This window comes from Equus caballus, chromosome 18 (genome assembly GCF_041296265.1).
Source record: "Equus caballus isolate H_3958 breed thoroughbred chromosome 18, TB-T2T, whole genome shotgun sequence".
Taxonomy (NCBI): domain Eukaryota; kingdom Metazoa; phylum Chordata; class Mammalia; order Perissodactyla; family Equidae; genus Equus; species Equus caballus.
Genome location: NC_091701.1, coordinates 55,118,831 through 55,255,000, shown reverse-complemented (window position 1 = coordinate 55,255,000; position 136,170 = coordinate 55,118,831). Strand labels below are relative to the sequence as shown.

General features: G+C 37.1%; 2 protein-coding genes and 1 long non-coding RNA gene across 8 annotated transcripts; 1 reads left to right on the top strand and 2 right to left on the bottom strand.

Moving 5' to 3' along the window:
* Positions 1-15,245: 15,245 nt before the first annotated feature.
* LOC138918670 (small ribosomal subunit protein eS4, X isoform-like) lies at positions 15,246-23,773 on the bottom strand. Its single transcript, XM_070241269.1, has 4 exons — positions 23,541-23,773; positions 21,489-21,721; positions 21,172-21,389; positions 15,246-17,551 (listed from the first exon to the last, which is right to left on the bottom strand). The coding sequence occupies exon 4, from the start codon at positions 16,115-16,117 to the stop codon at positions 15,452-15,454; it is 666 nt and encodes a 221-aa protein (XP_070097370.1). The 5' UTR covers positions 16,118-17,551; positions 21,172-21,389; positions 21,489-21,721; positions 23,541-23,773; the 3' UTR covers positions 15,246-15,451.
* A 12,974-nt stretch (positions 23,774-36,747) lies between these two features.
* Positions 36,748-58,116, bottom strand: LOC111768746 (uncharacterized). Its single transcript, XR_002801219.2, has 3 exons — positions 57,767-58,116; positions 39,869-40,074; positions 36,748-36,927 (listed from the first exon to the last, which is right to left on the bottom strand). It is a non-coding gene; the product is annotated as an uncharacterized lncRNA (long non-coding RNA).
* On the top strand, positions 58,066-124,882 carry LNPK (lunapark, ER junction formation factor). 6 transcript variants are annotated; one of them, XM_070242037.1, is made up of 14 exons: positions 58,092-58,370; positions 63,957-64,045; positions 65,579-65,620; positions 66,661-66,848; positions 79,731-79,789; positions 86,853-86,893; positions 92,454-92,537; positions 92,618-92,669; positions 105,721-105,933; positions 112,740-112,845; positions 114,094-114,164; positions 114,928-115,098; positions 116,642-116,724; positions 122,498-124,882. In XM_070242037.1, exons 2-14 carry the CDS (start codon positions 64,019-64,021, stop codon positions 122,504-122,506), a joined length of 1,146 nt encoding a protein of 381 aa, XP_070098138.1. In that variant the 5' UTR covers positions 58,092-58,370; positions 63,957-64,018; the 3' UTR covers positions 122,507-124,882. The 6 variants fall into 6 exon arrangements, with proteins under 6 accessions (XP_023477803.1, XP_001500067.1, XP_070098138.1 ...); XM_005601601.4 differs by having other exon boundaries at positions 58,093-58,707; XM_023622038.2 differs by lacking the exon at positions 122,498-124,882 and adding an exon at positions 119,405-119,540 and having other exon boundaries at positions 58,116-58,707.
* The last annotated feature ends 11,288 nt before the right edge of the window (positions 124,883-136,170 follow it).

Sequence of the window (136,170 nt, the reverse complement as noted above, 5' to 3'; positions counted from 1 at the left end):
TCTGCTTTCTCAGGTTCCGCCCTGGCTGCCCGCTCGCCCCGGGACTCCGCAGGCGAGAGACTCCCACCCCGAGACAGCCCCCTCCATTCCGCAGCCCGGGCAGGAGGATCAGGCGAAGGGGCATGTAAGGGCGGCCTGGAGCTGCTGCGAGGGCCGCGGGGGCGCGGCAAGACAGCTGGGGTGCACGCTCGGCAGGGGCGCGGGTCTCCAAGGCGGCTGCAGTGCGACGCCGGGCTGGGTCCCGGCTCCTCCCCGCCTTCCCCCCGCCCGGGCCCAGCCGCCGGAGGAGGAGCCAGTTGTTCGCCGCCGCCGGCGCGAACCTGGGGATGCGTGTTCCCTGCGGTTTCCAAAAGGGCTCGAAGAAGGAAAGAAGCCAGGAGAGAGGAATGAGGGGAAGGAGGGGAAAAACCTTAAAAGGTTGAAGTCTCCGCAGCGACTGTTTGCGCTTGGCCTTCGCCTGCGTGACCCTTCCCCCATCCTTCCAAGCTTCTCATCTCTGCTGACTGTCCAGGTCACCTGGGGGCGGGAGCGGTGCTTTGGAAGAGTTGATTACCCCCACTCAGGTGCATGGGCCAGGGAGTGGTGAGGGCCGGGCCACGTCTGAATGTGTAACGGAGAGAGATCTGCTGGCAGAACTGCAGGAGGCTCCAGGGGCCTGTGAAGTGACCAGCCAGGAAAGCGCTCAGTCGGGGGCCACTGCCTCTCTGACCAGCAGGCTGTCCTGAGAGAGACCACGTGAAAGTAAGATCCATTCAGGAACGCCCCTGTCAGCTTCTCCAGCCCCCCAACTCCTATTCACCCTCAGGGCCACCTCCTGGACAGCCTTCCTTGATTTCCTCCCTCTCCCGCTCAGAGACTCCCACATTCTCCTTGCATCTGATTGAATGTTGGTGGCCAGAGAGGGCAAGCTTAGGTTTCAGCTCTGGATCTCCAGAACCAGGTGCAGAATAGAGACTGAATAAATGCTTGTTGATTGAACAAAGGAATAAATGATGGGGACTGAGGAGAGGCCAAAGGTTCCTGAAGCGCCCAGGGCTGCTGATGGGGGAGCAAGCCAGGATGCTGCCAGCAAAGGTTTGATTCCAGGGGGAGAAAAGCCCGGCCAGGAAACACCTGCCTTAACTGCCACCCTTAGTCAGAAGGCGAGGGATGGAGGGGCTCCCCAGAGGCAGTGACTTGGCTCAGGGTCTGGTTGGGCATAGTTCCCAGCTGGGGTGCTGTGCAGGGAGGCAGGGATGTTGAAGGGACTGGGGCAGAGGGGCACTGAGTTCTCCCCTCGGCCACGTTGTCCCCACATCCATAGTCTGGAGCCCAGAACTCTCTGCAGACTCAGATTCACCAAGAAACTGCCCCCTTCCCCGCAGGTGAAAAGAAATAGCCCAGAGGCTGCCCCATGGGGTCTGTAGAGGAGAGAAAATGGGATGAGGGAGCAAAGGGCAGAGGTTTCCTAGGGATTTGACCAGATCTCCAAACAGAGAAACGAGCTCCAGGCAGTAGAGTTGAGGGACCCAGACCCAGAGAGGCCCCCAGGACGGTGACAGAATAGTGCCTGTGACAGACTGATGATGGAGGCAGCCTGGAGGTCGTCGGGGACAGCATCAGGCTCAGGGGTAGCAAGGCCCAAGGTAGGTCCCGGCCTGGGGATAAGGCCAGAGGAAGCTGAAGTCTGAAGATGCAGCCTCTTAGGCAGTGGGCTCCATGTCTTGTGGGGAGTAGCTCCAAGTACAAGGGGTGGGGGGGGAGAGGGTTGGGGTATGGGTCGGCGGGGGAGAGGCGGGCAGGGCCTAGTTAATCGCAAGCCTGGGCGCTGCAGGGAAATCTTGCAGATTCGGGTTCTAACTGGCCTCCTCTCCACAAAGGGCCCTCCTCCCCTCTCACTGCGGCCACAGCCCCAACGCGCGAGAGACTGCAGAGCCTTGTGGTTTGAATCCCCGCTCTGTTGCTCATCCGTGGTGTGACCACAAGCAAGTTACTGGTCCTTTTTGTTCCTCAATTTCCTCATCTGTGAAACAGGGATAGTCCTACTGTGATAGATTGTTGGGAAGATTGAGTTAATATGTGTACAGCTCACACTAGGCCCTGGCATAGGCTAAGTTCTGCGTGTTAATCCTTCTGGTCAGTAGGAAGGAGTGGGGAGTCTGGGGACCCGGCCTTCCTCACTACCTCTCTTGCCCCCCTCACCCTCTCTGGCCCACTGCTCTCTGAGCCTCCAAGGCCAAGACCAGGCCACCAAACACTCTGCCCCAGAGCCACGCTTGGTTGAGGCCTGGCATCAAGGGAGGAGGATCGCCTAGGGGCATGTCAGGCGGCAGGAAGGGCAGAGTGGGAGGTGCCAGGTGCAGCCTGCACTGCTTCCAAAAGAGCAAAAAAGAAGGAAACAACCTTATTTTGAGCACTTACTATATCCTAGGCACCGTGCTAGGCATGAGGAAACCAAAGGGAGAACAAGGGGAAAAAGTCTCTTCCTTCATTTAATCCTCACAAGGATCTTAAGAGTTGCCCACCTGAATTATGTATTATTATTCCTATTGTATAGCTGAGAAACCAGAAGCTGAGAGTGGCTAGGCAGCTTGCCCAGGGTTACACAACTAAGACATCCAGAGCCAAGATTAGAACTCAGATGAGGTGAATCGGTCCCTAGACTCAGGGTCCTCAGAGTCCTGCCTCCTCTTGCCCCACCCCACCTCCAGCAGGTCCCTGGAAATCCTCCTGACATTTTGTTGGTGGTGACCTGGAAGACCCAAAGGGTCAGGGAGCCCGATAGAGCTCAGCAGGCCACATCTATCTCCCTTACCAACACTCTCCACATCCCATCGTCTAAAACTAAAGCAGCGGTATGGGATGTCGTGCTCTTCCTGGTCGGAGCTCAGGTAATCTATTAACCGCTCTGCATCTCACTATTCTCATCTGTAAAATGGGTATAAGAGAACTTGTTCATTTGGGTTGTTGGGAGGCTCGCTGGAGAAAATACAGCCTTATTTTACAGTTTGCTTGGCACGCAGTCAGCGTTCAGTGAATGATAGCCGTTGCAGTTAAATTTTCTGTCATCCTTGGCTGGCTGTCAGGAGAAAGCTTGGGCTTAGCCAAATTCAAGTGTGTGAGCCCTTTACGTCTGCTTCCGGTCTGAGCCTCGGTTGCCGCTTTTGAAATTTGTGGGCAGGACTGGGGCTGCGCTGGGTGACTGCACAGGGCAGGTGGGTGCGCGGACCCAGCCAGCTACAGGGGCTTGCGCCTGCCGGAGCTGGCAACGACTGCTTGACGGGCGGTCGTCGCAGCAAACGGAGTGACTCCGGTCCGAGGGGGCGGCGGGCAGGCTGGGAATAGCGCTGTTCACCCAGTCCCGGAAACATCCTGGGAGACCCGCAGAAGCGGACCGTGACGGCCTGTCCTTGGGGACGCCCAACGCGAGCAATCCATGGGGACTGGTGGGAGGTGCGGAGGATTCCAGGTGAGGCAGAGCGGCTGACCCAGGGGACTGGGGCCGCCGGCTGCGCCAGGCAAGTGCTGGCTTAAGCTTCTGGAATCATCTGTTGAAACCTTAGTTTCCCAGCATGCAGAAGGGCCCTCTGTATCTGCCCTCCTTAGGAGACTCCGGAAGCCTGCAGTCATGCTTGCCCCTGGTTGGTCTTACCCAAGTCCTACCTCCAGGTGTCTTAGTAGATTGTTGGCGCTTATCATTTGAGATTGAACCCAGATGAAGCGTGCATTGGAAACTTTCACACTTTGAAAGCTGAAAAGTGGTGGACCTCACTTGTGGTCCTGGAGTCCCGGGTGGGTGACCAGCAGCAATCTTGACCTCTGTCTGCTCTCCACGTGCTACGCAAAACTGAGCTCTCCCCCGCGTGTGCGGTTTCTGGGGGCTTAGAGGACAGGGGCGGCTGAAGAGTGGGGAAAGGTTAGAGGCCCAGACCCTCAGGGACTCGGCCCTAAAAGAAGCTAGGTGTCCTGCCGAGAGTCCTCTATTCCCCAACTGGAACGCAAGGGTCAGGATGCGGGAGCCGGGTCCCGCTGCGGAGACTCACATTGTCACGGGGACGGCGGCCGCGCCCGGCGCGCCGCGCAGAGCCCTGGCTGGGTGCTTCTCGTCTCCCCAGGCCGGCCGAGCTGGGCCCGCCGCGGCCTCGCAGGCTGGGAAGGGGAACAAGACCGCGGGCCCCACCCTGGTGCTCCTGAGGCGAGGGAGGTCCGCCTCTGCTGGCTTCTACAAGTTTCCAGACTCGCGGCACCGAGGGCTTCCCTTCCTTCGCATAACTCTGTCCCTGGGCATTAGTGGCGTGTAGGGCCAAAGGATTATTTATTTTTTTTAAGAGAAAAAGGAAAAGAAACATTGGTTTTTGACCCGATAGTCACTCCTGGTCCTACGTCCATCTTTGGTTCCGCCTCCCTTTTTCTTTGAAGGAACAGAAGCCAAAGAAGGTCACAGACACGCTCCTATCCCGTGAACCAAAGGATGCCAAGGTTGGGTCGGCAGCCGCGTTGAGAGCGGTCCGGGACCCACAGACTTTGGACGTTGCGCCTTTAGCAACTGAGTCACTTGCGTAGCGAGGGTCGGGGAAGTCCGGTGATGGCCAGACGCGCAGAGCGGGGACACGGCGGCGGCAGCAGCCCCGGCACGGCCGGAAAGGAGCCCTGGGGCAGGGCGGGCCCCGCGGCAGCGCCCGCAACATTTTCCCAGCCCTAGACGTGCCAACCTTTGGACTCGCAGGCCTGCTATCCAGGAACTGCGATTGGCGGCTGGAAAAGCTTTCTCGTGGATGCCCGGAAACATCCGGAAATATCCTGAAAAGTGTCGGCTCCCGTGACACTGCTCTAGGGAGAGCGGGGCCTCACCTTTTCCAAGGGCCGGGACGCTGGAGGGGCTTTTCTACAACGTGCCCCCGGCGTTGATGGGGGCATGTTTCTTCTGGGCGGGTCTGGACTTCACACAGCCCAGAGGGCCCCGGTTGTTGCCGGCGAGCACATGCGCCCACGCGAGCCCCCCACGGCGAGGCAACCGGTCAGCGGAAGCTCGCGACACGCACCTTTTCCGTCTAGCTCCTTTTCTAAGTTCATCAGTAAACGAGGACTTAGACTATGGAAGCTCAAGTCCCTGTGAGAGCGCCTGTCCCTGGGGCGCGCAACACCACCCACTGCGTCCTCCTCCCTCAGCCTTCTGCCCCACCATTAGTGGCTGCGTTGAGGTCCTTGCACCCAGTCCAGGCAGGCACTAAGGAAAGCTCTAGTGAAACAGCGTGGGCCTGACAGTAGCCCCGGGGGACCCCTTAGCCAAGTCTGCAGCCCCCACCTCCACCTGCTTCATTTATTTGCTATGCGACCTTGGGCAAGTTACTTAACCTTTCTCAGCGTCCTTCTCTGTATAATGAGGTTAAATAATAGTGCTACCTCAAAGAGGAGTCTAAGGATTTTACGAGTTATTTCATGTCACACACAAGTTAAGGCAACATTGGCCACCTCCACCTTCCAGACACCCATTTCAAACGGCAAAGAAAAGCAATGAACAAATTTCTCTTTGCAAATTTCATTTTGCCCAGTGAAAATAATGCAGGCTTAGAAGTGAGCTGTCTTCTGGTCTCTGGCACTCTTTAAGGGCAAATCCACTAAACTCTCTGATTCTTAATTTCCTCATTGTAAGATGGGGATGACGCTAATAATGCCTTCTTTAAAGGATCTTTGTGAAAGTTAAAGGAAATAATATATGTGAAGCATTTTGCACTGGCAGCCCAGAAGGATAGATCCAATAATTCACTAAAAATAGCAATGACAATAACTCCCAAACAAAATCTAAGCAAAGCAAAAGGACAGACGTTTCCACTGCAGAATGACGAGGGTGCGTTCTCATTCCGGTTGCCAGGTCAACACAAGAGAAAGTTCAACCCAGACAGGCAGCTTAGCATGAGTTTCAGAGAGGGGATTTAGGACTCTCAGTTCTGAGAAGGGACAGCCGTGCCCAATTTGCTACTTTAAAACTCAAGACATGTCTCCATCAAGCCCAAGGATATTTTTCTGTAAACACATCTCAGTTTCTCCAGTATCAATGAGAGAAATTGTCATGCATTAGAGGAGGGCTGCAGATGAAACATAGTCAAAGCTTGATATAACTGCAGAGTTACTCCAAATATGCTGAAGTGTACTTTTAAAATAGGGAGAAAACTCAGGACCATTTTTTCTCATGCTATCATCTATAGAAGTGAATATTTGTATAGCTTCTCCTTTTAATATCTCTTTGCCTCTCATATATGTGTATCTATTTTACATATATATATGTGCAAATTTCCATTTTGTTTTCCATTTTGTGTGAGGGGGTTTTAACTTAACCAGATCATTGAACTTTTTTTATTCATAGTTTCCATTCAAAATTAGAGATAACAAAGGTTTTTCTTTCTCTATTCTTTGCATAAAACCCCCCAGTTTGTCCAAAAAATAGAATTTATCACCTCCAGTTAATTTTGTAAAATCTATTCGGTTATTGTTTGGATTGTGCTTTCCATCTTCTTAAAAATATGAACCAATCAATTATAGTAGCCATATGGCTTGATCATAACAGCTAATTTCCATTTCATAAAGTAATTGTTGTTGAAACACTGACAATTTATTAGTCAAGGTGTTTAAGAAAGTTCTATTTCTGTCTTCTTAAAATGGTGATTAAAATAACCATAAAAACTCAATTCATTAGACTATTAGCTTTTGTGGTTTTGGGTTCTGTGGCTCCTCAGCATTAAATATGTCCAAGGAGAATCTTCCGCTTGCTCTGCGGTCCTGGAACTCACACATGGACTATCCAGAGCAGCTTTGTTTTCTTTGCTGGACACAGGCTTTCAACAAGGAGAATTTGTAATGGGAGGGGCTCACAGGGTTACTCAGTTATGTTGGATCGGACATGAGTGCTGGCTGGAAAGGCTGGGCAGCCACACATCACTGCAAACAAACCTGTCATCCTTCAGTGATCTTAATGGTTTGTCCGGTAAATGTACTCCTTCATGGAAATGGCAGTATTTAACCAGTCAACAGATGTTCCCCACTCTCCTCAGAATGAGAAAGCTGTGGTTTATGGTTGGCTTTAAGCCCTGAGTTTCTTATTTCCCTAACTATTTTCCAGACTCACTCTGGGTTTTGCCCCCACCCATCTGAGTTTTGGTTCCACTGTGGCCTTACTCTTGGTTTAGGGAGAAAATGCTCCTGACACTGTAATACACTTCTTATGCGCCTCTACAAATATTCACATATAATACATTAAAACAACTGTGGAACATAACGCTAAACATGCTGTACTTAAGGTTATTTGGCCTTAATGCAGTCGGACTTTAATTGAGGGTATGGTTTCAGCGAACTGCTCTATATATCCCTTAGTTTAAAATACAAGAAACCCACCACGTCAGCCTATCTCCTAGAAGATGGATTTAAATGCCAGATGGATGGCTGGCCTATTAATAGGCAAAAAGTTTTGACTTTAAGTTGGTTTCAGAAATGTGAAATCTTTGCGTAAGCCAGCCCTCTCTCAATTAACTAGAATTTTAAAAAATTTACATTAAGGTCATACATTTCCTGAGAGTCATTTATCTACATTATTGATGATATTTTCTGATAAAGACGTTCCATTTAGGTATTCTACATTGAAAGTATTTGTTAGGAGTTTGAGTAGGATTTGCAGATCCTAGCACTTAAGGAGAGATATTTATCTTCAGGTCCTTCCATCATCATTGCTTGGTTATTGGACCACAGATGGGTGGATGGGCTTAGCATTAAGCCTCTGCTCTCAGAATGATGAACTTGCTGCCACTTTATCAAGAGAACCAAGACCCGTTTCCCAGAGGTCTGCCACATGTGGTACAATAACAATAAGTAATCCAACAACTAAGTTGAGAGTGGTTAACAGTGCCTTGTGATAAATAGTAGGCACTCAATAATGATTTGTAAATGGTTGGATATCTTAGCTCTTTCATTTTTCCATGTTATTATTTCTTTAATAAATGTCGTTGAAATATAACACCCACAAAGAAAATTTATTAATCTATTCTTCTATTGTTTGACATTTAGATGGTACCCAGTTTTTAGTTATTTTAAATAATGCTGCTATGAACATTCCTGTGTATGTTTTTTGGTGCACATATGTGTGCTTTTCTGGTGGATATAATATCTAGGATTGGAATTGCTGGGTTATCTTAGGGTTATCATGTATTAGTATCGATTTCACTTCCTGATAAGGATTATATAATAACCTTCCAATGGCATCCCATCTAACTCAGAATAAAAGTTAAACAGCCTTACAATTACTTACAAAGCCCTAAACAATTTGCTCCTCACTCTGCTCTCTTTCTCACTGCCTCCATTGCAGCTATAGTTACCTCCATGCTGTTCCTAGAACGTACGAGGCCTGCTCCCTCTTAGGGCCTTAGCTCTGCCTCTTCTCTCTGCCTGGCGGTTCTTCCACCAAATATTTGCAAGGTCCCTCTCTCACCTCCTTCACTTGACTCAGATGTCATCTTCTCTGTAAGGCCCTCTCTCACCAGTCAATTAAAGTTGTAACCCTTTCCTATTACTCTATTACTCTCCCTGCCACCCTTCTTTGCTCTATAGTTTTCCATAGCACTGATCAGTATCTGACATGCTACATGTTTCCATTTGTTTGTTTTTGGGCTCTTCCCACTGTAATATAAACTCTATGAAGCCAGGAATTTTTGTCTCTGTGGTTCCCCCTGCCCCCAACTGCTATATCAATAACTTGCTAGTCCTAGAACAGTGCTTGACAAATAAATAGATGCTCAATAAATAGTTGCTGGATGAATAAATCAATAGATGAGAAGAGGAGGCCATGATAGTGAAAGCAGAAAGGTGCTGCAAAAGAGTCAGAAGACCTGGCTCTTGGTTCCTGCTGTGGTTTCAATAGACTCTGTGACCTTGGGCAAGTCACTGCCAGCTCTCTTGTTTGTCAAATGGGGATAATCAACCCTGCCTCCATCTAGGACTATTAAGTGGATCAAGTGAGATAATATGGGTGAAAATGCTTTCTAAAGTTTAAAGTCTTTATCAAAATAGATATTCCCATATGGCATATAAGAGGCCCCCAGGAAAAATGAGTTAAAAATGATAAAACAAATAAGGAATGTACATGAAAGCCCAGCTTTCTTTTCCCTCTTGTGTCTTAGGAAGGTTGGTGCATGTCATGGTTCAACCGCCTCTTACTCATGCACCTAATTGATGTGTTTTTCTTCTCAGTAGAGACTGGAGCTTGAGGGCTCTTGCAGGCGTGTGAGGTCTCAAGTCTGCATTCCTAGGTAGGGCTGAGGGTTCTAAAGGAAGTCAGGGTTCAGCTTGAATGATGGGAGCAGTAATAAGTTTGTACATTTATTGAGTGCTCACCATATGCCAGGCAAATGGTGCTTTGCATCTATTAGCTCATTTATCATCATAACGTCCCTTTGAGGTACTGTTACTACTCTGTTTTACAGGTAGGGAAAATGAAGCAGAAAGAGGTTAAGTAACTTCACTAAGCTTGACAGGTAGGGCCAGGATTAGAATTCAAGCAGTCAGGTTCAGGGCTCTAGTAGATAACCACTCTGCTATGCTGCCTTCTGGGTGCTCCCGCTATATTGTAGAATAGCACAAGCCGAGTCCATTCCCGACACAAGCTTACACAAGAGGCCAGGCCTAAGTGGGTGCTCTCCGAGGCTGCTGGTGAGAGTGATGCTGTTGTAAAGATCTTGCCGCTTCTCAGTACTGCCTTATACTATGTAATTACTTGAATTGGAAAGACAGCCACATATGAAATTGAAAATAAAAACCATTCGAAGCACAGTAAATGCTTTTCAAAGCTATTTGTCAGTGGGCTAAGTACTTTTTGATTGGTAGGAAAAATCATCATCAAAAATGATAATAACTGCAATGGATTGAAACACACCAAATATGTTTAAACACGGGAGTTTATCTTAGTGATACCAAAAAGAGCCCCAAACCAATTGGTCATCATTGGAGAATGCTAGAGAACTCTTTGTTGAAAAAAATTGGTAAATAGGGGCTGGCCCTGTGGCTGAGTGGTTAAGTTCGCGTGCTCCGCTGCAGGCTGCCCAGTGTTTCGTTGGTTCGAATCCTGGGTGTGGACAGGGCACTGCTCATCAAACCACGCTCAGGCAGCATCCCACATGCCACAACTAGAAGGACCCACAACGAAGAATATACAACTATGTACTGGGGGGCTTTGGAGAGAAAAAGGAAAAAATAAAATCTTTAAAAAAAATTGGTAAATAAAGAGAAAGAATTAAGAGCTGATTCTTTCTTATATGAATTGTACTGTGGGGTAACCAATTAGTAAATGAAGAAAGTTTCTTTTTATAGAAATATTTCAACACATAAATGAAGACGGAATAGAACTGGAATATCCCCATTTTGGAGCCCAATATGAATTAACGATCTAGGCATTGATCATCACAGTGCTGACACAAAAAGGAGAGAGAAGGAACACCACGGACCTCCTGGTGGAGGAACACGGTACCAGGGGTCAGGTAGTTTTGCTAAAATATTTGAACCTGAATATGAGTGATTATGAGTTGATAATCACTGAAGCTGGGTGGTGGGTACATTTAATGCTTTAGTAAATGTATGAGATTCTCCATAATAATAGAGTGTTCCAAAGTGTTAGCAGATACCAACAAAGGCATTGTGTTTGCTTTACTTCTCATATGGCTAAAATGAAAAGACTAGACAACATCTACATGGGTGAGGGTATGAAGCAATTGGAAATGAAATCTTACACATTGCTGGTGGGAGTGTGAAATCATATAACCACTTTGGAAAATGGCTTTGCAGTTCTTTGTAAGGCCACCTACCCTGTGACCCAGCAATCTCACTTCCAGATATTTACCCAAGAGAAGTGAAACATATGTCCATAAACAGATGTAAACAAGAATGCCTATAGCAGCTTTATTCACGATAGTCAGAAATGAGAAATAACCCACATACCCATCGATAGGAGAATGGATAAACAAATTGAGGTATGTTCATAAAATGGAATACTACTCAGCGATACAGAGGAAAAGACCGCTGATAAAGCAGCAGCATGGTTGGATCCCACAGATGTGGTGCTAAGAGACATCATGGAGTCAGACACAGAAGAGTCTACACGGCAGTTTTTGTTTTATATGAAGTGCTTAAACTAGTAAAACTAATCAGTGGTGATAGAAATCAGAACAGCAGTTGCCTCTGGCAGGGGGCTTTGACTGAGAAGGGCAACAGAGATCTTTACTGGTGTGGTGGTTACATGGGTGTATATGTTTGTCAAAATTCATGGATCAGTGCACTGAATATCTGTACATTTCACTGTATTATTATTATACCTCCATTAAAAAATATCAGATAAAAATGAAATCACCTCTTGCCTGGTGGGAGGCAGAGAGGCAGAGCTATCTATTGTTCTAGCACAGCTGGTAAGGCAGCCTCGGCCTGGTAAGATCTCAGGGGAGAAGAGTCCTCCATGACTAGATCTCAGTCTCAAAAGTTTTCTTTCCCAGGGACTAGCCCAGTGGTGTAGTGGTTAACATTGCACACTCTGCTTCGGTGGCCCAGGGGTTTGAGGGTTCAGATCCCAGGTGTGGACCTACACACCACTCATCAGCCATGCTGTGGTGGTGACCCACTTACAAAATAGAGGAAGATTGGCACAGATGTTAGCTCAGGGTCAATCTTCCTCACGAAAAATAAAACCTTTCCTGGACTAATTGGTTAAGTAGGCCCCAAAGAAACAGTCATTTAACAGTTTAGTTAAGTTCTAGCTGAAGGTCAAAGGGGCAAGTGATTTTTTAGCCATCTCTCAGATCAGCAGAAACCAGACAACATGAAACATAAACACTAAAGGCATGGGGCTGAGAACCGGAGGCCTGGGCATTCAGCTCAGCTGGGCTGGTATCTAGCTAGTGTTTGTCTCACCGTGGGCAGAGCACTTCACTTTTCGAGACTTCAGTTTCTTCTCCAAATGAAGGACCTGTACAGAACAGTCTCTGGGGCATCTGTCAGATGTAAGATTCTGAGACTCTACATAGCTTCATCTCTTCTACAGAGCCTTCTGTGGAGTGGTCCAGAAATTCCCAAGCTGATCTCAATATCTTTTTCTCCAGGTCTGTTTCTCTTCCTACGTGTTTGCTCAGTTTCTCAGCACCACCATCACGCATTCATTCATTCAGCAGATACTTATTGAGCATATTGTAGGTTCCAGTGACTGCTCCAGGTAGTGCTGATGCAGCAGTGAACCAAAGAGACGAAATCTCTGCCCTGAAGAACCTCATCCATTCTAGTGGGGGAGACAGATGGTAACAGAATTATGTCCTACATGATAAGAGCTACAGAGAAAGACGTTGCAGGGAAGGGGGCTAGGGAATGCCGGTAAGGATGATGTTGTTGTTTTATTAGGGTGGCCAGGAAAGGCCTCACCGCAGAAGTGACACTAGGTGAATACCTGGAAGTTGTCCCTAATCCAGCCCTATTTGACAACTCCCACACTCAACCATCTGGTGAACCCTCCAATTTCACTATATGTGAAGTATTTCTCAACTTTATTTCTTCCCCTGACTACCAACACCCGGGTTCAGGCCCCTAGTGTTTCCTCTCTGGATTACTACAACAGTCTCTTCACTACTCCCTGCCTCCTGACTTGTCTCCCTAAATCAGTTTTCTACAAAGCCATGCCAGAGAGAATTATCTGAAAGGTATATCTGACCCTGTCACTCTCCAGCTTAAGACCCAACAATGGCTCACTCCTGCCAACAAAGTAAAGCCCAGATGTCCTAACGAGGCACTTAAGCCTTTTGTGATCTGGCCTCTGGTGACTTCTCCAGCCCCATCTCTCACCTATGCCAGCCTCGACATCTTTGTCCCAGACTAGAATTTTCCCTCCATACACAACACAACACCAGAATGCTGATATCTCCTTTTACATGCTGGTGTAAGTCCTACTTTTATTTTAAGATCCATTTTAGTAATCACTTCCTCCAGATGATTTCCAAATTCTTCACCTTACTCCAGATAGGCTGGGTGCCTCTCTTCAGTGGTCCTACGACACCTTGTACACATCTTTTTTATCACTTTATTTGCCACTGTTTTTGGAAATGATCTAAAATGGATCTGTTTCCCCCACTAGACTATAAAGTTTCTGAGCATAGGACCATGTCTTCTTCATTTTTGTAATCTCGGCTGCAACCCAACAGTCAATCAATGACTTAATTTGTGTTGTGATCCTCCCCCTTGCTGATCTTGGTAAGCCAACCGTGATGATTTATAACTTGTGACTGAAAGACAGATATGGGAAATAGTCCCATTTCAAGGCTGATTTCAACTCAAGTCAATTATCAGAGAGCCACAGATTCTCAAACTTGGGAGAAAAATTCCAGGTAATCTAATTCAACTACCCATCCAACACTTGGAGACCCTCCTTCAACATTTCTACCAGTTGTAGGGCGTGGGGTCCTTCAAGTACGGTGGAACGGTGATAGTAGTGTGGGGCATCCTTGGCTCACTGGAGGCCTCCTCTTTTCTCTCCTCCTCTGGTTCAGGATGTTATGTGTGAAAATAATGAAGCAGGAAGTTATGTGTATCAGACATATATGTATTTATATACACATGCACACACACACACAGCATACGTTTAAATCTGTAAATTGCTTAAGATGATGAACGGCAGGCTATTACCTAAAATGTTAAACATAAGTTAGGGACTGAGATAGTACCCAGAGAGAAAATTATTTGTGATTTGAAGTTCAAACCATCTGTCAAAGCAAGGGACTTAGAGTAAGAAGCAACTGAGTAGGTAGACTCCCTAGATGGACGGCGGGGGACAAGGACTCAGCTGCAACTGGCAGTCTGGGCACCAGTCCAGCTCTACAACCAGAAGAGCAGACTAGAAGCCTTGAGTGAGCCATGCCCCACCGCTGAAGCCTTGAGCGCCACTGTCGTCTCAGAGTTTTGTGAGGAACACCTGACTTACTTGTCAGGCTGATCCCAGTTGAACTCAGTGCACTCGAGTTGCTTAAGCTTGCATTGTACCTGAGTCAAGAACTCCTCTCCCTATCTTCTTTTTTGCTTGCTGGTCTTGTAGGAAATAGTGGTGTATCTGTGGGTGAGAGGAATAACAAACTCTTAAAGAATCAGAATTCTTTAAATTCTGCCTTTTCCTCTTGTTTTCAGTCTCTAAGTAGTTGGGGGTAAAAATTATCTATTACAAGGGTAAGTATTAAAGTGTTAAGAAGTGGAAAACTGGGGCTGGCTTGGTGGTGTAGTGGTTAAGTTTGCCTACTCCACTTTGGTGGCCTGGGGTTTGCAGGTTCAGATCCTGGGTGTGGATCCACACACTGCTCATCAAGCCATGCTGTGGCAGCACCCCACATACAAAATAGAGAAAGATTGGCACAGATATGAGTGTAGCAACAATCTTCCTCAAGCAAAAAAGGAGGAAGACTGACAACAGATGTTAGCTCAGGGCCAATCTTCCTCACCAAAAAAAAAATTGCAAAAAAGAAGTGGAAAACTTACTTTGTTCAGAGGTCATTCGGTCCATCTTAGTATAACCTATTTGGTAGCTGTTCCCTTAGGTGAGTTAAAGTCTGTCTTTCTATGGCTTCCAGCCATTGATCCTAGTTCTAGCCCAGGACCACACAGAGGAAATCCACATAATAGTCCTTGAGTATTCTGAGGCAGCTTGCTTGTGTAACCAGCAGTCACAAAACTCATGAATATCATGTGCTTAGCAGAGTGCTGGCCCGTGGTTGCACCTCATAAATGTTGGCTATCATTATTAGTTGTATTATCATACTGCCTTTGAGCCATTTCTTTCTTCATAAGCCAAGCCCTTTTAGGAAAGTGTTTTACTGGTATCATAGAATTAACAAAAACAGAGTTTCCCACTTAATTATGCCAACAACTTTATGTGTAAATTGGACACTAGGATGCTAGGCAAATGGAGATGCCCTTCCTTCACCCTCCACCATCTGCTCCTAACATCTATTTAGAGCCAAATCAGTGTTGAAGACTTGGTTCAAGCTGTTTCCTCTTTGAATCTCTTTCCCCTACTCCAAAGAGAACTGACTGCTCCACGTCTTCCCTTGAGCTGAGACCGAATACTGTCTGTATTTTTGATCTCTCCCCACCGCTCCCTCTATGTATAATACTGAACCCCTCTTGGTATCTCTAGGGTCAAGCAGAATGGCTGGAACCTAAGCACATGATAAATATTTATTGAATGAATAACATTTTTGAGTATCAGATTATACCATATTTGTTTATTTACGTCATATTATCTTTAATTAAACACAAAGACTCTTCCAATCATGTCACCTAGAGACCGTTCCACCCACTGCTCTGTTTGGCCGCCAGTCTCCTGTCTCTCTTCAGCAATGATGAGGTGGATATCTTTTCTTTGCGGAAGAGAAATCCGTGTTTTGTTGCATTTGCAAATAACAAAAATGTTGCAGAATCAGGTGGGAAAGCTGTTGCCACTGGAATCTTGCACGTGAACCACATCAAAAGAACCAGGTTGTCTGTCTCTGTTGGTGACCACACTCGTTCCTCCCAGGTTAGCACCTCTGGTCACCATACACAGGTTAGCACTGTCGGACTTTGTGAAGCTGGTGATCTTTCCAGTCTCCAAATCAGTCTGGATGGTGGTGTTCACGTCGATGAGGCAATCAGGGTAGTGGATGGTGTGAGCATCATGGGTCACCAGATGAAGAATTCCTTTCACGCCTACAAAGATCTTTCTCACTTTGTGCAACTTGTACAATACCTTGGCCTCCTTGGGTGTGATACTATGAACAGCAAGGCCACCCTCACTGTCATAGACCACCTGGAAGTTCTCTACAGGCTTGTCAATGCTGACGACATCCATGAAACCAGCAGGGTAGGTTATATCAGTTGGGACCTTGCCAATCTTAATGAACCACTGCATGCAGATATTTTTTACTTCATCTCCTGTTAGGGCATGCTTAAGTCTGTTCCTTAGGAAAATGATGAGGAAGAGACATTCTCTCAGCTTGTGGGCACCGGTAGATGGACAAGGAGCAAACACGCTGGGCTGTTTATCCAGAATCCAATGCTTTGGAGCTGCTACATACTTCAGATGCTTCTTGGGACCAAGAGCCATGGCTGCCACTAGGCATGAAAAGAGGACCACTTCTTCCGGTGCACTGATAAAATAGCGGGGTTATACAATTTTTAGAGCTGGATGGAAACTTTAAAGATTCCTCCATGCCTCAGTCCTCCATTTCAATGGTTCTCAACCTTGATTTTTTTTTTTGAGATTTTATTTTTCCTTTTTCTTTCCAAAGCCCCCTGGCACATAGTTGTATCTTTCAGCTGTGGGTCCTTCCAGTTGTGGCATGTGGGATGCCACCTCAGCATGGCCTGATGAACGACGCCATGTCCGTGCCCAGGATCCGAACCCGCCAAACCCGGGGCCACGGAAGTGGAGCGCACGAACTCAACCATTCGGCCACGGGGCCAGTCCCACAACCTTGATTTTATATTGGAAAATATTAGGGAGTTTAAAAAAAATCCTGAGATCTTTATCCACAAAGATTCTCATGTAATTGGCCTGGGGTGCAGCCTGGGCATCAAGATTTTAGAATCATATCTTAGTTTGCTGGTTCCAGTGTGCAGCTGAAGTATTTCCCTTCTGTGAATGAGGAAACTGACTTCCAGAGAAGTCACGTGTCTTGCCCAGGTTACGTGTTGGGTGGAAATGAACAAAAGACTCAGGTCTCCTGACGTCTAACACACTGTTCATAGTATATGACTCATACTGTGCATTTTTGCCTCAGACAGAGACATTCCTCTCCGCTGGGGCACTGAGGAGCAGCCCGCAGTTCACAGGCACAGCGAAGCCTGCTTGCTTTCCAATTTTAGGACAAAAGACTAGAAAGCAGCTTTCATAATTCTGCTTCTCAAATATCACCAAATAGTAATATTTTTGTGTGGAAAAACATATCACTTTCCTCACTGTCATTTTAGTAAAGGGAATGATCTTACTTTTTATGACTTTCCACTCCCCCATGGGACTTAATAAAAATAACTTCATTTTGAAAGAAAATAAAATGCAGTCTGTAAACTTTTTAATTTATGACTGAATTGGCCTTTGTCTGGAGAGGATGTTTACCAGTAACCTAGGATGTAATGTTTAAGGCAGATTGCTGTTGCCTCTGCCCAAGGCGAAGGGAACCGGTGTCGTACACCATCCAAACACTTCTTCAAACCTCCTAAAACTTGACGGAGTGGTATTTTGACCGAAACCACTCTGCCAGTTCTGCCTTAGGAACCATCGGATCAGCCCACTTACGAAAGGAGGGGGAGTAGGCTCTGGTTATCTATGGCTGTGTGGCAAATTATCTTGAAACCTGGCAGCTTAAAACAGCAACTATTTTATCATGTCTGTGATTTTGAGGAGCAGGACAGGGCTCAGATGGGTAATTCCTCAGTTCCAGTGTCTTCCTCAGACATTGCTTGAGGTCACTCAGAGGTAAGCAGCTGGAGGTGAGGCTGTTCTGGAGGCCCTAAGACAGCTTCGCTTATGTGTCCGCTCCTGCAGGGGTGGGTGGAAAGTCAGGATTAGCTGAGTCTGTCAACCTCCGTGTGGCCTCTCCAGTGATGGTCTCGAGGTATTAGGACTCGGACTCCTTCCCCTCCTCTTTCTTTCCCCTTCATTTCCCCTCTCCATCTTCCTCCTCCTCCTCCTTCTTCTCCTTGTTAGTATATGACAGAGTTTGCAAATTTTTTCTTGTGGTAAAATATACATAACATAAAATTTACCATTTTCAAGTTTCAGTTCAGTAGCAGTAAGTACGTTCACAATGTAGTACAATCATCTGTCTATTTGCAAAATTTTTTCATTGCCTCAAACAGAAACCCTGTACCCTTTAAGCAGTACCTCCCCGTTATCCCTTGCCCCCAGCTCCCGATAACCTTAAATCTACTTTCTGCCTCTATGAATTTGTCTATTCTAGATACATCCTATAAGTCGAATGCTACAATATTCTTCCTTTTGTGTCTGGCTCGGTTCACTTAGCATGATGTCTTCAAGGTTCCTCCATGTTGTAGCAAGTGTCAGAACCTCATTCCTTTTTATGGCTGAATGATATTCCATTGTATGCACACCACATTTTGTTTATGTGTTCATCTGTTGATGGACACTTGTGTTGTTTCCATCTTTTGGTTATTGTGAATAATGCTGCCACAAACATGAATATACAAATATCTGTTCAAGTCCCTGCTTTCAATTCCTTTGGATGTATACCTGGAAGTGGAATTGCTGGATCCTATGATAATTCTATGTTTAACTTTTTGAGGAACCACCAAATGGTTTTCCATAGTGGCTGCACCAATTTTACATTCCTACCAGCAACGCGTGGGCATTCCAATTTCTACACATTTCACCAACATATTTTATTTTGTTTTCTTGATAATAATTATTCTAGTGGGTGTGAAGTGGAGACTCATTGTGGTTTTGATAGGCATTTTCCTAATGACTAGTGATACTGAGTATTTTTGATGTGCTTATTGGCCATTTGCATATCTTCTTTGGAGAAATGTTTATTCAAGTCCATTGCCCATTTCTAAATTGGATTATTTTGTTGTTGTTAAGTTGTATATTTGGACTTCTTACAAGACAGCTCACGGTGTTCAGATAGAAGATTCCAAGAGACCCAGGTGGAAGTTGCAAGACTTCTTATGACTTGGCTTCAGAAGTCCCAGGACCTCAATCTGCTGTATTTTACAGGTCATGCAAGTTACTGAGGTCAGCCCATATTCTATGGGAGGGGTAGCAAAAAATTCGTGGCCATCTTTACTCTACCAGAGTATGGTATTAAAATTAACTAAAGCAATTCAATTGTTTGAATAACAGTAATAATAATGAAGAATGGGGCTACAACTTTGGATTAATACAGTTTCTTTTCTCCTGAGGTCTTGAAGTGCTTTCAGCCATCAAAACCCTCCCCATGGCATTTTTAAACATTTTAGAGATTTTTAATTATGATATAGAGATGAGCACAGTTACTTGAGTTTTAAAATCACTTAGCTGATCTGCTTTATAATGACAGAGTGAGGCAGGAGGCCTGGGTTTCAATCTGGACTCTGCCATTAGCTGGCTGACTGGCCTCTCTTGGGGGATGAGCTGGATGGCCTCTAACTTCTCCTCCTGCTTGGACACAGTATTGTTTTAAGAAGGAAGATGAATTGATCAAGAATTAGGATGTAGAAAATGTCTAAGCACAGGACAATTTGCTGCCTAGAAATATTCCCATGTGTCATTTATTTACTGGGACAGAGAAATAACTTCAGCTTAAAGGCAATTATTATAATAGGATTAAAAAATAGCATCAGTAAACACATACACACAGTTATGATGAGAGCTGAAGAAATGTCTTGGAGCATTGAGGCAGAAGGGCAAGAAGATAAGAAACAGAGCAGTTCACAGGTCAGCCAGGTGCAAGGGAATGAGGAATATGGTTTTCTGGGTCAAAGTCATAATCTAAGAGTGGTGCATAGCAACAAGATTTGCAAACTGGTGGCTAAATCCATGAAACAAAATATGCAGAAATAGGGTAGTGGGGGGGAGGTGGTAAGAAGTGAGGGCACCAAACAATTGCAGTGCGTGTCTTTCACGTGTGCCGAGCACAGGGCCGGTTGTTTGCATATTGAGCCGAGTTGATTTTCATAGGCAACCAGAAGAGGAAGCATTACTTGCCCCTCCCTCCTGTTTTACAAATGAGGGAAATGGTGCTCAGCATTGTGTGTGTGATCCCACAGCTCAAGGCCTGAGAGAGACAAAAGCTTATGTTTTTCCTACATCAAGCTGCCTTCAACAAGCCAGGACGCCATATTTACAGGAGAACAGTGTTTGGAAAGGATTCTTATCAGACATTAGTCCTCTCAACCCTAGAACATAATCATCGTCAGTTTTTTGGTCCTCTTTGAAAATGAAGAGAATATATCCTCTCAAGCTTGGTTTGGAGGATCACTCACTAGCTGTTTCTGACTACCTGTGAAATTCTCCACTACTATCTGACTTCTTCATATAGAGAAAAGTGACCCTTAATAGAAGAGATAACTTTAGTAATTTAACTAAGTTTGTTCTTTAAAAAGTATGCAAGTTATGGGTGGATCTCAAGGACACCTGTACTGAGTCTTGAGCAGATGAGAATTTCCTTTTCCTCCCCGACCCAGAGAGGACCCCTGTCTTGCATCATTGCAAGATCCCAGGCCCAACAGGTTTTCATAGCTCTCTTCCAGGGTGAGGGGCTTTCATTTCTACCCTTTCTCCAGGAGCAGTGGCTCTTTGCCTGGATCCCTGCAGGAGAGGCTTTGCCACCCTCCTCCTGCCCCTTAGCTGCTCAGAGCTTTTGCTTTGTAGGAGAGAAGGTTTGGGGAAGTGGGTTATGTTTCCTAACTCTCCCCCAATGGGAGTGGATCACCACCTGCATGGCTGAGCTCCCAATGGGGACTCTCTTCTGTCTCCTGGTCTTCCTCCAATCTTGCCTATGATCACCTGGTGGATAAGAGCTTAGGAACAAGTCCATGTTCCTTGTAGAAGCCTAGGGTTCCCATTTATTCTAAACTGATACACTGGTCCACATTCAGCCTTTAAGTATTTGTTAAAAATTTAGCTGTTTTCCGTGAAATCAACAATACAAAGAGATTTTTGCACTCCTATGTTCATTGCAGCAGTATTCACAATAGCCAAGATGTGGAAGCAACCCAAGTGCCCATCAATTGATGAAGGTTAGAGAAGATGTGGTATATATATACGATGGAATACTACTCAGCCATTAAAAAAAGATAAAATTGTGCCATTTGCAACAACATGGATGGACCTTGAGGGTATTATGTCAAGTGAAATAAGCGAGACAGAGAAAGACAAACACTACACAATTTCACTCACATGTGGAAGATAAAGAAACACACGGATAAGGAGAACAGATTAGTGGTTACCAGAGGTGAGGGGGATGGGAGGGAGGGCAAAAGAGGTAAAGGGGCGCATATGTGTGGTGACGGATAAAAACTAGACTACTGGGGATGAGCAAGATGCATTTTAAATAGAAACTGATATATAATAATGTACGCTTGAAAGCACACAGTGTTATAACCAATATGACTTCAATAAGATAACTGAAAAAGAAGGTCAGCTGTTTTCTTCTTACCTACCTTAATGGTGGCCATTCCTTCCTTCCATGCCATTCCAAAGGCAATTCATGTGTTCACTTTTTCCCTCGGAGGGGTTTGCCACTCTTTGGAATTTAGTTCATTTAGTGCCTTGTGTACTCAACTCTCTAATGGATTTAAGAAAAACTATGACTTTATAGATTATCAGGCTTTTTCTTATTCTTGGGATGGGAGCAATGTTCTCTTGAAGCTTTCTATATCTTAAACAGAAGTGGAAGTCCAGATGATATTTAAAAAACTCTTTGTATCATGGAAATTTTCAAATATTCAAACACATTGAGAAAAGAGTAAGTACTCACCATCCAGCGTCTGCAGTAATTTATCACTGACATTCTTCCATATTAACACGTACAGATCCACTCATTCTTGTTAGCAGCAGTAGAGTATTATATAGCATAAAAATACTTCCGTTTATATAATCATTCCCATACTGATGGCTAGTTAAGTCATCTCCAACCAATAATAATATTGCATCAAACATTTTTTGTACATATTTCTTTGTGTTCTGTGAGTTTTTATTTGGGATGGGTTCCTAAAAGTGAATTCAATGGGTCAAAGCTTATGCGCGTGTTACATTTTGATAGATAATGTCAAATTGTCACTCAAAAAATCTGTACCAATTATATTCCCAGCAAACATTGTATGTGTGGCACCAAAAATCTTAACCTGGGGCTGCCCCCATGGCCGAGTGGTTAAGTTTGTGCACTCCACTTCGGTGACCCAGGGTTTTGCCACTTCAGATCCTGGGTACGTACATGGCACCGCTCATCAGGCCATGCTGAGGCGGTGTCCCATATTGCACAACCAGAAGGACCTACGACTAGAATATACAACTATGCACTGGGGGGCTTTGGGGAGAAGAAGAAGAAGGAGAAAATAAGTAAAAAGATTGGCAACAGATGTTAGCTCAGGTGCCAATCTAAAACTAAAAATTTTTAACATAACTTAAAAATCTGAGGCTACTTATTGTAAGGAAAATGATAAAGCAAATAAGTTTCCAGTTTGGTCCATTGAAAGACATTCTCATTTTAAAAATGTATTTGCCATTTCAAAAAAGCAGTTCATGGAAGGAAGTAAACATTAGTCTTTAGTTCTTTCAGTCCAGTATTTACAGCTGAAGCTATTTGCCATTTAAATACAAGTCACTAAAATTTAGTGCTTAACCACATAAACAGCACTTCTGGTTTCTATTAGTTTCTTATCCTTGTACATCAGTGACTTTAGTAATGGCTCTGATGATTTATGTTATAAGCAAAGAATGTGCTTAACTTTGGCATTAAATGAAAAGTGGCTAAATGACATTCTATAGCTTCCAGTTTTTTTTAAAAAAGAAAACTTCAAACACAAATTTGCTTAAATTCTCACACTTCTGATTATTTTAAATTCTAGCATCTCATGTGTAAGTTTTTTTCATTTGATAAATATTCATATTTAGTTCCTACAATATGTGTGTGTATACTGCTATGTACTGAGAGGATTAAAAAAATTAGAAATGATTCCTTTTTCTAAGAACTTCCATACATATAAATATATATATGTATTTACAGGAATCTGTCCACCTATTCATCCATCCATCCATTCATCCACTTATTCATTCAATAAGCATTTGTCTCTAGTGTCTAGTCTGTTATAGTAATGTACTGGGAACTCAGAGTTAAATAAAAGATGGTCCCTGTCTTCAAGACAAAACAGTCTAGTAGGAGAGAGACACATGTTCATGTCCTACTGGTGATTAGAGAAGGCTTTCCAAGAGAGGTGGCATGATAGATATTTGAAGAGGATGTAAGATTTTAATAGATGGTGTAAGAGGAAGTTCTTTCCAGGTTGAGGAAATGTGAAGAATGCTGGGCGAAAGCATGCAGGTGCAAAAGTGCAGGTGCAAACGAGAACTGATTGGAGGGGGAGGTTGAGTGACACAGTAGATGCTGATGTTGAAATTGGAAAAAAGTTGGCTAGGATCAGGAGGGAGAAGGGCTACCATTATGGGTAGGAATGGTTAGAGAAGACTTTGTGGGGAAAGAGGAAGTACTTAAACAGGACTTTGAAGGATGGGTAGGATTTGATAGGTAGATTGCAGGTGGAAAAAATACCAGAGGCAGAGAGAACAGTATGAGCACAGCTTTGGAGTTGACCAGGAGCTTAGTGTCCTTAGGGCACAAAGGAACGGAACTATGTTGAAAACAAGAAGTATCTAACATTGTATCACATTCTTTCCTTCTTTAGGGTTTTCACATAGGCTATATCCTCTTCCAAGAATCCTCTTTGCCTGTAACAGAATGCTTTTGGTAGTCATGAGCAAAAAAGCCAAGTTGGATGGACTAGGGGTTGATTTAACTTTCAATTCATAATACCGTCAGGGTTCTGTTTCCCTGTGATCAACCAGTTATCTTGGTTCTTCCTTCTCCTGTATGTTGGCTTTATTTCAAGCTGGCTTTTCTCTTGGTAGACAGTTGACTGTCGTTAGCTCCCAGGATACATGTCCTTGTTCACAACAAGGACGAGAAAGCAGCTGTTTCCCTTCCACCTTCAAACAAATGCCTGACTTTCTTTCCGATTAATCCAGCTTGGGTCACATGCCCCCTGTGAACCAAATACGTAGACTTGAAGTCTGTCGTGTATCGATTGTCTTACGTCAGACCATCTCTGAACCAACCACTGTGACAAAGAGATTTGACTGGACCAATCAGGGGCCCAATCCTTGGGATGAAGGCGGGCTCTATAATAGCCTAAACCTGTGGCTATGTACTGTGTGCGTAAGGGATGTTGTGGGGTGGGGGTGAGGGGTCTGGAGGGCAGCGATCATAAGATCTACCCTATTGCTCCACAGATTGCTTAGACAACTCGTGGTCTTTCTTTAATTTTCACCTTAAATGTCAGGTTTGCAAAGAGGCTTTCCCTCTTCTCTCAAACTGGAGTCTTCCTGTTTTAGCTCATGGTATCCCATAGTTTTTCTTCATAACGCTTATCACCTTTAAATTACACACTTATTTGTGTGATTATTTGTAAAAAATCTGGTTCCTCACTAGACTCTAAGCTATATGAGAGCAGGGACCATGAATTTTTCTCAGCACAGATCCCTAGCTAGCACGTAATAGGCACTCTATAAAAATGTGTGAAATGAACGCCTGGATTAATCTCAGCTCGTATTCAGTAAGGAGAAATCTTACTTTGATCAGCTTCAAAACTGCTATTGTACCAGGGGAGGGGTAACATAAAAGTGAGTATTAAGCTCAGAGCTATGTTACAATGTGACCCAAAACTGATAAGTACCATGTAAAACAGATAAGGTATTCCAGGAATTACATGGATTAAAAGATGCACTGTTATTGTAAATGACACTGTCAAATGCCAGTTTTGTGTAAAAAGTCTTGTCATTTGTAATAATATTCATTCCCACTTTCTTTTACTATCAAGGTTGTATCTCACAGCAGAGCATATTTTGAATGCACTTACACAGACCAGGACTATCTTGCTTTTCTTGTAATAAATTATCTGCATCAGAAATGCACAATATGGAACTGAGACTATAAAGAGGTTTTTTATAGGGGCTAAAGAAATGATTATAAGTCAGTAGAACTGCTATCATTCAAAACGTGCATTTTGACTCCTGGCTGTTTCAAAATTTATTTTCATATATAATTTCGGTACAGTTTTCAATTAGAGGGATTTAGGAAAAATCAACTATCAACACTTGGAAATATTCATGTCGTAAAATGTGAGTCTTCTCTATCCCATCAAACCTCAGCATTCTGGTTAAGGATGTTTGGAAGATCCACTCATAGAACATTAATTTAATTTGGTAAAATTATTCAGTTGACCTTAACATAATTGTTTTCTATGCTTTCAGTGGGAAAAAGTCTCATTGTTAGTTTGGTCCTGAGTAAACACTGAAGTGTTTTAGTGACCACACGAACTAGTTATGGATGTTATCACTTTTTATCATAAACTTATTTTGCATTGTTGTGCAGAAACAACCAAAGTATCATGTGTTCAGATGCCTGTTAGAATATGTGAATAAATTTATATTTAATTTGTCTTTACAGTCTTTTATCCATTCTTTAGTTATTCTGGGTTTACAGAGCCTGAAATTTTCAATTCAGTAGTAGTAATGTGGAAATGAAAGATTTAGGTAATATGGGTTCCATAGGGCATCCAACATCATCAACATTTGGTAGGGTGGATATGGGCTACTCCATTTAGTATAATAGCCCCACATTGTCAGGCGATCTCAGAGCAAGCACTCATTTGAGAAAATAAATCATCCATCCATCTTTTCTCTTCCTGTCCCTCACCCGTTGTTTGTGCTTACTGATTATTTCCTATATTATATATAGTATGAATAAAATTTGTCTTATTATATGAAGAAATAAAGACAATATGTACAATTAAAGAAATAAAAATCCCAGGCCTTGACATCAAGGCATATTTTTTTTTATTGAGTTAACGATAGGTTACAATCTTGTGAAATTTCAGTTGTACATTACTGTTTGTCATTCGTGTTGCAGGTGCACCACTTCACCCTTTGTGCCCACCCCCCACCCCACCTTTCCCCTGGTATCCACTAAACTGTTCTTAGTCCACATTTTTCAATTCCTCATATGAGTGGAGTCATACACAGATTATCCTTCTCCACCTGGCTTATTTCACTTAACATAATTCCCTCAAGATCCATCCATGTTATTGCAAATGGAATGATTTTGTTCTGTTTTGCAGCTGAGTAGTATTCCATTGTATATATGTACCACATCTTCTTTATCCATTCGTCTGTTGATGGGCACTTAGGTTGCTTCCCTGTCTTGGCTATTGTAAATAATGCTGCAGTGAACATTGGGGTACATAGGACTTTTGGGATTGCTGACTTCAAGCTCTTTGGATAAATACCCAGTAGTGGGATGGCTGGATCGTATGGTAATTCTATTTTTAATTTTTTGAGGAATCTCCATACTGTTTTCAATAGTGGCTGCACCAGTTTGCATTCCCACGAGCAGTGTATGAGGGTTCCTTTTTCTCCACAACCTCTCCAACATTTGTTACTATTAGTTTTAGATATTTTTGTCATTCTAATGGGTGTAAGGTGATATCTTAGTGTAGTTTTGATTTGTATTTTCAAGGCATATTTTTTAGATTGCACAAGACATGGCTAAAGTAGCGAAATGAGTTTTTGTGTGCCTTAAGGATCTGTTGGCATTTTTTTTCGTGGGTCGTATTTACATCTCAGTGTCGTTTTGTTCTGCTCATGAAAACATTTTAGACGTGTTTGAAATCATTACACCCTTCACAAAACCAAAACAAGAAATTGGCTTTTCTTAAAATGTTTCATTTTTTGACAAGCTCCTGGCTGTTTCCCAAATCTCAGTTAGGTTTTTAATATCCCATTTAAGAAAATGAGTTTGGCCTGGTGAGATAAAAATTGACATTAGGACATCTGTGTCCCAGTCCTATTTCAACAGTAATTTTGGATAACTGTGCCTCAGATTGTCCATCCATGAAATGCTTTGCAGTCGGTGCTCAGTTTTTGTTGAATGAGTGAACGAAATAGTAACCAACACTTAACTGAGTGCTTACCATGTGCTCGGCACTCTATGTATTATCACACTGATGCCCTATGGAGTAGATACTATTATTTACTCTATTTTATAGAGGAGAAAGTTAAGCTTAATTGACTTGCCCAAAGACATACAGCTAGAAATGAGTGAAGTTTGAACCCAGGTCGTCTAAATCCAGTGCCTGTGTTTTTAAACATACAATGTCTGAGTCTTTCCCCTGGCTCCAGGAGGACAAAATCAGCTATGGGCAGCTAACAACACTCCAGCTATCCTCTGCCTGGTGAGCTCGTGTCTGTGCTTTGTCGTGTTACACCATGTGAGGAAGGAATTCGGCAGGGCTGGAATCTCTCACTATGTGATGTCAGTAATTTTGGGTGCTGGAAAACTTTCCTTTTTGTGTCTTGAAGATTGCATAACCAAGGTCCTTCTAAACCAAAGGGACAGAGTAATTGACCTCAAAATATGTACTGTCCTTTGACTCCTTTGGGGTAAGTGAGGGGTACAGAACTAAGTATTACTGCCGTCTCTTTTAGGAATCTAAGTATAACACCTTCAAAAAGAAATCTGATGCTCGGGAGAACAAATGGCCAATGGATGTTTCAGACCCAGATGGCGGTGGTTAGAAGTTTGGAGGAGGAGGCCTCACTACAGTTTATCAAAGCCACAGAGTATCCTAATTAATATTTAGAAAGTGTATACATGGACGTTGAGGTTGAGTTTATATGACTCTGAAAACCTTCGTTTCATTTTGAAAACAGTCAGTGCCACATAGTGACCTGGCTATGTGGAGTTTGAGATGAGATTCTATGCTCTTCCTTATGGTTTAGAAATACATGCCATATTTTGGAATCATATTGAAATCTGATTTATATCATGAACACATTCTGGGGCATAAATGGAATATTTTATAAAGCTGAAGTTAAGTGAGAGTGACTCCCGTTACGTCGAGGTGTCAAGGGTGTGCTGAGGCGGAGCGAACTCTGCGCGTCTTGAACGAAATTGGAGACGCAGCTGCACATGTGAAAGGTCAAGGGGAACTTACAACCAATAGGTCAGGCCTGAGAAACAGACACCACAACTGAACCAGTTTATATCGTCCCTAGTCTATTTTTAAAATATCGTTAAGAAAATGCAGTTTGGCTGAGAGAAAGAGAACAGCGAAGCTACCCCCAAAGAACAAGGAGGGGAAGATAGGCAGAGCGGAGGGAAGAGGGTTTGCCTAACCAGAATCATGTATCTAAAAGAGATGAATGCTTCATAAACTCTCAAAAGTACTTATCAAAACACAGAAGATATTTTAAGTACCCCCCTCTGAAAAAAACCACAACAAACTATTAAGACTGTGATACAAGCCAGTAGGCAGCAAGATACTCTGTTAATTTTGGAAGCCTACCATATGTCACCATAACACAAAAGAATGCTATTTTAATGGCTCTCTTAACACACCCTGTGGTGTCTGAGTGTTGGATGACACAGTATCTTTCTGGTTTAATTGTGCATTTCCTTGCTGCCTTTGATTTCCCTCTGTCAAAACAGAAATATTCTAATGTTAACGTATATAAATATAAAAAAATTAATAGTTAATAATGAAACAATTTAGTATGCTCAAAATATTTTTAAAATTCAAAGCAAAGCATACACAAAATATTCTTAAAATTTTCAATAGGAACCTCTAAAAACAGTTTTCTGTGTTAATAATTTACCTTCCAATTTATATTCAGGGAGAGAGGTTTTAAGGTGGTTATTCTAACCACATACAATGCATAATTACTAAATAAATGTAAAAAATAGAGGTAATTTTCTGAAGAAATTAAATTATGTAAAAAAACAGCAAACAATATTAAATTAACTTACAGAACTGAGTACCATAAATGTTCAATGTACATCTATGATATCAACACAATTACTTGTATTTACTGAAAGTATTTTTCCTTCTATAAAATATTTAAATAGCTGCACTTCAACCATTTGAAATACATTTATATGCATTTAAGAGATTTTGCTTAAAGAATCAAAATCTATCAAGAAAACATCTGAATGTTTGATTTATATGTATTAAGGAAAACCAAAAAAATGATGAAATTGCTTAGTATCCTTTAAGGCAGTATTACTACCAATGCACTCAGGAATGAGGACAAACAGGTCTTACTCAATGCCATCTCGGCAAGGATTGTCCTTCCTTCTCTTCTCTCCATAGGTCCTCTTATTTCCAAGTTAAACTTAAAGGAAACTCGTCTCTTTAAAGAATTTAATGATAAAGAAATATTACATAGTTAAGGGGTAACAAAAAATTGCCAAACGTGAAACTTTTAGTTCTGGATCATACATTTGAGGGAAATAGAATATACTAAGATCACTTCAACATTAAGACTAAGTCAAACATAATCGTCCTGCTTTGTGCTTCAGAAGGCACCTGCATCTTGCAGAGTCACAGGCCTGTCTATAGGGAAATAAATTGTTGCTGTCTGTGACTGCAAAGAGTTCTGGTTTTTGGGTCCGACTAGATAGTAGCTTATGGTATTTGGTTTAATTCTCCTTTTGAGTTCATGTAAATGGTAACGTAAGTGAAATGGTTTTCAGACCTTTTCTTAAGGGTCTTTTTTATAATACAATAGTCTCTTCTGTGCTGGATATTTCCTTTAAACCTAAAAATCACAAGACTTGCAGTAATTTATGTCCTATTTGTTCATGTACTTCTGATTTAACATACTACATTATTAACAAATATTATAATATTAAATATAATATAAAAATACATACTACATATATTAAGTCAGAAGTAAAAGTTTATTTATCTATCTATCATCTATCTATTTGTCTTGGTATTGGGGAAATCAATGTAAAATTACATTTATAATGCCTGTGACTGAATAGTGCCCCCAATTTAAGAACCATGTTCAATTGGGAGATCAGTGAGGGGAGCATATCGTTTTGAACTTTTCAATTTTTGAAACTATGTACACGTATTATTGTTTCTCAAAAAATAAAAAGAAAAAATTGACATTTTATTGGGCTAGAATGGGGGCAAAAACATCCTGTTTTACCACAGGTAAAATGGCTTATTTTAAAAAGTATCTTGCAGAGTCAGAATTATAATTTAACTCAATTCTTTCTCATTGCTTTTTTCTGGTCATACTACTTGACTTTCAGCTACTATAGCATGACTTTGTCTAAAAAAAGACTAAAGTAATAAAAATCATCCATCTTACAAGAACATTATGACTAGGATTAGAGAATCCCGAAAACACCCTTCAATATTTTGGAAAAACATGATTATGTTAAAAAAAAAAAAAAAGGCACTGTTATGTTGAGTTTAGGGAAATGCAGTTAGAGGCGGTTTCAAGGTGGTTCTTTTGCGGGAGTTGACGTTTCCCATCTCGGAATACGGAGGAAACAGGTGCAGGGCTGCGGGGGAGTGTATTTTCCCAGCCGACCTAATAAAACCACACGTATCCACTTATGTTTTATTCATGGGATGACACAGGACATGTGTGTTCTCGTTGATTTTAACTTAAGATAGCTTAGGACAAAAGGCGGAACCCAATAATCTGGTGTTTCAGTGGAATTATGGAAGTAAAATAATATTAAATACTTGATTTTTGTGTCAGAAGTTGAAATTTGGAAACTGTTGACATCTCATCAATTTTTTGAACTGACCACCAAGCAACCTAAGTATTGGCAGTCACATAATTGTTCTTTGGTTATGCCTCCAAATTTACTAGTGGTTTTTAATAAAAATATTTTATTGACTCCACTAGTGAGAGGACTTTGTAAGATGACTTCCCTTATGCTCCTAGAGGGTCTTGCTTGCTTCCAAACATTTAGCTGAGTATACATCATAGCAATAGTTCAGTTTATTGAGTGCTTACCATGTGCAAAACATTTTACATGAGTTATCCCATTTAATCCTTACAAAAATCCTTATAGTGTTGGCATTTATTATTATTTGTACTTTACCGATAATGAAACTGAGATTCAGAGAAGTTAAGAAAGTTGTCAAAGATCTTGTTCAGAAGTGGGATTAATTCCAGTCTGTCGACGCTAAAACTTGAGCTCTTTCTACTTTGCCGTCATCAGATTCCAGACCTTAAGTGCATAACCAATTAGTTAGACAATATTTCATTTAAAACACATACATTTATTAAAGATTAAACATCTTTAACTGTTTTGACAAATTGTCGTTAATTCATTGTGTTAACTAATGGGCAACCTATTTTTCCTGAGGGTTAGTTTTGTTCCTGTACAATATTAATTCAGTACTATCATCTATAGTTCTTTTAATATTTTTACATATTGGATTCTCATCTGCACAGTGATGTTCCAGATCTTTAAAAGGGACTTACATAATAAAGTGTTTCACATTTCCAGTTTCTTGCTGATTTTTGTGAAAGTCATTATCTTTACATAATCACAGAAGATCCTCAATTTTATTCATAAACCTTTCTACAGAAAAGAACTGAATGCCAGGAAATGCTTCTGTCTATAAGATGCCACTCATTTAAAAAGAATTAAAATCTGAGTTTGTTGGCACAATAAAATGACCAGAAACACAGAGAAATTGCTTCTGGTGAAGGAAGTAAATAAAGACAATATAACACCAGCTAGGGTTTATGGCCATCATAATGGACTCTGTTTTACATGCCCTGGGCACTTCCCCTTATAATTTCTACTGCATTATTTTTTACTTATTCAGCTGTTGCTTTGTCACTGTTCTGCAGGTTCATGCATTCCCCTTTTGTCATCTCAACTTATAATTTCACCAGAACAAGACTCTGCCTTCTAGTTTTTTAAAAAAAATATGATCCTGAAGATCTCAGTATTATGATCCTGAAGAGATCAGTAAATCAGCACTCAGTAAATACCTACTGAAAAAATACTGAAATAATCATTTCTCTGTGAAGGGAAGAATTACCACCATTAACTAAGAAAAACACTTTATTTTCCAGTCAAAGTAACAAGATGGAATTAAATTCCTTTCTCTAATTCTAAAATCAATGTACTTTAAAATGTGTGCCTCCTCAAGAGCAAAGGCCAAAGGATTAAGCTATCAACAAACTCATTTTTTCATGGAAAAACATGAGGAAGAAAAATGTTTATTAAATTTTATAAAGGCGAAGTCTTAGGCTGTGAGTGATGCGTGTCTCACTGGTCTCAGTTGCAAGTTTTTAAAAATGGAAATGGGAAGAACATAGAAATCTTAGTCTTTTGGCACAAGAGCGTCACACTCTTCCTGAGAAGCTGCTGGAGTTTGGGTTTGTGGTCATGTTTCTCAGGCTACTAGTCCTTCACCAGCAACCCAAGAATATTGGTTTTATTATGTAGTTTGTATTTCTGTACTAGATTTGTGATTATTTGCCAACTAGTATAGACTCATATCGTTTGGATCTAGACAATCTGAACTAAATCCATTCATGAGAGGAAACTAAGGCATAGGAAGAATGAATGACTTGCTCAGAGCATTTTCTACTTAAATCTGATCTTTTCCCTTCTTGAGTCTGGTTGTGGGGTACATGATAAACACCAGATGCAGCTAGAAAGAAAACTTCCCTCTGAAGACCCCAGAAAAGATGCATGGGTTCCATTGGTACGTGTTTGATTTATAATTTAGACATTTTTCGGTTTGTTTTGGACAATGATTGAAGGAAGGTGTTCTGAAAAGGGCTTAGGATGTTCCTGACCCCAATATAGCTGCCCACCTCCCACCCCACCAAAGTACTTGCTGAATTTCCTGAAGCTGGGACAGCAATTAGACCCATAAAAATGAAGTTCATTAATGAAAACTAATTGAAAATTAATTCACCACGACTCCAGGGAAGAGCTTGCATTTAAAATGTTGTGTTGTTAGCGAGCAAGTCTCTAATCATCAGAGCATGGCAAAATACTTCAGAATGACACATAGGTTAATGAGGTGGTGAAGCATCAGAAGAACGAAGTCTTGTAGTATTAAAATAGCAGCCACACTTAAAACGGCTGGCTCGCCCCTCCCTTCTGACTCCCTTCCTGCCCCATTCCACCTTCTTGCTTCATTGTCACTAGACAGAGTGGACACGGCCGTGTTATCCCTTCCCCCAACAAATCTGTCCTAGAGAAGAAATTCCACAATAATCTCCAAGTTTTGATTACTAAACATAAGTTTTGCAAATGCCAATTTATCTATTCTCTAAACCTTAAGTAATCTACTTTTTCATTTTTTAAATGTGTTATGGAAATTTTCAAACATATACAAAAGAGAGAATGCTATCATAAAATCCCCCACCTGAGTTACACAGTTATCTACTGGGAACCTACTTTAAATCATATTTTAGTAAATTTGAAAGAGCAAATATTTAGACTTAGAGTGTTTTCTTTCTCACAAAATAGATATTACGTGATAGCAGGCTTGCTTTTCTTCTTTGTTTTCATTCATCTAAAAAATATTGATTAAAGGTATTGTACGTGCAAGATGGAACTAAGAGGGATGGGACATTTATTCTTTTAAAATTTCACCCACGTCTCTTCTGAGGGATCATCTAGGATCCCCTTGAAGCATCTTTACATGCAGACAGTTTCTAATTTTATGTTTATATTTATGGATTTTTCTTTTTCTCTGTTAGATCGCAGTTATCATGAACATTTGACTGCATCTTTTGGTGATTCCAAGAGGGATTGTTCTCCAAGAAAACATCCATTTTCATTTTGCTCTTCACACAATTCATAGCTGTGCTGGTATTGAAAACATTGGTAAACCGGTGTGTGAAGGAATCTGATGAATCACTGCCTTTCCTCTCTATCGTATTTTTTATTATTTTTGAAAATGAGAAATTAAGGGTGGGATTTTGAAGATAAATTCTTTTTCTCCATTTGGTTGTTACCAGAGTCAATTTGTGTTTCCTTTATTGTCAGTCCTTTTAGCAAATCTCATCTCTCAACTTGTCCAAAATCTATTATTCAAGTATTCTAGCTTCAATATCAACCCAAGGAAGAGAATAAATAGTCTCTTTGTTCAACCTTTTAGAAAGTTTTTAAGAAAGCTGCTCAAAACTACCGAAGTGTTCTGGACATCTTTAGCACAGTCTTTCACGGCACAGAGCTCAGACACGCCCCACAGGAGAGCACACCCTCCTCAAACGCCTCCCGTCTTCACGTCCCCCTGTGTGTGTGAGTCCAGTTCTCCACGTCCCACAACAAGTCATTTCAGAACAATTCTGCTTTGGTATCTTCTTTTTAAAATTTCTTTTTTTAAAAAAGATATTTCCTCCCATATCACATTATTCTGATTTTTTTCAACTAAATTGCTTAGACAAATATATGTTTATGGTATTGCTGTTCTGTTATAATGTTTTCAAGAAATTTTAAAACAGAAAACCTGATAGAGTAAAAAGTTAAACAGCCTATGAAAATGCCTCGCAGTGCCCCAGGTGGAGTAGGAGATTGATGTTGCGTTCTGACTGTGATTTTGTTTCTTATTTATTTAATTGCTAAGAAAAGTTCTATGTAATTCAATTTGTACAAACAGATTTGATGTAATACGAGCCACAACCTTATTAGTACTAGAGCCAGCTTCAAGCGGAAATGGAGACATAAAAAAACATGAAGTCTTTCAATTTTGAATATATCTATTAAATTTATCTGACATGCTTGGTCAGATATTTTCTCCCTGTGACTGAATTTCTTCTGCATTTCCAGTTATTGATTTGCATTTACAGCTATTGATTACGTAGTCTGTTTTGGGTTCCTTCCTTGCCCTGCTCTGGGATGCACAAGTATACTATGCTTAGTAAGAAACACGATGTGATGAGTTAACAGGGATGAGGGAACAAGAAAGAAAACAGACTGTTTAACTGAAGAGATCCATTACGAGAGAGGAGCCCAAGATTGGATGCAAGGAACAGCACGCAAAGTTGTCTTCCCCTTCACAGAAATGCAAACTTATATTCAGCACGTGTACCAAATAAAATACAGGTACACGACATTTCTTGAATTTCTGCACATCTCTTTATTTTCTGAAAGTCATACCCATTTTTTGTGTATCCAGTTCCTTGGTGATTGCCAGTGAGGGGCATTTTAGGACATGAGCAAAGTATTTGAATGACAGTATCAAAGAAAATGTGGCAGTTTTCTTTTATTATTAACAGCCAGTCAATTAAATATCTCTAAATTTCCTTAGATAACTTACAATGGAACTTATAGTTGAGACTTGATCTTGTAAAAATTTTTTTACTGTAAAAAAAAAAAAACAACAACGAGAAAAAGAATCCTTGGCTTAATTTGACTTTGAGCATTTCAAAGCTGGTATTTGCAAACTCAGAAAAAAGAGCTTTTCATTAATCCATAATTTTGGAAACAGTTACTCTAACCCACAACCGCATACAAATACAAAAATCCTAATGGGACTATTTTCTTACTAAGCCTGCAACAGTTTACATTCACCTAATGGCCTGGGGTTATGAGCAAACTACTCAATTAGAGAATTTAGGCTGGTTGCCCACATATTTTAGAGCAAATTATCCCTTCACAAATGCAGAACCCCCTATATAAAACGCCTAACCAGTATTTCCTGTAAAAAAATACTATTCCCTAAATTCCCACCTTGAACCTACTAAGAATTTCTCTTTTTGCTAGGGCAAAGATTTTATGGAAATATTTGTTTTTATATCACATACCTTACTGTTGGTCTTCCTGTGGGCTTGTGTTTTGACTTTAAAGCAGCTAAGAAATTATAATCAAAACACTTCTAAATAAGACATTTCTTTTGTAAGTACTTAAGGTAAGAACCTTAAGTTGGAAGGTGTAGAGTCCTGCCAATTCTTTGATAACGGATCTTCTGCTTGGGGGGTTAAATGAATTTCATGGTTATCCTTAACACTTACTATTTCTTCTTAGGCCTCTTTCATTTAAAAGGGGGTCGGTGCTTCCCATCTATAAACACCCATTAAAAGTTCTCCACCCTTTTATACTTGGCTGCTGCTCTTAATTGTCTGCAGATGGGTGGGTCACTGCATTTTTATTTCAAAGGTAGAGATTTGCAAAATGTAAACGAGCCTATTAAACGTTCTAAATCAAGACTCTCAACATCCATTAAAGGATCCATGTGTAAATGGAGATAGAATGCAATCTGAGAGTGTCTTTTTGTGACAAACATTTTCACCCACATTTAAGTAAAAGTGTGTCTCACCACCAATGCATGACATGTGTTCAACATAAACAGTGCATTGCTAGAGGGGTATTTAAAAATTTCACACAAAACTTGAAACTAAGGAAAATATACATTTGCAAAACATTATTTTTTCTTTTATAATAGTTGATAGATAAGAGATGCCATATAACCTGTCTATCCGACCTTATGAATTTTCACCAGGTTGAAAAGAAAAAAGCATTTTTTTATATTTGACACAACAAAATAAAAATTCAATACAATATAGACCTATAGTACTAACAAACATTTTATTGCATTTAATATAAAATCGTAAAATGTGATAATTTTCAGTTCACCTACTAAATTATCATTTTCTTTCCTGGTAAAATTGCTTTTTAAATAAATGAATGCCAGCACACAGACTTGCTGTGAGTGGGAACTGAAACCTGAGCTAGTTGGGCTCAGCACTGTGCTGCTCTGGCTTATCTTGCCTAAGGGACTGACAGTTTATTTCAGATTCTACAGTTTCTGCCATCCTTCCTTCACTAGCATTTCCCCTTAGTCTTGCTTTTCATTAGCCCACCCTGATGGCGGACCACTTTTCATAAATTAAACAGAAGGAAAAACAAAAGTGTGCTTCTTTTATCTCTGGAAACCAAACCCTTCACAAACTCAATGTAGTTTGATTTCTCTAGGTCTAACATAAAATATTCCAAGTAGCACAAAATATTGCTAGAATCCTTGCACTTAAAAACCAGCCTTAGACACTCACCTTGCAATGGCAGATGCAGTGGAATTGCTTTGGACTATTTCATTCACTTTAGCTTTGAGCCCCATAATCTGGACCCAGCAGTCAACTCAAGATTTGAACATCTGACAATCATATCTCCTTCACCCTTTCTTTAAACACAATGCACAATTTATTTAATTTCAGAGGAATGGTGTTTTCCCTGAACTCCATTTTTAATATACAGATTATAGTGAGAATATTTAAAAGATGGTCCCGTCTTTGAGGTTGCGTTTTCTTCTTTTACTTAATTTTTCTGTGTGACAAAATGGGAAGCAGAAGTTGGGTATCTAAATAGAAACAAAAAAACAATTTAAGTTCCTCTCCTTCAGCTTGCAAAAATACATTTATAAGCTCTCAACAGAATTTTACTTTTAAAAGCCGTTTTAATATTTGTTATCTTCTTCTGAGTAAAATAAGCTGATGCTTTTACATGTGGATCTTATTATGTGAAAAGCTGTCTAAGCCTGCTATTGAACATAATCATATGAATTACGAACTGTGACTTTATTTCTTTTATAATCTTTGTAGTTCTTGCCATTACTTTTACATGTCTATGTCTGGCATTATGTAGCTTTGAAACTATGCCAAAAATATTTATTGTCGTCTATCTGGCATTCTTATACTATGTAGCTGAGTTTGGTTTCCAAGCTGGGCAAAACTTATTAGCAGATACAGTTCTTGGCATTTGTTTGAAAAAAAAATCATATGTAATTTTAGTACCCCCCTGAAATACAACCTTTTGCTCTCTTTGAAACATGTATGAAGTTGAAATTCCAATGCTTCAGCTATCTCTTTTCCCAATTTTGAGTAATTCCTCAGTTATAGAATACATAAAATGGAACACAATAATAACAAAATAAAGCAGAAAATGAAAGAATAAATTTAACTACAAACCAGCACATTTTGAAATGTTTGTATAGAGGGTCTTTGTAAGATATTTCCCTAGTATGCAAATCCCCAGGAAGCTGGGACAGGGTCCCAATGGCACCGTGCAGTGCTAGTACTCTGTGGCTGCATGAACTAATAAGAATAACAAGCAAAATGTGTATGAATAATTCTTTTACTAATCTCTTTGCAGCTTGACTAACAAAATTCTTTAAACAAGTGTTAGGAAGATATTCAGTTCCTGCACTTGCTGTTTATTTTGCTCAGGCATGGCATAATTCTTTCCATGTAGTGCATTTTCAATAGATTTTTGTGTACACAGATAAACTGTTAGCATTATTTAAGATGTTTTTAAGGTATTATTAAGGTATTAAGGGATACTTTCTAAAAGAAGGTAAAATCATGACTCATACAAATATAAAACAAATACATATCAAATATTTTACTTAATGAATTAATTATTGAGAGAACCAGAAGAATGATATAAGCAATTCAAAGGAGAATTCAAAGAAGCAAATACGTGGGGGCAATGTGGAAAGCTAAAATACAATTACAAATAAATGCAAAACTGATCTACACATAGAGCAATAACCAACTGCATTCTACATTTAATTTATTTACATTTCTATGGACAAGAATCATTTGTATTATCCATTTTCTATAATTTACAGAGTAATACATAATAATACTTGCACCATGCACTTTAGATGGTAAAGATTCTATATTTGAAATTTAATATAAATTATTCTGTATTTATGCATTCATTAATTTTTTTCGGTCAACAAATTCTTTTGAATCCCTATTATGTGCCAGGCACTGTATTTGATGCTGGGTATATAATGGTGATCAAAAACAGCCCTCCTAGATCTATGGTTTAGTGTGGGAGAAAGACATTAATAAAATAATCAAATAAACGCAAAAATAAATGTACACTTGTAACTGATCAGAGCCACAAAGGTCTCTGAGAGAAGTCTGCAGGGCTCTGAGATGGTAAAATTAGTAGAATGATGATTTCAATGTAAGTTAATTTTACATGAAGTATCATCTATATTTCCTGATTTTTATATTTACCAAAGGTAATACTTTAAATTAGAAATTTATTTTTTAAAAGTTCTATCTTCCTGAGTCAATTACTCATACAAAACCTAGTAAGTCTGCAACACACAAACAATTCTAATATTTACATACTTCAATATTATGGTAAAAAATAGTGTAACATAAACTTGTGTTAATTTATTAATTAGATTATAGAAGAGGATCATAGATGGTTACAATTAGTAAAGTCAAAATTCAATCAATCAGCTGATCTTTTGCCAGTTGCTCCCTCTGGAGTCCTCCCTCCCACTCCCCACCACCACACTGTTTTCGTCATGGTTCAGCAGCCAGTACCCTCTTCAAAACAATTACATGTGATATATTTGGTCCACAGAAAGATGTCACTCTTCAGTGTTTTAGTTACTTTGGAATCCATGACACCCTGTATTCTGAAATGCTCTAAGCCCCTTTGGGTTACTCAGTGCTGAGCATCGCTGAGCACTTTTGTTGCCTATTCCCTCCATTCACTTAACTGTATTCCCTTTATCTCCAAAGATCCAATTAGAAGATACCTTTCATGAAGATTTGATAATATAGAATAAGATACAGATGCATTCACTTTTTGAACAGGTTGTAGACATCCACTCACATAAGCTACATTTATACAAACTATATGAATGTGACCCTGGCAAAACAACAAAAATACAGATTTTTGTTTGTTTTTTCCATAGTAGTCATGATAGCTGTGAGTGAAGTCATTCATACTTGTCCAAATATTGCTTTTGATCTTACGTGTGAGGCCACTAAAAATGATCCAGCACCTTTAACCCTTTACCTTGTGTCTTAGATAAGGTTTCCTAGAAGTGCACCATCAGATGAGGATTCCTGTGCAAGTGATTTATTAAGAAAGTGCTCCTGGGGGAAACCAGTAAGGGGATGTGGAAAGCAGGACAGGGAAGAGAAGACAGCCAAGCAAGGATGAATCTCAGGCCATCTCCCATAGAGGGCAGCTTCAGCCTGTGCCTGCATGGGAACTCTCGAGTGTAAGTTATGCCTCAGAATTGTCCTGACCAGAGGGTAAGGAAGCTGATCTTTCATACTCCTGCACCTATTGGCCCTCCCTGGCTGAGGTAGGGTAGGGGAGGTAAATTCCTAGGCACTTTCCAGTGTTGGCAAAGTGAGATCCAGTGTCCCCAGCACATCTTCTGAAAAACAGCCCAGTGTTTGATGTTGGAAGCAGAAACAAAGAGGTAAAAAGGGATGTGAAGATATTGAGGAGAAACAATGACAGTGTTTGCAATGTCCTACCTGGTCCCCCAAATCCATTCTCCTTTTCTTCTTGGGACATGTTCAGACTATGTCTCCCAGCCTCCTATGTTGAGTGTGATGGTAACCAGGTTCTCTTCAGCAGAATGGAGTGGAAGTGACGTGTGCCACTTCTGGGCCTGGGATAGCTTCATCCATGCTGTCTTTCTCCTCCCTGATGGCTGGAACTCAGGATGACCAAGCTTATACTATAAAGATAATGACAGTGACTTAAGGTATGTGATAATGCAACATGAAAGAAGGACTGGGGTCCCTGGGTGACTTCATGGAGCAGAACTTCTTCATGATCCAGAGTAGTCATGTTGGACTATTAGGTAAGAAACAAACTTTTTCCTCAAACCACTCAATTATTGTTGGGTCTCTATCTCAGCAGCCTAGGCTTTTCCTAATTAATACAAGATGCTTTATTCTTATCATGACATTATATTATATTACAGATCCATTTTTAATTGTTTATTCTTTGTTTCCTCTATTAGAATATATACTATATGAGAGCAGGAGATTTGTCTATCTTTTTCTTTCTGGCATAAAATACTCATTAAGTACATATTTAGTGAACAAATGAAAGTGTAGCTACCTTGCCCTACAATAATTAAAATGTTAAAAATCACATTACAATTAAAGAACTTACTATAATGCTAAGTTAGGAGTGGTATAGAACAAATGGAAAGAGTTTAATGAAAACTAATCCAAATGATTAATGAGATAAAATACTGATATATTAAAAATGGACAGAAGATAAATTATATAATCTTAAAAAAATAAGGCTGAAGGGCACCTTGGTAACTGTCTTTGCGTATTAGAAAGGCGATTATAAAGAGGTTGCTGACCAACTGTTTTCCACGGCTGCAGAGGAAAAACTAGCAGGAAAGAGCTTAAACTGACCTGACAGTAATAGTGATTAAACATTAGAAAAGGCTCCAGAGTGATATTGTAGAATCTCTGTCCCTGGTGAATTTTAAGGACAAACCATCCGTCTTAGACATTTCAGGCAGAGCCTTGCAGGAAGAGAGAGGTTTGGATTAAATGACTCCTTGAGCTGGCTCCCTTTCAATTCCAGGAGTCTGTGCCACTGCACAAGGTATCAGGGGATCTGGCAGTGACATCTTTCACTCCAGTGACCAGTCGGACTGATTAACTGGCATCTCTTATCTGTAACCTGAAAGAGTTATTTCTCTGTGTAAAGCTGATGGGGTGGGGTGGGAAGTAGGGAGCAAAAAGACTGATTTCCCAAACTAATGATATTAAAGAGTATACTTTGTACCTAGAACTCTAAGATACTAAGTAACTTCCATATGATCAATACAAACTAACTGGAAAAGTCCTAAGATTTTTGATACACTTCAAGTGCTAGGTTTTGTTTAGTAAGATTAACTTCTATAGCAATGATGGAAAGATAATGACAACGTCAGCAGTGAAATGACACAGAAGAGAGAGAAGAGTTACTGTTGATATTCATTTACAATATTTATTTACATTGGTGTTGTAGCAATAGCAATAATGTAAAAATGCCATTTATGGATACTGCATTAAAATTTATACTATATTTATATTACTCATCAATAGTCATGTTAGAAGGCCCCTAAAGACAAGCTTTCAATGGAAAAGAGATTTTGTAAGTCTTAGAAGTTTGCTTTTTCAATACTGAATAATATTGCAGCTATGATCTTGAAGGAAAATATTTTTGCTATTGGTATATATACGTTTTTTGCATTTTAGCACAGAATTGTGAAAAACAATTAAAATTGAGAATTTATATATTGTGGCGATTTCCAACTTTACTAATAAGTAATTTTAGTGAAACTTTACATGTTTGTTACGAGTCCAAAGATGAACTTTTGAATTCTTCCAGAAAGGTGGAAAAATCCTGCTTTTATATTCTGAGATGTTGTAGAGTTTTATTAATTTTTTTATTTTAATGGTAGGTGCTATATAGTTACAACCCTGTAGGAGGTTTTTTTTCATTGAGGGGAAAAAAATCTAGTCAAATTTAATGGAAATATCACTACTCTTTATGTGAGGAATCTTGAACGTAAATGTTGCTCTTAAACACATGAAGTGATACTCAACCTCTCTCACAATTAGAAAAATACAAACTAAAGTGAGACACCATTTTTTAAAACCCATCATATTGTCAAAAATTGAAAAATGTGGGGCTGGCCCCGTGGCCAAGTGGTTAAGTTTGCGTGCTCTGCTGCAGGCGGCCCAGTGTTTCGTTGGTTCGAATCCTGGGCAAGGACATGGCACTGCTCATCAAACCACGCTGAGACGGCGTCCCACATGCCACAACTAGAAGGACCCACAACGAAGAATATACAACTATGTACCGGGGGGCTTTGGGGAGAAAAAGGAAAAAAATAAAATCTTAAAAAAAATTTAAAAACGTGATCATACGCTGTGTGGTCCAGGCGAGGAGAGAGGCACCATCCTGGTGGGTGTGTAATCTAGTACAACTTCTGTGGAGGGGAATTTGGCTATATCTGTCGAAATTTTCGCTGCACACATCCTCTAACCCAGTAATTCCACTTCCAGAAATTCTTTCTTACAGATGTACATTGGCACACAGAGAAATGGCACATGCACAAGGTCCTAGACTGCTGCATTGTTTGTCATTGTAAAAGATCAGAAACAGCCTAAATGTCCATCAGGAGGAAATGAAGAATGCTTCATCCTTTCAATTGAATATAATGCAGCCACTACAAAGACTGAGAAATGATTCTTAAGATATATGCAGAACAGTGTATAGAATAAACTAGTCTTTGTGCAAAAAAAGAGAAAAAACAGAGAGAGAGAGAAAGAGAGAGAAATATATCCATATTCACAAAACATATCTGAAAAGCTACCCAAGAAGCAGCAACAGTGGTTGCTTCCAGGGAGGGAAACCATGAGTCCTCAGGACAGGGTGGGAGAGAGACTTAATTTTCACTATATGCCCTTTTGCAACTTTTGAATTGTGTATCATATGCATGTATTACCCATTCAAAAAATAAACAAAATAATTAAAATAGAGAAATATTGTGAATAGTGGAACAACATTTATTCTTAGCTTCAGGATTTATTTACATTAAATATGAAATTATCTTTAATTTCAAAGTGTACAATCAAAGAAATTCCAAAATTTTTTAGACTTTGCTCACACTTTCTGTGTGGGTTATAATTAATATTTAAAATATGAAAACACACCTCAAAACAATTTTTAAATATTGCCCTATGTAAAGATCACAAGTTATCATTCTTTTCTCCTTCACCTTTAAAGTACGAGGTCCTTGAAGCCAGAGACTCTGTACTCTTGCACTCAGAAGGATACAATGGGAAAAAAATACTGCTTAAAAAAATTATTTTAATTATAAAAGTAATCTGTGTCATGTATATTTCAAATTTGCCAGTTATTTTCAAATTGGCCTTAAGCTAGTACCAATTTATACTTCTACCAACAGCATATGGGAGTAACACTACAGAGCACACCTCAAGTAGGATATTTGAAATGTTTTGCTCCAACATCTCAGAGAAATAGTCGTAACTAAATTTGGCTAAATAATTTAGATGGAAAATAAGAACAACTTACTGATATTTAGGTAGAATTCCTAAAGGAAGCATAAAGTCTCTGAAGTACTCTGAAATGAACCATTTTGCAAAAAGTTGAGAGTGGAATTCAAATAACTTCAGAAAAGGAAAAAATGGAGTAGACCGTTCTAGAGTGAAGTTATCTCCGATAGAAATTATGGAAACGTTTTCGAAAAAGTAAGCCACTTTTCAAAGCACAAACAATATTTCTAAGATAAAACAAAGATAATTTGCTCACATCACCAGTTGTAGAGGGTCAAGCTTTAATGCTAAAAGAATTAATGTTGGAGGTGTTGAAAGATGGCATCTGGAAAAACCACTGAAAAGAAAGAGAATAATTCAAAGTTGTTATGAATAATTATAAAGAGACATAATATTCCAAATTCTTCCATTAAGTTTGGATCACCAACCAGTGTGAGGCATATTGGAGCCTAAGGCAAAAGGAGAAATCAGTATACTGATCCTGTCTTTATTTAAGATTTTGATGTTTTGTTCACCATAGATTTTTTGCATTGACTTTTAAAAATACTGAATTAAAATATTATTTATATTTGCTGAGTTTTTTGACACCCCTCTACATTTTGGACCTGAGGCAAATGCCTCAGTTGCTTCATCCTCGTGCCAGCCCTGTTGATCACCCAAATAACAAAATGATGTAGGGAAAAGAGAAATAAACAAGTTAAAGCCTCTCTTAAGCACCATTTTCTCAATGTTCCAAATATTCTATGGAGAGATGTTAAGATGAGAAAAAACAGAATTGATGAAATGCTAAATTTTAAAAAATTCTTACAAGGCAGCTAGGTATATATTCTTATCCATATTTTATAGATGAAGAAATTGAGACTCAAAGAAGTTAATAGTTTGCTTGTGACACACAAACAGCATGTGACTCAGCCAAGAGATTGAAACTTAGATGTCTTTTACCAAAGCCCAAATTCTTTCCAATACACTAGATTCTTTCTCAGGAAATTATTGACATTTGAATCAAGCCCTGAAAGAAGAGTAGGGATTTTCCAGGAGCAGAAGAAGGGACAAGACATTTCAGGCAGTGGGGGTAATTGTGGATAAAGCCTGGAAGTCATGCCCAGAGACAGATCTACCAGGAAGCTAAGGAAGTTGATGTCTCCTGATTCCTTGGAAGAAACTGTACTAAGCTTCTTGATAGGGACTCTAGCAATGTGTTCATAAGATCATACATTTTTGAAAAATTTGCCCAAGTAAGTTATTTTAACTCCAATCAGTGAAGATTGCTGTGTGTTTCCCTCCTGGGTTTCCCTCCATCACACTTCCCCTTGGGTTAGATGGCTTTGCAATTGCTCAGGCATTTTTGAGATCTAGCTTAGGGGTAGTTTATTTGGAGATAATGCTATTTTGGGTTTAGTGGGATTTATTTACACAGTTTACAGCCACTCCTGTGGTTATTGCTAGCCTTCTCAGGGTAAGAATATCTTCTAGGCTTACTCCAATTGCTCATTCTGTGGACTCAACTTGGCATGGTGGTATGAAAGTACAAGCTTAGAGGCTATCACAAAATGAGTGGTACCTGAGTATGGGAATAGGTTCTCAGGGGAGCAGAAACAAGGTCTGCAATGTATGGAGCCAGAAGCTAGGCTGTGGAAAATTCTTTCAATCAGATGAGTAAAATTATAAGTAGAGGAATGAGTTCTCATTAACATCTAGTGAAATTAAAAGTTCTTTCTTATCAGAAATGTACTTGAGGGGCTGACCCCGTGGCAGAGTGGTTAAGTTTACGCGCTCTGCTTCAGTGGCCCAGGGTTCCACCCGTTCAAATCCTGGGCATGGACATGGCACTGCTCATCAGGCCACGCTGTTACCAAATACTGCTCCATTATTGCAGATTCTATGCCAGATGTCTCTGACACTGATTAGTTGGCTATTATTGTGTTCTACTGCTGTGACTGAAAATTCTATGTACAGTTTTAAACTTTTTCACCAAGTGAAAACCAGCCTGTGGCTTTACTCAATGATGTGAAAGAAGTTTTGGACGTTGGAACCTGTGGTTGACAACATTCATGGAGTGTTGTCCAACAACGTGGCTGCTATGTGAGGAAAAGGGCTTCCAGCACTCTTTAAAGATATTAATCAATGTGCAGCATGTACACCATGTGCAGCTCATGCCTATCACCAGGTAAGAGAAAAAGCTGCATCCACCATTGTTAACCACGTTGGCATGTTATGACAGTTATTTTCCTTTCAGATTCCTCTCATAAATGGTGTATCTTACATATACATATCAACTCGGATTTTTTTTAAAAAGTCTAAGTGTAATGTAATGGGTTATCCATTATAAAGCTGTGCAAGCCTTGCAATATGAGTCAAGGACATTTTATGAATTCTAAAATACATATTTCAAAGATCTGGAAGAAAATCCCTAACACTCAAAAAAGCATTTAAAACCTTATTCAAAAAGTTGATAAAAATTAAATACAGCATTTTAACTGCAATTCAAAAAGACACTTTGAAACATTGCTTTAAGAAATTTAAGAAATTGCAATCACCTTATTTGAATTATATGAAGGGGATCATCTTTTGTCATCTCTAAATCTATTTAGAAAGAACTGACAAAACTTTCAGATGAAAAATTAATGGAATATAAAACAAAAGTGGAAGAAGGTAAGCAATTAAGTCAATAGAAATTATTCTGACACCAAGAATATTTGTAACAAAAAGATTTCAAATCATCATTAAAATCAGGAATTCACTAGTAGGAAGAGATATATTTCAAATAAAAGCAATGAATAAGCTCTTGGAATGTTTGATAATCCAGTTAGTGAGAGGAGAGAATCATATGAACACATTGGAAAAGGATTTAAAGTTCTTGTTGATTTGACATAAAATGGTTACTTTGAAAAAAGTAACATAAAACTCGTAATATGCTATTACAAGGACATCAGGGAAGGCTAGTAACTGTCATTGATTCAAAGAATATTTCAGATTAATTACTGCACAAGAAAATTTGAAAAGCTCTGACATCTTACAGTACATATATGAAAAAACTAACCACCTGATAGTACTTTTCCCACATTTGACAGCCAATCTAAAAATTTACATGATATTAACACAAGGCTGAAATATTTTCCTAAATTATCAAAAATGGAAAAAATTTTAAACCAACTAAAAGACTGAATTATAAAAATGCAAAAAATTTTAAACCAACTAAAAGACCGAATTATATTTCTACTCTTTATGAAGAGGCAATTAAAAAGTATGCAGATTGAACTTCTGATGTGGCCAAGATGGAGTAAGCCCACTACAGCCTATTTCTCTGATGATTACAACTAAAAACTTTAGACAAAATACAAAAAGCAACTATCTGAGGAATTTGAAAAGTAAAGCAGGCAGATTGGGGAAGGGAGTCAAAACCTGGAGAAACAAGCTTGTATGAGGATGAGTTTCCTATTTTTTTTCTCCTTTTGCTCATGGTCTTAAGCCAAGAGTGGGTTGCTGGCAGAACTGGGGCATCCAGACTGCAGACAGCTAAAACTCAGAGAAATTCTATCTTTCTGTCCAAAATACCAGGAAAGGGGATCCCTGTGGGCTAGGGAGTGTGGGGGTAATACTTTTTTCATTTACATCCCTTTTTGTTCCTTTGTGGCTTGCAGAGGGCTGGCCTATAACGGAGCTGAAGCAGCGAGTTTCCTGTCCAAAGGAGTGAAGAAAAGGGACCTGAAGGCCAGACAAAGTAGGAAGAATTACTGTTTTCTTCATCTTTTTTCCCCCTCTCTGCCTTGCCCCATGGGTGGCCCCAATTGTGGGAATTGTGTGGCAGCATGGGCATCCAGGAATCCAAGAGGAGTCCCATCTTTCTGGCCAGAAGATCAACACAAAGGACTCTTGCGGGCTGAGAGTGTGGGGGATATCCAGGAAGGGTGAGACTTGGAGAAGATAATCCCCAAATCCTATAACAAACCAACGTAATGCCAGCCTCACCACTGAGTTGCACATGTGTGGGTGAGCTGTTTTTACTTACAACACTTCTGACACCAAATGTGTGGGTTTTTTCCTCACACCAATCAATATTCCAACTCTCTGGACATCAACTGGGTGTCCTACAATTCAATCCAATTCTGACACTAACTACCTGGAGTTGGTGTCAGACTCCAGAGATTTAAGGGCTCAGGCCCACAAGACTGCCCACACTTCAGATGCCAGTCACAAGTATTAGGTGCCCAAGTTACTCACTGTTCTGTGTGACTTAGCTACAAATCAAGGGTTCCCGCAACCTCTTCCCCCCAAGGTTCAATGATTTGCTCAAACGGCTCACAGAACTAAGGAAAACAGTCACTTCCTATTACTAGTTTATTATAAAGGATACAACTCAGGAGCAGCCAAATGGGAGAGATACATAGGGCAAGGTATGAGGGAGAGGGGGTGGTCCAGAGCCTCCATGCTCTTTCCAGGCATACCACCCTGTCAGCACCTCAATATGTTCACCAATTTGGAAGCTCTCCGACTCCTGTAGTTTATGGTTTTTTTATGGAGGTTTCACTATGAAGGCACGATTGATCAAATCATTGGCCATTGGTGAGTAACTCAATCTCCAGCCCCTCCTCCCCACCCCTCGGAGGGTGGGGGAAGGGATTGAAAGTTCTAAGCTTATAATCAAGGTGTTTGTTCTTTCTGGCCACCAGCTCCCTTACCGTGAAACTATCTAGGAATCCCTCAGCCAACAGTCATCTCATTAGCATGCCAAAGGCACTCAACATATAGGAGATTCCAAGAGTTTTAGGAGTTCTGTGCCAGGAACAAAGGACAAAGACCAAATATATATTTTTTATTTTACTACAGTGGGACAGACCCAAAGTTACATAGCCAGGGCTTTGAGAATGGAACTACAAATCTCAAATCTCAGACTAACCTTTAAGTGATACTTGAGACAAATACAAAACAGCCTAGCAAAGAAATTTTTAAAAATCAACCAATCAATCAAAACAAAATGAAAAAACTCTGAACTAACATTGGAACCATCACCTACAGAGGGAGAGATGACACTTGTGCTCTGAACCTAAATAAATGGATTGCATTCTACCTAGGGTTAGCCAAACTGTGATGTTTGAGGATACAGTTCTCCAGACTGCCCAGTCCACCTAAGACTTCTGACACCAGCTGCGAGTTCAGGGGCGTTCTCAGGTTTGATAATTCATTAGGAGGACTCACAGAACTCACTGAGAGCTATTATACTCACGGCTACAGTTTATTACAGGATTTAAGATTTGAAAATCAGTATCATTCATCATATCAACTCACCAGAAAAGAAAAAACCATATGATCAGCTCAATTGATGCAGAAAAAGCATTTGACAAAATTCAACATCCATTCATGATACTTACTGCAAACTAAGAAGGGACTTCCTTAACCTGATAAAGAGATTTACAAAATACTTACACCTAATATTATACTAAAAGTGAAAGACTGAATGTTTTCTCCTAAGATTGGGAGCAAGGCAAGGATGTCTGCTTTCATTACTCCAGTACTATATCGTACTGCAGGTACTAGATAATGCAAGAAGGCAAGAGAAACAAACAAACAAACAAACAAAAAACCCATACAGACTGGAAAGGAAGAAATAAAACTCTCTCTGTTTAGACTATGTGATTTTCTACACAGAATATCCCAAGGAATTTATAAAAAGCTCCTAGCATGAATAAATCATTTTAGAAGTGTCACAGGATAAAAGGTCAAACTATAAAAATAAGTTTTACTTCTACATATTACCAACAAATATTTGGAAATCAAATTTTAAAACACAGTATCATTTGTAATAGTACCAAAAACATAAAATATTTAGATATAAATCTAACAAAAATATGCGGGATCTGTATGCTGAAAAATATAGAATAATGATGAAAGAAATCAAAGGTCTAATCAGATGGAGAGAAATACTGTGTCCATGGATTGGAAGACTCCATATTGTCAATATGGCAATTTTCCTCAAACTGATCTACATATTCAATGCAATCCCAATAAAAATCCCAGCAAGATTTTTTCTAGAAATTGATGTTTATTTAAAATTTCATATAGAATGAGGATAACAAAAACAATTTTTAAAAAGAACAAAGTTGGAGGACTCACACTACCTCATTTACTCACTTCAAAGGTATAGTAGTCAAGATGGTGTGGCAAATGGCAAAAATAGAGAATATGGATCAATGGAAAAGAATAGTGAGCTCAAAAATAGACCCACAAATATTTAGTGAATTGATTCTTGACAAAAGTGCAAAGGCAATTCAATGGAAAAAGGATGATCTTTTCAACAGTTGGTGCTGAGACAGTTTAACGCCTACATGCAAAGAAAATTACGAAAATGAACCTCAACTCATACCTCATACCTTATGCAAAATTAACTCACAATGGATCATAGACCTAAAAGCAAAACCTTAAAGCATAAAAGTTGTAAATGAAAATAACAGGAGAAAGTCTTTATGATCTTGGGTTAGAGCATACCAAAGGCACAACTCATAAAATAAAAAAAAAAGATAAATTCCCTTCATCAAAATTAAGAACTTTTGCTCTTTGAAAGACAAACAAGAGAATGCATAGAGAAGCCACAGACTGGGAGAAATATGGGAAAATGACATATCTGGGAAGGAACCAATAACAAGAATTTATAAAGAATGCTCAAAACTCATTACTAAAAAGATAAATAATGCCATTTTAAAAATGGGCAAACGTGTTGAACAGATAGCTCCCTGAGTATGGCCTATTTCGGGAATAAAGAGAAGTCTGTGCAGCTGCTACGTCCACAAAGCGGGGACCTGGAGATGGTTTGGGCCCTCAGTACACTGCACAGAAACTTGGTCTTTATCTTGTAGGGAAATACTGGGTCTGATTTCAGTATTGCTATAGCATTGGGACTTTTCTAGAATATACGTATATATGAAGAAAACTAGTGCTTTTCAATATATCTTCTAAAGTGAAGTTCCTTTTATACTTTAGCTCAAAAATACCCTTGAACTTTTTAAATCATTCACAATTCAACTGCATACAGAGCTGTATGGAGTTTTATTTATATATGCATATGTTACAGATGCAATAATATGGCTTGAATAAGAGGTTTGGTTTAGTTTCTGCTGTTTCGAAAAACTAGCTCTTATGTGTTATAAGTGAATTGTAGAGTTAGGATTTCCAATTGTCCAATATCCGAGGTTTGTCAAACAAATCAATCCTCCGTTCTTTCTCATGTATGGGTTCGTGTCTCACAGCAGCAAGTCTTTTCCTCTCTATCTTCCGTTTTCCCTCTTTCCTCATTTCTTAGAACTGTCTTTCATTTCTTTCATCTCTTTTTCATTCTTCCTTCAAGTTCTTGCAATCTCTTTTCTTTTTTCAAATCGTTCGCATTTTCCAATTCTTTCTTCTTATAAGACATCATTTTGATGCTGTTTTCCATTGGTGATCACTTTGTAAATCACCATTAGCTACCGCCTATACAGGTTTTACTAACCTCCTCAGGGCAGAAAATTTGTCTTCCATATTTTATGCTTTATAAAACACCATGTACTCTTATGACTCTTATTAACAATAAATCTCAGTATGAATTAGCTAAAGCTACATCTTCTTTGTTTTATGTATAAGCTTTACACATACACACACACACACAGGAGAGAAGCCTCAAGTTTCACCAGCTACCTGATTTGTAACGCCTATCATTATTTTTTAGGTAGCATTAGAATGCCACCTTTTGGAATTACTGGGCACAAGGCCAAGAATTTATATCAACCTGCTTAGTTTATATATATATTTAACAGAACAAGCAAAGCTTTTTTTTCTCATTGTAAGAAGGAAATGTTCTTCTCTTTTTCAATAACTAGATTGAGCTCACACGCCATTGTCTACATGCCAGGATATCTTATGTTCTAATTTTAAATTGTCTTTCATACACAAATCATCTCTGAAATTATGCATTATTTATGATAATAGGAATCTTTAATGTTAGCCTTGATAAATGTCAATATAAAAATACATTGATATTTTCAGAGTTATTTCACAGCAGTCTAGATTCTGTTTCCTCACTTTTTTATTGGAATGTGGAACCACACTTAGTGTGCATTTGCCCCAGGAGAGTGTGATGCGAGTCTAAACCTGAAGCGAGCAAACGGGTTGAGGAGCTGCACTGCTCCTTCTGCTGCACCCCAAGCTCTTGGTTTGGTGCTGTGCTTTCCCCAAAGTTGTCCCTTTCCTCTCAAGTACTGTCTATGTTGTCTGCCAAACGCACCTTCAGAAGGCAGATTCAAGCGCCACCTCCCTCATGTGCTAGATGTGCATTTTTAGTCTGGATTCTAAATGGTAAAACAAGCTCAGCCACAGGATTTGAAGGTGCGACCTGGTATAATCCTATTTAGAGTAAAGGCTTACTTGATGAGCCACCAAAAATATTTTTGCTTAATGAGAAAGGTATTAGTTTTCTTTTGCTGCCATGACACAATACCACAACTTTAGCCTCTTAAAACAGCACTCATTCATTACCTCACAGTTCTGTTGGTCACACATCCAGGTACGCTGTGGCTCAGCTGGCTCTCTGCTCCCATCTGACAAGGCTGAAATCAAGGTGTCAGCAGGCTGCATATCTTTCTGGGGACTCCAAGGGAGGACCTGTTTCTAGGTTCATTCAGTTGTTGACAGAACTCAGTTCCATGCAGTTGTGGGACTGAGCTCTCCATTTGCTATCTATCTGTCAGCCAGGAGGCATTCTCAGCTTCCAGAGCCTGCCTACATTTCTTGGCTCATGGCCTTTTTCCTCCATTTTTCAACATCAGCAACAATGGGTCAAGTCCTTACAATTTGAATCTCTCTGACCTCTTCTGCCTCACCTTTCCCAAACTTCCCTTTTCTGCCACATCTCTCTGACCGACTCCAGCTAGAGAAATTTCTCTTTGCAAGGACTCAAGTGGTTAGATTGGGGCCACGGAGATTATCCAGGATAATCCATAACTTTAATTACATCTGTCAATGTCCTTTACAGCAGTACCTAGATTAGTGGTTTACTGACTAACCAGGAGAGGGGAACCTTGGAGGGACATCGTTAGAATTCTGCCTATTATGAGAAATAAGACCTATATGATGAAAATAATAAAATTTTTGGAGAACATATGAAGACACTTGAACAAATGTAGAGTCATATCATATTCCAGAAAGGTAAAGCTCATGTGGAAGGATATTATTCTCCCTGAGATTAATATACACAATTAAAGAAAGTTTAATAAAAATCTAAATGGATTTTTGGGGGTTCTTGGAAATGTGATTCCAAAGACAAGAAGAATAAATGGATAAAAATAACGATATTAGAGTAGGAAAAGGAAAGTATATTCCCCAACTCATTTTATGAGGCTAGCTAGTACACCTTTGATGCTAAACCCAAAGAAGGACATTACCAGAAAGAAAAATTACTGGTTGATCTCATTCATGACAGCCCCCCAGATCCTAAATAAAATACTAGCATATTGAGTCCAGAAATATATAAAAAAGAAAACAGAACAATGGGATAGAATAGCAAGGTCAGAAACACATCCACATATATATGACTACTTGGTTTATCACCCAGACAGCCCTGCAAGGTAGGGTGGAGAGGACCACCTGTCAATAAATAGTGCTGATTTACTTTTCAACATTGTGGGAGGGAGGGATGTGAGGACTACAGATGTATCCCTTTCTTCATAAGTGAAAAAGTTAATTTCAGGTCTGCTTAGAACTAAATTTGAAAAGCAAAACAATAAAATTTCAGAAGACAATATAAGAGACTATCTTAATGACTTTAGGGTAGGAGAAGAGCTGTTAAACAGGATACAGATACCACTAGTCATAAAGGAAAAGAATGATAAATTTAACTCCATTAAGAATTTCTTTTCAGGGCTGGCCCCATGGCCTAGTGGTTAAGTTCAGTGTGCTTCACTTTGACAGCCTGGGTTTTGTTCCCTGGTGCAGACCTACACCACTCATTGGTTGCCATGCTGTGGTGGTGACCCATGTACAAAACAGAGGAAGACTGGCACAGCTATTGGCTAAGGATGAATCCTCCTCAAGCAAAAAAAGAGGAAGATTGGCAATAGCTGTGAGCTCAGGGCAAATCTTCGTCAGCCAACAACAAAAAAAGAATTCCTTTTCATCAAAAGACATTACTAAGAGAGTGAAAAGGCAAGCCACAGAGCGGAAAAAATATTTGTAGCACATATAATCAACCAAAGACTTGTTTCCACATTATATAATCAATTAATACAATCAATAAGAAAAAGCCAGACAACCCAATATAAAAATGGGAAAACACCTAAACAATGAGATAATGAAACATACGAAGAGATGCTATTCTTCATTAATAATCAGGGAAATGCAAAATAGTGCCACAATAAGTTGGCATTGCATATCCATTATATTGGCAAAAATTAAAATGTCAGACAGTTCAAGTGTTGGTGACGATGTGGAGTGACAGGAACTTTTACGTTATATAAATTGGTACAATCATTTTGAAAAATTTTGGCATGGTCTTGTAAAGCTGAAGATAAATATTCCCTATGAACCAGGAATTCCATACCAAGGTAAAGACGCTATCAAAATCCATGTTTATGTGCTCCAGGATACACACACACGTGCACACACGTGCAGACATTCACAACAGCATAGTCTATAATAGCCCAAACAAGATAGCCTATACGTCCACCAATAGTAGAATAGATAAACAAATCATGGTATACCCATGCAATATAGTAACCTACAAAATGAAAATGAGTAAACTACAGCCGCATCCACATAAGTGAATCTTACAGACATAACGTTCATCAAAAAATTTCAAGATGTGAAAGAACTTACTCTATGATTCCATTGACGCAGAGTTCAAAAACAGGCCTAAGCTATATTGCTTAAGAATGAGCAATTAGGCAGCAAAACTGTAAAGAAAAGCAAGAAAATGAATATGCTAATAATCATGATAGTGGTTATCTGTAGGCACTTGGGGATTATAAGGGGAGAGGCACAGTGGGGCCTTTTGGGGTGTTGGTAATGTTCTACTTTTTGGCCCAGTGGGGTTCCATGCGTGTTTGGTTTATGTCTTTAAGTAGTACCCTTCTGTTTTATGAACTTTTCTGTGTGTTTGTTATATTTCCTACCACAAAAAAATAATTCTAATCTTCTCTTTTTCCCTCATACTTCTTGATTCTTCCTCTAGTTAGAAGCATCTACAGTGCCTTAGACTCAGAGTTGTTACAAGACAACAAAAAGAATAAACAATTCAGTCTTTAAAAACAAAAACACTTCCAAAGTAGTTTTTGAGAATAAAAAAAGCTTTGATGACAGTGAAACATAGCATTTCATCTTATTTCCCGCCCAGTCCTGGCCAGATTAGCTAAAAACCCTTGAATTGGGAGGAATATATAGGGAGCATAACACTGAGGAAGATTAAGGGGCCAGGGAGGGAAGGATGAGGTTTGATGGGAGTGGTGGAAACAGAGAACATCAGAGTGGGCTGAGGGCCGTTTCAGTGGACAGGGCAGGAGGCCTGAGCTAGGAGTCAGGAAAGCTGTGATTACAGCAGCCTGTGCCTACAAAAGCATCATCCAGCAAAGGACACCAGCTTTCCTCTGAACTGCTTGGTGGAGAGCCTAGGACACCTCTGTCAAAGATGGCGGGTGAAGTCTTGGACCACCTGGTACTGTGCCATCTTCCTCTTTGCATTCCTCTCCTCCCTTTTTCCCCTAGAGACTTTAGTCTGCGGGGCCCAAGAGTCTATATTTTGATAAGTACCTTGGGTAACTCTCATGCAGGCGGCCTCTGGCACTGGAGTACCAATGTCCAGAGAAACTGCCTGATAGGAAGAATCGTCAGTGGCACTTGTTAGAAATTCAAATTTCTGGGCCCCATACCAGACATGTGGAATCAGAATCCCTAGGGAAGGGGCCTGAGAATTTGTTTTTTTAACAAAGGCCCCAAGTGACTCACAGGGAAGTCTGGGAAACTCCCGTAGAGACTCCCACTTGTTATTTTCTGGTTTTATGCAATGTATTTTAAAATAAAACATTTATTTATAATAAGTAAATATATTTGCATTTTGAAAATATATGTACCTTGTGGAAAAGGACAAATTACAAACTGTAAAATATTTTTTTTCTCCAGCCCAGACTTCTCCTCTGCAGATCCATAGATCTGCTTACTTGACATTTCTCCTTGAAGTCACAAAAACATCTTAAACTCAACATGTTCAAATGTTGAAACACCATCTTCCTCCAAAACCAACTCTCTTTCAGTGTCCCCCACATCCAGCGATAGCATTTACTACCCACGCACTGGGCCCGCCAGAAATCCCATCGTCTCTGACTCCTCCCTCTCGTCAGTCCCCATTCCACTCTACCATATCTAAATCCATCACCAAGATCTCCCATTTTACTTCCCAAATTGTTCCATTTCTCCCACTTGTCTCCACTTCCTTCTTCCCACTCAATTCACTTGAACCACTACCGACACTAACCACTACCCATAGGTCCTAATTGGTCTAATGCTGACCCTGTTCACGTTCCCACACTGCAGCTGGAATAATCTTTTTAAAACACAGATCTGACTATGTCAAATCCCCTCCACAAGAAAAAGATGCTCTCAAGAAAAAGATGAAGGTTCTCAGCATGGCCAGTGAGGTCCTGCTTAATCTGGTCTCCAGCTTCATACTGTAGCACTCCCTCCCAGCATTCTATGCTCTAGCCACAATGGCCTCCTTTCAGTCCCTCAGGCTTCCAAAGTTCCCTCCTGACAAAAGTTCCCTCTGTTTCTTTTTCTCCTCTCTTATCCTCAGATCTCCATTCCAGTGTGACTTCCTCAAGGAAGCCTTCCTAACATTTCTGGCCAGATCAGTGAATGACCCTACTGTAAGCTCTTATAGCAGCTATCTCTTGCAACGTTCATTTATTTCTCTAAATAAACGCGGCTCACAAATTTGAATTAGACCTTTTAGAATTCCTTTGACTGGTTTGTTTCTTTTCTCATCTTCTCTGATGTTCTTCCAATTTCACTTCCTTAGAATCTATCCCAGAACAATTTTAGAATCAGTAGCGAATAACTTTAACATTTGGACTTAGCTTAAGCATCACCTTCATTGGCTTTCCCACATTCCCTCTGGCTGCTCATCTTATCATTTTCCAATCTCTTGAACATTTGCCTCTATCACAGCAGTTATTCACCCTATATTATATTTTTTGTTTGTTTTCTTGAAGGTCTCTCTCGCTAGTGTCAGTTGCTTTAGGGCAGCTGTTTTATTTATCTCTGTATCTTCAGCACTTAACACAAGGTCTTGTCCTCAATAAATATTTGGAATGACCCCTGTGGCCTGTAATCCAGCCGTATAGTACATATGTTGATTTCTCTGCTTGTAATGTCTTCCCTCACTGTGCCTGACAAACTCTTCCCACTTCATGTAAAGGAGGCAGTGGTATAATGTTACCTTCTCCAATATAATCTTTCTACTTTCAGTCTCCTCTTTTGAAAAACGATACCTATCTTAAAAGGTTGTTGGGAGGATTAAAAGAGTTAATGATTCACCACTTCTATCCCTCCCCTTGCCAGGCCAGATCTCTCCTCTTCTAGAGAACTACCTAGGGAATTTTGTCTCATGATTAGGGTTTTGGAATCTCTGGCACTCAGCTAGCTCTTCTCTGTTTCCCCTCTCCTGTTTTTTCCCCCTTTACATTAGACTGACGGCTTAGTTAAAACTAGATAACAAGTCACTAGCAAGTGGAAAATGTTTCTACCCTGTTCTCTTAGGAAAAGGCATCTTCCTGAGGTGAGATTTATTTGCATAACTGCATAGGCCTTTTTTTTTTTTAATACTTTGAAATGGCAAAGGATGAAAAACAAAATGTTTAAATTTCCATGTCAAGATAGGCAGAATGTTTCTTTTCATTTTCTTCTAGATTTGTAAGGTGCCTGACCCAGAGTACACAAGAAAAAAACTTTGGTTCCCTCCTCTTCATCCTTTCAAGTTTACAAAGATGTAACTAAAGATTTTAGCAGTTAGGACAAGCATCTTCACCGTGAATTATCTGGTAGCTTCCAGTATAATAAATTATTCTTACCCACTAGATACTACTACACTCAGTTTCTTTTCTTACTTTACCTGTTTGCATTGTCAAAGTTGAAATGCAGCATATTAAAGTGATTATAGTCTTTAAAAATCATGGAAACTTTTTATTATTTTAAAATGTATATGTAAATAAATAAAACAGAAAAATCCCATAAAAAATGTTTGCACAGAGGGCTAAAACATGTCACAGGGGTAAAACCTGACAAAAGTTTTTGCTGAAGTTTCTTTACTTTTCTCCAAGTTACCTTGTGTGCTTCAAGTTTCATTTGTTATTTAGACTTGTCATTCCCAGTTGACTAGGAAATTTAACGCTGTTTAGCCAATGTTTCAAATCTGAGGCAAAGAGGTCTCGGTGGTTTATTGGTGGGCCCACGTATCAGGACCTGTGAAGGAGTTTTCTTGAGGTGAGAGTTTTAAGCGAAAACTCGGCTTCTGTTGTTAACCACAGGTTTGAAATCAACATCATTTGGCATCTGAAGTGTACCACACGCCGGTGAGGTAAGCATCCAGGCATCAAATGAACCTTTTTGACGTCACGAGTGATAAAAGCCTCAAGCACTCCTGGACTCTAGGCTGAATGTCACTGGCTTGTTTGGGAATTGGGTCTCTTCTAAGCTATGTAGCATTAACTTGCTCTGCTGCCGGCTGGATGACAGCTGATCGAGGACTCTTCAGGGCGGACTCCTTTCTAGATGCACCCGTCTCCACCCTCAACCCCACTCTTCTCTCTCGCGGTCGTCTAGGAGCACCAGGACCCATTTCGGGGTCTTCTGTCTCCAGCGAGACCTACCAGTGCAGGCTTTAAAAGACAAGAAGGAGGCAGAGGAACAGCAAGAAGTAACTGCACTGGTAAGAGTCATCATAAATGGCAGGACACCTCCAAGACGAGGCGACCAGCGCCGTATTTGGCCGCGGAGCCCACAGGCACAAGCATCCTCCGACCCACCGCCCGACTCCCCCGCCCCAACTGCCCGGCCGGGTCACAGTCACGTGACGGGGGAGCGGCGCGCGCCGGCGGCGGCGCGGATTGGCTGGCGGCGGGAGCGCGGGGTTTGATGGGAAGGAGTTGGCCGGGCCCAGAGCTCTGTCAGTGGCGGCTGCTGCCTGCTCCGGAGGCGTGCTGCGCGGCGGCGGCGCAAGCTGGCAGAGGTGGACGCCAGCGCCGGGCTTTGCCCGCTTCTCAAAGGTAGAGCGCTCCAAAGGAGGGCCGTTGGGAGGGCGCGGCGGAGGGGAGGCGCACTGAGCTTTTCCCTGGGAGATACGCGCCGGTTCCCCCGCTCGCCTCTCCCGGGCGCTCGGCCCCACGCCGAGTGGCCTAAGAGCTCCGGGGCGGCGGCTGGTCAAGCCCTGCCCGGCTGCGCTACCCAACTCTCGCCGCCTGGTCCCCTTGGTTACCCAGCACCGTGGCAGGGGTGGCTCTGCAGTGCTGGGGACTCCCTTCTGCCCCGAAGGGGAGGTTGTTCCCCAGCTCTGTTCTCGGAGATGCCGGGGGTGACTGGATTGATTTGAGCATCGGCTCTTTGGCCCGCCTATGTCTAGGCGAAGGGTCACAAGGTGCTCTGCTAAGCGATCGCTTTGAGTGTTCTACCCGTCTCTTCTTTGAGTTCGTGCGGAGGCGCCGTGAGTTGGAAAGATCTGGAGGGATCGAAAACTGTCAGTGTCATGCTGCTCCGCCCAGGCGTTTGGGCGTGGATTCTATGCTGCTTAGAGAAGCCTCTCGGCAACCCTCGTCCTTGTTTGGGGGACGGTGGGTGGTCTAAGGGGTGGAGGGAAGGGCGAGGTTGCGTAGGTGTCATAAGCATGGCAGAAGGAGAAGAGCAAATCTAAACTACATCAGGAGTTTCAATTCTTTAATATTGTGTATGGGGATAGAGAGAGAGTTGGGATTGGTGAACTCACTTTTGCTGATGGTGCCCTCACAGTGCTAAGTAAAACCCATGACTCACTGAGTTTTCCATGTTCCGCCTTTCCCAGTTGGCTTCTGCTCTGTGGTCCCTTAGTGTCGACTGTGTTTTGTCCTTTCTCTGTGGCTTGGATGACACCACTGACAAAATTGACCCTGTTCAATAGCGGTTTGTGTGGATGTGAGTAAACTTGGTGTGAGGCATATGTTCGAACTGGCAGGGAATGCCAATCTCTTGTCCTCACCAGCCCCCATGGTTCCATTTTAGGAGGACCAAGTTGATTTTGAACACATTTTTTTTTAAACAAAAGTGGTGCATTTAAAATTAGAATTTTAAGTTTCTCTGTTCTCTACTGAGGTCAGCCCAATGCTGTTAATAAACTTACGTAGTGTTTATATATTATTAACTTGAAAGAGAATATAAAGAAAGAAGTTATATGGCTATCAAACAGGTATGATTTCATATAGACATCTTTCTAATCAAATAGTCATTTTTTTGGTGGTATTTAGTTCAGAATGAACATCGACTTACCATGAAGACCTTAATCATGGAAACTTCATCATCATATAATTAATCATGAAGAACTTCATCATCATATAATAAAAGTGCTTTTAGAGGTGTACTTCTTTTCAATAATTTTATTTTTGAGCAATATGTGGTGGTTTGGGGTATTTCAGAATTGCCTTTTTCATTTAGGAAATTTGAAAGTTACAGTTCCAGAACAATCACTTTTAATCTTAAATTGAATAGTACAATATGTTATAGAAGTACTGTTGATGGTGATTGAATAGTTTCTACTTAAGTTTGGAACTTAATAAACATAAAACTAAACTTCTTTGCTGTTAAAGGCCTACAAGGTTATTTTAATGGAAGAATCTGCGAAGTATTTTGCTTTATTTTTTATACTAGGGAAAATGAGAGCAATACAATTTCAGTTAAAATACAAACTGTAATTTTATTTTCCAATTTTAAAATTATGAAACAGTTCTTTTCTTTATAAGAAATTAGAAATTTGTTCCATATGAGAACTATTGTCTGTACTGCATGTGTTTTCTGGTAATAGTAATAATAATGGCCACAATTTATTACGCACTTACTATTTGTTGGAAAATGTGCCAAGGGATATGTAATTCCGTTTAATTCATACAACAATTCTGTGAAGTGTAGATATTTTCACCACTTTACAAATGCGGAAACTGAGGCTTAGAGAGTCTCATTTACCCAAGATCATGTAGCTAGTATGTAGTTGAGCCACATTTTGAACCCAGACCTTTTTTACTCCATTATTTTAATCTGACGTGAAGTGAGTTGAAAATTTAAGAATAACGTGCCCCATGATTTTAAATTCTGACACCCAAACCTGACAGTGAATAGCAGTTAATAGAAAACAGTTAAATAGTATGGTGGGCGTTGTTATTGAAAAACACATTAGATGCACCCAGCTCTTAAGGTCATGTGAGCTCCCATTGTGATATCAGAGTAGAAAGAGACTCTCTGTACATGTTCATGGAAGAGTTCTTGGGGTCAGGCCACTTAAGATCGAGCCATCTGTCCACTCAAGGGCAAACAAATTGATTTATGCTTCAGAAAGAAATGCTGGTTATTTGGTTTCCATGTTTTTTCCGTGTGTTCAAAGGAAGCAGAGATGGACTAGAAAATGGCATCAACCACAGCAGTAAAAACAACAATTTGTATTGAGAAATTAGTATGTGAGAGGCACTGTTGTAAATACTTTAGAATGCATTATGTCACTTAAGCCTTTCAACATTTAAGAGATTCCGTAACTATCCCTCCTTTGCAGATGAAGATACTGAGTAATTGAGAGATTAAGTAATTTATTTGCCCAAGGTTTCATAGAAAGTAATGGGCCACGGGAATTGGAGTTAGGATGTTTGGGTGGCAAGGAGGGGAAAAATGTTTGAAAATGGAAGAGGTATGAAAATAAAGCTATAGACAAATAGTTGATTTATTTAATTTTGTTATGCTTTTATATCTGTTGGAAAGTTCTGCCATTACCTGTGTGTTATAGTAAACCAGGTTCTTTAACAAATACCAGAATTTGAAAGGAAAATTGCTGGAACAGTAAGCGTTTACTGGTTCTTTGATTGTGATCCTGAAAGCATGGATTTAATGACTATTACCCTAATGTTGTTTTTGAGGATAAATTTAAAAGCTCAATCCTCTGCTTCAGAGATCTTAAAGGCTAAGCTGTAGTTTGTTTCATTAACACCAAAACAATCCTCCAAGCAAATAATTGATGTCAAAGTTGGAATTAATTGCAGTATTATGCATATATTTCATATTGCGCTTATTTTAAAAGTGATACGCAGTAAGCAAGTAAAGGCAGTGCTTGCAGACTTTTAGTATCAGTTCTGCCCCTAGCTGGAGCTACATGATTTTGGTAAATCATTTAGCTTCTCTTCCAGGCGGATTTAAGCATTCATATTTAAGCAAATGAAGGAATTGGGCTACATGATACACTGTACTAACACTGTCTCTTGTGTTTATAACTCACTTTCCACTTCAGTAGCTCTGTTTACCAGCTATTTGAGAATGTCAGGGGTGCTTTCATATATTTTATGTATAAATATTCCAATCTGATCTATATAAAGCAGACTTTATTTCTGATCTCGTGTTATTGGAAATAACTGGTTGCTTTTTAAAAAATCAAAACGAAAATACTGTATCTGGCTCTGCTACTTAATATCTTTGAGACCTTAGCAAATTACTTCACTTCTCTCGCCTCAGTTTCCTCATTTGAAAATGGAGGGCCAGTAGTATCTGAATGATAAAATTCATGTAAAGCATTGGTTTTAGGGGCTACTAGAGATTAAGTGCTTAGCAAGTGTTTACCTGATATTGTTATTGTCATTACTTTCAAATATGAAAAATTCTAATTTGTGATGGCTACAAACTTAACTTGGAGGCATGTAACTGTTACAACGCAAAATGTGCAGGTCAATTGTGTACAAAACAATGTGCTAGACACCATTAGGTCCAAAATAGTGGGATGATATATACCTTGAAAATACCAGGTTAAGTGGTTCATCTGAATCTGCTTTCCCCAGTTACCTTTCTTGGTGATTATTTTTAGCTTCTTAAGAAGGTTTTAAGACTATTTAATGTCTTAATTCAGAAATTTGTGCTTTTATTCAGTAAGGTTCCTGGATTTCTTATAACCGAAGTTTAGAAATTTGAATACTGAGTTAATATTGAAGGATTAATATTTAGATTGCATTTTAAATGTGGCTTATAACATTCATTATATTTATAAACTTAAGAATTTTTCAAGATGTCCCTAAAAGTTACTTTGTAAGTGTAAGTATTTCATAATTAGGCTCTTTGTTACTTCTTTAACCAAGAAAGTCCGAGATAAGTATGCCTTATACTAATTCCAACCTATAAATAGAATTGCAGAGTGAATGTACTTACTTGGTACTGGCATTATTTTGTGATTACGTTCATGGTTTTAAAAATTCTAAGAATTATGGCCTAACTTTTTTGGGTGGAAATGAAGTAGTTTTAGACATTGGCAGTATATAACTATAACGTAAAAATATGTAAGTTTGAAAGTGTATTTTCACTATTTCAACTTAAAAGAATAAAAATTTTTATAATTATTGACTGGTAAATTGATTTAGAATATAATATTGCTGATACATTTTCAAACATATAGTAATATTATATTACATTTGAAAGTCATAGAAAAACAACTAAAAGAAGGATGTACAGCCAGCTGACATGAAGGTCAACTAACTTGAGGCCCTTAGACACAATTTCAGAGAGAAAAGTTTATTTGGGTGTTGAACAGTAGTGAGTAGACCAGAAGTCTGAATATAGAGTGGCTTTGGGCTGTCTCCTCTGAGCTAATGGGCAAATCACTAAACCTCTTTTCATTTAATTTTCTTATCTGCAAAATAGTAATAATGAAGGCTATGTTGTGAAAAGTGGTAGTATTATTAACTCTAATTACCGAAAAGAAAATTAAGACTCAGAAACATTAAATGATTTGCTCTAGGTCACAGGTAGCCTTGTAACCCTTATTTTTTTATTCAAAATCCAGTTGGCTGTCTATTATTGCTTTTAATGTGATGTTGTTCTAAACATTGTAAAACACTCCTCATTCCAAATAACTAGGTTAGTTGGGAGATAGCTGAATGATAGAAATGGTTGTATTTAAACGCGTGTAGAATGAAAGCAGTATAGTAAAACTTTGCTTACAAGAACAACACAGGGGATCTACTGAAAAGAAGAGAAATTGCAAAGTGGTATGAAATGCATTTCTAAATGCCTTACCATTTAAAAGCCTTTTCAGCCTTATTTTCACTTTTTAAATGTCCTGGCTTAGAAGAAAGAATTTTTTAAAAGGTGGACTCTATCCCAAGACTGTCTGAATTAAAATTCCACTTAAGTAGAGTCTAAAGAAATTAGTATTTTATGGTATTTTTAGGCAGTATTGCAACAGCTAAATTTTATAGTGAGTTTGCTGTGTGTTTAACTTAAAATTTTCGAATACTTGCTTTATTTCTAGTTGTGAATTCCTTTGGACAATTGATGTCATTTGTTATTGTGCCCAGTTTCTACAAATAAAAGATGGGTGGATTATTTTCTCGATGGAGGGTAAGTTACCTTTCTTTCTAGCCAGTAATTAGTCTAACATAAAATTGTCACAGAAAGCTATTTGTGAAAGTCTCCCTTGTGTAGACTTGAGTAGTAGTTTGATATTATCTCTAACTTTATTTGATTTTTTAAAATTTCTTCCTTATGAATTAGTTTTTTATTTGGACCTTAATAGCTCCACTTGCTATATAGGTGTCTAATGTCTCTGTTTAACAGAATTATTTCACTTTGACTTATGAATTATTTTTATTTCTGTATTTGTGCATTCCTGTACAAATGGTAATTTTTCTTGTTTTCTTCTCATACTGCTTAAATTTCAAACTTACTTGAAAGATAGTTGAAACTAAGTATTCTATACAATACTTACGTTTTTACAGGCTATATCTTTTTGCTTAAAGCTTGTCACAAATATTTACTGAAGTCACACTAAATATACTTTTAAGCATTGTAGGTTAAACAAAAGTAAAAATGCAGTTTGATTTTATTGGTTAAACCTTTAGAGGAAGTATCTCAAATTTAGAGCTAGAAAGTATAAAATATATTGATAAATGCTCTTCTCTAATATAAGAGATGATAATATAGTTTAGGACAAACTACTTTGCTTATTTGTTGATTTCTTCTTATTTTAATAATGGAGTCTAGCAATACTTGGTGCTCAATTTAGTTTTGGGACTATTGCTGGAACTGCTTCGTTTTGGATTGACATTATATTGATCCCTCCTCTACGTTTCTGCCTTTGGATCAGATTTATCTGTTCTTCCTTTGTCTTTAGTGTTAGGTTGAACCATATGAAGTTGCCAATATTCAATAGCTTTGACTTACATAAACAGCAATTTCGTATGGTTCAACCTTATGTTAACAACTCTTGTGGGAACTATAATGAATTGATATTCATTACCCTCTTAGATTATTGCATATATAATTGGTAAATATTTTCTCAAGTTTTGTATGAGCCATTTGGCTGGTTTTTATTCTAGGTGGTATAAAAAATATCTTTGACAAACAATAATGAAGTATTCTAAGATGCTCTTTTAAAATCTGATCTTCAGAAAAGTATTTTAGGAATTCAGAAAGGAGGTAGTCTATTGATTTTGACCTCGAGAGTCCTAAGTGAACTTTTAGTAATAGCAAATGACACCATCTTTGGTCTTGAATTTTTTAGTATGTGAATTCTTTTGAATAATCATATCTAAGAAAATTTTTCTTGAAGGAAAATTTATTTCTCCTTATAAAAGTATGTTCTATTGGGGTTGAGAATGGCAAAAATTGAGCTATCAGAGTTGAAAGTACTTCTAGGAATAAAAAGAAGTTAAGTGGGAAGGTGATTATTTCTTTAATCTTATGTAGTTCTGTTTATAATTTTTATTTAAATCAATCTCATTTATAAATAAAGAAGAATACATATTGCTTGATAACATTTGGAAAAACTTAATTTTGGATTCAAATGTTCTTTTATGATTATATAAATCAAAGTGTTTCTAAGTTTGCAGTAATGAGTTTTAATGTTCTCTCTTATTTCTCTTTCTATGTCAGACAAAACCTTCAACTGTAGAAGTTCTGGAAAATATAGATAAGGTAAGGTATATTCCTTGGCTTGGGGGTATTTTAATTTATTTTAGGTGTTATGTAAATATTATTTTAATATATATTATTTTGGAGACCATATCTGGTATGGGAATTTAGAGGTGATAGACAGTAAACCTGAGAACTTTGTTACATGATCTCGAGAAAATCCAAAGTCTATCAGTGACTTAAGAAGTCTGTGTTAAGTAATAGAGCCTGTTAGAATGAAATTAGATCTACAGCGTGGTGCAAATCAATGCTGCAGATAGGGTAAAGTAGATTATAAAATAATCTGCAACAATTTTAATCAGTCTGCAAACTTCACAGTTTTTTATACTTTCTATCATTATCAAAAATGGTTATTCCTTGGGAATATTAAGAGTGCTGAATAGATTGAAACAATCTAGTATGCGTCACTGTTTCAGTTTTTTGAATTCTTCTTACAGCCAGATTTTTTTTTTAGGCTTTATACGGGGAGAATTATTACTTATTTGATTTTAAAAAATACTGCTTATTGATGCCAGTTTCATCCCTCTGATCTTTGCTAATTTGACAGGTTAAAAATAGTATCTTAATTTTGTATTTAAAACAGTGATTTGTCAGAATAGGTGTTTTCATATATTTTTAACTTCATTTTTTGTTTTCTTTTTCATATTATGTTCTGTTTTTAAAATATTAAGGGGGCTGGCTTGGTGGTACAGCAGTTAAGTTCCGCACATTCTGCTTCCATGGTCCAGGATTTGCCAGTTCGATCCTGAGTGTGGACATGGCACCGCTTGTCAAGCCATGCTGTGGCAGGCATCCCACATATAAAGTAGAGGAAGATGGGCATGGATGTTAGCTCTGGGCCAGTCTTCCTCAGCAAAAAGAGGAGGATTGGTGGCAGATGTTAGTTCAGGGCTAATCTTCCTCAAAAAAAAAAAATTAAGATATTATATTTCGTTGAATTTTAAGAGTTCTTTCTATATAACCTCTCTATCATGTTAAAAATTTTTAACATTTTAATTTCCTTATGAAATTTGAGATAATATAGAATAATTTTCTCTTAACAGGAAATTCAAGCATTGGAAGAATTTAGGGAAAAAAATCAGAGATTACAAAAATTATGGGTTGGAAGATTAATTCTCTACTCCTCAATTCTCTATCTGTTTACATGTTTAATTGTATACTTGTGGTATCTTCCCGATGAATTGACAGCAAGACTTGCCATGACACTCCCATTTTTTGCTTTCCCGTTAATGTAAGTAAATTGTTGTTTTTGTTGACCTTTCCTCTTTCTGAACAGATAGTTTTAATATATTCAGTCTCTTTTTGTTGTGAAATAGTAATGTCTCAGATTGAATAAATTTTCATTCTTTTTGGCAGTTTGAAAAATATTTCTCTAAAAAAAGTAGGACAATTGTTTTAAGCCTTTATTTGCAGCCCAACATACCTGAGGAATATGGCCCAGTGACATTAGTAATAAAGGCTCTATATGGCAGTCTTTTGTGATTCTCTGGTAGATGATCATGCTCCGTTAGGGGTGTTGGGCATGGAGTGGGCATTTCAGATTGTGGATACTGGAAAGTGAGGGACGGTTTGTAAAACAAAGAGGACAACTGCCCCAGTGATTCTGAATACATTCCATTCATCCCACTTTTCTTTCCCTTTTTTTAGTCACTGCTATAAAGCAATTGACCCTTATTTTAGAAATATTTTATAATATAGCACTTTACAGAAAGTGCATTGTGATTGAGAATTTTGAGAGACAATTGAATAAAAAATTTGGTCATTCAATCAACAAACATTTATGGGTCTCAATTGTGTAGATGTTGGATTATAATGGTGTACGGTACACAAAAATACAAAAATCTCTGACTGTAGATCTTAGACTACATACTTAAATTAAGTAATAAGTATGATGAATGTTATGAAGGAGAAGTGCCAAATACCATGGGAGCATTTAACAGGGGCCCTGACGCAGTCAGGGGTGGAGGTGGGATCAGGGAACGGCCTTTGTATTCATTTTCTATTGCTGCCACAAATTTAGTGGCTTAAATCAACACCTCTTTATTATATTGCAACTGTGTAGGTCAGAAGTTCAAATGGCTTGATTGGGTTCTCTGTTTAGGGTCTTACAGGCTACAATCAAGGTTATCAGCTGGCCTGGGGTCTTATTTGGAGTCTTTGGGAGGGTGGTGATACTTACAGGCTAACTTAGGCTGAATCTCTCTGAGTTCCTTTTCTGCCCCCCACTGGGGAGAAAGCTCTGCTTTTAAGGGTTTAACTGATTATATTAGACCTGTCGAGATAATCCAGGATAAACTCTCTATCTTCAAATCGCCTCAGTAGTACTTAATTCTATCTGCCAAGTCCCTTCACAGCAGTACCTAACTTATTGTTTACCTGTATAACTGAAGGTTAGAGATCTGGAAAAAGCAGGGCTATCTTTATAATTCTGCCCATCATGGTCTCCTTGAGGAAGTGGTAGTTGAGTTGGAGACCCAAAGGATGAGTATGTGTATCGAGGGTGGTGTGACATGGTAGGTAGTGTGTTAGGCAGAAGGAACAGCATATTTGAAGGCCCTAATAGAGGATAGAGCATGGTAGGTGTAAAGAATTGAAAGAAGGCCAAAGATTGGATTATAGAGAAAAGTCTGGATATTTAGGTAAGGGATATTTCTTATAGGCCTTATTGTCCATGATAAGGATTTTAGGTTTTAATCTAAGAGTAGTGGGAAGCCATTGAAGATTTTTAAGAAGGAATATAACAAGATCATATTGTTATTTTGAAAATACCACTGAGGCTACAGCTTGGAAAATAAATTAGGAATAAGAATGGAATTAGGAATAAGAATGGATCTGGAGCCACAAGTGGGAAGGTTATGGTTGTCTAGGGGAGAAATGATTGATGGTGATTTGCACTTGAGTGGTGGTAGCAGGGTTGAAGAGAAGCAGGTGGACTGAATGAAATGGATGGATTGAAGAGATTTAGGAGGTAGAATTGAGGTAAAACGGGAAGACTCTTGGTGATTGGTTGGATGTGGGGTGAGGAGGAAGAATTGCATCAAGGATAAAATTCAACTTTAAGGCTTGATAAATTTGGTTGGTGGTAGTGTCAGTCATCTAAACAAGGAACAACATGAGGAGTTGCAGGTTTGGTGGCCCACTGAGCCTAAAATACCTATGTTTATCCAGATTGAGCTGCCCACTGGGATGGTTAAGTATGAGTAGGAAGCTCAGAGGACAAATTTGAATGGGGGATAGAAATTTAGGATTTGGCAGCCTATAAATTCTAATCAAAGCCATCCTCTGTTCATTCAATAAATAATGAGCACCTGCAAAGTTTTAGGTATTGGGCTAGACCCTAGTGATTGAGAAAGTTGTGACAAGATCTCTGCCCTCATGGAGCTTACATTCTATTGGGGTTGGAGATAAAAAGTGAGAGACAAATAAACATAGTTAATTTAGAGAGAGATAAGTGCTATGAAGAAAATAAACAGGGTGGTGAGAGGAATAGGCTACTTTTAGGATGGTCCTGGAAGGCCTCTTTTGAGGAGGTGGTACTGGAGTTGAGAACTAATGTATGAGGAAGAAGCAGCATGGAAAGAGTTTGGATTTCTGGACAGTTATTTATATATTCAGTATGTAGTAGCACATATATCCATAGATAGATGTAGAAAAGGATTATCATCAAAGTATTGATGGTAATTCTCTCTAGGTGGTGGAATTTTAAGTAGTTATTTCTTTCCATATGCTTTTTGGTATTTGAATTTTTTTACACCAATGTTTTCTTTAAATCCTAAAAACAAAAACAAAAGTCCAGGAGTTGAGAGAAGATCTTTCCAAAAAGAGAGAACAGAAAATGCAAAGGCTGCAAAGTAGGAGAGAGCTTGACTTGAGTGTCAGAAAGATAGGTATACCTGGAATGTGTGATGGAGAGGAAGAGTGATAGGAGGTGAGAATCACGCGGGATCCACATCATGGAGATTCAAAAGGAGTTTGAATCTCATTTTGGGTGAAATGGGAAGCTTGCAAAGGTTTTATGGAAGATAAAGATGAGATGGCATGATGAGATTTAAGTTAAGATAATCGTATGTGCTGCCTTGTGGAGGCTGAGTAAGAAGACAAGAGTAGAAACAGACAAATCAGCTAGGAGGCTGTTACAGAAGTTTAATCTAAAGATGAAGACGGATGGACTGCCCAGTGGCAGTGGAGATGAATAGGTGACTTGGAAATATATCGCGACAACTTGGTGGGAGGTCACGGAAAAGGAAGCATCAGGGTGATACTTAGGTTTTTGGTTTGACATTTCGGCGAGGGGCAGGGGAGAAAGATCTTTTTCTTCGGAACTGCTATAGTAAAGTCTTTTGTTTAGTCTTTAGGGCAGGGCATATTTTGAAATTGGAACTCCTGGAGCTTATAAAATTTTAACTTTGTATGTAGAAAAAAGAGCCAAAAATTGAATGCATGCATATTACAAAATAATTGGCTGTGCCGTTTTCTTTATTTTCCTTTTCTTTTGCAATCTTTTGGAATGCTTCTTATCCCAGGTGTAGCAGTGGATTTCATAATACGGAGCCTCCCTTCCCCTTATTTCCCTTCTATTTTTTCTAAGAAAGAGGGGAGAAAAGAAATTTAGAAAGGGAATCAGTGTGAGATGTTTAGTTGATTTAAACTTCTTTTAAAAACTTTTTAAAAACCCACTTGACATCCATTTCCGTATAAAAATTGATTTTCTGATTATAAAAGATTTGTATCTAGTTGCAAAAGAATGTCTCACAGCTCTACTGTGGTAATTCTAACGGCTATCCACAAATTGTGAACTATTAGATCTGCTATTATGCCTCAGAAGACTTTTTGGCAAATAAGTAATATATTAATTGTTTTGAAAAGTAGAAAAACTTCATTTAAGAAATATTTATTTCTTCAGTTTGATCTTTCTACTATTTTGAGTGTGAAGCGTTATTACTCTTACTGTGTCCTTCTGCCTCTTCTGCATCACCTGCATCTAGTATTTCTGGGCTTGTTAAGCTTCAGAGCCATTTCTCACTTTGTCTCATTCATGTGTGTGACCTGGGTCTCAACTGCTGCGGCTTCTGTTTCAGTGAGCTCTTCACTTTTGGAAGCATAGACCGGTTATCCAACAAAGAATAGAATTGTCCTTCTGATTGATGACAATCAAAAAAGCATGAAATGAAATACAACAATGGCACAGTGGATGTTGTGGTAAATAGAATGAAGGCTTACCACGGGACATTTTCTTTTGCGTGTAACATGAGCTATTGCCCAAGCTTATCTCTGGACTTCTTTCCTTTGGAAACAAAAGGTTTGAGGTCCAGACCAGGGTTTACTTAAAGAAATGGAGGCAGAAGGAGCAGTAAAATATATGGGTTTACTCATCACTGTCTATATTGATTTATAAAGCTTGGAAATCTACCTGATAGCTGCAAAAAATGACTGCTATCTCTGCATTCCAAGTTTCCCAAATGCTTTTACTGGACAGAGAAGTCATGCATTCAGGACTGAATGTATATTATGTAACCATAACTATTCCAAAGTTATGTTTTATGGTAGAAAATCAGTATTCTATTTAAGACGCTTTGAGATTTTATTATATCTTATTTTTAGGGTGTAATATGGAGTAACTTGGTGTGATGTCAGGGTATTGTTTTTCTGCCTTTCAGATTCAATAATATCTTTATATCTCTGATCTTTTCAGCTGTTACTGAAACTGAAATTTTAATCTAAATGCTGAGCTTATTTCATAGGACTCATTAAAGCTGTGCTGCATAGTAAGGGAAGGTTTGGGTTACAGTTAAAATCTTGTATTTCTACATTATTCTGGCAGACATGCATTGCCTTCAGAGTTGGTTCATTTTCTGAGTGAACAACCATTAAGTTTTGTCTCTACCCTTAACTAACTCTGCAAGCAATCTTACAGACTTTTACTCCTGGATCCCTTATTCTTACAGATTATAACTTTCTAGAAATTCCATTCTGTATACAGTCATTTCAGAGATCAACTCACGTAAAATGTTGACTTTCCCAGAGGATTTAGCCATATTTCCCCTCTGTGTTTTTTTGTTTGGGTTTTTTCTTGCCTCTTAAATGGGATTATGAGGGAAGAATTTTAAGCAAAGGAAATGAAGAAGGTGGTCCTGTCTCTGTTTCTTTTCTTATTTTTCTACTTAAATTGAAAGCCATTTGAGGAGAGAACTTTGATCTTAGACAGTTTTTATGCCTCCTTCCCAGTCCTGCTTCTTCCAACTAGTTGTAATAGATATTTCTTCAATCCAGCTGGAAGGTTGACGAACATAATTTGTAGCCTTTTGAGGAAAGTTAAACATTTGTTTCATGACACTCTAATAAAAATACAAAGTATCGCTCATCAACTATACTCGACTCTTAAAGGAGAAGATATCTGTGAACATCTCTTGATATTTACTTAAGGAGAATATTTACTCTTAGGTTTGGTAGGTAAGAAAATCATTCTGCAAGCATCCCTTTTGCAATATTGATAGTGATTTGAATATTGATAGTCACTTGATAGAATTTTGTACTTAAAGAATTGTGTATTGAGACATAATTAAGAGACAAATACTATTCTTGAATGGGAAGACTCTGTATTGTAATGAGATGAGTTCTCCCTAAATTAATCTAAAAATGTATGATCACAATAAAATACCAGTAATACTTAAAAAATCTTGGCATGCTTGTTCCGTAATTTTTAATGGAAAAATAAGCAAATAAGAATAGTCTTGAAAATTATAAAAAAGAAGAGGAATGAGAAGCAGAGGTTTACCAGGCGTCAAAAGACTTCATAATAATAATAAAAATTATTGTAAATAATGATGAAACAATAATAATAAGTTGCATTATAAAACTTCATTAATTAAAAGTTTGCTATGGTAAATAAGGAGAGCCACAGACCAAAGAAAGAGCCGTAAGAATCCAGAAATAAATCCCAAAAGGAATTTTTATGTATGGTTTTTATATATAATAAAGGTGACATTTCAAATTGTTGGGGGAAAATGGTGTTAAGTTATATCCAAAAAAGTAAAATAAAGCTTGATTCCTGCCTTACTCCTTATACCAAAATAAATAATTATTATTAGTTTGTCTGAATGTGAAGGTAATTCTTGCTAGAGCCTTTGATGGTTGAATAAACTGACAAAATAGTCAACATAGTTATAAATATTGAGACCTGTATATCTTTTCATTTTTAGCTTTATATATTGCTAAATCTCATCTAAAAAACATTGCAGTAAATTGAGTAGGACTTAAGTGGTTGTTGGAAAGAGAGCCCTTAAGTTTGGCAGAAAGGACCAAATAGGTGAAAAATGCTTCATATTATGAATGTTGGTGAAAAACTATCAGAGGTTTATGGAATGTTAATCCTTTAGTAAAAGTGAGAAAGGTTTGATTATATTGGTTGAGTTTTAGGTATTCTGCTATATTTTAACTTCTGGCATTTTTAATTTTAGTACAGTAAAACACTCAATATTAAGGACTTAAAATGTTTACCATATCTAAAGTGTGGTTCTGTTATATTGAGGGTCCAAGTATTTCTGTTAGAACACGTTTGTAATTTTATAGTGCAAGTCACTAGGTATTACTTAACAGAAATTCATGCTGTACTGATGTTTCAAATAGCATCAGTTTCATTCAGAAAAGAGAAACTGTAGTGATCTGATGAATGTGAATTAAGAAAGAGTTTTAAATATGTCTTGGAACTAATTGTATTTATGAGCTTACTGATTTTCTATACTAATTTTGTATTCAACTACAATAATTGTCTTGTTTTTAATAAGTTTTTCAGTTGATTCTTTGAGAGTTTCCAAGTATGCAATCATATCATTTGTAAATAGCAATAATTTTAACACCTCCTTTCAGATTTTTTGTCTGAGGTTTTCTTCTTGGCTAATTGTGTTGGCTAACACCTTCAGGACAATGTTAAGTTATAGAAAAAATAGTGGACATCCTTGAATTGTTCCTTGGGAATCCTTCTGATGTTTCCCCACTGGGCATTATTCTGACTTTGGGATTGAGACAGATATATTTTATCACATTAAGGAATTTTCTAGCCATTCATATTTTATTTAGTTTTCTTTTAGATCAAGAAAGATTGTTGAATTTTGTTAAATGCTGTTCTATCATCCATGGAAATAGCTGTATGATTTTTTTATCTTACGTCTCTTGATGTGATGAATTATATTAAATATTGAATTCAAATATTGAAATCTTGATTTCCAGGAAAATTTCTACTTTCATAGTTGTAATCAGTTTATAAAGACATCTGAAAGCTTTTCTGTATTTTTTAATGCTCTGGAACAGTTTAAATAGTACTGGCATTATCTGTCCTTTACAGGTTTGGTAGTATTCCTTTTGAAATCTTTTGGGCTTGGTGCTTTTCATAGAGGGTAGCTCTTAACTTTTAAAATTCAGTAGTAGTGGGGCCGGCTCCATGGCCGAGTGGTTAAGTTCGTGCGCTCCGCTGCGGTGGCCCAGGGTTCTGATCCTGGGCACGGACATGGCACTGCTCATCAGGCCACGTTGAGGCAGCGTCCCACATCCCACAACTAGAAGGACCTGCAACTAAGATATACAGCTATGTACCGGGGGGTTTGGGAAATAAAGCAGGAAAAAAAAAAAAGATTGGCAACAGTTGTTAGGCCAGGTGCCAATCCTTAAAAAAAAAAAAAATTTAATAGTGGTTAATCTTGTAAGTTTTCTGTCTCTTCCAAGGTGTTTTGTTAAAAATTATCTATATATATAAATTACCTTTTCTACAGTTTTAAAATGTATTTACATAGTGTTGTAATAGTAGTAGTCATCATTGCCTCTTACTGATTTTTAAAATTTTCTTTGTATCTATGACTGTTGCTTCCTTATTTTTATTTTCTATCTTTGTATTAGTTGTTTACATACCTTTTTTTCTCCCAAAGAACAGCTTTTAAAAAATTACTTATTTTTGTTAATTCTTTTTTTCTTTTCCTTAGCTTTATTTTATTCTTGTAACTTAAATTGAATGCTTAATACATTTATTTTCATCTTACTTATTAACACAAGACACTGTACACATATGTATTTGAGGCCGTGATATTTTCTGACCGCTGCTTTAATGTTATCCCACAGGTCCTGATATGTAGTAATTTACTTTGGTTTTTTCTAGATATCATAATTTTTTTCTTTTTCTTTTTCTTTTTTTTAGTTTTTGTAATCTAAGTGTTATTTCCAGGTGGCAAATGTGTGTTTATATGTTTGGTTTTTGGCTTAATTACTATTTGTAGTTTTATTGTATTGCTTTCAGAGAATACTGTTGAATCCTATTTCTACTTCTTTGAATTTGTTGAAACTTTATTTTGGTGGCATGCTATTTGGTCAGTTGTGTTTTATGAACACTTAAAGATGTGTTCTTTTTTTTTAAGTACACAGAGTTTAATATTCTCAATGAGAACTGTCTCATTCTGTATCCTAATAACAATATCTTTCTACTTCTCTCTGTATTTTCTTTAGTTTTGCTTTATGAATGTTGATGCTTTGCTGTTTGATGAATAGATATTCCTGTTATATCTCCATTGTAAACACATCCTTTAAAAAAAAACTTTTTTATTTTGAAATAATCATAGATTTACAGGAAGTTGCAAAAAAAAAAAAAAAAAAAGATGTATAAGCAGGTCCTGTACACACTTCACCCAGCCTTCCCCAATGGTAACATCTTGACTATAGTAAAATATCACAGCCAGGAAATTGACATTGGTTCAATTCACAGAGCCTATTCAGATTTTACCAGTTTTACATACCACTCATTTGTGTGTGTGTTTTATATTTCTGTGAAATTTTATCACACGTGTAGCTTCATGTAACTACCCCACAATTCAGATCTAGAACTGTTCCAAAACCACAAGGCTTCTTTTTGCCACCTCTTTGTAGTCATACCAACCCTCCTCCATTTCTCACTCCTGCCACCCACTAGTCTATTTTCCATCTCCATAATCTTGTCATTTCAAGAATGTTATAAAATGGGATCACATGGTATGTAACCTTTTGAAATTGGCTTTTTTCACTCAGCATATTCTTGAGATCCATCCAAGATGTTAAGTGTATCAGCAGTTCCTTTTTATTGCTGAGTAGTATTCCATGGTATTAATGTGCCACAGTTTGTTTAATCATACACCTGTTGAAGGACATTTGAATAGTTTCCAGTTTTTGGCTATTCCATATAAGGCTGTTAGGAACATTTGTGTACAGGTGTTGCTGAACGTAAGTTTTCATTTGTCTGGGGTATATGTCCAAAAGTGCAATTTCTGGGCATATGGTAAGTACATGTTTAGTTTTATAAGAAACTGCTGAACTTTTTTTCAGAGTAGATGTACTTTTTACATTTCTACTAGTTATGTGTGAGTGATCTAGTTTCTCTACATCCTTGCCAACGTTTAGTATTATCACTGTTTTCTATTCTGTTTTAATCATTCTGATGGGTATGTAGTGATATCTCATTGTGGTTTTTATTTACATTCCCTAATGGCTAATGATGTTGAACATCTTTTCGTGTGTTTATTTGCCATCTGTATCTCCTCTTCAGTGAAATGTCTGTTTGTATCTTTTAATTTTCTGATTGGATTATTAGTCTTTTTTCTGTTGGGTTTGAGAGTTCTTTATATATTGTAGATACAAGTTCTTTGCTCACTATATGATTTGCAAATATTTTTTCCCATTTTATAGTTTGTCTTTTCATCCTCTTAATAAGGTCTTTTGCAGAGAAAGTTTATTAATTTTTCCTTTTCTGGATTGCACTTTTGTTGTTAAGAACACTTCCCTAGCTGTAAGTCCTGAAGATTTTCTTCTTTGCTTTTTGTTTTAATGCTTTTTTCCTTATAACATTTTACATTTAAGTTCATAGTCCACTTTGAGTTAATCTTTATATAAGGGGTGAGGTTCGTGTTGAGATTCTGGGTTTTTTTTGCCCATGGATGCCTAATTGCTCCAGCACCATTCGTTGGAAAGGAACTGCGTCCTTCTTAACACTACACTATAACGTGACCTTTTTTTAGTTTAAAGTTTTTTTTTGAGGGATCTCAAGTTCAACCGTGTGGGGTATTAAGATCACAACCCTTGTTCTGTTTGTATTTGCCTAGTATACTTTTGCCCTTTGTTTTGTTTTCAACCTTCAAAACCGCTTAGATGTCAGTTTACATTGTAGGCTTGGATGTTGTTTTATGATCCAGTCTGAAAGTCTTTTTGTTTTCCTCTGGTGAATTTAGCTCACTTATGTTTATTGAAATGAAAGACGGTCTAAGTTTTGAAACATAATTTTCTGTTTTGCTTTTGGTTTTTATAACTGAAAAAATCTCTAACTATGTAGTATGTTTACTTTGGCCTAGTTATTTGTAGGAAGTGTGTGTGAGTATGGAGGTGTGTCTTCCTATGTTCCAGGCTGTCTAGAATTTTCCTTATGATCCAAGAATAAGTGTGTTAGTTTGTTCAGCTTTTTCTTTCCCCAGCCAATAGAGTTAGGTTACTGTATTTTTTTTGTAATAGAAAACCTCTTTTCTCTCCTGCTGCCATAGAAACAGAGTGTTCTTTGTAAATAGTGCATTCCTGAATGATTTCCTTTAAGCTCTGTCTTCTCTGTTTCATTGTGGGAACCAAACTGAGGAGTTTCTGCCTGTAGCATGTGTATCTCATTCTCATTGTTATAAACATGGATTTTAGGCTTTACACTTTGAGAAGTTTATCTTGCTACCTCTTTGTGAGAGAAGCAGTTTTCCTTCTCTTCTTCCACTGTTTTGAGCCCCTACATCATCTCCATTGCTTTTGTGAGCCCTTCCACATATTTTGAGGGCTGTGTTTTAGCTCTATCTTAATTTTATCAGAAAAGGAATTTATGTTTTTGTTTTTGTTCTCCTTGTTTGGATGATTTTTAAGAAGAGAAGGAGGAAATGGGGATTATGCCACTATTCTCAAAGTAGGTATCAGTAATAGTATTGTAACATCTTCACAAAACATGTTGCTGTATTTTTATAAGTTATATTTAATTATTGGGAGAGCAAAACCTTTATTGGGATAATTAGAATATAGATTTCTGAAATACTTTAATTCTTTTTCTAAATTTTAGTTTAAAAATACAAAAGAATTTAATTTAACTTTAAAAAATAACTAATTCTATGTGTTCTACCTTTTAAAGTCTTGAAGACTTGACGCATGGAAATATGTATTGTTTGTCAGCTCATTTCCTCCAGTAGTAGTTGTGATAAAAACGAACAGGAGAATTTATTGTTCACAAAGTGGGGCATTAGTGAGTTTTATTCTGAAGTAAGGGAATATATTTCAATTCTTGTAGTTTCTACCCTTTGAAAATTATATACACTTTTAAAAAAGTATCTACTCATTTAAGGAAATTTACTGATTTCTTACAGAATTATAGCTACCATCTCTGCAATTCCTTCTCTTGTGTCTCTATTTTCTTTCCCTGTACTTTTTTTCTAAGTCATCTCTCTCAGCTTGCCACTGTTTCAGTGGCTTTGCAGTGGAGAAATAGTATGGGACTTTTCTACTATCGTAGGATCCTTTGAGGGTTATGAGCAGTATGGTTAACCTCTTCTGTCATCGCCCTTCCCTTGATAAGGACAATGTTCAGTGTCTGTATTGCTTAAATAGTTGTCCAAGGACCATATAGCAATCTGGTACTGGTTGTTTGGTGTTTTCATATCCTAAAAATAAATCATCACAATATAAAAAGCATGTATTAGTTATCTATTGCTGTGTAACAAAATGCCCTAGAATTTAGTAGCTTAAAACAATAAATGTTTATCATCTCCACAGTTCCTGAGGGGCAGGAATGTGGGAGCAGCTTTGTTGGGTGGTTCTGGCTCAGGGTCTTTTATTTGTATGTAAATTACAGTTAAGCTGTTGGCTGAGGCTTCAGTCACCTCAAGGCTTAACTAAGGCTGGAGTCTAAGCTCACACACGCGGTTGTTGGCAGGCCTCGGCTCCTCACTGGCTGTTTGCCAGAGATCTTTGTTCCTCACCACGTGGGCCTTTCTATGGAATTCCCTGAATGTCCTCGTGTCATAGCAGTTGCCTTCTCTCAGGCCGAGTAATCCAAGAGAGAGAAAGATAGTGAGTGGAAGAGGAGTTCCAAGATGAAAGCTGCAGTCTTTTATAACCTAATGTTGAAGTGACATACGATCACTTCTGCCATATGCTGTTGGTCATACAGACCAACACTGGTGAGAGAGGACTACACCAAGGTGTGAATACCAGGAGATAGAGTTCACTGTTGCCTACCCTACAGGCTGACTCCCAAGAAGAGCAATGATATATTTCAATGGAGAACTAATTTTCATACTTATTATCTGAATTTATATTCAAATACAATGTATTTCTTTTATAACATGATGAATGTTTTTATACTTATTCTGCTGTGTTCTATGGACAAAGACATATTTGCTATATTTACGCTGAATTTAAGAGATGACTTTGACAAGCTGGTGATTAGGATCATTCTTTGATTTTCTTTTAATATAATTTGATGTCTTACTAATGCAAAGCCTAAAGACTTATCCTCATAAAATCTTAGGAAGGAAGTGTTTAGCTGAGTTTACTTTATCAGTATTTATTTGAAGGTAAGATTATTTTTCCCCTCCAGAAAGCTCCAGATCTCTCCAATGTTAAATAATAAGGAAGGAGCAGCAACTTATATTTGTATAATGCTCTGGATTTGTAAAACCTCCTTTTTACTTTAATGCATGGGATTAGACAAATTTTTGGAGTTGATATTTACTTAGAAGGCATTCTATAATTTGTTCTTAATTTTTGAGGGGTTCATAGACCCCTTTGAGAATGATGAAAGCAATGGTCTTTCCAAAGAAATGCAATTATACATACAAAGGCGATTTTGCGATTCAGAGGGACCCTCAGAAAGTCCATGGATTTTAGATTGAGATTTTGTCTCCTTTGAAAGCACCGGTAGACTTTCTGATGGTCTCTGAAAGGAGTACTTTTTGATTTTCAAAATATAAAGGGAAACAATGTACCTAACTCAAATTGGAAATGTGTGTTTGTTTTCATTTTATATGCCTTTTTATTCATTTATCCTAATGATCGTTTTTGTTTCTGAATTTTACTTCCTTTGTAGTATCTGGAGCATAAGAACAGTGCTTATTTTCTTCTTTTCCAAGAGAACAGAAAGAAATAGTAAGTTTAATTTCTTAGTTTTTATAAATACATTTAAAAAACCCATCTGATAGTGCATTGTTTGTAATTGAATGGCAGTTTGTGAAATGGTATGTTGAAATGACATGGTAAATATTCAAGAGTTGATTAAAGCATAAGAAAGGTTATGAGTGATCAGGATGGTTCTGTTTTTCATTCGTATTATTTCTGTCTTATTCATTTAGAATTTTTTTTACACAATTCATTTCTTTAAATCAAGAGAAATTATATTTGTTAAATTAATCTTTATAGAAAACTTATGTTACTATGGAATAAAGTATAATTACATATCTTTGATTTTTTCTATTAATTGCACCATTCTCTTTAACCTCACAGCCCCTAGGCTTTTGTTTTTGTTGAAATGTACAAGTTATGATAAAATCTCCTTCTGTATTTGTTGTGTGTATGTACAGATTTTAAAGATTTTCAGGTCTTAAAACTATGAGTTGTAATTAATCAAAGATGCAGATTTCATTTAAAATGAACTTGATGTGTGACTTTTTTCTTATTTTAACTTTTCATTATGGAAGATTTCAAAGGTATACAAAAGTAGACTGAATAGTATAATGAACCCTCATATACCTATCATACAACCTAAATAATCATCAACCCATGGTCAATCTTGTTTCATTTTTACCCTCATCCACTTCTTCACTTCCTGTATTATTTTGAAGTATACCCCAGATATATCTATTCATAACAGACTTAAAAAAAAAAGCACAATATATTATCATACCTAAAAAAGAATTTTAGTGTCAAAATATTTAATATAAAAATATTAAATTTCCAATTATCTCATGTCCTTTGCTTTAAAAAATATTTTGTTTGACTCAAGATCCAAGTAAGGTTCATACAGATATATGACTTTCAAACTGCCCTCCTCGCTCATCACTTGTCTCCTGCTCAGTTTAGTTTCTGTGGTCTAGCCCAATGACCATCTCTTGCAGACACTCTTTTTTTTTTTTTTTTTTTTTAAAGATTTTATTTTTTGCTTTTTCTCCCCAAAGCCCCCCGGTACATAGTTGTATATTCTTCGTTGTGGGTCCTTCTAGTTGTGGCATGTGGGACGCTGCCTCAGCTTGGTTTGATGAGCAGTGCCATGTCTGCGTCCAGGATTCGAACCAACGAAACACTGGGCCGCCTGCAGCGGAGCATGTGAACTTAACCACTCGGCCATGGGGCCAGCCCCTTGCAGACACTCTTGACTCCTTTGTCCCTCTTATCATCCTACTAATCTTGCAAACTGTACCTTGTTTAATTACAATTAAATGCTTAATCTTTGACTGGCAAAACCTTATCCTGGTTAAAAACATTTATATATTTAATCTATGCCTGCATCAGAAAAGCTAAAATTTGTTAGAAGAAAATCATACAATGTGCTGACCAGACTTATTTTAAATCTATGATTGCAAATATCAAATGTGCAGTCAACAGTACTACACAGTTCTATTTTACAGTTAGTTCCCTAGGAAATTCACTTTTTTTCTCTTTGAAAGCATTGTTTGAGATTGTATTTCTCCTTAAATCACTAATACCTGCCTCCCTACCAAAAACCAAACCAAAATAAAAACAACCAACCAAAAAAAATTCAAAAGCCACAAAAAACCCCCCGCACAAAATCTACCTGGCCACTGTCACCTATTTGTCTCACTTTATAGAGAAAATAGATATTAACAGATGAGAGCTACCTCTACCACCAAATACATCAAGTTAAGTCCATCTGTTACTCAGTGTGTTGTCATCCTTCATGATATTCTGAAAGACTGACCTTGATCCCATCTGTGCCTAAGCCCTCCATTTATGCTCTGGATTCTAGATACTCTGGACATCTCAAGAACTTTGCCCTTGTGGTTGTCAACAAAAATAATCCATAGCCAATCTATAAATGAAAATTGGGGTGAGTTTGTTCTGAGCCAAATGTGAGGATTGTATAGCCTGGGGCTTTCCTTCCCCAAGGAAGAAAGGGCACCAAAGAAGTGGGGTGTACAGAGTGGTTATATACCCTCAAAGAGAAGGTTTCACATGTGATTGAAATGTCCCTTTTACAGTAATTATGAAGCTGCTCTCTTGGCACAGCGATTGATGGACACAGCAGGTGGTAGGTCTGCTGGTCTCGGTGGACACAGCAGGGTGGCAAGTTTGTTGTCTCAAGCTGGGTGGTCACAGGAATCAGTTCCTAGCCTAGGGAGAGATGCTTATCCTTAAGGAAATGCCAATGTGGGGGAAGTTGCACCTTTATCTTAAGGCCATTTATTGTTGTCTTTGGGACATAGCAAATGCTTAAAGCAGATATACAATGCAGGCTCAATGGCCATGTCAGGTCCTTTTGGAAAAACAAAGCAGGCAGAATTAGGTTTACACTGAATGACTTCCTCTTATAGTCCAACATATCCTATTGCTTGCCATTTTTATTTGTCATGGTTATCTCTTCCTATGATTGTCCTCTCTTTTGCATCATCACTTTCTATTGGATTGTCCCTGTTGGCTTTAATCCTGCCTCAGTACAATCATCTGGGGGAAAAAAGCTCTATCTTGACTCCATATTCCCTTTAATCTACCATGCATTTCTCTCTCCCTTTCAAAGTCCCATCATCTTTACCTCCAAAATTATCTGGAATCTGACCACTTCTAACTTTTTTTACTACTACTTCAATTCTCATTCAGGTCATCATCATCTCTTCTTGCACTACTGCAGTGGCTTCCTAACAAGTCTATTTTTAAGGTATAAATCAGATGTTGTGTCTCTTCTGCTTAAAATTCTCTAATTGCTTTCCATTGCAACCAGAGTAAAATCTGATTCCTTATCCCAGCTTTCTGACTTCTGCTCATTTTTCTAACTTTATCTGCTTCCACTCTCCTTTTTCTCTCTTTTGCTTCAGCCACACTGTCCATCTTCTTGTCCTGCAAACAAATTCTCTAAACCTCAGTTTCCTAATTTATAAAATGGAAACAAATATTTTGTTTTGGCAGGGCTGTTATGAGTATTATTTGTGAAAGCATGTAAAAATTGCAAAGTGTTATATACATGTCGGCTGATGGTACTAATTTTTCTTTTCCAATCCTTACTCTTTTTTATTTTTCTTGCCTTTTAAATTTTTCTTGCCTTATTTAGTGGGTTAGGACCCAGTATAATATGGAATTGAAGTGGAAATACCAGATATAGTTGTCTAGTTCCTGATTTCAGTGGAAAAGCTTTTAATTTTTACCATAAAAATATGATGTTTCCTGTAGTTTTAAAAAAAGTTGATGCTTTTTATCAGATTAAGGAAATTAAGCATATGGTATTTTTCCAATGATATTTAAAAGAGTCCTTGGAATTACTTCTCTGAGGAAATCGAATGAGCAAATATTTTAATTTACAAATAGGCATTTCAGGACGTGGCTGTTATATAAAGGGATGTTTTTGCTTTAAAAGTTTATTTCAGGGATCTTTTCACTTAAAAAATTTTACTAATTTGTTTGAATTGCTTGCACACTTAAAGTAGACTTCATAAAAGATTGTCTTGCAGTATTACACATTTTTTTTTAGCATGAAGTCAGGTACAACATATGTATATATATATATTTAAGCCTGAAGCTATTGGTTATGTCCTTGCTTTTTGTTTTCTATTAGTTTTATTTCCTGTTTTACAAGTTGAACTTAGTGTACATTAAAGTGAGGGTTGGCAAACTATAGCCTGTGAGGCAAGTCCTACCCACCACCTTGTATGGCTCATGATCTAAGAATAGTTCTTACATTTTTAAATCATTGAAAAAATTCAAAAAATAATATTTTGTGACATTTAAATTTGTGTGAAATTCAAATTTCTGTTTTTATTGGAACACAGCCATGCCCATTTATTTACATGTTGTCTATAGCTGCTTTCATTCCATAGTGGCAGAGTTGAGGAGTTTGGACAGAGTGCATATGGTGCTCTCAACACTTCAGAGTGTTGCAGGATGCACAACAAATCATAGTGACACATTTATGACTTGACAGCCTTTCAGGTACCATGTATGTTGCTGTATTGCGACACTTTATTTTTTTATTACCAGCTCATACTCATCATGTGAAAACAAGAAAAGAAGAGAAAATTGGACTTTGAATGTTGCACTTTTAGGGGAGCAATGGAAGGTGGACTAATTTTTATCAAAATGCAAAGTATTGTGTTTATTATGCAATGATATTACAGCTGTGCTAAAAGAATACTCCTATACATTGACATTACCATACTAAGTACTCAACATGATATTCCTAACTCACAAAAAAGCAATGTCCAGAAAAATTAGAGCATTTAAAATGGAATATCTCATCATAGCAGAATTTCTTCATAAAAATAAAAGATGAAAATGGAACTTTGACCAAAGTAAGTTTCTGAGTGGCTTATTTGTGAAGCAAAGAAAGCCATTAATCAATGGCGAGTTCATGAAATTGCATTTGATTGCAGCAGCTTAGGAAGTGTGTTCAGAGAAAATATACTTGCTTGAGTAGTAGCCTTTTGGCAAGAACAATTTCTTAAAGAATTGAGAACGTTGAAAGCATCATAATCAATTTAAAAACAAGGCAAATAATTTCAAGTGATCTTCCTTGGCTGTAGATGAGTTGACAGATGTTACCGATACCACTCAATTGTGGTTTATTTGAGGAGTCAGTACTGAGCTTGAAGTGGCTGAAGAATTAGCCTCTATGAATAGTATGTGTGGAACCACTCCAGGAGAGAATATTTTCAAAGTTGAAAAAACGGTACAACCTGAAGTGGAATCTGCTAAGATGTATTACAACTCTTGGTGGTAAATATAGATGAGTAGCAGAAAAAGGCTTAGTCGGGTTAATTTATAAAGTTTGTGAACTCTAAGGTGTTAAAACCTACAGTTATTCACTGTGTTATTTGACAGCAGGTACTTTGCAGAGCATGTTTGAACCTATCATGTGTTCTTGAGGTAGTAATGTTAATGGAGAACTTCATTTGCTCTTATGGACTTAACTGTCGTCAGTTACGTAAACCTTTATCAGAAGTAGAGGCTGAATATCTTGACCTGCCCTACTATGCAGCAGCTTGATGGCATAGCAATGGTAAAGCTTTACTGTGATATTTTGAGCTCTGAGCTCAGACTGAAATTTTTCTGAATGAGAAGAATCCTCTTCAATCACTATGATTGAACACTGACTGGCTTTGGAAATTAGCTTTTGCTGCAGACTTGAGGGTCGTTCTTAATGAATTCAGCCTAAGATTGCAAGAGAAAACACTGCTTATATGGGAAACCTATACTGCCGTAAAGTTATTTAGAAAACAAATAGCATTGTAATCACAAAAAGTAATTTTTTAAAAAGTGCTATGAAAAGTCAAAACAAGAAGCAAGATCTCCATTCTAACACAGTGTAGCAGATACATTATCTGAGCTCAAACTGCCAGTTCCAGCAGTGTTTTTCAGACTTCATGCAAGTGCAAAGGAAATTTCCATATTTCAAAATCCATTTAACTGTACAATTGAGCAGCTTCCACTAATCTTCACTTGGAAGTGATTAATTTGCAGTGTAATGACATGATAACAGGCAAATATCAAGAATCTAAAGAATTCTATGGGTACCTTCCATACGATAAATTAAATCATGTGGTTGTGGATTGATTTCAACCTTTAGCAGTACCTATCTGTGTGAAAGAAAATTTTTGATAATCAAATGCATAAAATCTCATTACAGATCAACATTAACAGATTAACATTTGCAATCAATTGTGATAGTAGGGAACACTAGCTTTGAACCTCAATTAAGTGAAATTTTATCTTCCTACCCAAAAGAAAATAATTTCTTCCTTTTCATTGGTAGACCTGTATTACAAAAAATTAAACTCAATTATTACTATATAATTTGAATTTTGTCAATAAAATGTTTGTGGAAATTTGTTTTCTCTTTTGCTTTAAAATAACCGATTTGATTTTACCTGTTGGTCCATAAAGCCTAAGATAGTCACTGTCTGGCCCTTCACAGAAAAAGTTTGCTGACCTGTGGATTAAAGGATAGATATTTGGCTTGGTCTTAGCTAACTAAAGATGACTATTCTTTTTAAAGATGTCAGCAGGTTTTTTTTCCTCTTTAGTAATAAGTCTGCTAGCACATTAAAGACTACTTAATATATTTTGAAAAAAAATTTTATAGTAAAATTATCATTTTATAAGTTTGTATTTCTTTGGAGTTTTACATACTTTTACTTTGAATTGGGTGTTCATATGTTTGCTACCCCAAAACTTCAATGAAGAGATAGCAGTTTTATTTATAAACTTGATTAAAAATTAAGAACAGTTATTTAAATTCTGTTTGCAAAAATGTTTAAATCAAGTTCTGACTCTTTTTTCCAGCTGGAATTGCATTCCCAATTGTACAGTTAAATATTTCTAGAGAAAGACTAGAAACCTAAGATAAATTTGTAAAGTATATGTTTGACATTCACAAATGATATTCTTTGAAATAATTCTTCATGTTCCACCATGCCAACCTAAATAAGCAGGCACACCTTAGAACAGTTTAATTTTGAAAAGTATCCCCTTCCTTTTTGAATCCTTCCTCAGGTATAATACTATCGATTTTCAAAAGGTTTTCCTTATTAGCGCTCAATATCTTAAAGGTTGAGTAATTTAAAAAGTTATGCACTTCTTCCTTATAAACAAAGAGAGAACATTTTTATTACCAATGTATGAAAAGAGATTTGGGTATTAATTTTGAAGTTAACGTGAGTGAGATGTTGAAGGAGATGTGGAAAGGAAGAAGAAATAATAGTAATGTTTCTGAAAACATTTAAAAATATATATCTTTTTAAATTTGGAAAGGTATTTTATTCTATGTAAAGTCCATTTTTCCCTACTTAGCTTGCAGTATGTAAAATAGGCAAAAATATGAAATATATATGAGTAAAGATTGAGGTAATATTTGTTTATACACATCAGCGAGAAATCCTAAAATGAGAAAGTTTTCTTGTGGTTTTTTAATGTATATCATTTGGCATGATTTTTTCTTATATCTCATTATCTTAATATCTGATTTAGCTTTGATTTAAATCTTGTTTTCTAGATGAAGCATTGGATGATTTAAAATCCCAGAAGAAAAAAATCGTAAGTTAACTTTTATTTAAAGTTAATTTATATGAAACTAATAAATTAAGAACTGAATAATTAATGTTTATATGTTGTAAGTAATGACTCTCCAAGGAACAAGTATGCTTTTAGATAGCATTTTAATGATGAAGCTAAATTATGAATATTTTTGCTAGTTAATAGTGATTGACAGGAAAAAATAGTTAGATGGACTTTTGAGTTTCTGAGAATCTATGTCAGTTGGAAGCTGAGAAGTAAGTAAATGAATCATATTGGAGGACTAAATGAGAACATTGGTAAAAAGGTGGGTGTCTAGATTGATTATTAGGGCCAAAAAAAGACCAAATATCTACATATGTCAGTTCTCAGGTTTTCTTGATGCAGTAGGCTGGGAGAGAGAGAATCAAGAAGATTGGTTGTAGAAGACAAATTTAACATGAAAAGGCTGAAGAAAGGGGGAAGAGAGATGGAAAATTCTTTTCTTTGATTTCTTCCGTTTTCTATCAGCAACGCTGATCACATGGGTATCTATTGGGGAGCCATCCTTGCGATGTGTTGGAAAGAGGGCCAAGAGTAAGAGAGGAAGGGCCCTAGATATATAGAGGCTGATATATGATGGTCTCTAATAAGTGAATTGAAGTTGATGTTTGACTTGAATTTGCATATGCTTTTTTCATATAATTATTTTTGAAGTATGCAAATGGTAATTACTAGCAATATCATGTTATATGGAAACTTACTTAATGAAATTTAGTCAGATACAAATGATCAATTCAATGTATTTTAGTCTAACACGTAATAAGTAACAATTATGTGTGAAACTAGTGAAAATTATGAGGGTTAAGATCAGTGTCAAAAATTGTTCTGAGGGTTTTAAGTACCTGAAAAATAAAGGAACTTTAATTCTGAAAGGATTCTTTATCTTTTTGTTTGTTTGATGCTTCTTCAGTGTTCTGTGAGGTATTTAGCAAAATTACATTGACATTTTTGATGGGCCTGAATTGAAACATATATTCCTATTATATCTTATTATATTTCTGGCATTCTGTACATTATGGAACAGCCAGAAATTCAAAGTGAGGAAATACTGATGGTTCTCAGTGATAGAGAAGTTGTGATATTATTGGTTTGGTTTGCTGATGTCATAAAAAAGAAGAGCTGGCAGTGGTGATCAGAGCCAAGCCCGACTTGTACCAAAATGGAGAAATACTGACTAAGGTAGCGAAGACAAGGAGGACGCCAAAGAAAAAAGAAAAAAGAAACAAAAGAAAATAAAAAATTCTAGGTGATGAGAAGCTGACCCAGTGTCAGTGGCATCACATGACTAGAAAACAGAAACTTGGAGAACATATGATTGGGGAAAATCTCTCAATAGAGTAACAGAGCAGACTTGGTAAATGCTGTGAAAGGGCAGGCCAGGCTATTTACTTGTTTAATAGCCCTTAAAGGAATCACAACATAAAAGATGCTCTATCTACGCCCGACAGTTGGAAATTCAGTTCAGGGTTCAATAGTTGTGTATATCTAAATGGTTCATGAGGCATCGATATTACAGAATAGTTCAGTATGGCATTTCTCTTGCAGTATGATTAAAAAAAGAAGTTGGCTGCTCTAACTCATTGTATTATTTAGGGAACACAATTTGCGTTGACTTGACCATTGTGGTTATTATACTGTTGCTACTGGGAACTAGTTCCTGGCCTTTATTGTTCAAGCCCGTAACAGAACTGCTTTGTTTGAGTAGCTTTATACTTTGTTTAGAACAATAGGTGTTAAGTGTGAGTTAGTAAGGAGCACAGTGCTAGCTAATGATTGTGCTGGTAATGAGAGGAAAAAGAAGGGACGTTGCTTTTGAGCAAAAGCTAAATGTAATCAAAACTGATCTTCTTTATTGATGTTTAAGTTTAAACTCTACATTTATAGATTTAAAAATACTTTTATTCTTTTGAAATACCTGAAGGAAAAAAAACTTTATCAGTCTAAAATTATCCAATTCCTAACCCTTTTCTTTCATTAACAAAATTAATACAAGTTATACTTACTACTTGATGTTTTATTAGAGGTGGTTTCCTTAGGGATGCATCTCTTTAATCTGTATAGATTTGTAATGTAATTTGTAATTTGTAAAAGTGTAATTTGTAACAATAAACTTGAATTATCAGTTGATTAAAAAGTCCAATTTCTTAGAAAAACGAGTGACAACAATGTTTTGAATCTAAGAGCTAAATCTAAGTATTTGCTTATTAAAATAAAGCTAGAAGTTAAACTTTAGTTATCGAAAACACTCCCAGTTCTGGATGTATGCATTTTGCCACTCACGTATTTTGTGGTCTTTTAAAAAAACTTTTTGTTTTTTTAAAAAGTCTCTGTTCAATAGATAATCCCTCTGCATCCATAAGCTTCTCATCTAAACAGTTCAAAATCAAGATCCATCAAAACGAGTCAAGATGACCTGTTTAAGTGGCTTCATGAAAATGCTGTGCTTTTTCCAGAATAATGTTTCTCTATGGTACTTCTTTGTGGCATTTCTCAGGAAATTTGTTTTTTAAAATCTTGAGAAAAATCAGTTAAGAAATTGGGAACATGGGAAGAAGTGTTATAATTCTCTGAGAATTAAAGCTTAAGAATCAACTCCTAATGTTACTGGTTCAAAGGAATCCACTAATGTCAATTGAAAGGAAGAGCAAGAAATGCTGCCATGCTGAGCTGTAGGTTAATGTGGACATTTCTGGGAACAGGACAGGAGCAGGTAGAAGAGAAGTGGCACAATCTAATTAGTCAGTTTTACCTATGTGGCTATTTTATAAGTATGTTTTATGGGCCCTGTCTCTTATTAATAGAGAGTTATTCTTACAAATAAATGTTAATAAGTTTATGAACATAGTATACTTTATACAAAATCCTGTGAATGATTTTCCAAGAAATAAATTTTGGAAGCAAAAGTCCTTAAATTGACAATTTCAGCATGTTGATTCCATGTAGGACTGTTAACCTCACTAGAAGTTTCAAATGTTACATTTTCATATTACCCAATAATGTTTGCTGGCATTTCCAGTGTTTGAATCTTCACTATGGGCTACAGACCTTGTATATACTTTAACAGAAGAAATGCAGAGAGAAAAGATGTGACTTATAATTGTGGAATACTCCTAATATGAAATCAGAAGATAACATAAAATCCAAATTAGTAAAAGCAACATTGATTTCAGCAGCAAAACCAAAATCAGAGTAAGCAGACAATATGTTCATTGTTGTAAAAAGATGATGCAATATGTACCCTAATACTCTGAATTGAAGATGCTTTTGGGCACACTCTTAATAATTTGACCAAAGTTAGTGCAAAACGAAAGAAAATTTTCTGCATCTGGAATATGTGTCATGAGACAAAGATCTAGAATATTGGATAGGGCAATTAGTGCTTTGTGTGTTTTAAAATTTTATTTCAACAATGATAATTTAACTATTAAATATTTGTAGAATTATCTTTCAAAATTAAAAATTTTGACTTTATTTTGTGTTCTCCCTTCTTTTAGTGTTCTCTATGATGTAATGTCGATATCAGGTAGAAATAATTTTTACCTGTTATCAAAATATATAATCTTGTCAAAATAATATTGATTCGTAATAATCGTGTTTGTTCTCTTTTTTAAATAAAAAAATTCTGGAACTTTTGGTATAACCATATCACAGAAAAACAATTCATTCTATCATTCATTATTATTTAAAATATATAGAATATTATGAAAAACACAGAGTAATTAAGCTATTATGTGAAAATTTTTGTTAGAAGTAAATGGAAAAAAAAGGAGAATGGATTTGTATCCATTAAATGATTTTTAAAATGACTTCACGTGAGATACTTTACATGTACATAGACATAAACACAGATACTAACTGAATGATGTACGAGGAATTGCAGTCATTTGATGTGGCATTTTGGTTTTGAGTTTTTGTGTTGTTTTAAAAATCATAGTTGTAGCTAATCTTTTGATTAAACCTTGCACTAGTCTTAGTCTAGAACTGTGCTGTCCAAATCCGTAGCTACTAACTTCTTGTAGCTTTTTAAATTAACATTATTTAAAATGGAATAAAACTATAATTCAGTTCCTCAGTTGCACAAGCAACATTTTAAGTGCTCATTTATTTATCACACATGGCTTAATGGCTACTGTATTGTACAGATATAAACCATTTTCATAATTACATAAAGTTTATTGCCACAATACTGGTGTAAAACATCAAAAATTAATTTGTAGAGATGAGAGATTCAGTTCTTTGGTGTTCCATGTAGCTTATGTTGATTTGGGGATATATTCTATCATGCCCTCTCTCCATTCCCAGTCTTTCCTCAACTCTAAAGTGATTACAAACATTTCTTTTATGTCAGAAAATTAAACTTGCTTGTTTAAGAATTTATCATAATTTTAAAATAATTAGGAAAATGTTTTACTTTCACTAAACCAAGGTTAATAAATCGTTCATCTAAGCAGTTTAGTTTTTTAAATGTTGAATTGAGTTTTTAAGGAAGAATCTATTAACTACTATTGTGGCAGCATATTTTTAACTTGATAAATGTGCTTTGCATTGCGTTTTAAAATAAATGTCCTTTGTAATAAATATGACATTTCATGAATCTAAGAGGCTATCGGTGGTCACTGAGAAGGAAAAGGTCTCGTTCCAGTTTTTGTAAAAGCATTTTATTGTACACATTAGCTGTTTTGTACTGTCTGTCTTGACTGTCTTGTACTAAAGTTAAACTTTTTCTGATATTGGGCCATAACTGCTAAAATGATACTTTACTAGTGATTACTTTTTAAATTAAATCCATGTATTAAGCCATAAAGTGACTTGAGTGCATTGTAAATAAAATGCTATAATAATGAAGTGTTTTAATGACAGTCCCTAGTGTGAGCATAAAACTCAATAAAATTTTTACTTAAATTCTTACTATGTTCAGTTTTTTCCCTCTAACATTGTTTGAATCTAAATATAAAAGGGGGAGCTTCAGCTTTTGAAGTCGTTTGAGCAAATTCCATGGCTGTTCTCCCAGTTAGTTTTCACTGCATTTGCAGCAAGCTAATTGCTTCTGCTAATAAATAATCTAAAATCGATGCTGACAGCAGTTAATTGGCACAGAGATTTTATTTTGTAAAGCTCTTGGCTAACGACCTTCTTTAAATTAATAGCATTAAGTGCCATGAGGAAATAAATCTGAGGAATTGCCTGTCATTTGCTTGTCATGTCTAATAACTTCCAATAATGATAGCTGATAGATTTTTGCACATTCCATTATTGAAGTTGGTGCATGTAATTATTCTCCTCATTATATGTAAACAATTAGCAATATTTGGTATTTCCTTGCAGTAAAACTGTTAAATACAAGTAACATTAGAGGTTAGAAGCCATTTTAAAATCTGAATTTTAATTATTTGAATACAGGAAATCTTTCATGTTATCTGGACACATGATGTGCTGTTTATTTTAAGCCTTGCACTTGAAACTTTTTAAATAAGACTTATAAAAATAAATAATACATGTGTTTTAAAATGTGACAACTTATGGAAATTTTTGTTCGCAGCTTGAAGAAGTCATGGAAAAAGAAACTTATAAAACGGCTAAATTAATTCTTGAAAGGTTTGATCCAGACTCAAAGAAAGCAAAGGTAAGGCTGTGATATCACTACTATTTTATTATAACTTGCACATTGTAATAGGTCACTAATAACATTATTGTAATTGACAGGAGTTTGAGCCGCCATCTGCTGGAGCAGCTGTAACTGCAAGACCTGGACAAGGTAAATAACTTTGTAGAAACTGCTGCTGCTGTTGGAAAGATCCATATTTACCCAAGTGAGTTCAAAAGTGTGATAGAGATGTGTGAAAACTTATATAGAATGCTTTTATGTTAATTTATATTTGCTGATTTAGGATATGACTTAATGTGGATGGCAATAAGTTTATTTCATTTTGACTTTACAGGAGTGTGTTGATAAATATAGATGTTATCTGTTGAGATTAATTGTATAATCGGTTTTCATCTTTTGAAGTTTAAATAATTTCAGCAATATTTTATGTTTTTTTCCCTCTTCAAATAAGAATCTCTTGGAATAGCTGTTATTATGAAAATTCTTACATTTATATGATTTATTTTTGAGGAACTTAATGAAGATTTTTGTCAAATATGAAGTTTTTTTCTAAAATAACATTTTTATTTAGGAAGAGACTAAAATAATTTAGAAATGATAAAAAAATAGAATTTCTGCTATAAAATAGCATTAACTTTTTTTTTGAGGTTATATTGCTGGATTATTAGTGAAGCCATCACTATTATATCATTAAATATTATGTAAAATTTTAAAAGTCATTATTTTAAGTGGTTATATAAAATATTCCCAAGACTGGCATGTGAAAAGATATTTTTGAGTTTTCATTGGCTTCCTTTTTTGTTCTCTTCTCTACAGTGTAATAATATAGTTTGTAAGAATTTTGTTGCAATATAGAGTATACTATTTTTAAGAATTTCACTTCTATTCTTGTAAATCATCATAAGTGTAGCCTGGTTTATAAAGTTAAGATGACATTTAGAACTTTGAGAAGTCAATTCTTTTATAAATATCTGCAAATGCCATGGGTATGAAATAAGCCATAATAGTTTTAGATTTTCTGATGGGAGAGCTATGTGGGAAGAAGCCAACCCTCTCCCATCTTCCCTAAGGAGGATTTTGGTTTATAGAAATAATAGCTTGCTCTTGATAAATGTAAAAGTTTACATATGATTAAAATAAATTAGCCATAGATACTTGCAATGAAACTCTTACTTCCATAATTAGTTTAAATTTTTCTACAATTTATACTTTTTTCTAGTAATTATAAAAAACATTTTTTGGCCTATGGGCCAGATTTCTATAATTTTATAGTATTTTTATTACTGGTACTAACTTTTCAAAAATACTTGTTAAATAACCTAGTGAAAACATTTTAAAAATCTGATATTTTGCAGAAAGCTGTGCTGTTGTTTTTAAAAAATCTGTTCTTTTCTCTCTTATTAAAAAAGAACAGTTGTATGATCCCCTTTACTGACATTCTTAAGTATTTATTAAAATTTAGGCAACATAAGTTCCTTTAAGAATCTCAGCTTATCTTTTCTTAAAAACTTTTGAAACACAAATAAATTTTTTCCTTCTGATGTCATACCATAATTATAGAAAAACTACTGCTGGTCTCTCTGCTTTATTCCTGCAGCACTGCTTTTGGATATTCTTTTAGGGGAGAATTAACATTTAGCTATAATATAAATGAATCGTTCATTTAAAAGGATGTATTAAATAACTCTTATGTACAGACACCATGGGGAATAAAGAGATGAATACAATATAGTTTTTGACCTTAAGAAGCTTATAACCTTTTTTTCTTTAAAAAATATTCTTCTGGAGTATACTATTCTAGTATTCCTAGCTCTTCCAGGTCTATAGTAATTAATTGCTGTTAGGAATTTTTTCCTTATTTTGAAAAAATTCTAAACTATATCTCAACTTTATTCTACTTTTTGAGAATTATAATTTAGTTTTGTTGTTTAATCCTGTCAAATCTCTTTAGCTTCCTATCATTTTTATAGGTGACTTAGTCATATATTTTATTTATATTTAAGTTCTATGTTTTTCTGAAAGTCAAGTCTTTATTTCTTTGCTTGAGCCATTGTTAGTTCCTTCCTTCCTTCCTTCCTTCTGTCCTTCCTTACTCTCTCGTTCTCTCTCTACCTCGTTCCCTCCCCTCTTCCTCCTTTCACCTGTTTCTGAAATTAAATAACAGAAAAGGGGAAAAAAAACACTAAAGGATGTATGTATGTGGTACTTGAATAGATCTGCTCCCCAAGTTGAATCTAATTGTCCTTATTTTATTCGCTCTCTTGCCTGATTGCTGAACTAGAATTTTGATTCATGTGTAGTAGATATCTTTCTTTTATTTTTCATTACTTAGTTTTTAATGATATATATTGTACTGATATTGATTATAAAATTTGAGACTAGTATTCTTTGATTTCCTTAGGTTTGGCACTAAAAAGAGTGTAATATTTACTGGACATGATACTAACCTGACTGCCTCCCTCTTTTTTAATAGACTTAATCCTTTAGGACATTTTTAGATTTATAGAAAAATGGCAAAGCTAGTACAAAGAGTTCCCATATACCCTTGTACCAAGTTTCCCCTGTTATTAACATCTTATTTTAACACACTACCTTTGTTAAAATTAATGAACATATTGACTCACTATTATTAACTGAAAGTACATAGTTTATTCATATTTCTTTAGTTTTTACCTAATGTCCTTTTTCTGTTCCAGGATTCCATACAGAATACCACATTACATTTAGTTGTCCCATTTTCTTAGGCTTCTTCTGGCTGTGCCAGTTTCTCAGACTTTCCTTGTTTTTGATAACCTTGACAGTTTAGCCCTGACCCCTTTTTATGAGCGGTTTTTATCAGTGCATAATCTTAGTGTCATCATTTGATTTGAAGGAATAAATAAACATAAAAAGTATACACACACACACACACACACACACACACACATATATACACATTAAATAAAATGATATGGTACTTAGAAGCTTAGCATTTATTCTAGTTGTGTAGAAATTATGGACTGGGAGATGGAAAGACTTTATGTCCTTAATAGATTAAAAAGTAATAAAGTTTGGATTTAATGAAAATGGGATTTGCCATGGTGTAAATTCCTGAGTAGCTTCTATAGGATAAAGAAATCTAGATATTCGGGGATGGTGAACAATTAAATTTCTTTTAAAGATTTTAATTGGTATGTAGGAATAAATTTGGCTTCTATGTACTAATTTCTGATTTATTCATTTGATTTTTTCAATAAATGTTTACTGAGTGTGTGCTGTCTCCCAGGCATTGTTTTAGGCTCTGGGGACATAGTAGTGAACAAATTTTGTTTGGGGGGTGGGGCAATAGACATTATACACATACACACACACACACAGATATGAATATAATGTTAGATGGAGGAAAATAAAGAAAGGATGGTGAGTGGGGAGTGCCTTGAGTGAGGGTAGGTTGAAATTTTAAATAAGTTTGTCAGGGAAGGCCACATTGATAAGGTGACCTTTGGTCAAAGACATGAAAATAGTGAGGGAATAAGCCATGCAGATATCTGAGGGAAGAACATTCCAGACAGAGAAATCAGTAAGTGCAGAAAGCGAGTAGAGAGCATGCCCAAATTGTTCTAGAAATAGCAAGGAGGCCAGTATGGCTGGACTGGATTGACCAACTGAGAGAGTAGTAGGAGAGGCAGTAAGAGGTGTCAAAGGATCATATCTTATGGCCTTGTAGAATGTAGACAATTTAAGAACTTCAGGTTTCTAATTTTTTTAAACTTCGTTTTGTTTTTTGTTTTGAGCAGAGGATTGACATGATCTAAATTATGTTTTACAAGAAAGGCTGCATTGAGGCTCCAAAGGGAATAAAGGTGGAAGCAGGGAGACCACGTAGGAAGCTATTGCAGTTATCTAGGAAGTCATCGATGGTGGCTTGGACCTTGGTTTAGTAACATTGGAGGTGGCTTAAATCAGATTTTGCATATATTTTGAAGGTGGAACCCAACAGATTTCCTGATGGATTGGATATGGGGTCAGAAAAGGAGGAGTCAGAGATGACCTCCAGGATTTTGGCCTGCGCAACTGGGAAGATTTGCCATTTACTGAGATGGTAGAAATTGCAAGAGGAGCACTTTTTGGGGTGGGGGCGGGGGGGGGGGGTAGGTTGAGGTGAGGTGGTGAAGAACAGGGTTTGATTTTGGACATATATGTTTGAGATGCCTATTAGACAGACATCCAAGTAGAGATTTTAAGGAAGCAGTTGAATATGAGTCCAGCAAAAAGGAATTATCTGAGCTGGAAATATAAATTTGAGTGTCCAGTGAGTGGTTAGTATTAAAACCATGAGACTGGATGGGATTATCAAGGATGTAAATGCAGAGAAAGAAGAGAAAAGGACCAAGGCCGCTCTAGGGCACTCTAACATTAAGATGTTGGGAATAAATGAAGAGGAACCATAAAAAGAAATTGACAAGTGGTCAGTAAGATGGGAAACCCAGGAGAGTGTGGAGTCCTGGATGATATTGGAGTGTTTCAAGGTAGTGATCATCTGTGACAAATACTGCTGCCAAGTAAGTTGAGGGTCCAGAACTGACCATTGATTTTAGCAATGTTGAGGTACTTGGTGACATTGAAAAGTACAGTTTTGGTAGAGAAATTGGGGCAAAAGCATGATTAGAGTGGGTCTAAGAAAGTATGGGAGTAGAGAAGCTGGAGACAATGAGAACACACAATTCTTTTGAGTAAAAGACAGTGGAAAAATGGATACCTAGAGGGGAAGCATTTTGTGTGTGTGGGTTAACATGCCATATGAAAGAAATGATAGCATGTTTGTATGCCACTGGGAATGTCCTATAAGACACTGAATAATTGATGATGGAGAGAGTAGGGACAATTGAGCGTGAAGCGTCCGTGAGGAGGCAAGAAGAGATGGAATTTAGTGTACAAGTGGAAGAGTTGGCTTTTGGTAGGACTGTGCACAGTTCATCTATAGTAAGGAGACAGAGAACATGAACAGATAGAGGTAGGTGGTGGGAACTGTCTTCAGTATCTGTTTTCTCAGTGAGAGTGAGGATAGGGAAGATGATGTTGGGGGCCTGAAGACGAGGTATAAAGTAGTTCTCTAGGAGAGAGAGAGAGTAAACGCATTAGGAAAATGTAGGAATGCCAGGGGACACTAAGGTCCACTTAAAGTTAATGGTCATGAATTTAAAGCATAGTTGTGTGTATTTTCCAGTGATATTTAGCTGGATGGGTACAGGAATGGAGTAGGCAGAGTTGGTTTTAACCAGGGTTTTGCCTAATGGATTAGATAAAGTGATAGAGGCAGGGAGGTGAAGTATGCAAGGGGGTGATTGTAACAATAGATTATGGAATCTGAGATGATCCTGAGGGAAATAAGGACATGAGAGGGGGATGATAGACAGTCAAAAGGTGTTGCTAGTATAGCTGTCTGAAAACTACAGCCTGCCAATCTGGGCCAAGGGCAACACGTTTTATATGGCTTGAGCTTAGAATCGGTTTTACATTTTTAAAGTGTTCTAAAAAATAACAAAGAAGAATAAGAATATACAACAGAAAACATATGTGGTCCACAAAGCCTAAAGTATTTACTCTCTGACCCTTTACGAAAAAAGTTTGCTGATGCCTTTAATAATTAATAATTAATGGATTGTAGATCCCCTTGGAGTTGAAAGAATAACAGAGGAAGTAAGCTGGGAAGGTAAATGTGGTTTGAGAGTGGAATGCTTGAACTTGAGAGGGGTGCAGTTATTTTTAATAGCAAGGTTCTAGGACTCTGTATGACCATAGGAGTGAATGACTGAAATCGGGAAGCTGATCAAATTATTGAAGAATGCTAACTGATAGCTAAAAATACATCCTTAGCAGACCCTCCTATATTTATTGTAAAAGGAAGCCACCTTCCTGTACATTCTCTTTTACCTTTATACATAACCCTGCATCTCTGCTAGTGAAACTAACAAAAGAAAAGTCAGTTGTATCCTGCTACAGCTAAATTTGAAATCAATAAGTATTGCAGAAAAATTTAAGGGCTCTAGCAAATGGATTACAACTTCTTATTTAAGTAGGTTTTTAGAGTTTACTCATTTGTGTTCCATGGAGTATATGGAAGATTAAAGTATAAATCATGAATCTTTTTTGATCTTGATAGCAAATGGAAAGATACTTCATATTTTGCTGTTTTGAGCATGAACATTTAATTAAGAAAACCTGGAAAAATTCACTGTTTTGGGTGTTTACTTAAGTGTCATATCGATACTGTTACATTAATCTATTGTGTAACAAACCACTCTAAAACTTAGTGGCTTAAAACACCATTCATTTGTTTTACTCATGAATTTGCAGTTTTGTTGAGGTTTGGCACGAGACAGCTCATCTCTGCCTCACATCAGTTGGAGCTACCTGATTGGGCTGGAGGTTCTCCTACCAAGATGGCTTACTCATGTGGCTAACAAGTTGGTGCTAGCTCTTGGTTCCTCTCCACCTGGACCTCTCTAATGGGGTTGCTTGGGCTGACCCCTAACATGGTGGTTGAGTTCTAAGAGCAAGCAGCCCAAGGGACAGAAAGTAGCCCTGAAAACTGACACACCTATAGTTTCTTGGTCAAACAGTAACAGAGCACAGATTCAAGGGAGGGGACATAGACATCCCCCCTCCTTCATTTGATGGGAGGGAAATCAGAGAATTTTAGACTCTTATTTTAAAACCACCACATGTACCTTAATCCAGGTAACAAATGTATTTCTATCCCTATCCATTTTTCAATGTTCATCTTAAATTCCATCATTGCCATGATCCCTTTTTTCATCTCATCGCTGAGTTTAATTTCCTCCTTCTTGAACCCTTTATGTACTTTGTTGGTTCCTTTTTAATGGTGCTTACCTTGCATTAATGTATTTCTTAATTTTGTGTTATCTTTGCTTGCTGCCTCTAATACAACTCTGAATCCCATTCAGTAGTGCCTTACTCCTTGTGGTTGCTTAATAAATATGTTGAGTTGAAGGAAATAAAAGGAAACTTCTTTTAGAATTCATGAATTTTGTTTAAATGTTGTAAAATAGTAATTTACCAATGGGACCTTGGTGAACTGCAAGGTGCGTGTTGTTTAAAGTTGAGAAAGGTAGGAGACAAACTAGAGTAGAAATAGATCATGAAGGTGATGAAAAAAAGTAAATGTCGAGATAAAGAACTATAAAGCAAAATATATTATTAATTTAAAAAGCAGAACAACAGAAAAAGTAAACTCAGCTCAAGGCTGGCAAGTGGTAGGTGTTATTAGCAAATTTTCTGTTTGAAGATAGCTTTTTGGTATGGTCTCCCAAAGTTAGGCTGAAATCTCAATTGCAGTAAGCAAAACAAATTCAGCTGATTAACAATCTTAATTCCATCTGGAACTTTATCCCCTTGCATGTAACATAACATATTTATATGTTCTTGGGATGAGGATGTGGATATGTTTGGGAGGCCGTTATTCTGCCTACTACACCGTGTAAGTTAGGTAATAGGCAGTTGGAAATTTGATACAGGAGTAAAGTAAATTTATTTCAGACATTTATTAAGCTCATACTTTGTGCCAGTTACCTTGCCACATCCTGAGGCTACAAAGATGCAGTTCCTGTCTATTAGCTCTTGATTAAAAAGTGTATGCACATGTAAATAATCTTATCCCACTAAGAACCACAATGAAGGTAGGCACAAATCACAATGCATTATAAATTTTGATAATAATTTGCTTTGAGAACATGTTGGGAAAGGACTCTTCCGGTTCACTTCATATGCAAGGGTAAGAAGAGAGAAACAGCTTAGTACCTTGAGGGACTGCAAATAGAGCCATATGCCCAAACAAAGAGGTTTATATGAGGAAGGGATAATTATGAAGGATTTCGTGTGAGTTTGGGACTTTATCTTATATGGAGCATAGAAAGCCACTGGAGGCTTTGCATTTCAGATCAAGTTTGCGTTTTAGAAAGAACACTTTTTTTTTTTTTTGGTAACATGGAGAATGGAGAGAGCAAGGCTGAAGACATGGAGATCAGTTAGGATAGCATCTAGTATAGGTAAGAAATAAAGGCCTGCACTCGATAAAGTTGTGGCAAAGGAGTTGAAAAAGGAAGAGATTTAATAGATAATTCAGATTTAAGAGTAGATTGATAGGACTTGACATTTAGATTTGGAAAGTGGGGAGTGGAAGGAGGAATCAAGATATCACTTAGGTTTTTGACTTGGGTAACTAGCTGGATGTTAGTGTTTTTTTTATTTTTTATTTTTTTCCTTTTTCTCCCCAAAGTCCCCCAGTACATAGTCGTATATTCTTCGTTGTGGGTCCTTCTAGTTGTGGCACATGGGACGCTGCCTCAGTGTGGTTTGATGAGCAGTGCCATGTCCGCGCCCAGGATTTGAACCAACGAAACACTGGGCCGCCTGCAGCGGAGCGCATGAACTTAACCATTCAGCCCCGGGGCCAGCCCCTGGGTGTTAGTGTTTTAATAAAGCAAGATAAGAAGCATATGAATTGGAGTGGTAGGTGTGTTAGAAGATAATGAACTTGATTTTGGATCTCTTGAGTGGGAGTTACATCCAGGTGGTGCAGTTTACAGGTAGTTAATTGTTTCATGTGGAGCTCAGGAAAAATGTTGAGGTTATAGATACAGATTAGGAATCATTAGGAAGTATAGGTGACAGTTATTGAAACCATGGGATTGAGTGAAACCAGGGAGAGAAAATAGAGTAAGAGGACCTGTGGCAGAACCCCAGGGAACATTAACATTTAAGAGTAGATGCAGAAAGAGGAGCCCAGGAAAAAGAAAGAATTATCAGAGTTAAAAGCAGAACTAAAGTGGCATCTAGAAAGTTGAGGTGTAGTAGGGATGGTATCCACTGTCATAGTCTGCAAAGGGTCAAGTAAGTAGAATACTAATGAGGCTATTGAATCAGGCAGGTTGTACAACAGAGGGAGGGCATTGTTGTCATAAAAACTGGGGTTTGAATCCTAGCTGCATCTCTAATTTTACTGAGAGTTTTGGCAAGTTACATAGCTTCTCTGTTTTGGTTTCTTCTTTTGAAAACTGAGGATAGGAGTTATCTTAAAGAGTTTGTCTAAACATTAGATGAAATTAGTAAACTCATGTAAAGCGGCAGTTTAGTTCCTAGCAGATAACAGGGATTTGTTAAAGAGTAGCTATAATAACAACAGTAATGGTGATGTTATAAGTTTGTTGGTAACCAAAGCAATGGTACGTTCAGTGGTGGGTGATACTGTGGTAGCTAAGAAGGAGGACAAAAGCCAGATTGCATTAGGTTGAGGAGTGAAATGTTGGGAGAGTTTTTCTTTTTTTCAAAAAGCTTTGCCTCTGTGGAAAGGAAGGGATTATGGAGTCATTTTTGTTAATAAAAAGCCATCAACCTATTGAGAAAACAATTTTAGTGGAGAAGAGGGGCAGAAGCTGAATTTTAAAAGAGTTTAGTATGAGTAGGATGTGAAGAAGAGTGAATGTAGACTTCAGGAAATTTTGAAAGTATAAGGAAGAGATGTTAGATGCATGGTCTCTATTATTTTGATTATTTAGAGGAATCATATTGATATAAATTTAGACAATAGAGATCTGAATTTATATAAATTCAAAAATAGAAACTCTCCTGAAGACACATCCCTGTGCCCCACCTAATTGCATCTCATAATTGCATTTATAAAGAGCCAAATTCATCCTAAATTTAAGAGTTTTCACATCTGCATATGTGAATCATTCATGGGGTTAAAGATTTTTTTTCCTTCTTATTACTAAAATCATATTTATTGAAATTTTTTTTTATGAGGCTTAGAACTAGACACAATAGTTCATAAAGCCTTGACCAGTGCTAGGGAAAAATAAGAGGATTGTCTTTGTAGTTCTTCCGATGCTCTTTAAAGAAATTTGAAACCCAGAGTGAAAAAAAAGACTTTTTAAGTTCATGTAAGAAACTGGTGGTATCAGCTAGGATGAAAATCCAGGCCTCCTAACTACTGTATCGTGTTCTTCCTACTACAGCTTAATACCAAAACAAAGACAAAACCTACCAGTAAAGAATCAGTATTTAAAAATCTGATAAATTAAGAGATAATTATTTGTATTATAGAACAGTCGCTTAAAGAATTATTCAATAGCAATCTAGAGTTATAGATTTAAGTTTTTACATAAATTGTGAATTTACACATTTAAACAAGTTCACAAATAACTTTAGGAAGGCATTTGATTTGTTAGTATCTATATTTTATTTTAATAATCGCTTTAGAAATTCTAGATTGCTTGGCTTTTGATTTATTATATTCTCTAGAACCTTTAAATGTATACTACTTCTAATAGTTATAGCTAGTTAAGTACTTTTCCTGTGCTTTAGCTGAGCTCTTTGCATTGGTTATCTCATTTAATCTTTCTAACAACCATAAGAGGTTAAGTATTCTCATTATGAGGAAGCTGAACTGAGAGGTGTCATCAACATGGAAAAGGCTGCATGCACATCTAGTAAACAGAGTGGAACTAAAATTTAAATCAAGACAGTTTGATCCCAGTCTATGCTTTTAACAGCTATCCTGTTTTAATCATTATTTTAAACTTTGTTTTCTTCCTTTTGCTTATTGTAATATAGTAGTTTTTAATCTCATTTTGATTCTATTTGCTTCATTTCAAATTTAAAAATATAGATATGTCCTTATATTTGGTGAGCATGATTTTTATTGACTCATTGGTTGATCATTGATGAGGATGTTAAGACATCCTCCAATCAAGAATTGACCTTATGGAACACTCCTTATGATACTTTCCCAGATTGATGTGGAATGCTTGGTAAATCTTTTTTGGGAGATGGCCTTTTACAATTAAATGCAGGAAATATTGAATATAACCAATATGACTACTTTGTTGAGACCTAGAAACTTTTTAGAGTAATTTTAATACAAAGCATTTGTGAATGTCAAGTAGCTAAAAGTAGATAGATCTTAGATATTTTAAATTGAGCCTACCAGAATATTTCATAACACTTTACCAAATGTAGAGTGGTATTGTATTGCTAACTATTTTCAGCTATTGATATTGTAACTCTTTGTTTCCTGCTTTTCCTTTGAAGACGATGAAACTGTTTTCTTCCTTTCCTGACTCTTCTATATCATTTTTCTCCTTTCTCTACCTAAATTTGGATTTAGAAATTATTAAGCCAAGTGTCTTTTCTGGAATGCTAGACATAATGTTCTTTGTTAACTAGTTCGTTATAGACCTCCCCTTTCATGTTAAGAGTGCTTTAATTTTCACAAGGTAAGTGCACGTTCAGAGGAAGTCTGTTCAAGAAGTAAAAGGATAATAGCTACTCTTAATATAGTCTAATAAATGTTGAACTTTTATTTATTGGGAGGAAAAATGTCATTTTTTGAGTTGCGTTTTACCAGAAAATTGGCTAAAAAGTGATTTACAATATTTGATGCCTTATACTTAAAAAAATAATTTAAATGACCAAATCTTAACATGATTTCATTGCCCTCAGTACCTTTTGCAGCATTTAATGGCTTTTCTAATGTATAACCACTTTTTAAAATGTTCCTTGTGAGAAAAAAATAATTAAGTGGCTAGCTAATTTGCAGGAGATATTCGGTTGCAATTAGTCCAGGTAAAATCTGAAATTTTGTATATAAACTGCATGGAAAATAGCCAAATATAAAGACAATTCCATTTATATAATGGTGACATGCTTGTAATTTATTATTGCAGTGGCTGGGTTAGGATTAAATTAAGAACCAATGGAAAATTAGTTGGTCTCAGTAATTATAGTTAAATGGTCATTTGAAAATAGTGTGAAAACAGTCATCTGAAATTTATCTATTCAAACTGAGCTGTCAGTTTACAGACATTATCTTATTTAATTCTCATAACAATTCTATGAGTTAAGAATATTATCCTAATTTTACAGATAAAGAAACAGAGGCTTAACGAAGTTAACCCATTTGAGGTCCTGTAGCTACAGCTCGGATTCTAACCAAACCTTTCTGACCACACAGAGCCTAGGTTCTTAACTAGTAGATTGTAGTAAACTGAAATCTGATGCTAGAGTTTGTACTTTTGATTGCAGTGAACTTTCCATGTCAAATAGAGGCCAAATCTAAGTATTTTGCTTCTGGAAGTATGCATTTTTACCAATTATGACAATTAAAATTTAACTTCTTTAGTTTCAGCCTACAGTTTCAGAATTTGTTATAATTTGATGTGATATGTAGAATTAAAAAGCTATAAGGGCTTTTTTACTTGCGATCTTACCATGAACATTCAAGTAAGATATTGGTGGGAATGGGGAATGATAAATTGAATTTTATGTCATCGAGTAGGGGATCATGAAACTTTCTGTAAAGGGCCAGATACTAAATATAGTAAACGGCTTTGAGAGCCATATGGTCTCTGTTGCAACTACTCAACTCTTCTAAAGCAGCCGTAGACAATCTGTAAACAAAAGAGCATTCCTGTGTTTCAGTAAAACTAGAAAGAGAGGCAGCAGCCTGGATCTGGCACATTTGCCAACCCCTGTTACAGAAAATCTTTAATTTCTGCTACTAAAAGATAAGATTTATTTATGATGATACATTGTTTATGCAGCGTTGAAGTCTTTTTAATTGAATGTACTGGCAAAAAAAGTTTACCCAAAAGATAGTAATAGTGTAAGGGAGAATGGGAGTGGTTTCTAATTGTAAAGAACACTTTCTCAGCATTTCTGTGACTATACTTAGATTAATTACCTCATAAATTTTTTGATAATTCCAGAATATATTTATTCACTTGTTTCTTAGAATTATCCTTTTTTGTCTTGAAAAAATATATCTGCAGTTTTCACTAATTCTGATAAAGTTTCTTTCCTTTATCATAAATTAGGAGAGATTACTGTAAAAAGACATGACACAATTGGGTGATGATTTTATGTTATTTGAATTTATTTTGAAAAGTGCTGTCAGTCGGTAGAGGTAGATGAAGGCTGTTTGTGTAAATATATGCAGTTGGGTTGTAGGTTCGGAGATGGAGTACTGTGTTACAGTCAGTTTTCAATGTGGCATTTTATAGATTTCTTAGTATAAGCAGTTTTGACCCTACAGATGTCTTCTGGTGCCACAAAACTTTATTAAATGTAAGTGATTTGTTGTATTGGCAATGTGGTTTATTGGATATTGAATCTAATATATACTTTTTATTCTTATTCTCAGAGATTCGTCAGCGCACTGCAGCTCAAAGAAACCTTTCTCCAACGCCAGCAAGCTCTAGCCAGGGCCCTCCTCCACAGGTTTCAGTATCTCCTGGACCACCAAAGGACACTTCAGCCCCTGGTGGACCCCCAGAAAGAACTGTTACTCCAGCCCTGTCGTCAAATGTGTTACCAAGACGTCTCGGATCCCCTGCTACTTCAGTGCCTGGAATGGGTAAACAGAGCACTTAATGTTATTTACAGTTTATATTGTTTTCTCTGGTTACCAATAAAACGGGCCATTTTCAGACAGTATGGAAATGGCATTTCATTTGGAAATAGCAGAGCAGTTATCTGATTAAGCAGGAGTTCCATATTCAATTAGCCATAACTCTTTACAGCTGGCACCTTGTGATACTGAAACCTATTTCTTGAGCTCATTTAACTGTTATGGCTTCTTTGTTTAAATGGCAATAAAACTTTGTGGTATTCTGTAGTAACAGTATAGCATATCTTTTTATATTCAGCTTTAGAATGGCTCCAGATTTATATAAAATGAGGATAGAAGAGAACACTTTTGGAATATATTCATGCTTTTTGCTAAACTCTTCCCATATATTTTTAAACCTGACGATTACTTAACCTATTTCAGGAAGAATATTCCTGCATTGTGATGTATACTACTACTATTGTTAATATGGGCTGGTAGATTTTTCTTTTTTTAAGCTGTGGAACCTTAGTATTTTCTGGCAGATACTTTAACATAAAGTTCTATTAAATTAACATACTGCCTTTACTGCTGTTTCACTCCTTTGGATTCTCTTTTTTCTGTGTGGCAGCTGTCTAGGGAAAGATCCCGCTTTTAAAGTGTAATGGATTCTGTAACCCTGCAGCTTTCTTTTGGAGTATCTCTGGGCTGTGGGAGTCTGTTGCTTCAGCAGATCACATTATTTTATGTAGATTTCCATGTCAGGTCCTTGAATATGATAGTCAACTATTTATCTTATTTTCAGATATTTAATTCTAGTTTAGATTACTTTGGTATTTCATGACTAATTACTAACATAATTTATAATGATTTTGAGGCCAGTCAGTATTTGATATCAGGTATTCAGCGCACTTATGTAATAGAACCAATAGGTAATATAAATGTTACTATTACAGATTTTTTTTCCCTGCTTTTCCTTCAAAAAAAGCTACATAAGATATTAGAAAACTAGAAACATATTAATTTATAAACAAATTAAGGAAGCTGGCCACAAATGAAATGTAACTTTTAAAATGAAACCATAAATTTTAAAGTAGTTATTGAAAAAATACTTTAAAACTTGACTTATAATGATGTCCCTTAAGGCAGCTGTATATTATGTGAAGTTGAGAAAAATTAAATTGATTGAAAATTATTCATCTTTCAGTTATCTGTATGATATGAGATACCCATGATTTGAAAAGTTCTTAGTTGTTTAATAAAAAAACTTTTTTTGTGAAAATGCGTGAATTATATACATTTGTGTAACTAGTTTTAAAGAAATAAAAGTTTTAACAACTTAAAGTAATAAGAACTGTATTGCCCATGTAAGAATAGGTTACTGAAGGAACATGGCCTTAATTTTGTGATCGTGTGAATAGAACATATTTTACTAAAGTTTTTAATTAGTTTCTGTGTAAAAGACTTTGTATTTCAGTTGTACAGTGCCAAAAATATGAATCAGTTAAGTGATTTCTTAGAGAGAAGATTAGCAATTCATTTTTTCATTATGCCTTATTTGTGGAAGAGAATCAACTTAATGTGTATTACCACAGGGCTCCCATATGTTTGAAAATTAATAACCAGCAGGTACTTGATAATTTGCCAAGCTGTGTAAAAATGACCAGTATTCCTACAATGATTGCTCTTGATGTTTGTATTAATTGCTGTTATTCATAACAGCATGGATTCAAAGATGTGTTATTTTAAAAGTTATTAATATGCAAGGAGTTTAAGATATTTTTATGAAATATGTTGTTTTATGTATCTAGATTCCTTTATGGACATTTTCATTTTAAACATATAGAAATAAAATACTCCAGCAAAAGTTAAGTTGGCTTAAATGCTTTCAAAATCTAATTTGGCATGCTAATTCAAGTTGAAACTTTGATAATGAAGGATGACATTTAATGTCTGTATTCAAGTTTATTTTTTGATGATAATGATTGAATGTTGTTAGTACAAGTAAACCAATAACTGATGAAATCTGAAAAATGTACTTGATTTGTAATACTAAGAACTTATTCTAGAATCTAAATTTCATTTACTAATAGCCATAATTTTGACATTATTTGCCCTTTTTAGATGGTAACAGTTTTTAGGTTTGTGATTATTTACAAAGCAAATCTTTTTTTCTTATCCTTTAAAATAGTGATATGATATCGCCACCCTAAAGCCATTCTTGAATCCTTTAAAGGTTTTGTCACAGTCATTTTGAAAGCCTTGTATCCTTGTATTGCAGGGCTTGTTCCAACAAGGCCTCATTTTGTTTCGGGGTTTTCTGTGAGGTCTCCGTGTAAACCTCTGTTGCTGCTCATCTTACTTTTAAGTTCATCCTGCCTTGTTTTACAAAGGCAGGCATCACGAATCTTATTTATTTTATCCTCTCACTTTTTTCTCAGTGCTCTCTTCTGTGTTGTCTCTGTCCAGAGTATCTTCTGAAAACAGTTCTCTTTCAGTTTTCAGAGACTGAAGTTACAATTCATAAAGTTTGAATGTGTAACTCTCTATTTTTGTTATTACTGTTTTGTATGATATAAACCATTAAGTAAATTCTAGGTTATTCTTCCACTTCTCACTCTCCATTTGTCTCTTCTAATATTGCCTAATTTATTACATGAACACAGCATCTCTCTCCATTTATGTAGATCTTCTTTAGTTTCTGTCAGCAATGTTTTGTAGTCTTCACTATATAGGTTTTGCACATTTTTTTGTTAAATGTACATCTAATGATTTCCTATTTTTGATCGTATTGTAAACGGTATTGTTTTATTAACTGTTTCCAATTATTCATTGCTAATATATGTAGAAATACAATGATTTTTGTATATTGAGCTTATATCTTGCTAAACTCACTTATTAGTTCTAATAGCTTTCTTGTAGATTCCATAATATTTTCTACATCGACTGTCAACATTCTGAATAAAGACAGTTCTACTTCTTCCTTTTTAATGTGGATCTCTTTTATTTCTTTTTCTTGCTTTATCACACTAGCTAGAACCTTTAGTACAAGGTTGAATGAAGTGCTGAGAGCAGGTGTCCTTGCCTTATTGCTGATCTTAGGAGGAAAGCAGTTACTTTTTGACCATTCAGCATGATGGCAGCTGTTGGTTTTTTTGTTTTAATAGATATGCTTTATTAGGTTGAGGAAGTATCCTTCTATTCCTAGTTAGCTGAAGGTTTTTATTGTATGGAGGTGATGGATTTTGGCAAATGGTTTTTCGCCTTTATTGAGATGCTCATATGGGGTTTTAGTTTATTTTTTTGTTTTAATGTCTGTTCATATAGTGAAATACATAAACCACCTTGCTTTTCTAGGATAAATCTCACTTGGTCATGTTTTATTTTGTATATATATTGTTGGTTTTGGTTTCCTAAAATTTTGTTAAAAATGTTTACATCAATTTTCCTTAGGCATATTGATCTGTAGTATTTTTTTTTCTTGCAATGTGCTTGTCTTATTTTGGTATCAGAGTGGTACTGTCCTCGCAGTATGGGAAAGTTTTCCCTCGTCTTCAATTCTGTGGACAAGTTTACGTAGAATTGATATTATTTCTTCCTTGAATGTTTGGTAGGATTTACAGGTTAGAGCCTTTGGGTCTGGTATTTCCTTTGTGGAAAAGTTTTTTTTTTAAACTAAAATTTCAGTTTTTTAAAAGAAAGACTACAGATTAATATCCTTCATGATCATAAATGCAAAAATTGTATGTTATTTAGTATCCAAATTTGGACATTTTCCTGATGTCTTTCCGTTGCTAATTTCTAATTTAAATTGTACCATGGTCAGAAAACATACTTTGTATTATTTGAATCTTCTTAAATATACTGTGATTTGTTTTATGTCTCAGAATATCATCTGTCTTGGTAAATGTTTTATGTTCACTAGAAAAGAATATATTCCTTTTGGGTAGAGTGGCTGTAAATGTCAATTAGGTCAAATTGGTAGTAGATAAGGTTGTTCAAGTCTCCTATATCATGTCTGATTTTCTGTTTGTTTATTCTGTCAGTTATTGAGAGAAAGCTGTTGAAATCTCCAACTATAGTTGTGTCTTTGTTTCTTTTCGTAATTCTATAAGTTTTTGTTTCATGTGTTTTGAAGCTCTGTTATGATGCACATATATGTTTTGGATTATTATGTCATGAATTGTAATGTTACTGAATTGACTCCTTTGTTGTTATGAAGTTACCCTTTTTATCTCTGATGATATTCTTTGCTCTAAAATCTTCTCTGCTTGATATTAATATAGCTACTCCAGATTTCTTTTGATTAGTGTTAGTATATTTATATATTTTTGCATCATTTACTTTTAACCTATTTATGTTTAACGTGGGTTTTTTGTAAGTAGTATGTATTGGGTCTTGCTTTTTTATCCATTCTGACAATCTTTACCTCATAATGAGGATGTTTTTTTATCCATTCTGACAATCTTTACCTCATAATGAGGATGTTCAGGCCACGTACATTTAATGTAATGATTGGTATGTTTGGATTTGAGTTTAAGTTTTTCTATTGTGCTATTTTTTTTCTATTTGTTTCATCTATTCTGTTACCTTTCTCCTCATTTTCTGTCTTCTTTTGGATTGAGTATCTTTTATGATTCCATTTTATCTTTTTTTGTTGCCTTGTTAGCTATATTGCTTTTTTTTGTGTTATTTTAGTGGGGTGCTTTGGGGTTTATAGTATATATCTTTAGTTTATCACAGTTCACCTTCAAGTAGTATGATACCAATTCACATATAGTTAAAGAACGTAACAATAGTATACTTTCTCCTCTCCTGGCCTTTGTGCTGTTGTGGTCAGAACACTTTGCTTCTACATGTTATGAACCTCCAAACGAATTATTATTTTTCCTTTAAGCCATCAATTATCTTTTAAAGACATTTAAATAATGAAATTTTTGTGTATTTACCCACATGGTGACCATTTCAGGTACTCCTCTTTCCTTTGTGTAGACTAAGCTTCTGTCTGGCTTCATTTTCCTTCTGCCTGAAGGACTTCTTTTAACATTTCTTTTTAACCACTAGCGCAGTTCTGCTAGTGATGAATTCTTTCAGTTTTGTATTTCTGAAAAAGTCTTCATTTGCCTTCATTTTTACAAGGTGTTTTGACTAATACAGAATTCTAATTTAATGGTTTTTCCTTCCAGACTTTAAAGATGCTGTTTCACTGTCTTCTGGCTTTCTTATTTTCTGATGAGAAATCTACTGTCATTCTTATCTCTGTTTCTGTGTGCATATATATCTTTTTCTGACTGCTTTTAAGATTTTCTCTTTATCACTGATTTTAAGCAATTTGATTATGGTGTGCCTTGGTGCAGAATTATGTTTCTTGTGCTTAGGGTCTGTTTATATTCTTGGATCCGTGGGTTTATAGCTTTCATCAAATTTGGAAAATTTTTGTGCATTATTTCTTTAAATATTTTTTCTTTTCCTTCTCTCTCTTCTTTTGGACTCCAGTTATATGTATATTTGGCTGCTTGAGGTGGTTCTACAGCTTGCTGATGATTTGTTCATTTAAAAAAATTTGTAGTCTTTTTTCTATGTTTCATTTTGTATGGTATCTATTGCTTTGTCTTCAAGTTTATTAATATTTTTTTCTGTAATGTCCCAAACTACTATTCATCCCTTCTGTGGATTTTTCTATCCTAGACATTGTAGTTTTCATCTGTAGAAGTTCAATTTGTGTCTTTTAAATTTTTTCCATGTCTCTACTTAACGTACTGAATCTCTCCTCTAGATTCTCAAGCATATGAAATATGGTCATAATAAGTGTTTTAATATATTTACTAATTCTATCATCTCCATCATTTCTGGATCACTTTGATTTTTCTCACTACAGGTTGTATTTTCTTGCTTTTTTTTCGTGTCTAGTAATTTTGATTTGAAGCCAGACATTGTGAATTTTACCTTACTGGATGCTGGATGTCTTTAAATCCCTATACAAAACTCCTCTGAATACTTACCCAGTGACCTGTGTGAAGTTTTCCACCCTGACTGGTGGCAACATGCAATACTTTTGGCCCCATATGAGCACCGTTGCCTTTAATATTCGGGGGTAGTTCTTTCTCTGTCCTCAGACGCATGCACCAATCAGTACTCTGCTGAATAGTCTCGGGGATCCTCTGCAGATCTTTGGTGTTCTTGCTCTCATCCCTGGTACTCTTTCTTATGAACTCAAGCTGCTTTGGCTTCCCCAGAGTTCCAGCTTTATCTCCTCAACTCAGAGAGACTGATGCACTTCACCTGGGTTTACCCTCACTGAGCTGCTGGCTGGAAACTCTCTCTAGGCAACAAGCTGGGGCAATTGTAGGGCTCATCTTACTTGCTTTTTGTCTCTCAGGGGTCTTTATCCTGCATTGCCTGATATGCAGTGTCTTTAAAACTGTAGTATCATATATTTTGCACAGTATTTTAGTTGTTTTACGTTGGAAGGTAAATCTGACGCTTATTACTCTATTATGGCCCAAAGTGGAAGTCTCCTAATTTATTATTACATAAGCTGTTAAGAGTTTGGGCATTTTTAAAATTAGTTTGTGCAGAACCCAGCATAGTTTCATTTCTTAATAGATTATGTTGGTGGTTCTGATATAATAGCACATACTTAAACATATTTTTTGTAGTGTAGTATTTTTCATGAAAATTTGGATGGTCTATAGAGATTTATAAGGATATTATTTTTGTTTTGTTAAAATATTTTAAAAGTTCTGATAAGCAAATATAGTTCTTGGTAACTGAATTAAAATTTAAACGTATTTTGTACATATAAGTTTTGTATGTATTTATTTATTTGCTAGGTCTTCATCCTCCAGGCCCACCTTTAGCAAGACCCATTCTCCCCCGAGAACGAGGTGCTTTGGATAGAATTGTTGAATATTTAGTTGGTGATGGTCCGCAGAACAGGTAATGTTTACTAGGGTGGTAGATAAATGAAAACGAAGAAAGAGTTTGTTGGTCAGAGAGTGTGTGTGTGTGTGTATGTGTGCAGATGCACTAAATTTTCTATAGTTTTGTGGCTGTTGTTTCCTAATTTTAGAACATTATATTTTATAGCCTTGTAAAAGAGTATGTATTCGATTGTTTCTCAGTAGGTGTTCAGATAAAGTATCTAGATAAAACAAAGAAAATACATACATATATGTGTATATATATAAATAAAAGACAGAAAAAATGTTGTAACCTTACTATATTATAACCTACTATAACATTATTTTTAGAGAAATTGAATAATTTCATTGAAACTTTTAAACTTGAAGAAAACACAAATAGTGAAAACTTGGTAGGTTATAAGAAGATGTCAGTACTGGACTTGATGATGGTGATAATTTTAATAACATGAAGATAATTTACATGTATTTGCACTTACAGTTCTCAAAATGCCTTTCCAATATTATCCTATTTGATCTTTACAGTAACTCTAGGAAGATAGATATGATATGAGCAGATAATTCTCATAGTATAGACTTTTAAAAAATTCTTAGGGTAGTAGAGTAGATATTTGATAAGGTTATTGGTTAATATTATCATTTTAATAATGGGACTAGAATTTAATATAATAAATGGTATGCTGTTCAAACAGATAGAATGTTGTTTGATGGGACCAAGTAATTTGTTAAATACGTACACAGAGAACAGAGAGAGTATATAAACAGAAAATGAGGAAGATGTCTAAATGTAACTGGGATAGATACAGGAATCATGATGTACAGAAAGTAACTTTTGGATTGTACTAAAAACATTAAATTCATTTCTTTAGTGCAAGACTTCTCCGAGGTTTTAATAATATTCATTGTGAATCCCTAAGGGGTTCCACCTTTTCCAGTCCTCTCTGACCACAGATTTGGAGTCTATCATCCCCAGGAATATATGTTAGGAAATTCTGAAATTTAAGTATTCTGTTATCAAATGTGTTTCTGCTAACTTAGTAAGTATATATTCATTTGACTGTTACTTATTTATTTTTAATTTGACATATAAATTATATTTTAAAATGGTTGAATTTGTGGCTGTGGTTATGTTTAAAGAGTATTGTTTACTATGACATATTTAGCTATGTTAAGATATAAATTAGCCGTAATGGCTGAAAGCAGCCTTTCCTCTGGGCTTCGTCTGCATTTGTAACTGGCCTGTTCGTGTTTCCTTTTGGTGCAGGTATGCCCTCATATGTCAGCAGTGTTTTTCTCATAATGGCATGGCCTTGAAAGAAGAATTTGAATACATTGGTAAGAATTATGGGGCAGTTAGATTTAAATATTTTACCCTTAAATATTTTTTCTATGCCAATCATTTTATTTTAGCGACTGTCTCTGTACATATTGTTCAGGCATATTGTCCTTATTTAGAACACAGAGCAAAGCAGAAAAGATAGCTAAGGTTTTTCCCTCATACAATGTACAACCTCTAGGCTAGTTATTCTCAGACTTCACTGTGCATCAGAATCACCAGAAGAGCTTTTAAAAATTATGATGCCCAAGACCCACCTGCAAAGGGTCTCCTTTAATCGATCTGGGATAGGGTCTAAGCATCAGCATTGTTTTTAAACCTCCTCAAATGGTTCTCAAATGCAGCCACTATTAAAAAATATTATACTTAATTAATTATGCTTCTCAAATATGGCATACTACATTTTCTTGGGCAAATGAGCAAGGTTCTGGATTTTAAAATACCTAATGATTCTTTTGACTAGAAATGTAATTTCTATAATACATTTACATCACTATTGTTCTGCTATTAGTTAACTTGATATATAACTTACTATCTTTTCTGCTTTAAAATTAATATTCTAATTCTAATAGTAATTAGAAAATATACTTTAAAATTAGCTTTGGTTAGAACACCTGCTATAATGTTATTAAAACCAATTTCACAAGGGATAACTAACTTTTCAAGGGTTCTTTGACTATTTACAAAAGTGATCCTGAAAGTTATCTGATTAGTCCTTGAATTTTCTTTGGTTTCTGGTTTTATTTTTTTAATTCTCTGCAGCTTTTCGATGTGCCTACTGTTTTTTCTTGAATCCTGCAAGAAAAACCAGACCCCAGGCTCCGAGACTTCCAGAGTTTAGTTTTGAGAAGAGGCAGGCAGTGGAAGGCCCAAGTTCAGTTGGTCACTTGCCCTCAGGAAGTGTGATTTCATCAGAGAACCAGATCAGTGAAGGTATGAATATGTTAATTAAGAAATTTTGTCCCCTAATAGTGTTTGCTATTTAACAATAAAAGCATAATGCTTTTAGATAGGAATAGATTAATTTATCAGATGTAGCAGCATGCATCTATCAGCTCTTGCTATGATACTGTAGCCTCCTGTGTGATTGGTATGATGTGTTTCAGTTTTAAAATTCAGGTTCTATTGTGTTAAGCAGCATCTAGCTACAGCTAAGTAAGCATTGTTTATGGAGCGACGACTTCTAATAACTGTTGGGAGATTTGACTAGTAATGTTTTCATGGAATCATTTTTTTCAGTTTATTTAAATGAAGCAGATTATGAGAATTATGAAACAATGACTTATAAGGGTGGAATTCTTATAAGATTTGTAATGAACATTGATAAAATAAATTTGTGCCTACCACTTGACTTGGTAGAAGGTACCAGAAAGGAGGAAACTTTGGAATTGAAAAGTCATCGTTGCATTCTTGGGATGACTGTGTCAGTAGAACTGGTGTTCCTTTGAAACAAACAATTTATCAAGGTCCACAAGATTAACATTGCTGATGCATGCCTTTAATGTAAAATCACCTTATTTTAGAGAGCCAGAATTTATTCGGTTTTAGAACTCATCTTGCAATCCTGTTTTAGGAATTCTTGAGGAACTTTCATGAAAAAATAGAAAAGATGAGATGGAAGATCTGACTGTTAATTGTTAACTATTTCTTGCTGTTAGTATTAGGTGAGGAGTTACTTTTTAAGCAGGTCTGAATTATGAAGATTGCTGAAATTATGAGACAGGCCATGATATTTTGGTTCTATACTTGGTATAGAAAAAAAATCCACATTGAAAGTTTAGTTCACATAGTTTATTTAGCAGTTAGTATTCATCCTTTTAATTTCTAGGAATTATCATTTACGTATATTTGATTTCTTCTTTATAAAAGCATTGATCAGTGAAAAAATTGCTTTAACCAAGAATAATATGAGGCAAGGAATTTTCAGATATTAGAAGTTTAGGCTGAAAATTTGAGTGTCTTCTTTTTTTAAACTTTGAAGAGTGAAAATACATGTGTTGACTTGGGCTTGGCTTTTGGCTTACTAACAAATATCAAAATGAATTGGAATACAGATAGCCATGACAAGAGGCCTGTATACTTCCAGCGCTGAATCAGTGCATTCGTCTTCTCCAGGTCTGCAGCATCAACTCCAAACACAATATCAGATTTTTTCTTTTGCTTAAGTCATGCTCTGAGCTGCATGCTGTCACATGCAAATCATCTGCCTTGCCATTGCAGCCTCTTGGAACTGAAAATTAAAGAATTTCATACTGAAGATGCCTAGAGGAAAAATCGAAGCTCTTTCCAAGAGTAACCTTGCTTATGAAGGCTAAAGTGAATATTTGAAAGCCAACAGTTGGGATGAAAAAAAGAAAAAACAGCAACAAAATAAAACTCTCGATACTGAGTCCCATGCTTTATATCTTCTGCTAAGGTCTAGATGGATAGTTAGCAAACAACACCCAGCCATACCTTTCCTTCTCATCTAATCTAGGAGGAGCAATACCCCAGATGTCCCATTTTCTGTCTGAAATCTCTGGAATGAAGTCTAACTGGCTCAAACTCAACCCTAATAAGGTAACGTTAATAGGTGAAGACAAAACTTGAGGCAGGGTCTGACAACTCCATAGTGCTAGAAACTGAAGCAACAATTCCATTTGTTTAAGTTAGTGTTGAGTAGTAACTTTTTCACATTCTCTTTGGATTCATCAAAATGGCTATGAGCACGTTTTACTTTGGCTTTCCAGAAGACTGAAACTTTTCTCCAAGACTCCTATCTCAACACTGATACACAGTTATCGATTCCAAGACGAATTCCTTTAGTAAACAACTGGAAGTATTTCTCATAAAAAGATGAAGCTGGTGTAGAGACTTGAGGTCTGAAAAGAAAACTTTACTGCTTTAATTTTTATGTTTTTTAAAGTACTAAAATAGCTCCTTGATAGCAGCAGAAACTGCTGAGATTAGGTTATTGAATTTACAGATGGAACCGAAAGGTAGCTGTCTTCCATCTGAATTTTTCTTTCAATGAATATTCTATAACCATTTATATGAATAATCTAGAATTAATAGAAGAAATCTTTTTTTCAATCCATGATGCAAGACTTTGAAATTAAGTTTTGTCTTGATTCTGCTACTGGAAGATTTTGCATTTAGGCTAAGGCACAAGGCTTTTGAAATTTTTGGACCACTCTTTAGAACAACATATGAAATCTTGGGAAGTTTTCATCACAGGAGGAGACCTAGATGAAATTTCTCCCACTAATTGCTCATTTGAATTCCTAGAATTTTTCCCAGAACTGTATATCTAGATGCTTTAGTAATAGAGTATTAGAGAAACACAAGAAATTAGGACTGTGGATTGCCTTTTTATCTAAGAGCATACTAGATATGGTATGCCAAAGTAATGCACTGCTTTTAGGTTCCTCAGTTTCTTTTATGGCTAAGTGAGTAGGACAGTAATACTTGAATCTCTGCTACGCCACATTAAAGTGGTTTTTTCTTTTCTTTTTTTTAATGTTTTTTCCAAAATACCTGGTATATAGCATTCTTTTTGTTAGATATGGTAATAATTAGACTATGAGGTTGCTACATTGTTAGTATACCAGTACAGTGATTTTGGGCTAGCATGTTTAATAAATGTTAATATTGTTTTCATTGCTCAGTTGTATTTATCTAGATCTTATGTAATTATTTTAGTAGAAGATAGCTTTTATTGGACTGAGAATAACTTGCTAATGATACAACTCATGGAATCTAATCAATACTATCACAAGTAGCAAGTAAAATTTATATAAGGTGAAATTTATCTTAGTAATTTAATTTCTGCTCTTGCCTTCCTTTCTTTTAAGCAGTATACTGTTACTATTAGGTTATGTTGAACTAGGGAAAATTCTATTTTTAGTATTTTTTGTTATAATGCCCTAGGAAATTGAACTATTTGATAATGTAAATTCTGTTGAATTCTGTGTATTTACTAGAAGATCCAAAAAGATTTGTACCTTTATTTTATTCAATTATGTACAGCTTACTCACGATGTAAACTTGTCTGTAGTATGTTTTTGCATGTTTGTTTTAGACATAGAGATCTTTTGACCTTCTGATTCCCTTTTCTAAAACACCTTCACCTAATAGTTTTACATCATTGCTTAATAATGATGTTCTTACTCATCTAATGGATTTGTTCACCAATGGTGAAAAATTAAACAGTATTCTGTATGTTGAATATGAGCTATTTTCTCATAGGTAGTTATTATTTAATTGAATTTTATTCCTTGTGCCATTGGATTCAGTTTTGGGATGAAATTCATGTCTTTGTTCCTTAAATATAAGTTGGCCGTTTTCCTTAAGGCAGAAAAATCTTGTAAAAACTGCTCTGTTTAAAACCTGTGAGTTCAAAGACAAATTGTCCATTTAATTTAACAAATTTCCTTTGAGTAAGTTTTACAGTCAACACATATAGTGGGTATTGATGTGTTAGCAAGGCAAAATTTCGATGTGTTAGCAAGGCAAAATTTTTTTTATTACTGTAAAAAGAAATAAAAAGTAAGAATCTAAATGAATTCACCAAAATATGAGGGGTTTTCAAAGGCATAATCTAAATAGAATCATGTATTTTTCTGTGGAAATTATTATTTCCTTTGGAAAATATAGGAAATTGTTTGCTAGACTATTCTTTAATTTTCTTAGAAAATTATTTTTTCAAGAGCTAGACTAAAGAACTAAAGCTAAGGTGACGTTCTTACATGTTTTTGCATGTGTGTGGTTTATAGATGAGGCAGGGGTATTTGTTATACAGTTATACTCAGTTTTATGAGTTTGAGTTTCCTAGCTGAGTTGAGGCTTTGCCCAAACAACTGGAAGCCGGTTGTTACAGGTGGTAGAAAAAACTTCTCTCTCCAGAATGTTGCAGTAGGAGTGGGGTAGGGGGCAGGAGAGGGGAAAGAAACAGATTTCATGGGTCATTTTTTATTTTATCACACTGCAATATATTGTTTTCATGGTGTTACAGATGCTGAAGTTGGTTTTAAAATTTTCTTACAGATGGAATTAGGTCATTCAGGTAATTTTGTTTCAGTTTTAGTCTTGAACTGGTACTGCACAGAAGAGAGTAGGCTTGTTTAATTAGTATGATCATGAAGGCTGGTTTCTCTTTTAGTATTTGATGCCCAAATGTTGACATCTTCTGTTAGGTATTTTATACCACCAAGCTATTTTAAACTACAACTTCACAGCAAAAATTTACTGTTTTTATTAGAACAGGCAAATGGTACACCCCCACAGAAATAAAGTAAGTACTCTTGGAATACATTTAATAATCTTGTTATAAAGCTCTCTGCTTTCATTATTAAACTGATATGTAATTTTCTGTTAATCTTGCACACCTAGTTCACTTAAATCTTGTTTGGACGACTTCTTACAAAATGGCATTGGCATCCAAACACTAAATGTTAGTGTCATTTATACTAGCTGATGGCTGCATTGTAGGCATCCTAACACATACCAGCTTTTTGTAGTGTTACAGCTATTAAAATTACTTTTCTGAAAATTAACCTATGGGAAGAAAAGTAGTCATTAATAGGCTTTTTGATTGTTTTCAAGCCCTACCCAGCATTTCACCAATTTTTAGTCTTCCATATATTGTATTCTCTGAAATACAATACAGTATTGACGGGCAAGCTTTGTGTATGATGCTGTTTTCTAACTGTGACAGCACATGGTATTTCTTAGAGTTCACCTTTGTAGACATTTAAAAATTTAGGTATTGTAGTTCTCTTTAAGACCCCAGAATTTTTAAATTGGATTTGACTAGTGATGTGTCTGTTTCTGAAAACAGTTATATCACAAAGCTTTAAGATGATAAACTATGAACTTTGATACCTCTCCTGTTGAAGTTCAGTACTGAGGCAATCTGTCAGACAGAATGTGACAAACTCTTTGGGCCTGTGTTCACTTAAACGTGTTTATTGGTGAGTTTAGTCCTGGATCCTGAGTTGCTTGTTTTTTCATTTTGTTTGACTTTATTGGTTTGTTTTAGAAGGCTTAGTAAATTATAACAAATTCTAAAGTTTTTGGCAAGTAAGTATTGCTTTATGGCCAGAGAGTTGTGTGAAACCATGACCCTTAAAATTCTACCTGGGGCCAGCCCTGGTGGCCTAGTGGTTAAGTTTGATGCGCTCTGCTTCAGCGGCCCAGGTTCAGTTCCTGGGCAGGGACCTACACCACTCATCTATCAGTGGCTGTGCTGTAGTGGTGGCTCACATACAAAAAGAAGAAGGTTGGCAGTGGGTGTTAGCTCAGGATGAATCTCCCTCAGCAAAAAAATAAAATAAAATAAATTCGACCTGGATAAATTCTGTGAGAGCAGAATTACAAATCATTGGCGACTCCTGAAGTTTTCCACTGAAGGACTTGCTAGCTCTTGAAGCAGAAATGATCTGTACATGTCTGTAGAGTTTCATTTGTACTTTCTTCTTTTCCTTTGTGTGCTGGAACATTCAAATAACAAGCTTTTCTACCTTGGATTTTCATAATTCCAAGTGGTGCAGCAATACCAGTTTAAATTTCTATTAAGATAAAAATAGCATTTTTGTGACATTTGGCACAAATATGATTGTGAACATTCCTTACTACTTTTTGTGATCATGTGAAGTTTTCATACAGTAAAAGCTCGTTAACTTGGATGTCTCTAACTGTGGGATTTTGGCCTTTCATTCTATATGTAAAAAGAGGGAAAGAGATTGTAATTAATTCTGTAAACTAGAGTCTAAGATATCTGTTTAAAGAAATAATTCTTTTAAGATACTTTTAAAGTCTTCGCAAAGAGTGTGAGATATAGAAAATTTGTATGTATTAAAACTGATATGGTAAAACCATGAATTTGTAAGACTTCTACATTAATAGGTGTGCATATAGCACATAGTTTCTTTCCAAAACTATTGATTAATTTTATTTATTTGGCAAAACTCTGGCCTGTGCTATACAAGGAACTAAACTAGAACTCTTTACTAATGTAGACAGGCCTTTCCTCCAGATTTTTTGAATCAGTCACATTTGTAGTATATCATAAGGGATCTTCTGTGAAGGTAGAAAAATCTGCTTATTTGTTTAGCTGATGTGGTTTGACCATATTTTTCCTAGCAAGGATGTTGCTATTTATTACAACAACAAAACAAACACCTCAAAGCTGGATTTTTATCTTTGATTTGGAAATTGGGTGGCCCAAATCTTTCTGCTCCTGTCATTCCCTCCCTGATCCCAGTCTTTAAACTTTAATCTTTAAAGAATTAGGGGCTGGCCCTGTGGCTGGGTGGTTAAGTTCATGCGCTCCACTTTGGTGGCCTGGGGTTTGCCAGTTCGAATCCTGGGCGTGGACATGGCACTGCTCATCAGGCCATGCTGAGGCGGTGTCCCATGTGCTACAACTAGAAGGACCCACAACTAGAATATACAACTATGTACTGGGAGGCTTTGGGGAAGACAAGAAGAAAAAAAGAAGATTGGCGACAGATGTTAGGTTAGGTCCCAATCTTTAAAAAAAAAAAAAAAAAAAAAGGACTTTATTTAATAAAATTTTTATTATTATTAAATTATTATTAAGGGATTTGAATTTAATGAAATGCAAAAGAGAGTTTAAAGGGAAATTTTCAGGTAGGGACCAAGACCCTTACTTAGCTTCTGCTATGGAGACAGGTGCAGAAGACCCTTTCTGGTGTCTCTAGCTTGCTCGATGTGTAGCGTATTCTGACCCAGAGGTCTGAATCATGAGGAATTGCCTTGCAGAGGATTGAGGGGAGACCTATTATGCCTTTGGAAAAGGTGGATCCAGACCTCCCCAGTCCTTAGATAATAGGGATGTAAATCAGTGTGGGAAATAGCACCCACACACACATGTACACACAAACACGCAAAAGTACACATTTACACATTGCTCACAGAGTTGCCTGTGCACAAGGGAGACAGTTCCTTCAGAAAGCATAATCTAGTGCTGGACTGTTGTCTTATAACACCCAATTCTGTTGAGACTTTGATATATTTGGACATTCAACTTTCAAATGCATCTTTAGGAAAGTTCCTAAATATTATGAAAGTTCCTAAAATCTATGAAAATACAGGGTTTTAGATAAAAGTATGTTTATGGGTTGTTTCCCCCAAATTGTTTTTTTTATTTCCTTCATACCAACTCATATATGCTATGGGCAGTTAAGTACATATTTTTAAAGATTTTAAACCTAATGTTAGGCCATTCTACTATTTCTTAGTCCATGTGTGCATATGCTTATCTCTTGCTTACCTTATTTAGCAGTTGTCGTTTGCGTATTCCTAAAGTCTTGACTGTTTATCTTTTCAGAATCTTTAGAAGAACAAGATGTTCTTGATAACAGTACAGAGCAGACAGATGACAAAATATCAGATACAGAGCAGACAAACCAAGTGACTGAAAAAGCATCTGGCACAGAGGAACCGGAGAAGCAAGAAGAAACTGAGAATGAGGGAACCTTGGTGAAAGAGGCCAAATCAACAATTCCCAGAGCTGATTCTCTTCCTGATTCTGAACTAAGTGGAGAATCTTTGGTGACAATGTAGTAAATGCTTCCACGTGCCTTCAACTGGATATTTGTAGTCTTTTTTGATGTCAGTGTTTGCTTTTTAGGTGGTGCATTTTTCCCCCACTCTGAGGATATGCTTGATATCATTTGAATTCAGATTGCCTGGCTGTTTCAATATGTCAGTTATATTTACTAGGTATTAAAATTAAAAGCAAGTGATATTAATAAAGAAACTTTTGAATGTACAAAGACCCACACTGTTTAGAGAACTTTTAGATATTTTTTTCCATTCTAAAAGTAAACAAACATGATAGCATTCTTGTTTTCTATATGTGTGACCTGTAAATAATATCCGTTTTGACATAGGAAGAATTTTGGTTAGGAATAAGTTATAATAGTGTTTGTTTTAAGGAATGAAACTCAATTAAGATTTTTAATACTTCATCATTAAAAATGGATAGAATTTTAACTCTTGGGATATTTGCCAGGGGGAAAAATGTCTACTTAGGCATTTACATTAAGCAGTATGAAAATTGTACCTGTAACTATATAGGCATTGGTATGAATTCTTAGTAAGAATGCAATTGAACAGTCAAGTGCAGTGTTTCTTTTTGATGTCATTTTGCAGCTAGGCCAAAGGCACATGATGTATATAATTAGCTTATGTTTACATATGAACATATAGGAAATATCTCTGCACTTGACTGTACTTGAATTCTGAGCATTATTTATACTTGTAAAATAATGATGATATTATTATAAGTGAATTTTGTGTTCTTGTGTGTGTTTTGTTAAGGAAAATAAAGATGATCTGGCAGCAGTTTCTTTTTGTTAAACATCTAGACTTTTTCAGATAGTGTCTTGGTGGATGACTTGGCTACCTGAAAAATCTTGGTAGGAAGAGCTCAAGATATAATACATCTGTAGGTTCTGCTGAGAATAAAGTACAATGCTTTCATTCAGGCTTGTTACCTTTCAAATTCAGATAATAGCGACATTTAGAGGTTCTAATCAGAAATTAGGTTTTTCTGATTCAGGAAAACCTTAGGCCATTTGTAATTTTTAGTTTGGAAAGACAAATGAGTTTTGTGAGAAAAGGCAGCTACTGGTAATTCATTGGACTTAATACGTGTGTTAAGGATTAACTGGGAAAAATTTTTGACCCAGAATGGCAATTCTTGGACCTTAAATACAATCTGGTTATTTTTTTCTATCTTCCTTTTATCTCTCTTTTGCATTATTAAAAGAAAATTGAAATCACATTATTATGCCAAAAGGAGGAATATATAGGAATGGTGTATATGGAAAATACTTCTAACTTGTACACAGTTTATTAAAAATTTAATAAAATAACATTTATCATTTAAAAATTCATCTTTATGATTTAATATCTTATATTTGATAGGTATTTTTAGGGATCCCAACATGTTAATAGTCTGAGGCATCTTGGTGTATTGACCAGAGTTTTTAGATTACAGAACTGTGCTTAAATACCAGCCCTGCACTCTTGGGCAAGTCACCTGACCTCTCTGAATTTTTTTTCATCTGTAAAATGGGAAAAATAATACCTACTTTTTGGGGTATGGGAATGATTAAAAGTAATTTATGTAATGTGCCTAGCTCACTGCCTGATAGTAGATATTAAATAAATGTAGCATTTTATATTATTGATATCTTTATGAAATATGAAAGGGCCATAAATAATAATTCTTGCAGATAGGGAAATGAAAAAAATAATATGAACATATAGTTCATCTGCTCAGAGTCAAGCCAAAGTTTTCTTCATCAACTTTTCTCTATCATATACATATATATAAATACATAGTTTAAGGAAATAGGAATGTGAAACTATGGAATATAATTTTTTTTTGATGAATTCCATCAAGTTTTTGTGCATTATCGGCCTGTAAACATTTTAGTAACACCTTGCTGAGTTTTCTTGTTATAAAATATTCAAATTCTGATGTACATTGCTTGAAGATGAGGAGTACCTCAGAGAAATATAATTTAGTGACTGAATCAAGGAGATATTATGAGAAATATCTTTGAAAGAAATATGGAATAAGGTTAAAAAGGGGATTAGCAAAATTAATGCAACAGGTAACATGCTGTAATTATAGAGTACCCTTTTAAACAGAAAAGGTTATTCTGATACTGTTGTAATAAACTGTTAATGATTGAAAGAATGGTAAAATGTCCTCTTTCTGATTATTAAGGCTAGCATAAAAATGAGGAAAAGCAAGCTGCTAAGTGCTGTAGCGAGAGTGATCTTAACTGCCTGCCTTCCGGATGCTCAGCAGGTCGTCATTCAAACTTTTCTCACTATGCCCTCAGCAGGAGCTACAGACAGAGGCTGGCTTCTGTCTCGTCATCCGTCCTCCACGTTATGCTGTAGCCTCCAGGGCCTCTTTCAGTTCTCTGACCATGCTTTGCCCTTTCCTGCCGTAGGTCTCAGCTTAAATGCTCCCTCCTCAGAGAGATGCCCTTCCAAACTCCCTGTCGAAAGCTTTTACTCTCTATCATGTCACTTTATCTCTACTAAGGTCCTTACCACAATTTGTAAGTATTATATCTGTTTTCTACTTTACTGTCTATCTTTACAACCTAAAGTCTGTGTGCGCAAGGCTCTTATTTGTCTTATTTACCTGTATTTCCAGGGCCTAGCACAATGCTTGACACATATTTATTATGTGAACAGATTACTTTGTTGCTAAATCCAGTGAAAACTCAGTCCTTAACTTCCCTCCTTGGCAGTATTGACATTGTTGAGCGCTCCCTTTTGTTTGAAACACGATTTTCTTTGGGCTTTTGCGTTCTCACGTTGTTGTTTGGTGTCCTTTGCAGGCTTCTCTTCCCCTGCCCAGCCTTTAAATGTTGGTGTTGCTGTAGCTTCTACCTAGTGTCAGCATTTCTTCATGCTACATATTCCCTCTCTGCTGGCTCTTATCAACCCCCAGGGATTGAATCACCGTCTGTCTCTCTGATTCTCAACCCTCCAGCTGGATCTGTTTCCTTTACGTCAGAGCCATATAGTCACCTGCCTGCTGGAATGTCTCACAATCAATATATTAAAAACGAACACTGTTTTCTCCTTCAGAGCTTCAAAACTTTCCACCTTCTGTGTTTCTCATCTCATCAAATAGCACCACGATTCAAGCCAGAAACCAGTCTATCCACTCATCCCTTTCCCCCTTTTCCTGGATCTTAACTGTCAGTTTCTGTCTTGTAAACATCTTGCAGTTACATGCTCAGTTCTCCATTCCATTAACATTCCATTAATAATGATAAACATTTGCGTTCTTACTCTGTGTCAGGCAAGATGCTAATTGTTGTATGTGTATTATTTTATTTGTTCTCTGGCAGCAACCCTATGAGGATTTTTATCTCTGGATTGTAGAGGAGAAAAAAACCTGAGGTGTAGAGAGAATAAGCAACTTGGTAACTGGAAAATCTGGGCTTTGAATGCAGGCAAATGACTTCAGAAGTCTTGCTCTTCAAGACTGTTGTACTGCCTTCTGATTCAGGCCTCCATCATCTCAAAACTGTCTCAACTGCTTCCCCTGTCTCCAGCTTGCCCACTTGCTATCTATTCTGTGCACTGCAGCCTGAATGAGTTTTCAAAATTGGGAAATGAATCATGCCACACCGTTACTTAAACCCTTTAATGGTTCCTCACTGTTCTTGGGATGAGGTCCAAACTGACTGATATTGCCTACAAAGCCTGTGTAATTTTTTTTTTTAGTTTAGTTTTTTATTGAAGTATAGTTGGCATACAATATTGCATTAGTTTCAGGTATATAACTGTGATTCGATATTTATATACGTTACATAATGATCACCCTGATAAGACTAGTAACCAGCTGTCATCGTACAAAGGTGTTAGAATATTGTTGACTATATTCCCTATGCTGTACGTTACATCCCCATGACTTACTTATTTTATGACTAGAAGTTTGTGCCTCTTAATCCCCTTCAACCTGTTCTGCCCTCCCCATCCTCCTCCCCCACCCTCCCCAGGGCAACCACCAATTTATTCTCTATGAGTCTGTTTCTATTTTGTTTTGTTTTTTTTAGATTCCACATATAAGTGAAATCATACAGTATTATTTCTCTGGCTTATTTCACTTAGCATAGTACCCTCTAGATCCATCCATGTTGTCACAAATGGCAGGATTTCATTCTTTTTTTTAGTGACTGGATAATATTCCATTTTGTTTGTGTGTGTCACATCTTTATCCACTCAGCTAACAATGGGCTCTTAGGTTGCTTCCATATCTTGGCTGTTGTAAATAATGCTGCAATGAACATAAGGATGCATATATCTTTTTTTTTTTTTACACACACACGTAAAACATTTATTAACTCAATGAACAGCGCAAAGCTATGAGAAAAGATATTTAATCACAGTGCACCCGTATAGCTTAGCTGTGAAAACTATCTTTATTATCTCTATAATATAAATACAAAATTATTTAAAATTAAAGTACAATTATACTGTAGGGTTTGAGGAACAGGTGTGTGTGTGTGTGTATGTGTGTGTGTGTAAGGAGGAATAAAATATGCAAAAGAAAAGCTAGATTCTTATCTCCCATAGCAGAAAGCTAATTGATAAAGACAAAATGAACAATAAAATGAAGACGTAGCAGCCTACATCCAATCCCTCAGGAAATCCTGTTATCGCTGCCCTCAAAATATATCCAGAATTTTACCACTTCTCTTGCTAAGAGCCAGCTGGAGTCCCCATCCTCTCTCACCTACATCACTGTTTTAGTGTCTTTTTGATCTAGTCACTTCCACACTTCCAGGGAATTCTAAATACAACAGAGGATTTCTTCTAAACTCAAGGTAGATCATGTCACTTCTCATTCCTCTGCTTAAAGCCCTGAGTGTCCATTTCGGATGCATATATCTTTTCAAATTAATGTTTTTGTTTTCATCAGATAAATACCTAAAAGTGCTATTACTGATTGTTTGGTAGTTATGTTTTTAATTTTTCGAGGAACCTCCTTACTGGTTTCCACTGTGGTTGCACCAATTTACGTTTCACCAACAGTGCACCAGCGTTCCCTTTCCTTCACGTCCTCGCCAACACTTGCTATTCTGACAGGTGTGAGGTGATATCTCATTGTTTTGATTTGCATTTCCCTGATGATTAGTGATGCTGAGCATCTTTTCACCTACCTGTTGGCCATCTGTATGTCTTCTTTGGAAAAATGTCTATTCAGGTCCTCTGCCCATTTTTTAATCAGATTTTTTGCTTTTGTTTTTGTTTTTTGCTGAGGAAGATTCACCCTGAACTAACATGTGTTGCCAATCTTCCTCTTTTTGTATGTGAGCCGCTGTGACAGCATGGCCACTGACAGACAAGCGTTGTAGGTCTGCACCCTAGAACTGAACCCAGGCTGCCAAAGCAGAGTGCACTGAACTTAATCACTAGGCCACCAGGGCTGGCCCTGATTTTTTGTCTTTTTTGCTACTGAGTTTTATGAGTTCTTTATACATTTTGGATATTAACCCCTTATCAGATCATTTACAGATATATTATCCCATTCAGTAGGTTGCCTTTTTGTTTTGTGGATAGTTTTCTTCTCTGTGCAAAAGCTTTTTAGTTTGATGTAGTCTCGTTTGTTTATTTTTGTTTCTGTTGCCCTTGCCTGAGGAGACATATCCAAAGAAATCTTGCTAAGACAGATGTCAGAGAGTTTACTGCCTGTTTTCATTTAGGAGCTTTATGGTTTCAGGTCTTACATTTAAGTCTTTAATCCACCTTGAGTTTATTTTTGTCTATGGTGTAAGAAAGTGGTCCAGTTTCATTCTTTTGCATGTATCTGTCCAGTTTCCCCAACACTATTTATTGAAGAGACTGTCTTTTCCCCATTGTATATTCTTGCCTCCTTTGTTGTAGGTTAAGTGATCATATAGGTGTGGGTTTATTTCTGGCCTCTCTATTCTGTTCCATTGATCTATGTGTCTTTTCACGCCAGTACCGTACATTTAGATTACTCTAACTTTGTGGTATAGTTTGAAATCAGGGAGCATGATACCTCCAGCTTTGTTCTTAAGATTGCTTTGGCTGTTCGGGTTCTTTTGTCATTCCAGCCATACAAACTTTAGGATTATTTGTTTTGGTTGTCTAGAAAGTGCCATTGGTATTTTAATAGGGATTGCATTGAATCTGTAGATTGCTTTAGGTAGTATGGACATTTTAACTATGTTTATTCTTCCAATCCATGTGCATGGAATGTCTTTCCATCTCTTTATGTCGTCGTCAATTTCTTTCAAGAAAGTCTTGTAGTTTTCATTGTATAGATCCTTCACTTCCTTGGTTAAGTTTATCCCAAGGTATTTTATTCTTTTCATTGCAATTGTGAATGGGATTGAGTTCTTGAGTTCTTTTTCTGTTAGTTCATTGTTAGTGTATAGAAATGCTACTGATTTATGTATGTTGATTTTATACCCTGCTACTTTGCTGTAGTTGTTGATTGTTTCTAATAGTTTTTCTATGGATTCTTTGGGGTTTTCTATATATAAGATCATGTCGTCTGCAAACAGCCAGAGTTTTACTTCTTCATTACCTATTTGGATTCCTTTTATTTCTTTTTCCTGCCGAATTGCTCTGGCCAACACCTCCAGTACTATGTTGAATAGGAGTGGTGAAAGTGGGCACCCTTGTCTTGTTCCTGCCCTCAGAGGGATGACTTTCAGTTTTTGTCCGTTGAGTATGATGTTGGCTGTGGGTTTGTCATATATGGCCTTTATTATGTTGAGGTACTTTCCTTCTATACCCCTTTTATTGAGGGTTTTTATCATAAATGGGTGTTGGATCTTGTCGAATGCTTTCTCTGCATCTATTGAGATGATCATGTGGTTTTTGTTTTTCATTTTGTTGATGTAGTGTATCACGTTGATTGACTTGCGGATGTTGAACCATCCCTGTGTCCCTGGTATAAATCCCACTTGATCATGGTGTATAATCTTTTTGATGTATTGCTGTATTCGGTTTGCCAGAATTTTGTTGAGGATTTTTGCATCTATGTTCATCAGTGATATCGGCCTGTAGTTCTCCTTCTTTGTGTTGTCCTTGTCAGGTTTGGGGATCAGAGTGATGTTTGCTTCATAGAATGTGTTAGGGAGTACTTCATCTTCCTCAATTTTCTGGAATACTTTGAGAAGAATAGGTATTAAGTCTTCTTTGAATGTTTGGTAGAATTCTCCAGAGAAGCCGTCTGGTCCTGGACTCTTATTTTTGGGGAAGTTTTTGATTACTGTTTCTATTTCCTTACTTGTGATTGGCCTATTCAGATTCTCCATTTCTTCCTGATTCAGTCTGGGGAGGTTGTAGGAGTCTAGGAAGTTGTCCATTTCTTCCAGGTTGTTCAATTTGTTGGCATATAGTTTTTCATAGTATTCTCTTATGATCCCTTGTATTTCATTGGTATCTGTTGTGATTTCTCCTCTCTCATTCCTAATTTTATTTATGTGAGATTTCTCTCTTCTTTTCTTGGTGAGTCTGGCTAAAGGTTTGTCAATTTTGTTAATTTTTTCGAAGAACCAACTCTTCATTTCATTGATCCTTTCTACTGTCTTTTTTGTTTCAATATCGTTTATTTCTGCTCTTATTTTTATTATTTCCCTCCTTCTACTGACTCTGGGCTTTGTTTGTTCTTCTTTTTCTAGTTCTGTTAGTTCTGTTAGGTGTCATTTGAGGTTGCTTATGTGAGCTTTTTCTTCTTTAGTGAGGTGAGCCTGTATTGTGATGAATTTCCCTCTTAGGACTGCTTTTGCTGCATCCCAAATGATTTGGTATGTCGTGTTCTCATTTTCATTTGTCTCCAGATAATATTTGATTTCTTCTTTAATTTCTTCAATAATCCATTGTTTGTTCAGAAGCGTGTTGTTTAGTCTCCACATTTTTGCACCTTTCTCTGCTTTTTTCTTGTAGTTGATTTCTAGTTTCATAGCATTATGATCAGAAAAGATGCTTGATATTATTTCAACTCTCTTGTATTTATTGATGTTTGCTTTGGTTCCCAAAATATGGTCAATCCTTGAGAATGTTCCATGTGCACTTGAGAAGAATGTGTAACCTGCTGTTTTTGGATGAAGTGTTCTATATATATCTATTAAGTCCATCTGGTCTAATTTTTCATTTAATTCTATTATTTCCTTGTTGATTTTCTGTCTGGATGTTCTGTCCATTGGTGTTAATGGTGTGTTGAGGTCCCCTACTATTATTGTGTTGTTGTTGATGTCTTCTTTTAGTTCTGTTAAGAGTTGCTTTACAAATTTTGGTGCTCCTGTGTTGGGTGCATATATATTTATAAGTGTTATGTCTTCTTGGTGGAGAGTCCCTGTTATCATTATATACTGTCCCTTTTTGTCTTTCTTTATCTGTTTTGCTTTGAAGTCAACCTTGTCTGATATTAGTATAGCGACACCTGCTTTCTTTTGTTCATTATTAGCTTGGAGTATTGTTCTCCATCCCTTCACTCTGAGTCTGTGTTTGTCTTTGGGGCTGAGGTGTGTTTCCTGGAGGCAGCATATTGTTGGGTCTTGTTCTTTGATCCATGCTGCCACTCTGTGTCTTTTGACTGGGGAGTTCAATCCATTTACATTTAGAGTGATTATTGAGATGTGGGGGCCTACCACTACCATTTTATGTCTTGTTTTGCGGTTTTCTTCAATTTCCTTTGTTTCTCGTCCCATGGTTTAATCTGTTCTGATGTAGAGCTGCTACTCTCTGTTGTTGTCCTTCTACTTATCTCCTCTGCTCTTGGTTTTGTAGCCCCTTTCCTTTTTTGGATTTTTCAGGAATGAGGGTTTTCCTGAGGATTTCCTGAAGAGGAGGTTTTGTGGCAATGAACTCCCTTAATTTTTGTTTATCTGGGAAAGTTTTTATTTCTCCATCGTATTTGAAGGATATTTTAGCTGGGTAGAGAATTCTCGGCTATAGGTTTTTGTCCTTCAGATTTTTGAATATATCATTCCACTCTCTTCTAGCCTGTAAAGTTTCTGCTGAGAAATCTGCTGATAGCCTGATGGGGGTTCCTTTGTAGGTTAGTTTCTTTTGCCTGGCTGTCCTTAGTATTTTCTCCTTGTTGTTGACTTTTGCTAGCTTCACTACTATATGCCGTGGGGTTGGTCTTCTTGCATTGATAAAGTTTGGAGATCTATTGGCTTCTGTCACCTGAAGATCCATCTCTCTCACCAGATTTGGGAAGTTCTCAGCCATTATTTCTTTGAATAGGCTTTCTGCCCCTTTCTCCTTCTCTTCTCCCTCTGGTATACCTATAATCCTTACGTTGCATCTCCTAATTGTGTCTGATAATTCTCGGAGAGTTTCTTCATTTCTTTTAAGTCTTGCTTCTCTCTCCTCCTCTGCCTGCAGCATTTCTATATTGCCATCTTCCAAATTGCTAATTCTTTCCTCCATATTATCGGCCCTACTGTTCAGTGCATCTAGATTTTTCTTAATCTCCTCTATTGTGTTCTTCATTTCCAGTATTTCTGTTTGGTTCTTCTTTATTGTATCAATCTCTTTTGTGACATAGCTCCTGAACTCGTTGAGTTGTCTATCTGAATTCTCTCTTAACTCATTGAGTATTTTAATGATGGCTGTTTTGAAGTCATCGTCATTTAGGTTATATATTTCATTTTCTTTGGGATTGTTGTCTGTGTATTTGTTATTTTCCTTCTGTTCTGGAGATTTAATGTATTTTTTCATATTGCTTGATGTTGTAGATTTGTGCCTCTGCATAGAGATAGAGATTAGTTGCTCCTTCCACTTGTTTCTGCTGGTGTGGTGGGGGAGCAGCTGTTTATACTGCACCAACCAGGAACCCTATCCTCAGTTGCTAACTGGGCCTGGGCCCCTCCTCGTAGTCACAGTGGTCCTTTGGATTCCCTCTTCTGCCGTGGGGGCCGTCACGGGGGGGCTTCAGGCTGCTAGTGCCTACTGTTGCAGCCCACCTAGACGTGCTCCCTCCTTGGGGTCTGCAACAGTGTTATGGGCTTTTCCAGCGGCCATGGGTAGCATCACTTACATTTGCCGCTCCGTCACTGTTGGCACCCACAAAATCTCACTTGTCCACTATGGGTCGCAGCAGAGCTATTGGCATCTTCTACAGTCTGTGGTTAGCTCACCTAGCTATGCTACTTTTGTCCCGGGGTCTTCCAGCCTTGTGGCTGCCAGATGGGTGCTCTCTACTAGTGCTGTGCAGAGGCTTTCGCTGAGGCTGCTGTGAGCTTGTAGGGTTTCCCCCTAGGCTACGGAGCCGGGTCACTGGAACTCCACCCAGCCCCAGTCCTGTTTTCCAGGAACTTGGGGAGCCCTTTGCCCTGACTGAGGGATAGCCGGAGATCCTGATTTCAGTGGTAGCTGGTCAGCTGCTGCCCTGCCTGATAGTCTCCTCTCCGGGACCCTCCCGGTGTTGTGGATGCTGGGAGTGGCCCCTCCGCTAATGGCAGACAGAGAGTTTTGTCTGCTGCCTGGGCGGAACTCTGGAGCTTCCCCCCTGGGCCATGGAGCCGGCCTCTGGAGCTCCACCCAGCCCCAGTCCTCTCCGAGATCTCCGGCAACCCCTTGCCCCACGGGGCAGGCAATGGCAGCTGGGGGTCATCTCGCCCTCTGAGATTCTCTCCGGGACTTTCCTGGAGTTGTGAATGCTGGGCGTAGCCCCTCCGCTAATGGCAGACAGAGAGTTTTGTCTGCTGCCTAGGCAGAACTCTGGAGCTTCCCCTCCGGGGCGCAGAGCCGGCCTCTGGAGCTTCACCCAGCACCAGTCCTCTCCGAGATCTCCGGCAATCCCTTGCCCGGCCATGCAGACAGTGGCAGCCGGGGGGCCGCCACGCCCTCTGTGATTCTCTCTGGGACCCTCTGGGCGCTGTGGACACCAGGCGGGATCTCCCCGCCAATGGCGGGGCGAGACTTTCCCCGCGGGCTCAGGTGTGTAACTCTAGAGTTTCCCTCTGCATTTAGGAGTAATTGCGGGGGGTTTAGGTAGGGTTGGTCACCTGTTTCCACCGTCGCTCCTCTGGTGTGTGCTCGCTCCTGCCCTAGGTGTGTGTTGATCTTCTGGGGGCATCCGTTGGAAGAAAGCCGCTTGCAGGTACTAGGCTGTTCGGTCGGGGTTGGAGAGTTTTCACCTATCTCCACCTCCTCCCGGAGGGAAGTCCGTCCGCCTTCCGATGTATAGTCGCGTGGGTCTCTCAGACGTCCTGAGATGCTATCTGGATATCCTTTGTTAAGTGATGAGTGTCCAAATAATTGTAGACTCAAAGAGGGAGAGACAAAGAGGACTACTCACGGCACCATCTTGGATCTTCCCCCTATTGTATTCTTTTTGATGCAATTGCAAATGGGATTGTTCTCTTAGTTTCTCTTTCTGATAGTTTGGTGTTTATGCTTAGAAACACAACTGATTTCTGTGTATTTATTTTGTATTCTGCAACTTTATTGAATACGTATTCTAAGTTTTTTGGTAGAATCTTTGGGTTTTCTATATAGTATCATGTTGTCTGCAAATAGTGACAGTTTTACTTCTTCCTTTCCAGTTTGGATGCTTTTTATTTTTCTTGTCTGATTGCTATAGCTAAGACTTCCAACATGATGTTGAATAAGAGTGGCGAGAGTGGGCATCCTTGTCTTCTTCCTGATATTAGAGGAAAAGGTTTTAGCTTTTCATTACTGAGTAAAGCCTTTGTAATTTTGCCCCTAGTTACCTCTGGCATTTCTTACCACCACTACTGTCATCATTCCCCCTTCCCCCCTCCCAACACTTTTAATGTAGCTATGTTAATATTTTCTGTAGTTTGCATATGCAAAGTTTTTTCTAATCCCCCCACCTCTTTATGCTCTTTCTCCCCCTGGGATATTGTCACACTCATATAGACATAGGGACATTCAATAAATAGTTGCTGAATTGAATTGAAATAGTTCCAGTTAGAACTGAAGTTTGGAAATTTTGCTAGTTATTGATAAGCTATGCCTTTTATTCTTGAAATTGATCTTTCTCATTTTATGCACTGGACACACAATCACTATTGTTATGGAGAACGTAATTGAATCAGAAGGGCTAAACCTTCGTGTGTGTGTGGGGGGGGGGGAAGAGGATATTCTAATTATATGATTTTCACTAAATATTGTGTACTGAGTGTCAGAAAAGGTCAATGAGTTATATAAGGTCATAGGGATAGGTAGCATCTGACCAAGCCAGAATTCAGATCTTAACCCTTAATGCAGCGTGCTTTATACTGGACCACTGATTTTACACTGCCAATCAATATTGATTTTAGAATTTAAGATTACTTAAAAAATGTAGTACGTTTTTCTATTTCCAGCTGACAGCAACTACTTAGCTTTCCTAAAACTTTTTTCTTATAATAGTAGTTCACAATATTACCCTACAATATTACCTGTTGGATTGTGTGCACATCAGTTAGTTGAAGGGTCAAAGAATGAGGATAATGTATGAAATTACGGATGGCTATTTTGAAAGAATTATGGAGAAGAGAGCTGTTTTAGATGATGTACTAAGTTATTATCTGGTATAACTTCAATTCATTATAAAAATTATAGAAGACATTTAGATACAGTTTATGAACTCCCAAAGAACTATTAAAAATAATTCATGTACTGGGGCCAGCCTGGTGGCGCAGTGGTTAAGTTTGAACATTCTGCTTTGGCAGCCCAGGGTTTGCCAGTTTGGATCCTGGGTGTGGACCTATGCACTGCTTGTCAAGCTATGCTGTGGTAGGCGTCCCTCATATAAAGTAGAGGAAGATGGGCATGGATATTTGCTCAGGGCCAGTCTTCCTCAGCAAAAAAGAGGAGGATTGGTGGCAGATATTAGCTCAGGACTAATCTTCCTAAGTAATATAATAATAATAATAATAATTCATGTACTTATGTAAAGACAAACCAAGTTAGAGATGGTTGTGAATCAGTGTGCTAAATCTTACAGTTTGTAATTTGACTTGTTTAAAAATTATTAAAGTTCTAAATATATTAACTCTACCCAGTTAATAAGTAAGTACATTCAGTTTCTGAATTTAAATATAAGTAAATATAGAAAAGTACATTTATTTGAATAGAAACATAAGAATAAATATTAAAACAAGAACAGAATTGAAACCTTATTAAATTGTATCAATCCATAAACTATTAATTTGTCTCAGCCTAGTTTCTGTCCTCCTTAGAAACGAATCTATATTTTCTACTTTACTACTATTTAAAAATGCCTTTTAAAAATCGTTGTATTTGCTGGGTAGTATGTGTCCCTTCAATTGCCTTTTATCAGTATTTTTGTGTGTGAAACTTAGACTCTATTTAATTTTTTGTTCTTTCTCCTCCAGAGGTCCTGTTATATGTAGTTTAATCTATACTACTTGTGTGCTTAGGAGAAGAAAACTCTATGCACTTAAATAATTCTATATTTCTTGATGTTTTTTAAAACCTAGATTTTCTGCTTTGTGC

Coding starts and splice junctions, on each gene's coding strand:
- LOC138918670 (XM_070241269.1), bottom strand. CDS start 16,117: ATGGCTCTTGGTCCCAAGAAGCATCTGAAGTATGTAGCAGCTCCAAAG.
- LNPK (XM_014732543.3), top strand. CDS start 58,577: ATGGGAAGGAGTTGGCCGGGCCCAGAGCTCTGTCAGTGGCGGCTGCTG. Junction 92,670..105,720: donor AACTGCAAGACCTGGACAAG/GTAAATAACTTT, acceptor TCTTATTCTCAG/AGATTCGTCAGCGCACTGCA. Junction 105,934..112,739: donor TACTTCAGTGCCTGGAATGG/GTAAACAGAGCA, acceptor TTTATTTGCTAG/GTCTTCATCCTCCAGGCCCA.